Source organism: Astatotilapia calliptera, chromosome 20 (assembly GCF_900246225.1).
Source record: "Astatotilapia calliptera chromosome 20, fAstCal1.2, whole genome shotgun sequence".
Taxonomy (NCBI): domain Eukaryota; kingdom Metazoa; phylum Chordata; class Actinopteri; order Cichliformes; family Cichlidae; genus Astatotilapia; species Astatotilapia calliptera.
The window spans coordinates 19,445,304-19,589,482 of NC_039321.1; the positions used below are offsets into that span (position 1 = coordinate 19,445,304).

The 144,179-nt window shown below is 41.5% G+C and overlaps 3 protein-coding genes across 11 annotated transcripts in view; 2 read left to right on the top strand and 1 right to left on the bottom strand.

Moving 5' to 3' along the window:
- Positions 1-7,178: 7,178 nt before the first annotated feature.
- Positions 7,179-102,635, bottom strand: mtor (mechanistic target of rapamycin kinase). Of its 3 annotated transcripts, none has more exons than XM_026153151.1 (59): positions 102,454-102,635; positions 101,864-102,006; positions 101,536-101,644; positions 101,189-101,421; positions 99,488-99,688; positions 99,241-99,375; positions 98,891-99,166; positions 98,234-98,342; positions 97,788-97,971; positions 97,447-97,575; positions 97,090-97,334; positions 95,730-95,939; positions 95,348-95,553; positions 94,824-94,946; positions 94,536-94,619; positions 94,165-94,320; positions 93,723-93,815; positions 93,498-93,632; positions 92,942-93,071; positions 89,534-89,784; positions 89,327-89,413; positions 78,191-78,358; positions 73,110-73,222; positions 72,612-72,774; positions 72,125-72,217; positions 71,647-71,793; positions 71,050-71,192; positions 70,556-70,718; positions 69,486-69,631; positions 46,522-46,597; positions 43,975-44,114; positions 34,256-34,356; positions 33,567-33,682; positions 30,614-30,691; positions 30,023-30,130; positions 26,475-26,600; positions 25,715-25,846; positions 23,768-23,883; positions 21,246-21,363; positions 20,543-20,740; positions 20,071-20,171; positions 19,777-19,873; positions 19,568-19,666; positions 19,318-19,440; positions 18,474-18,656; positions 17,855-17,989; positions 16,224-16,398; positions 13,862-13,997; positions 13,590-13,737; positions 12,368-12,490; positions 11,747-11,829; positions 11,564-11,636; positions 11,396-11,470; positions 9,963-10,098; positions 9,057-9,122; positions 8,874-8,954; positions 8,519-8,599; positions 7,997-8,102; positions 7,179-7,780 (listed from the first exon to the last, which is right to left on the bottom strand). In XM_026153151.1, the coding sequence occupies exons 2-59, from the start codon at positions 101,990-101,992 to the stop codon at positions 7,765-7,767; spliced, it is 7,707 nt and encodes a 2,568-aa protein (XP_026008936.1). In that variant the 5' UTR covers positions 101,993-102,006; positions 102,454-102,635; the 3' UTR covers positions 7,179-7,764. The 3 variants fall into 3 exon arrangements, with proteins under 3 accessions (XP_026008936.1, XP_026008935.1, XP_026008937.1); XM_026153150.1 differs by having other exon boundaries at positions 102,424-102,635; XM_026153152.1 differs by lacking the exon at positions 94,165-94,320 and having other exon boundaries at positions 102,424-102,635.
- Positions 57,634-64,577, top strand: angptl7 (angiopoietin-like 7). The gene is made up of 5 exons (XM_026153218.1): positions 57,634-58,525; positions 62,869-62,969; positions 63,099-63,293; positions 63,513-63,708; positions 63,807-64,577. Exons 1-5 carry the CDS (start codon positions 58,165-58,167, stop codon positions 63,980-63,982), a joined length of 1,029 nt encoding a protein of 342 aa, XP_026009003.1. The 5' UTR covers positions 57,634-58,164; the 3' UTR covers positions 63,983-64,577.
- A 13,118-nt stretch (positions 102,636-115,753) lies between the features above and the next one.
- The window catches only part of agrn (agrin), a 274,693-nt gene continuing 246,267 nt past the window's right edge, over positions 115,754-144,179 (top strand). For 6 of the 7 annotated variants that reach the window (XM_026153153.1, XM_026153155.1, XM_026153156.1 and 3 more), the window contains exons 1-2: positions 115,755-116,287; positions 117,496-117,757. In XM_026153153.1, coding sequence (XP_026008938.1) covers positions 116,087-116,287; positions 117,496-117,757 — 463 coding nt within the window. In that variant the 5' untranslated portion in view covers positions 115,755-116,086. Of the gene's footprint in view, positions 116,288-117,495; positions 117,758-144,179 lie in introns of all 7 variants that reach the window. The other variant, XM_026153159.1, reaches the window with a different exon arrangement.

Consider the following 144,179-nt stretch of genomic DNA (forward strand, 5'->3'; position numbering starts at 1 on the left):
AAGCATTTGTGCTGCTGCATTTTCATGGATACAGTCGCTTTTTCTGAGCACACAAATGAATCATTGTTAAGATGACAAAAGTTTCATCTCCTAATATCAGGTGCTGCAGATGTCTTTGAATATGAAACGCAAGCCTGGGGAAGCAGTTCGGTCATCTCAGAATGAAAGTCTCATTTTGCCACAAACTAATCTCGCCGTAGTCAAAGGACACTGTCCCACTCACAAGCAGTTACATCACCACCGAGCATATACCACCACCTGTTTGGCAGGGATGGGCATTGAGGTGCTTCGGGTTTATTACGTTTAAGGAGTGCGATAAATTTGCACTTGGAGTGTGGAAAAGCAGCGTTTTCTTGTTCTTCCTTAAATCTACTCAAATGCCAATGAGCAAGGCACTTAATCTGAGGTGCTGCTGCTTCTCCATGGGGGGAAAAATAGTCTTGGCCTCAGTTAAACTGTAATTTAAAACTGGAAGAGGAAAAAGGCGAAGGTTTGGCTTGGCCCACCAGAGTTAAAAGCATGCTGCAGCAAGCTGGTGGCTCAGTATCAGAGATACAAGCTGGTAGACAGAGTGTAATGGCGAGGGCAGTGATTCCTTGGCACACATTATGGCCATTAATAGCATCATCGGGATGCCAGCGAGTGGCTGAGCCATGCTGCTGCTCAGGTGCAGCCACTTCTGTCCAACAATCTTCTCTTTCTGAAATGAACATTTGCAGCAGATTAAAAAACATCAGGAAGCACTTCTGATCACAGCGTTCCTCTAGAGGTGAGACAGCAACTCCACCTACCTGCACAGTCTCCTAATATGAATTCTTGTGATGACATGAAATAAGACAACTCTGCAAGCTCTCACAAGGCCGGGCCTCAGATGTTAAACGTAAATGAAAAATAAAACGATTGGAATCTTGCCAAATTTTCACAGACACTAAGAATTAAAAAAATATATATATATGAATATATAGCATTATATTAAAATCAATAATCATTTAAGGTTTAAATGTGCAGTGACAGCATGTGTAAATGCAGCTTCCATTGTGAGAGCTTTTCGATGCACTCCGAGTCTCAGCTGCTGACTTTTACTTTTTACACTGCGTGTGAAAATGTGTTTGAAAAGTGCAAGTTGAGACATCTCTCCGCTATCTCTTTCTGCAATCCAATAAACCTGAAACGCAATTGAAATGTCAAATTGAATAGCGTCAGTGGCTGCGACCGGCGCCCGCAACTGCATCTACAGTAAGTACTGAGACAAACAACGCTTTAACAATCTTTATTTATCCAGGGAAGGATTTTGCTGAGTGCGCAGCTTCTCTGAACACATTCATACAGCCCTGTGCACTCACACCTGGGAGCTGTCACACACATCTGCAGACGGCCGCTCGCACTGTGCTGCAATCTGTCGAGCGGCTCGGCAAGTACAATGTTAAGGTCACTTTTGGTCAGACAGTCCAATAACTGCATCAAGATTGGAATAATATTATCAGCCTCCACAGCGCTGTCCTTTAGCTTCTGAACAATAACACAGCCTGCTGCTTGTGCCTCTCTGTCTTACACTGTGTTGGACAGAGGCTTGCAGGCTAATGAAGCATTTTAAACCGCTGGGGAGATTTGCCTTTATTTCAACCTCCAAATTAGCACCGTGGCCCATTTGAGTCTGTGAATACTTTAGATGCTGTTGGACTCTAGGAACAACTCTGTGTATTCAGATCTCAGCAGTAGTGTCATGATAAATGAGACAAATAATGTCCAACACTCAGAAATCTGACTTTTTGAGTCGAGTTGTTGCAAGATGCTGGATTCAAAGACATCTCTGCTTCCATGGGAGCCATTCAAAAAGTGCCAGCTATTCACTACAACAAAGAAACAAATTAGAATCTAAGAGTAGGTCCTTGTTTGTAACGTTCATATGCACCAGAATGCACATGCATGCACACAGGCAAGGGGACAATGAGCTGCCCACTCCTGCAGCTGCTTCAATGCCAGTCAGATGATTTACAGTGCATCAAGAAATGGGCCGATGTTCCTGCAAATTCTGAGCAAGAGCCGGCGCATGATTTGTTAGCTGGACCTCACGAACAAAGATGTTCAGGAGCACTTTTTTTTATTTAGGAGAAAATTGCAAAAAAGCCAGGCTGTGCTCGCTGAAACCTCATTCACCTCTGAACCAACATCCAAGGTGAAAGATGAGCACTGTGGCATATCGGTGATGCACATCATGACAGAAGGATCAGAACATTACTGAAGGTTAGGGAACGCAAGATGGAGAAGTTTGACCATGTGCACGGCTAATGGACCGAGCTGATCTAGTCTGTATGTAGATTTTCAAGCTTTTATTACATCACCAACACTACGCTGGAGATATTTTAGGGTTATCCGCTGATCTGTCTGTCTGTCCGCTTCTCATGAATCTCAGTCACATTCTTGAGATTTATCTTAGACGGGTATTTTGACCATTAATCCAGAATTCATTCATCATTACGATCAAATGTAATCTTAATTTTTGAATTGAGGTCTTTTTCAGTCCCATTGCCCAAGGTGTAGGAAAACAAGCCATGCATGTATCTTCACAAAGGTTTGTGAAACAGTGAGTCAGAGTAGAGCTCACTGACTTCTTTAATCCTAGATATTCTCTGATAAACTGTAAATTGCATTATTAAAGCATTTAAGAACTGCAGCTTTAGAGCTAGAGAGAGTATTTGCAAAAGTCTTTTTTCTGTGAGTATCGATTAAATGCTTTGATAACTGAATAAGTGTGTTCCAAGTCTCCTGTGGCACAAAAACTGTACGCCGGGAGCTTCACGGCATAGGTTTCTACAGCTCAGCAGCTCCTGTAGGTGTAACATGTAGGTGGCCTAATTCTTTTGTCCATATAATGCATCTCCAAAAGGTTAAAGGTCAACTTCACTGTGATATTTATAGTTTCCTGCAATAATACTCCCTGCACCTTATATAATAATCATAACTTAGCCGATTTTAGAAGGACATTGTGAGCCTGTTTCATATTATATAAACTAACCTTGGATCCGATGCTTGTGGTAATTGTGTCACTTCCTGAAAGCACTCGTGTTTTAAAAACTGTGGCTGCTGTCTAGTAACATCCATAGTTAAAGCATCCTCCTCTGTTGCTGTGTCCTATCAGAATCAACATTGTTGCCAAATAGAAATAATAATACTTTTTATTAAATTCCTTTAAAGTCTTCACTACATGTGCAGGATTAATCTGGACACATGTGGTTGCATCCTTGACTGGCTTGGAGAGGCATGCAGACAACAGTAATGGAAAATAAATCTAATGCTGAATTTATAAACTCGATCCCCCAAAGACAAACCTCCACAGTTGTCGTTGCAGATATTTACAAGCAAAAAAAAAGATCAACGGTGAAAAGAATCAACGGTAAGGTCTCTGTAAGAAATCAGGCTTTGTTTATGGAATGAGATGTTGCATATCTCCATCTCAGCATGTACCCAAAATGAACTTCATATGTAGAAAAATGACAAAGAAACATGATTTAAAGCTGTACTACCATCATTTTGTGCGCATGAATTCACTATTATTTCAGCAAAGGTAATTTCTACCAGTAACAAAAGCAGGTAGAGCAGTGTGTAGCCTTATAATTCTGGTGTCATGTTTGCCTTGTTCTGATGTAAGTGGTTAAAGGAGGAGGACGGGGAAGGTGTACTCACCAGTTAGAAGTGTTCCCCTCCATCCTTTGTTAAAAAGCATCACAGTCCAGCAGAGTCGGTCGACACAAAAATGAGCATACTGTGTGCCATTTGCTGATGTCGCTGGGTATTATACTTGTAATTTTTCAAATGGTTAACTACTGCACGGTGCAATTTGGAGCCGCCGACATGCAAAATGCGCAGTGCAGGCTTAAAAAGCCCAACTGGCCCAATTTTTCATCTTGCCTCTCCTTGGCCTGCTTTCTATATTTGTGTTTACAGTAACAACAACAAATGTATCTTTTTCCACGTCTAACTTTCTTTCAGTAATTCATCCCAATAAGCCACAGATGCTGGATTTGTGGACCACTTCAGTGCCGTTTGAATCGCCCCACTCTTTGCTGCTACTAATCGACAAACAGATGATTAGAGAAACAGAAAATCCTTCCACTGACATTTTTTAAGGTCCCTGCTCTGAGGAACATGAATGGGCAGGGTAAAGTAGGCTAAAGATGGCAGGAGAATGTGTCTGAAGTGTCCTTAGAGAGCAGCAGATCTCAGGCGGGCTAAACTGCTGTCAAGTTCATCGATACTGGCTTTACACCACAGTGCACAAAGACAGCCAGAGTCCTAGCTCCAGGCTCCCACTTTAAACAACTCCAGAGCCTGCTATCGAACTGCTCTGGTCGGCCGTCAATATCGCTTCTGTCTCCATCTCTCTCTTCACAGCTTTTATCCATGGCAGTGTGTTTGAGTTCAGGGGGATTGCGTGGTATGAGTGAGAAAGCATTCTCATGACTGCAGAGAGGCACAGGAGTGTGTCGTTCCTTTGTGGTACAGTCAGAAAGGGTATCCAGCCAGCTCCCTTGTGCTGGACTCTAACTGGATTTAGGTCCTGAAAGTTTCTCCTCCAGCTCTACTCTTTCACGCCTGATTGACACACCTTTAAAAAAGGGCTGTACATTTTTGTGACACCTTAATTAGATCTGGCGTGAAGCAAAAACCTGCACTTCGACCCACATCACCTGCCATCCCTGAAGAGAAAATGAATCACGTCTCACATTCAGCCAGTTGACTTCACAGCTCTCACTTAATTCATTTGTTGGGGTTTTCTAAAGCCCTCCGTCTTACAAGAGAATGTTAAGATCAGCTCATATGTGTGGTTTCACATCAAACTTCTTAGACTAGAGCACATTCTTAATTTTAGGACTCTACAGGACTAAACTTTGTATGATTCACAGATTAAAATAATACTTACTTATCTTACACTAGGGCTTGGAGCAGTACCTCAAGTTGTACCACCTTTCTTCTGCATGGCTGACCTTTGCAAACATGCTTGGACATCAGGTGTGTAGGGCTTCTGCAAGTCGGAGATGACCATATTAGGGATATCCCTTCTCTCTGACATCACAGAGAGCCACGAGTTAAAAAAAAAAAAAAACTGTCCTAAATTGTGTGTTTGTGTGTGAAGTTGGCTCAGAGTTTACGCAGACACTGACCTCGTTATTTTTGCAGATGAGCATCGACCATTTTAACAAGACTCACTGAGGTTTACAATTCACTATAAGTAGAGTTACACACATCTGTAATATTAAGGTTGCATAAGCATTCATGCTCCTTTGTTTTCGCTCCTTCCTCTCTTCAAACTTAAATCTCACTCATAGAAAATGATGCTAACTGCTGAAAACAGAAATATAGAATTTATAAAGAGAAACAATACTGGAGTACGGTGATGTTCCAGCTTAGATTTTTAGTTACTCATGTCATTGCAGATACAGAACAAGGTTTTACAGTTGGGCTTGTAATGCATTTTATTCATGAGCTGTTACACGCATATTAGCAAATTAAAGCAAATTAGAAGCTTTCACTGAGAAATGAGAAACACCCATGCTCTATGCTGTGAGCATGCTTGGGTGTATGTGACTACACTCCAGCCACAGCAAGAGTTGTGAAGAGCACTTATGAAATCTCTAAGGGTCATGAGACGCTAAAGAGGATGCATGGATGTGGAATAACACCTGCAGGGGAGCTCTTGCGGGGAAATACATGCTCAAGGGTGGGGGAACAGGCTCGAGTCCCAGAGGGGGAGCGAATGTATTGCTACATTTCCCATCATTCCTAATGTGTCAGGCCTGTTTCGGCTTCATGTGACAGCCTTAAAGGCTGATGGAGCGTGGCCTCCAGCATCAGCAGCTTCTACCGCCAAGCCTCTCACCTTCCCTCATTTAGGAGCATTGTCTCTCGATGAGTATCATTTGTCACCATTGACTTGCAGACACCTGTGCCGGGTGTCTTTTTTTTCCCCCCGCAGCCCTAGCCCATTTCCACAGTTGGTAAACAGCTAAATCCCTCTCCCAATCAATGCAGCCTATTTAACTTGAGCTATTGACTCGGCTGCCTCTCAACAGACTTGAGAGGCTGAAAAAAATACAAACAAATTAGACGGGTGAGAAAGAACAACAGAAATGGTGGCACAGACTATGAAAAGTCACATTTTCAATAATGAGCTTTTGGCAGCAGGAGGGAACAAAGTGACAGAGTGGAGGCGAGGAAGCGAAGGAGAGTAAGAAGCGAGGGAAAACAGAGGAGGAATCGATCGATACGAACAGATAATCACCAGGCTTTTGTCCCAATGTGTAAAGAGTGTGACATTGCAGTGGTGGGCACGGCAGGGAAGAGATCAATGGGCTGCTTTCTGTTGATCCGTAATCCTTAACTATCTATAAGTAATTAACCTTCAGAGGAGAATGCAGGGAAGAAATAAATGGAGAAATTAGAGGGGGAATAGCAATGAGCAGAAGTAAAAAACAGAAGCTACCTTGCACTCACCAGATAACAGCACAGGAAACCAAATTAATAGTTGTCTCCAGTGCTGCCTCTGCAGTTTGCAGCATCTGATTCGGTTTTGTTTCTGTCAGACTGCATTGGCTGCAAGTGACTGCGTCTCCCTGTGGTCTTCAGACAACGATAAAAAAAATAATGGCTGCTTTTAGAAAAGGGGAATCTAATCTCGATTTGAAAGCACATGCTTGAAACCTAGTATTTTTTTCCTGTTTTGTTCTGGTTTTAGGGAAGGATCTAGTGTGGTCTTATCCTCTCCGGCCTGATGAGTGAATCCTCTGCCAAAGCCTGTCTCCTAAAGAAGATGGAGGGGAGTGATCCTATTAGGAGTCAGAGTGCCCTCTGTCGGTGCTAGAAAAACAAAGACAGTGGCACCTCTTCTGAAATAAATAAATAAATGAATATCTACGACACATTTTCATTTGGAGACAGAACATACTATCCCATCATTTCTGCTCTACTTGATAGCAGGAAATGGGAAAGACGAGGAAATCACATGCAGCAAAGTGTCTGGAAGGCTGGATTCAAACCCCAGACTCTGCAATACGTCTCAGCGCTGATACATGGCACGCTCTCTACCGGGACGCCCTTACCCCTAGCTATTTTTAAACTGCTGTAGGTGTGACAATCTCAGTTTCATGAGCAATCGGTACAGTTCAATGAACACAGCACAGTCACAGTGGTATCTATACAGGGTTTAATGGCACACGAATGCCCACTGAGTACATCGCAGTCCACTCAAATCAAATGAAATCAAATTCTTACTGATCTCTGCTCATCAGAAACCCCTTAAGAATGTTTAAGTTAGTAAAAGGCATATCATGTTGCTGAAATTTGTCACATTCATACACAATGATACAACAGACTGGTGGCTTTATGAGAAGAAAGCAGTATGTGGAGCAATAGTCATTAGTGATTACAATATGGCCACTGTAGAAAGCTTTTAGCGAGTAAATATAATGGTAAAAATTACAAATTACAAGGTCATTATGAGCAATGACTGCAAAATTTGGTAAATTATGATAATCAGGTAAAAACAAAGCACTAAAGGTACTTTCTAATAAACGTAAATGGCAAACCATACAATTATACAACAACAAAGAAATCAAAACACAAAAAAAGAGGAAAAACTTTGTTTAGGCTCTGCAGTGTGGCTTGAGGACACATTCCAGTGGATACCAATCTGAGCTGAGAGCTCCTACTTCATCTATCAGTGTGCGAGAGAGTCAAGGGTAAATCCTGGCTGGTGGAAACGCTTCTTCACCAAAAGGGACACCTGAACATTTGGAGGAGAAAAGAAAATGTCAAATTAAAAGAAGAGAAAGAAAAAGAGATCAACCTGTGGCACAGTAATTGCATTTAAAACTGCCCAAGATAACTTTTCTGCAACAATCTTCACACATTCAAAGTCATGACTTCAGTTTGATTTAAGGTGGATTCTTGCAGCCAGGCTCTGACTAACCCTGAAGCTGAAAATGTAAGGCATACTGACCATCCGATGTAGCACTGGCACAGATTTTCATGTGAGGTGGCTTGTTTGATGAGGAGCTCTACTTGTGTCGGCACATCCAGCGTCTCTTCGTTAGAGAAGTCACGACCTATAGGGAACAAACTCTGGTCACAGATCTGCTCCGGCAAAATCAATCTGCAAACACGGCTCGACTTTGTTCAGACAACACAAAGGTGCTTTTAGGATAGTGCAAGATCTGAAAAGACCTCTCGTCTCTGTTATGTTCCCTTTTGTTATTAAAGCTCTGCTGAGCTCATTTTTGATCAGACATTAAATTGGAAATGTATGCGAGGGACTTGGGACTGGTTTGGTTTCAGGAGGATGCTGATGGACTGCAAGTCCCTGCTTATCCAAGAAATTTAACTTTAAGTATGTTTTGTACCTCCAGTACAATGTGTTTAAATTAAAAATATTATTCATAAATCTTTAGCATTTACTTATTTAAAAAAAGAGGGTACTTTATCGACGGGAGAGTGAAATGTGCAGTAAAAATGTCCCACTTACCCGTAAGTTTGTCTCGCACTCTGTTAATAATCTGAATAGCCTTCTTGTTGAGTGCCTCAGGTTGTACCAAGCCATCTCCAACTAAAAACACACACACACACACACAAAAATACTAGCATCAACAACTATTGGCAGCTTTAAAAAAACAAATTATGCTGTGTCTATACCAAACCTGTTCGCAGCTAAAGGAAATCAAAGCAGATTTGTGTCCTGCCTTACCACAGAGCAGTGACTTGCAGCGATCATTATGACAGCGAGTGCTCAGTATTTTGATGGCAAAATAAGCAGAGCAGACCTAAAAAGCTGTAATACAACAAAATAAAATCACTTAAGTCTGAATAAGCAGGTAACTCACTGAAGGAGTGAATCGACTCGGGCACAGTGGTCCCTGCTTTCTTGTGCGTGGTCTCTCCAAGGTCAATTCCCTCAAGAGCCTCTGTAGATGACGCCACATAGTCAGAGATTAAAAAAACGATTTTTCCTTTATTAAATAGAAAATGAAACATAGTTATGGTTACAGCTTGTGTTGGAAACTGACCAACTGACTGCCCGGCGGTGTACGAGTCGGTCCTGGTGCGGGAGCGTTTGGTTCCTTTTGTGTTTGCTGTGGGCGAAACGGGAAAAGTGTGCATTTAAAAACATACACAAACTCCTCTGGAGCATATTTCATTTACCTCATTTACCAGGAAGGATCACCACCTCTCTGACTGCTTTAAAGACAGAAACTCGGGTTTCTTCCACAGTTATGTGCACTATTCATTAAAAGTGGTCAGATTATAGGAAAGGCCTCTCTCTTTATGTTGTCCCCCAGATTTATTCTACCCATCTGTGACCTGAAAGTCATGTTTCCAGCTCCTTTGCATTAAATGGGTCCGGTTTGCTCTGGTGGCTATTCAGTAAATGGCTATAGTAACACACACTGTAGAGAATACACTAATGAGCGTTTAACTAATGCAGCTGTAAGTCCCTGTAAGGAGAAAGTGGTTTTATGCACAGATCCCTGGCTGCTTCTTATTTCTTAAACATACTAACCCCAAAATGCTGAACTCCTTTATAATCAAAGTGACATATTCCACTTTTTTTTGATTAAATGTCTTGCTAAAGGCAACCATAACAGTATTAGTAGAGAAGGTGCCACAGAGATTTATTCACTGTGTACACTTGAGTTTAACCAGCGACCTTTAGATGTCTGAAGCACTTCATTAACCGTTTCTCTCGAAAACACAAGCTAAGCAGAAGTCCAGTGCAGCTTGATGCGAGTAGCTTTAACGCTCCCCACTCTTCACCGCCACAAAAAGAAGTCTTTCAGCTTGAACAAGTGTAATCTGCTCTGACTTTAACCAAACTGTTACCGGTCTGAGCTGGTATGCTGCTGTGGTTATGTGAGGCTGTAATATGTTGATCTAACATCTGTACTCAATTTAAACAGCTGGCATTTCCTTACTGTCCATAAGCCTCCAGTTGAGCAGCGGGTCGTAGACGAAGGCCTCCAGCACAGCCATGACGCTGTCCCGGTGCTCCCTCAGCACCTCCATCACTGTGTGGCACGTGATCCTGTAGTTACCATCCAAGCCCGTCACCTGACGCACATGACATTTGGGAATTAGGTTTCCATTCTGCGTGTGCACGTCACAGAAATATCAGTATACTTGTAAACAATGATCCAATAACATGTTCTGAGTTTAGTAGTAGAACAGCCTCTCTGTTTGTATTTAGAAGGCTGAAAATAAGTTTTAAGAAGATTTCATATGTCTAAAAAAAACAAAACAAAAAAAAAACTTTTGCAGTAGCTTAAAAGGCAAAACTTAAACCTCTTACAATGCAGAATTTTATTTCTTGATGCTTTCATTTTTAATTCCTTTCCTTCCTTTGCTCATTAAATTCAAGGCACAGTGAGTCACAGCTTCTGATAAAACTCTGCACAGTCACAGAAGACTAATTATTATTTGGAATGAAATAAAGAAGACAAAGAAGAAGCAGCTCAGGCAGGATTCACTTCAGTAGAGGAATACTTGTCGTGTTTAAGGGTGGGGGCCTTTGACACCAGAATAAAATGAATGTACTAGAAAGACTTTTCTGTTGCAGAGTCTCCGACTGTCTAACCTAATTAAACGGGACTATAACTGCTTTAAGCTAGGCCATAGGGAGGAGTGAAAGAGGCATTTGGCAGGTGGGGAAACCCTAAGATCTGCCATAGCGGTGCAGCAGAGAAAAATGACTTGCCTTAAAATAACTGACATTGATTTGAACTGTGAGCTCCGGCAGATTTTTCTTTGTGCCCACAAAAGCTTTGATCAGCTGACCAAAGCCAATTCTCTTGGCTCTCAGGTTTAAGTCTTTGTGTTTAAGTCAACTACATGATTTTGCATCATGACTGTTTTCAAACCCCTGGCCACAATGAAGCTAGTATAAAGGTGGATGTTGCTAAGTGAAACGAACAAGCATCATCGTCCTAAATTCAAACTGAGAATGTAATCAATGACCTAACCTAACCGTGATAATGGACAAAACAGCAGCACCAGGCCAACACGGTCTGTGGCTAAAATTTACCACAAATACAGAATTACATTTTTTGTGGTCATTCCTCAGCGAGCAGGAGAGATACTTAACCAGCTTTATTAATATCTGCCTGTGCGAACAAATGACAAGGAAAAGGTAAGAGCAGGGGTGACGCTGCTCTGTACTGTTGAGCAAATATCTCCATGACACCAGGCACAAGAAATGCCAATCTGTAGCACCTGGAAAATGAACTTTCTTCATAATATTATGTATTGAACTACCTATCAGATTGAATGACTCATGACCACACATGGTGTTACCGTGAGCACACTTTACCACACTTCATACAGTTTGTCACACGCCAGCATAGTCGTATACCTCCATAGCATTGGTTAGCATCCTAGTCAGTCGGAAGGGAATCTTTTCAGGGAACTTTTCTCTGGTCATGGCCACCTGTTAGAAATGTATACGAGGGTAAGTTTAAAAAATATATTTAAATATATATCAGAGAAGTTTGTAATATATTTAATACAAATCTCCTCCCACCTCAAAACAGTCTCCAAAGTCGATGTGTAGGATCTTGCCGCTTAACCGGTCTAACATCAAATTGGATGGATGCCTGGAGAACAGAAACATCTCCTCAATAATGTTTTACCATTTTCTTTGTGGCCATTCTAACACTTTTTTACATTAATATAGGGTTTTTAGTGTTTTGTTTGAGAAGCTCACCTGTCACCCAGTCCGAGGATGTAGCCCACCATGGACATCACAGCCAGGGATCGAGTGTAGTTCGTCCTCCTGTCGAACCACACCTGTAGGAGAAATAACATTTGTGTTCTGAGCGCTCCTCTAGGTCATAATAAAAAAATATTGTGGGAAATGAAACAGAAATCTCTGGCAGGCTGCTGAACACATCTTTCCAGACACTTAAACACATGGAGCATCAGGTACACGGGGTACTAAAACTGATTCAATTTGATGGTCTCTTAGTGAAATCCTGCAGAGTCAGTGCTTTAAAAGTAGGACAGATAACCCAGAAAACCCATTCTTTAGGGAAAACAACAATTTTATTTCACTACACCTGTATCCCCGCAGTAATCAGAAAAATGAGAAACTACAAAGACCTACTTTGCTTGGTCTGCATCCAATGAAAACCTTTCCCAAAGGAAGACCAGTTTTGAGGTGACGCGGTATTTTATTTAGGAAGAGATGTTAATTCAAGAAGTTATTGGATCTATAATTAGACTCTCTTGATATTTTATCCAAGTACCACTGAATACATAAAGATAGTGAAAAGACCAAGTCCCCTCCTCTGCACTGCTGACAAAGTATAGAAGTGAAGCACTTTACCTCAGAGCTGGGGCTCTTGAGCCACAAGAGCTTGGCCAGGTCGTCTCCGGCTGTGTTATTGACAGCATGTTCAAACACCTCCACCTTCTCCATCAGCGTCAGGTGGTCGTAGTCTGGAGCCATCTGGAGTGAGAGTTGAAAGTCTTTAAAGTCTTTCGCTATTCAGAATTTAAAAATTCAAACAATTAGCAAGAAGCACAGGTGATCGACAGAACATAGACATTCATAAAACTTGAGTTGTCACCCCCATGGTGTTCGATTGTGTTCAAAATGTAACTGCTCACCAGTATAAGAAAAGACATTTACAAATGTTAATCAAATACTTTTGGAAATAAACCGCTGTTCTTAAATATCTGATATTTGGTTTCTTTCTGTTTTTATTCAGACCACCGACAGCCTGGGGGCCTGCAAGAGGCAGCTAGGATAGGCTGTTAATATGTTTAAAAGGGAAAAAAAAAAGTCAGATTAATCTGATTGAAAATCATAAACTGGATGCAAATTGTGCAAATCTTTTTCTGGTTTTAAGGCCTTGCAAACGTCACACTATAAGCCACATTCACCCATTTGCTGTTTCTATCACAGACACACTCACACACAGCTGAAGTGAAGTGTTTGTCCTTCATGATTTTTCCCCAACGACATTTTGGCATGAAGACTGAAGGAGCCAGGCATCAAACCACTGACTTTCCCCCCTGATCCTGGTATTGGGTCAAGAGCTTTTACTTTCTGCAGTGATGTTTTAGCAAAGAAAATTATGTATTTTGTTGTTCTCCTTTGACTAATTAGGAATTCCGGGGGGGATCTGCAGTTAATTTGTGACAATTAAAAATCTGTAAATGTGTTTTCACAAAGAGTGATTGGTATTCATCAATATAATCACTGGAAACAGATGCTTCCTCAGCTCTGATGAATCTATTTAGTGTGTAGTTTTATATGAAAATGACAATTTATATAAGCGAATAGGACCAGCTTGTTGGCACGAAACATAAACAACATGTGAGTACGTTCAGCCAATAACACATTAAAATGTATTTAGTAAGACAGGAAGCTAATTCATCATGTGAATGTGTTTTTTGTGACATGCTGAAGTTCCAAAGGAAGCTAACTGGCTGAAAAAGTAACTAATGGGATCAAACAACGTAAATAAGCACATAGTTGGAGAGAAAACATCCTGAAACTGTTGTCACTTATTCAGACAGTGGAAATAGAAGCAGTTCCTCACCCTGAGCATGATGCGATGTTCAATGTTGAGCAAAATCTTTTTCTTCTCTCTGTAGTCTCTGATGAGGGCATGCAGGGTGTCACAGTGGGGCACCCAGCCAATCAGGCCCGAGTTGGTGGACAGGGGGATCACTGCGTAGCGCTGAATGCTGATGAAGACAACACACAGCCGGGTTGAGCACAAACAACTTTGTCAGGTATGTGCGAGGTGAGTAAAACACAACTGTTTCTTGGAATTTGTGCGTGTGTGGTGACGCCAGAGTGTGTGTCTACCTGAGGTTCTTGCGCAAGGACGCAGGGTCGTTTGCCAGAAGCGTGTTAACCAGACCGAACAGCTGCATGACTCTCTCATCCTGCCTCAAGTCCTCATGGCCCTTCAACAGGAACATGAACTCGTGGCCATTACTACCTGCAGATGGGGCAATAAAATACAACAATGATGGACTGCTTGAACAATGGAAAGAAATGCATAAATAAACTCTTAATGGTTGGAAATGGCAGTACTCTGTATTTTTGCCAGGGTCAACTCATACTCCTCTGAGTATGAGAACAAATGAGAACAAAATGATCAGCTCACCTTTGGTGAGCTTTGTCAAAAATTCCCCAAGTGCTTTTCAACAGAGCGAGAAATTTTCAACACAGGATTTCTAAATATACTCGTTTTCTATACTGACCTTTACCCTGAGCCATAGCACAAAGTACTGCTGTGCAATTTAGGTGTTTTAACTTTGCAATGCTAAAAGTTTGTAAAATTAAGCTTAAACTGAGGTTTATCTTCCAATTTACACACAGTAGAAAAACTTCGGCGAGTGTTTGAGCTGTCACTTCAGAAATCATCGTGCCACGAACTAAAGAAGAATTCCAGCAAAAAGGATTCGCAACTGACTATTAGCATCAGGACGCGAATAATTCTGACCAAATAAACAGCAGATATGCAATAAAGGATTAAAAAGACTCTGAAAGCCTATGATGCTTATGAAGTACCACAATACTTTCAGTATGTTAATAGCTGCTGGATGAACTATGATATTGACTCAGTCCTCTTGAGCAGAATGAAGTTTTCAGCATGACAGACAGGAAAACATGTTTCACTTATCTGAATTACAGACGATGACACTTATCTAATTGCTCCACTATTTCACCAACACAGTACTACCTTTAATGGAGTAAAACGAAGCTTCCAGTGGAAAATAATGCCCCTGTTCTATCCCGGGTCTGCTTCTAATGACAACCCCAGTAAGTACATTGTACCAGAAGAAGGAGCATCGAAAGTAAATCTAGGTTGCCTGCAGTGGCTGACAGGTCTTAATCTGAAGTCTTGCTCCAGAGGTCAGTTGATTTATTAGCCATCATCTTTTACAGAGTGTGTTATATAACACTGATGGAATACATCAGAACAAAGTACAGTATTGTCCAGAGAAGTTTTGCAGTTGTAACCTCTCCCCAGCAGTAAAGCTGCAGCTGTCTGTGCAGACTTTGAAGGAATTAAACTTGGTCAATAACGCTGATTCTGAAGAAACACAAAGTCCTGTGATGACGGTTCAAACAGGGATATTGCTCTGCGCTACAAATTCTAAATCATGTATGCTTCACACACACTATCAGCCCTGCAGCACAAAAAAAAAAATCTATCACTGTAGTTTCAAGGTGGAAACCGCACCTCAGTGTCACCAATTCAATATCCGACTACACGTGAAATATGGTCACAATCTCCCCTTGTGCTTCTGAGGTATGGTGTTGAATAACGGCCAGAAAAGTTTCTTTTGCAGAAAATTATGTCGTCACACTGAAGTCAAACTTTGACCTTTTGCCTACATTATCTCATCAATTTAGCATTTTTGACTTATTAGACACGTATTATTATTATTATATCTTATATTGTAGCTTATTAATTCAGTCCACCGAGACCTAGTGGATGTTTGTGGCAAAATGTCCCTGAAGGGCAATGAATCCCTAAGATATCGTGAGAATCAGATTTACCGACAGTGGGGTAGGACAACCCAAAAACATATTGCCTCCGGTCACGGCTGGCGCTGGTACAGGGGCATAAAATGTGTGAAGCAGAATGAACAGTTTATGATTGATAATGTGTGGATTTGGCTTCAAGACAATGTGATATTACAGTGCTTTGCCATTTTAGAAGCACTTCGCTGTCATATTTCATATCACACAACGGAGCAGAGGGTAGCATGTCAAAGTTATTTATTTCAGTATTCAATTTAATAACAAAGAACAGTGTTGGGAGGGTTTGTGACGAACCGTGGTGTGCCCCCGTATGTTCATTCGGAAGAGACTGGGAAAAAAACCAAGACTCTTTTGGTAGAAAGTTAAATAACCATCGAGTCTGGTCCACGTGTGGTGAGTGGAATTCATATTTGCTTATCACTTGTTTGATCTTGCTTCTGGTGGTATGAACGTTTTCTACGGTCATATTCTAGCCACACCACATGCCATGACCGATGAATTCAAAATAAACTGTGCCCTGTTTATTGTTGGATTCGATTAATATTGAATTTTCTCTAATGTGACGGCCCATGCCCGCTGAAAGCATATGACTAGAAATATTCTTTAATCCATTTTCCTAATATAATGGGTTCAGAGCCACAAGGGCTGTGCAATTTTCTCCTAATCTTACCCATGATGGTGAGTTTGCGTGGGCGCTGCTTGGAGGTGATGACCTGCAGGGAGGGGGCGATGGACTGGATGCGAATGATAGGCTGGTTGGGGTCATAAGTGCCGGGTACAGCAAGCTCCAGGTCTCGACACATCAGCAGCTTCGGAGAAACATATTGCAGCTCCAGGGAGGTCAGCTGTGAGGAAAGTTGATGAGGTGGGGGTGTAGCACAGGAAGAGACAATTAGTTTTAAGTCTTGTGTACAAAAACTTCACTGACAAAGCAGCGCCTGCCAAGCCAACAGTGCCTAAAGCAATATGCATATTGTAGCAGACACTGGCTCATATCCAAGTTAAAAGGCTTTATCCAGAGAAACTTGTTTATACGCAGCTTTTTATAAATCATCTGGAACATTTCACTTTCTTAATGCATTTGCTGCTTGTCTGCAACCATCAGTCATTTACACTGCATCAAATCTGAATGTGGCACACTATTTAAAGGCCTTTATGGTTCATTTCTGAATGCTGATGTATGGTTACTGTCCCGCCCTGTGCTGGAACTGCCGTTTGGATGCATTCTGGGAAGGGTTTATCTCTATGTTAATGCCCTGTGGGGGAATATTTGCACTGCTCCCAGCATGTCGTAATGCTGCAGTGTATTTCATGCTGCGTACTGTAATGTCACAGCAGGGTGCATCCTTGAGAGCAGGGCCATGCTACAGTGTCAAATAGCATCGCCATCTTCATTTATTATGTGCAGTACAAGCTGCTGACAGAACTATTTTTAATGTCACTCTTCAACAATGTGATGATAGCTGCTAGGAATGGCATCTATCAATTCAATTTCATCTCTTCTCCTATAGCAACAAGCCCTGCTTTCTATTGAAGCATCTACCCATTATGTTGTACCAAAGTGGCTACAACAATCTGACAGATGCTGATAGTTAAAACCAAACAATTGACCACAGAAAATAAACTACCTGCAACTTGTAAAATATATCTCGAAAAATATTCTGCCTCTTGTGAAATTTTACATTAGGATATTATGCCATAATTTAATAGACAGAGTGGCGCCTGAGGGCGTGACAATAAAATGAGCAATGCTATCCACTGATGCTGTGCCATTCCTCTTCCTACATCATCACTCTCATCACCATCCTGCCGTCTTTCAACATCTTGCAACATTAGTTTTTTTCTTCCTGCTCAATGACTTTAAACAGAGATGGGGGAATGAAAGAAGTCGCTATCATTAGCTCCCATTCAGTGTTGTTTCTAATGTTGGTATGCTGGCAAAAAACACACAGTAGCCATTAGTCTTTTATGTCATATTACACGACTAGGAGACATTTACCATCTTAAGATCAAAGAATGAGTCGGGGCATGAAATGCAAAATCTATAATCTGATGAAACACTGGAATGGACACAGACGTGGTGAGATGTCAGCTCAGATTTTTCCAGGAGGCACAAAAGACGTACTCTGACGTACCATATGACACAGTACGTGCACAAAAATGCTAACACTGTACATACACTGCATATACTGTTGAATATTACTATATGAGGCACACTGCAGTGATCATTAGGATGGTGATTTATATATTATTAACAAAAAAAGTAGTGTAACTGACTGTAGGCTTCATATTTTCAATCACCTGTGGCAGCTGCTTGGAGATGCGTCTGAACACGTGGTAGTAGAGGTCCCAGGCCTGAGTCAGGTCTTTAACATTTCCAGAGCGCATGTACTTCCTGCACCAGTCTTGTGCCTCCATCAGGTCCCTCCCATAAGCCTGTAGCATGAAGTAAGAGAAACACAAGTGTTTTCTTTTTGTGTCCAATTTCTTTTCTCTCCTGAAAGCTATTAAATTTTTAATTTGGCTTATGATAAATTTATATTGTGTGGGATGGTGGAAGCTTGGAAATATTTCTACCACTGCTGTTGCTGATGAGGATCCAAAAAAAAGTATATATATAATATGCACAGGCCACCAAGGCCCCTCTATAAGGTAGAATGATTTAACATCAATTTTCTATCTTCCGGCCTCCATATCAGAACACATTTTGTTTTCAACAGTTTAGTTGAAGCATGGATAGAATGTTTAATCATTAATCTTTAAGCCTTTTTTGACAGAAATGCAATAAAATAATGTGAAAGCCATCATTTACATTTAGGAACAGAATCAGAAGCCAGTGCACACATGCTTGAGTACTGTTTCCAGTCCCTGTCATCATTGCTTGCACCGCGACAACAAATCAAACCGAGAAGATTCAAACCTGATTGAAAGAGGTCTCTTTGAGGGTCTGTGGTCCCCTCTCCATCATGGCATGTAGGGGTTCCAGTACAGCAAACATGCCCTTGACGTTGCGCTCACCGAAGTACAGACGGGATGCCTCTTCAAGGCCCTCGTGCCACATCTCATGCCACAAGATGGCCACTCGGATGAGCTCCTCACTCACCTGGATGAAGGGAAACAAAAGGAAAAGGTCAGTCTGTAGCGTAATGATGACCTGTTTTTACAGGTAAAATCTCGACAATTTAAAATTGTTTTATACAGAAAATATAAATTGCAAATATTTTAAAGAAAAAAGGAAATGCAAAGTTCACCTTCATCAAGCTTTTTCCTTTTACAGGGTGATGTACATTACAATTCAATTACAATTAGAAATGTTCACAATCACAACAAAAAAGGCTGAATTTCCTCCTCTGCTGCTAATTAGCCTTTCCCATTTAATTTTAAATGATACAACAAGTCATAACAAGAACCAGAAAACCTTATCTACATTTCTATAACTCCTGTTTGGAAATTAAATATTTTGTTAATTATATATATAAAGAAGAAGCTACTGTCAGCTCTGCTCCCTCATTAATATGGAATCGCCACAGCAGTTAGCTCTGTTTGACTTGGCAGGTTTAGTCTTAATTCATTTATTTAAATGCTGGACGCTGGAACCTTGTGTCTTCTCCCAGGTTCAAACCAGGGATCATCCACTTGTTAGCCAAATGTTTAGACCACTAGACTATAAAGTTCACATTTAACCCAATGGAACAAACCCACAACTATTTACTATGCAATTTATAAAGATGTTTTAATTCAGTAGTGCAACAGAGATGTTTTACCATCATAGCTTGCTGAACTAAGGTGTTGCAGTGTTCACACATGTTCTTCAGGATCTTGTTGGCAGCATTGTGGCGGGCGGTAGTGGTGGACTTTGAAGCCACAGTCAGTGGGTAGATCAAAGCCTGCATGTGAACACAGAACAAACGCTGATCACTGAGGGTACAGCTTTTAACTTTTCATAAAAGAAATATGGCTGTGTGGCTGTTCTGTGTTCTAAAATATAGCCTCCAGTAGAATAAGCAGACTTACCTGGGGATGATATCGTCCAATGTCGGTTAGCAGCTGGTGGATCAGACGGCCCACCAGGGCTCGAGGGGTGTCGATTCGAGCTATAAGCTGCGGGATGACCTATAAATATAAAAACATTGCACTATTCTCTCAAAATTGCACTCAAATCAGCCTTTTCTCCCACCCAAAAAAATATTTTTCATATGATTTTATTTCTCTACATATATTACCTGCAGCCAGGTGTCTATTTGAATGGTCTTGATGCCTTCCACCAGAGCTTCATTCACTTCGGGCCAGTGACCATAATCAAACCACAGAGTCAAAACCCTGAGCAGTAGAAAACAAAATAAAACTAGACTCTCTCTTCCTTTTTGACCATTGTGAATCAATCACAGTCAGCCACTAGAGGGCCTCCTGTACTCACATAGCATGTATGGGTGCTCTTTGGGCTACTTGTCCAGTGTGTGTGTGTGTGTGTGTGTGTGTGTGTGTGTGTGTGTGTGTTACAGTCAGACACAACTCACCTAAGCGTGTCCTGCAAGTTATTTCCTCTGGACAGGGAAATGGAGCGGAAAAAACCTTGCACAGCAGGAACTGTGTACAGGAGCAACGTCTTTGAGAGGTCCTAAAGCGAGAGAGTATAAAAAAATATGCGTTTCATGATTAAAAAACAAACAGTCAGATGACACAAGTCAAGCTGCAGTTTTCAGCCATGTCAGTCTTGACTTTTGACCATTTTGATGTCAAATATTGCGGTTTTAGATTTATGTGATGTATTATCAGTTTGAACCTGAATTCTTATATGTTTAATGTGTTTTAGATGACAGCGAGACATTAAAAGATTCTGACTGATGAACAGTTTTGAAAATTGGCGATAATATGTGTATAATGGCTTACACACCAAGTCAGGTATGTTAAGTATCATAAAGCACTAGCTGAATTTAGAGCGCTTGGACAAGAGGACACCGAATGCTCAGTGTCATTTCCGTAACTCACCTCATTGACCTTCTTCTGACCTGGTGAGGGCACAGGACTGGGATCAGTGCTGTCAACCTCACTGTCGCTGTTGCTCGCTTCACTATTAGCACTGGCACCACTGGCGTGCCGCAGCTTCTTCTTTTCATCTCGCCCTTGGTTTTGGTGTTTGTAGTGCAGCACTGCCTCAAAATTCATCACAGCCCAGGCGTGCCAAGCCTGCCGAAAGATGGTTCAAACTGAGTGAAACTGGTGTTCGGAGCTATTAACTGGAAATAACTTCCACGTTTGTTCATGATGTCATTTTCCAGTTTGCTATGGGACAGATATCTCCCAGGGCGCTGTAATTTCTCTCATACAAACATATGAGTTTGATGTTTGCACTGTTATGCAACCTGCTATTAAAGGTTGAAGCTGAAGCAAGTTGGTGAAGATGGATGGGGAGAGAGTCTGTAGAGACATCTCTGTAGCCTGCAGCACAGGCAGAAAAAGCAGAGATGCTTTCAGCTCTTCCATCACCACATATCTTTGATGTGATGGAGCGCAGAAAACAATTGGAGAGTATCTACTGAGCAAAATAATAAGGGCGCAGGAATGGAGGTCTAAGGTTTTCGTAGTGGCATAACAGGGCTGAGACGTTTACTTACTGACACAGCTGGGATTTTATTGCAGCCAGAGAGAGAAGCCAAACGTTAAAGGTCAGAGTTAAAAGAGAGGAGCTGACCTTGTACCAGTTGCGGTCATGCTCAGTTGAATTGCTGTAATACTGCAGAACTTTGGGGATGGTGCTCTCATTGATGCCCTGCAGACTGAGCTGCCACTCCCCCAGCTTCAAGAAACATCTAAATGGAGAAAGAGAGAAGAGGGAAATTCACTCTAACATTAGTACTTCAATCACATGTAAATATACCATTTTGACTGGCAGAAAGAAGTTATTTGGTGCACTATATATTATAAGTCAGATTTAAGCCCTTGATATTTCTGGCATTAAGAATAAAAACCTCTTTTAGACCATGAGAAGGTAATAAAGATCAGCGCCATTAAGAGAAGCTCTGCAGAAGAAGATAATTCAGTGACTACATTAGTGACAAGGAAACAAATGTACGCCAGGGACAAGCCAAAAAGAAATATCTCCATGAGTTTATAAGCTTGCTTATGTTGTCATTGCTTATAAAGACTTGGCAGTCACATTCAGGAAATCCAAGGGTAGTTTATATAAAAAGGTCCGATAATGATGCACAGCTTGGAAGTCTCATAGGCATATATCAGAAGTAGTAATACGTGAGGCAACAGTTCATTTATCTACTGAAAGGCTGGAGATTTTCAATTATCCAAACCAATTTTCCTCTAATTTAACCCAACGGTGAGCTTTGTGGCATCCCAGGAGGACTTTGCTCAATCCATCATCCAAAAAAACACAGATGCTTACAGGCAAAAGTCAAACTAGTTGTGCTTGGCAGGGCCAAGACACATAATTCAGATAAAACTACTCTAAACTGAGAAACTGGCAAGAACTGCTTTGTCAAACCATCTATCAGTACTGTGAATATGTCAGAGCCCCTCCAATAAATTGCCTTTTGGATTACGTAATTTCGTACGAGTGCATTTTCCATGCAGATGTACAGCTCAAGTTCAGCATCTGTGTGGAACTGTGTCCGTAAACTGTTGACAGGTTCAACTTTTACTGAAAGAAGGAGTTAAGGCGAGGCATCTGGTGACATTGGAACATGTTTCTTCCGGCTGCAGACCCCAGAGTTATTGATTAGTATCAGTGGAATTATACAGGATAGTTTGGGGGTGGAGGTGTCTGTATGACTGTGTATATGTGAGTGTCTGAGCAGTCCAGGTGTTCTCCATACCATGTAGTCAGGCTGTATTAAAGAAAGTGTGTCAGAATGTCTAGAGAGAACCCGTCCTGACTGACAGCGTACAGGTGTTTTTCCCCGTCATGCATTTTTTTCTTCTTTTTTTTTTTTTTACACAACCATTCTGTGGAAGATGAAAAAGTGAGTGGAAAAAGCCCCTTCTACCCACGTTCCCACTTATGTGTTGTCACGTTTGATTTATGAGATGGGAGGGTACACATGACTGCTCTGTGCACATGGCCAAATGACACTGTGTGATTTACTGTACATGGATTATACCTGTTCCCATGCAACACCTCTTGCTTATTTTGACTTATTTGAGAAACAATGCAGCACATCCAAATTCTTTAAAAAGTAATCAGTCTCTTCTGCACAAAGAAAAGCAGCTAAACCATAAAAGAAGGAAGTCTTAGATATCTTTCTCAAATATTTTGATGAGCCCACAAGAGCGTGCATCTTTTTTAACAGTCTGAAGTCTTTCCCAGTCATTTTTGGGAACATGAAACCTTCCATTTTCTCAGCCAAAAAAAAAAAAAAAAAAAAAAAAAAAAAAAATCACAATCTAAAACCACACAACAGCTACTGGAATGTCGAGTTTTCAAAAGACTTTACTGCATCTTTCTTCCACTGTGACGTGAGGTGATGATAGGGTAAAGGTGCAAACCAATGTGCCAGGACTATCAAATGAACAGCACAGCGCCTACTGGAAAAGGTGCAAACTAACAGCACTGTGGTGGTGATACCCATCAGCATGGTGCCACATTTCCTGCCAATAGATTTGTTTATTGAAAGCTTTGAGCCTTGGAAGAACAGAAAAAACTAAAATCACACAGGATGCCGGTGGATTTGTAAAAGGTGCTATGCCAGAATGGGTCACGCTCGTGGAAATAAAACTGCACTGGACATGACCCTACGTGTTTAGAGCATGAGGGAGGAAATACATGAGGTTACTTTTTCCTTGCCTCAGCATGTTGCTTTGAGTTTTCTCTGCCATGCCAGAGTGGGTATACAGAGACTGGCAAAGGGGAATAAATTCTCAGCTTCTTAAATGATTTCTTTAAAACTAAAGCTACAACATTGCAGTTCTGAAAGTCCACTTCTATTTTTCCATCTTTAAAGAAAACTCAACTTAAAATGCAACCATTTAATGTTCTGATGTCAATATTAACATAAGTGATGGCCCTTGTTACACTCAGTTAACTCAGAAAAGTGTGACAGTGAGTCAGTGTGAATAATCCCAGGATTATGAAACTGAAATAACAAACAGGTTTAATTTTCCTTGTTAACTCGTTACACTTCCTCCTGTGACATGTTCTCCAAGAAAGCTTGTATTTGTTTGGCGATACGTCTGTGTTACTGTGTTTCCAGAAAAAGGTCAGACCTGGCCATCAGCTTGTAGAGCTCCTGCTTCCGCTGATGGTCCTCAGCTGCAACGGCGTGTTGAGCTTGCTGTTGCACTCCTTGCACAAAATGCTGCATGTGCTGGAAAGCGTCGATCTGGAGAGATGCAAATAGCAATAGCAAATAAACTTTAGCATGACTTTAAAATATATTTGTGTACGGTTTGCATCCTAACGAAATCAGTTAAGTCAAACTACACAAACTGCACATTTATGATTAGTCTTTTATTTCTGGTTTGACAGGTTTGTGAGTGTTTTATCAACGCTGATCACTTTTTTAATTCGTGCATTCACGACAACCAACAGCAAACACTGTTTACTGAACATATCAGTGTCGGTGGGCTTACTGTTGGTTCTACAGGGGAAAGCCTGCTATTCTGTTTTGCTAGCACACCTCTGCAGTCAAGGTTTTTGTTAAGCTGGTTAAGACCTCCTATGACGTGATCTTAAAGCAAAGAAAAGTGTCCTATACACTATTCAACATCCCCAGACTTGCAATGCTGACCAGTAATCTGCATCTTTTTCACCTGATCATCTGCATGAATGCATATATATGAATGACTTTAAGATCACAGTTTGAAACAAGAGAAAACAGATAAAGCCATCATTTCCAAAAGCATTGCCTTTAATGCTAATTTGACTATTACTGGTAGATGCCTTACTACTGTGTGATTCAGTCATCAGTGACAGGGCTAATGTCCCTGAACATTTTAAAACCCAGAAACAGTAGGGTCCTGCCCCTGCTCTTGGTCTCTGTTTTTATATTATTTGTCAGTTGAGCAGAGCAGCTGGTCCTGGCAACAGCAGTGCTCATGCTCACACTCACACTTACCTAAGTCCCCTAATGAGAATGCAGCCTGGAGCCACATATGCTATTTAACACCTAGAAATAAATCTGGACATGTTTAAGTGCGTTTGGGGGTGTGTATACTGTTTGCGAATGGGTGCAAGTGTGCTTGCGTGTGTAAAATGGCACAGGGTGACACACACATTGAAACCTTGAGTCACTGCCACCAGTATTTGGCAGTTTGACCTGTGTTACTGTGCTGAATGCTGGAACACAGAAAGAACAAGTGTTTCTGAAGAAGTACTAACATTTATTAGCACTTTTTCCATTGTTGCCATGGATATTTAAGATTAATAACAACATTCATGTAAATGTAACAGCTGGGTTGTTTTACTGATCAATGAAATATTGTAATTCTGTCAAATCTGCCACTTATCACAGCACTCTGCAAAATTATACATTTCCATCCACAGTTGCTGCTGGAAGCCCAACTTAAGTAAAAACTGAATAAAACTTAATTCACAATTGAACAATATTGCATTGCAAATATGTTAACAATGGCTTTTTTTTTTCAATCCCCCAAAATGCTCTTTCAAATTGTATTTCAGGAAAAAAAATCCCCTAATGATTATAATTATGGAGCCTGTTGAGGAAAGATTTACAGACGTATCTGAAGACAAGATTGCATAACAGATTTTTCCTCTGGCTGTCACCGACTGCCTGCACTGACTATTAGTGATACATGCCAATTAATGTAAGAACCAGTGCTCACTACACTGTTTAAACTTGTGGGCAGCAGACACAAGCACTGATGTCTCATCATGTTTTAATTTAAAATGGTGAGTCTTCTGTCAGAATTACATATCCAGCAATAAATAAACAAGCAATTAACATTTTTCACATTATTTATGTTTCTGGCTCATTTAAACCTTTCAAATGAATAAATCGGCTGTTTATGAAATTACTGTATGGTGACTAATATAAGCACTCCCTTTCTAGCCTGCACAAAACTTTGATCATTACTTCATTTATTCTCAAAACACGCATACAAGAGTGATAAATTAGATCTCTAGTCATGCTGCCCTTTGCTTTTTAGGAAACATTAATTTTGAACCTACAAAAACATTGTTGATGGTCCTACCTTGCGGCCGCTCTTCCACATGTACTTCATGTAAGCATAGGTAACGTGAGGGTGGGTTGTAGGCAATGGGTGATCAAGTTGCTTGGAGGGGTCAACACCTAGGAGGAGGACCAGGGTCTTATGGGCCAGTGCCTAGAGGGAGAAAGTGGCCAAGAAAAAGTACCCGAGTCAGAAGACTCACAGTTCAAGAAGAATTTGGAAGATGAAATCACAGATATTACCCCTGACTTTTAGGGACTTGCAAAACTACAGAAACATCAACCTGTATTTGTCTTTAGTTGAAAACAGGTTTTTAGAAAAGAGGAAGACAGATTAAGACATTAAGATGGCCGTTCTCGTCTACTTTTAATGTAACAGTGAGTTATTGGAGATTCTGCTATCTTTTGTGTGCACTTAAATATAATAAGAGCAGATGTGGAAAAAATAGCCAACCATCTACCATCAATTATAAAAACGTTGAGGTCAGGGACAGAAAATTGCACAAATTTAATAGAGAAGATATGAACGATCAGGTTTCTAAACAGTGCTGATTGAAGGTGTGCAGCTGTTCTACTTTCATCAGTGCCAGCTAAAAACATTTCAAATGAAATATCATTTCATTTCAGGAGTTCATAGTTGCACTTCACTTTGTTAGAAATGACCTTCCTTTTTCCTCCTGGAAAAACTGATCAGAATCAGCTCTGATTTTGTTCTGAGTGCTGTGTGACTAGAATTCATCTGTAGAATCCCTTCCCTTGTACAAACATGTCACTGTACTCACCAGGCGTCCGCTCTTGCCACAAAGACTGGCATATTTCAACCAGGTCCTCATGTCTTCGTGGGGGCTGATGACCAGAGATCTGACCATTAGGATCCTCTGCCAATCCTCTACAATGCGCTGACAGCCCTGAAGGAAAACACATATTGTTGCTCCGTCACATTGTTCAGAGAGAGAGGTACCTACTAGTGAACCTTGAGAGAACAAACACACGTGAGGGAGATGTATGCTTCAATGACTTCACTATTATTTGTTTTAAATGCCCACAGTAAGTACAGGCTCACATGGCAGAAAAAGATAAATATACAGGTCTCATATTTATATTTGCAAGACCACTGCCTCTATTAAACAAACATTTAACCTTTAGCAGTACAACAAATCATCTACAAAGATAATCGTATCTTGAAGGAATTCTTTAATTTAATGTTTATGTTAACTGTATTTCCTTAAATGGTAAAACTATAATGGGACCTTTCAGTAAGCTGAAATGTTAGGGTAAAGTTCAACACTACATTTTTTGTAGTAAGCTTAACATGATGGGATAAAGACCTACGTACAGGTCACATCTGGCTTGAACTATGCTCAGTAACTATAATAGCTAACACAGTTTAGTTTGGATTAAACCACAAGAAATCATTGGCATTGTGCTTATGAGGTATGAAGCCACATTATCCAATTCATCCACGTTGACTGAAGGGAACAAATGCACCTGAATGCGCATCATGATGGACAGATGGTCTTAAACGACATCACTGCAGTGATGTAGCTGTCCTTCCAGACACAAGAATAAACCCATTTCATTTAATTAAACAGAATAAAAATTTCCAATATGTTTTAAAATATTATGGTTTTGATTGAAAATGAACTGCGAGGTGAAACAGCTGAAGAACGCAAGTAAAAAACAAAGAGCTTTTATTGAGAGGCAATCTGCCTGAATTTGCCAAAAGAATCTGTTATATAAACGAGTAGGAAAAAGGCTTAAAAATATCCCCTACAAAGACTGGAGGGGTGAGCTGTTTTAAAATACGTGCACAGAAGTACAGAGAAATACACATAAGTCCTGAAATCCTCAACCTTTTCTTAGAGGAATATTAAAATGTTTCACGACTTGCATTTGTTTGAGAAACAGAACACAAAAAAGGGGGGGAAAAGGACTGATCCTTTAACAGACACTTGGCCTTAGTCCGCGACTGAAACTGGGGTTTAAATGGACAGAAGTGCAAGAAATCAATCTGATACACCGATGAACAAACATCAGGGGGCTGTGTTTTCTTGCACCTTTACCACACCTGCAAAACTTTGATGAGGGATAAGCTGTTTAAGGGAAAAAGCACTTAACAGCAGGACACTCGTGGACAGATGTGTGGACTCTGTCAAATAACAAATACACAGTTTGATCCCCAACACAAGGTAAGATGACTGGGAAATACTATTTTATAAACTCGTGTGCAATGTTGAGTAGAAAAAGAGTCACAAGTGTTCTGTAATCAAGGGGGGAAATCTCCGAAACATAAAGCCAACTGGAAGTAGAGGAAACTGCCATTACTCTACTTCCCAGTTGAGGCTGCTCCAACAGAGAGTCAATCTCCAGAGACTTCAACATTAAAACATTAGACCATTCAGAAGCATATTCACAGCGCGGTGCAAAGACAGTTTCAACCTCTGTCCAGAAACCCACTATGAGTGGGGTCAGTTTGTTTTTTTGCTATAACCTGGATAACTGAGTTAAACGCATTGCTGTGCTAAAGACAACTGCTGTATGTTAGGCCTCGCTTCTATTTCTTCATGTCAGTAACTTGGATCTCTTCACTGTTTGTGTGTGCTGTTGGTTGCCTTTTTCAGCAACTAATGGATTAACTACAGTGATACAGACAAACTGGCTGTGATTCAGCACATTTGTGCTTCAGTTTTGGTGAATGAAATACTAATGTTTTATTAGTCTGTCTTTTTTTTTTTTGTACAGATTAACTAGCATTTGCACTTGTGTCTTGAACCAATGCAGTTAATTAATGTAGCTGGGTAATCAAACTTGCTATAAAACTTGCTACAATAACTTTAACTTTTTTTTTTCCATATAGGATAACTTCTGGCTCTAACCCCCCCCCCCCCCAATGCTAACATTGAAACTTCAAAATGCAGAGTCCAGAACCAGTGTGTGACGATAGTAGCTTTTATACTGTCTGTGGATGTGATACTTTGGTTTAACAAAAGTGTTAAAAATACAACAATCCAAAAATCACATATCACCCATATTGTTCATACACTCCACGTATTTCGGTTTTTGTTTTTGTTCAATCAAAGCCAGTGTCCTTTGTTGTATCTCGGGACATTACTGTGACCTTCTGGAGTGGGAGGAAAGTGATCCAATTGCATTAAGCGCGCTGGCATTTCCACGTCAGACTGTCCAAAAAAACCTAAAAAAACAACATACTAAAAAAATCTGGGCAGGGACACAGTGTCTTCAGATGAGTACACGGTTCCTGGCATGTGGTAAAGGTGAAGGATGACACAGGTTTTTGCATTTCAATTCCGAAAATTTTCCAGAGCAGTGTCCCTAACATCTGAGCAGGAGAAGAGAAGCAGGAACTCCAAAAAGGGCTGATCTTAAGCCATATAATTAATGCTGCATTAGAACAACTAGACTGATATGATTTAAAGTGTCAGGAATGGTGCATCACAGATCAAAATTTTAACAGTCTTTCTCTCTGACTTAATATCCCTCCCCTCAGCGTGCACATAAAAGGGCGAAACACAGTTAATTAAGATGTCACGCAAAATGGAAAAGATGTACTTGAACTTCATTATTTTACACTGGATGACATTCGTCTCAAATACCAAAGACTTGGCAGGCTGTAAATATTTCCCAACCGCTTGTGGAGTCAAGGTTGTTCCAAACATCCTTGTATTTCATTTAACAACATATACAACACTGAAATTCACAATTAATAATGATATAATCAGTCAAATGAGGAGTTTACAGTTGGTTTACAGTGTGGATTACATCAAACGAGCCACCCTTTTCATTTTTTTTTCATGACACTAATGGTACGCAAAGTCACTATATGATCAAAATTAATCTTCTTTTCTTTATTAGTCTGTGCACATGTTTGAGGAGGTTAATTTACTCTTAAAAATTTTTTACGACTTATATCTGTGAATTGTTCCTTTAGGGCACGGGTAGGCAACACAGGCCTCGAGTGCCCGTGTCTTACAGGTTTTAGATGTGTCCTTGATGCAACACAGCTGATTCAAATGGCTAAATTACCTCCTCAACATGTCTTGAAGATCTCCAGAGGCTGGTAATGAACTAATCATTGATTTCAGGTGTGTTGACCCAGGGCGAGACTACGTCAATTAAAAAGTAGAAGGCAGACAGTTTACGTCAACTTCCACAGGCCGGGGGTGACATGTGAATGGATGGGTGATGTGGTGCATTCACTGGGCATTTGGAACTGGAATACTACAGAGTAGGCACTGCGCTACAGTATCATATTTATTAAATAAACATCATAAAATAATATTGTTTGTGTCCACATATCGTGTGCTATTACCTGAAGCCTCTCCCACCATGTTTCCCTGATGATTTCCCTTCTCTCTGGCACCAGCTTATACTGGATTACCTCCTCTAGTTCTGACAACATCTGGCAAGACACCATGGCCTGACAAAGAAAAAAACATACTCAGATTACTTACACAGATACTGAGTATAACAGTTGATTATAGCAGTTACATTGCTAAGATGGAGCTTCTGTGAATCATTAAAAGATCATAACAGCTTTTAAAATGATCAGAAATTGCAAACAAATGCATTCATTAACCCACTGGACCCAACTGTGCAGCTTCAGTAAACATTAGTTATACCGATATCAATAGTTGTTTTGTTTTTTTTCCCATATCTCTACCATGTTTACTGCTGCACTATGGATCAAAATCTACTATGATCAGATTTCATATTAACAGCTCTTTTCTAGTTTCAGCTGTTGATATGTTTGGATAATACCATTTAGATACACAATGAAACAGACACAGCTGTGGCATGACATTTAGGGTTTGAAACTTGGAAGTCAAATGAAAATTCAATTTTATAGCTGTTACATAAGCTCACTGCATATGAATGCTATGAAAAAGATGGTAACATTTACCCCGTAGGCTCGACTGTAGCTCTCTCCCGCCATGGCAGTGAGCTCGGCATCCAGGAGGTCTCTTGCTTTGTCAATGCACTGCATTAAAAGCACAAAAAAAGTATAGTGTTACATTTAAAACATCCCTAGTTTATCACCACACATAAATGTAAATATGCTACATCCCCCCCATCGTTTTCAAAAAACTTTCCTGAATGCTCCAACTATTAGTTAGCAAACGGGGCCTTGAATTCTCTCTAAATACACCACTGGTACTACTGGTTGCAGAGGGCATTTCCTCAAGCTTGTCCCCTGAATGTACCATAGCACAATGTCACACTCTCCTAAAAACTCCCTGCGTCAGGACTGGCTAGGTTTGGGTAACACTAGGAAATAAAAACACTTGGTATAAAAGCACAAAGTCATGCTACAGCCTCCTGTTCAAACCTTTCTTACTTAAGAGCTGCCAACAGTGACACATTAATGCAATTAGGACTAGAATGCCTGCTTGTATAGGAAAATGATCTGATGCACTGCTGAGTGCCAAACATTTTATAAGGACAAGTAAATGAACTGTTGAGAGCAACAGTACAAAAGTTATGTAACCACGCTTAAGGCTGTCAAATGTGTCTTAAAAATAACGTCAATTTTTACACAATTACAGAAACAGAGCGGGGAAATGCAGGCTGACAAAGAACTCACAATGGAAGCTCTTAGTCAAGGTTCTTGCTATGAACAGAATACAAAAACCTTTTCTTTTCCATTCACTCTCCTCCCTCCTCCACTACATTTGGAGTTTTGGAGTGTATCACACACTCAGCAAGTCTCCAACTTTCCCTGTGAGACTTCTCCAAATTCAAGGATGCTGCAAACATTCCATTACCGGTGAATGCGTACCCCGAGGGGCAGAAATACCGTAACTGAGACAAAGACCCGATCCAGAGTAGCTAAAGGGACAAACAAGGACACACATATTCTAGCTGCAAGTCTGCTGATTTTTGAGCTTGTACAGTCAATGTTTTTGGGAACTGTTATTAGAGGGAAGGTAAAATGAGAGGATTACTGAGGAAGCGTCTAAGACCAGGGCACACAGCTGTTTCAGACCAACTCCCACCAATTATTTTTTGTGGGGAGGGAAAGGAGCAACTGCATGCCAAAACAACTCCTCAGGCACGCACAACAAGATGGTGGTGGGGATGAGGTGACAATGAAGCTGCTTCTTTATAGTCTTCACTCTGTTATGGTCCTGTTTACTCCTGAATTACCACGCTGGGGCCTCATTGAAAATGTGCAGTCCAGACGACTCCTGATAAATGCAGTGTCTGGTTCCTGGCAGCACAACCAACCATCACCCAAGGATTCTGTTCTTTTACGACAAGGTTGCATTTACGGTTTAAGTTCAGTGATATTAGCTTATGATTGCAGTGTAGTATAACAGCCTGTGTATGACTGTTTAGGCCCAAATCAGCCACTGCAGAGGAAAAAACAAACAAAAAACATAACTAGGCCTTGAAACAAAGCCCAGTTGTGACTGAGATGTCAAAAAGAGGAATGTGACTTGCAAAACCCACAAGAAAATGTACAAATCAAACGCATTCAGAGAGCAGACGTATCATAAATCTTGTGCAAGGAGCATGACTAGTGTCTACACATCATCAGTTCAACAGACCAAACAGTGGGCTTTATAAAGCAAAGCAACCTGAAACCATTCACACAGATGCCGTCCAAGTCTCACGGAGCACATGTCTGGTTGTTGGGGGTATAGAGGAAAGAAAGCGTCAGCCAGCCTCTCAAGTGCGAGGATTACCAACGGCATCCGGAAAACTAGACTGATCTCATGTCGATGTTCGAGCTTTCTCCCTCTCTGCATCTGCTTCTCATTCCTCCTCTTTCATTGGTAAATGCCCTGCATTTGTATAGCGCTCTAAGGACCCCAAAGCGCTTTACACTACATTCAGTCATTCACCCATTCACACACACATTCACACACTGGCAATGGCAAGCTACGTTGAAGCCACAGCTGCCCTGGGGCGCACTGACAGAGGCGAGGCTGCCGGACACTGGCGCCACCGGGCCCTCTGACCACCACCAGTAGGCAAACATGGGGTTAGTATCTTGCCCAAGGATATTTGGCATGCAGCCAGGAGGCAGCCTGGGATCGAACCACCGACCTTCTGATTAGTGGCTGACCTGCTCTGCCACCTGAGCTACAGCCACCCCATTGTGAGTGGCTTCTTGTCAGCAAAAAGTCGAAACTTCCCTTATTCTGAAGAATCCTGTGGGCCACACCTGGACCCAATCTCTAAATTGTGTGTGGTGTGGGAGGGCTGTGAAGGGAAAGAGAGGTCAGAGGAAGCAAGTCTCCAGGGCTTTTGATGGTGAGAAGGGGACACGGAGGATGAGTCGAGGGTAGCTGAAGAAGCAGGTGAGGCATGTGTGCGTGAGACGTTCCTCCATCCAGTTTGAACAAATGCATCTCCAGGGACCATGAACTCATCTACAATCCTCAAACGTGATCAGATGAGGAAAACACAACCCACCTGACCTCCACCAGACCTTGTCGACATGCAGACAGGAGGACTAATAGGCTCTTTATTTGTTTGAGGATAAATGCCGTAATGATTTCCAATTTGGGGAGTTACATAACATTTCCACACCAAGGAGGTACCACATCATAAAAGAAAAGAAAATACCCAGACCTGGTGTATTTTACTAGTTTTAATGAACAGCCGCAGCTGATGGGAGGAATTTGATCCCTTTTGGAGCTGTAAAACTATTTTATGTTTCTTTACAATGTTTGGTTTTTGGTGATTTGAACATCTCATGCTTTGCTATAAAGACTATGGAAAATTCCAGACAACATAAGACGGGGTAATTTCAAGTGAAGCATGTCTTTATGAGAGCGTATCTAAAAATACACACTTTAGTGTATTTGTATGAGCTGGGCCCATTTGTGAATGATGACTTAACCCACCTGTTGGGCCAATGAGAAGAGGTCCTGATGAAGGGCTAGCACTGCTCTATAAAAAGCCCCATCGTGCGTGTCTCTAGGGATCATACACGTGTACTCTTCCATGCTGTCCCAGTGCCCTGGACAACAATAACGCCACAAAAAAAAGAACAAAGACACGAGTTACGCAAGAACTTTGTCATAATGAGTAAATATTTAAATGTGGTATCTACATATTACTTAGTGTGCAGTCACAGCTACTTTGATCAACGCTCCACCACAGCGTAAATAACGATAACCTCGACATTATGTTTTTCAACATCATCTTCAGAAAGACAAGCCTGCCAGTTGGGTGTCACATCTGGTTTTACCACTTAGTTAGGAAAGTCAAAGCAACAGACCAGAAATCTCTGGGGTTGCTTTAGCAGTGTGTTCCCTGCTTTTCTCCACCATTGCACATTACGATATGTCAATGTTATGACTGGATACTATTCCCATCTGGTTATGCGAGCAAGACTTGGCAAGAGCTGGTACTGTTTTCACTGTTGCATTGTTTCACTGAGTCAGGCAGACAGTGGCTTAAGTGCCCAGCGATGGTATTTTCTGTACCCTGACTGCTAAATATACATATATATATATATATCCACATTTTCACTCCAATGACTATTTTGAATAATTATTTGCAGTCTCATATTAAGTATTTGAGCGATTACCTAGACCCCAGGCAGCAGCAGCAGCCATGCGCGCCATCTTGGCCTGCGTTTCTTCACTGACAAGTGTCCATTCTTCACAACACTGCTGGTGCAACTGGCCCCTGGAAAACATTAACAAAACAAACAAATGTATTTTTTTTTTATTTTTTTTTTGCCTGTCCCATTTGGTTCTTTAGCCGTCAGAATTGTTGTCTGAAGATCAACAAGGATACCCAATGGATCATCACGGCCTTGCCGTATTGGTCCATTTGTTCGACCTTTGTTGTTATTATTTATTTTATTTTCAGTTGTTACAGACGGGACAGACATGACTGAGGATAGGAAAGGGAGAAAGAAAGACCGACAAGAAAGCAGGACCGACAGTGCACAATGTGCTTGGAAATAGCAGCCAATAAAGGTGTAGTTTATGTCTATGAACAGTGAACACCCGTGTGCACACCTCTGTGGATCAGCGCGCTTGTATTCAAAAGGTTTCCCTATGTAACGGTCTGCTAGAGGGTGTAGAGAGCCATAGCCCCATCCCCCAGGGCATGAAGCAGGCATGGAGGAGATCCAGGCTCCAGACATCCAGAGGCCCCAGAGTGCGAGAGCCCAAGGAGGACCACCGGAGGGGCATCCGTGCCACCCTCCTGGGAAGAGCTGAGGAGAGCCAGTAGCCACGGAGCAGAAGCCAGAGGGGGATGCAGTGCCCGCCGGCTCTGCCAGCAGAGAACAGGGGTGTGTGAAGACCCGTGTTGTTCTAAGGTGCATTTAAAACACGGGAGAGCATGGTGCTGCTGCCAGAGAGCAGCAGGTGTTAGCACGGCCCCTCCCGAGAACCCTCAATGTCTACATGGATTTAAAATTGAAGGGTGGGCATCTCAGTGTCTGAGATGTCACTCAGCAGTTAGCTGCTGACTAGGAAATAATCCAGACGAGAGTAGGAGTGATGGACATGTGAGAAGAAAGACTATTCCTTACTGTTGGGGTGAAGGGAGCGCCATGCATCGCAAAGGCCATAGTCGCTCATATACTGTTTGATTATATTTGTGGACTGCCAATTGCGCTGAGTTCCTGTTGTGTTGAGCCTATCCATTTCTTCATTTAGTCCAAGGTTGAGGTCGCTGCCAAGAATAAGTGTGCAATCAAGGTTTTTCAGAGAGTGCACTAACAAATCCGTGGAAGAATGAGGGTTCATCAACATTTGGACCATATACACTTACAATACATAGCTTTTTGTTAAATATTGATAACTTAACAATAAGGAATCTACCCTCTGGATCTATAACTGCATTGAGTACTGTAAAATTAACATTTTTATGTATTAAAATTGCTACTCCCCTTTGTCTAGAATTATAACAGGCTACAAACACGTTAGGAAACGATTAGTTATGTCTATAACTTCTGTTCCCTGAAGGAGAGGAACGAGGTACAACACATAAGTATGGGATATCACGCCCTCGCGTGTCCTGGCTGAAGAAACCTTTATTCACGCCTTTACGGCAGATGACGTGTGATGACACGCGCAAGGCCCCGCCCGCACATATAGCCGCTGCCATCACCGTCATCCCTCAGTTCGATAGCCGCTCTTCACCGAGCCAACTGCTCAGTGGGGCCACCCTGTGTTGTACCTCGTTCCTCTCCTTCAGGGAACAGAAGTTATAGACATAACTAATCGTTCCCTTTCAGTCGATTCACTCGGTACAACACATAAGTATGGGACCTATATACACGCCCCGCAGAGCAGCCACCGAACCGGAACGGGACCACCACATCCTTAGTGAGTGGTAGACCCAGCAGAAAGGACAGCATGAGCCACCGAAGGGGCTGTAACGTCCAACCGATAAAACCGCACAAAAGTGTGCGGCGACGCCCAATTAGCCGCTGCACAAATATCAGCCACAGGCACCCCTCTAAAAAGAGCCCATGAGGTCGCCATCCCCCTGGTGGAATGAGCTCCCACCCCGTGTGGCAACGCAAAACCTCCGGTGCTGTATGCCAGCGAGATAGCTTCTACAATCCAGTGGGACAGCCTCTGTCTGGACAGAGCTCTACCCCTATTCGGATTAGCGAAGCAGACAAACAACTGGTCACACAAACGCACATCCCGAGTGTGCTCAATGTAGGCGCACGCACCGGACAAAGAGAATGCACCCTCCTCTGCTCCTCAGATTCAAAAGGAGGGGAGCAAAAGCTCAGCAACTCAAACTCCATTGAACTATAAGATGCAGGCATGACCTTGGGAAGATAGGCGGCATTCGGACGCAATACGACCTTGCGGCCATCAGGAGAAAACTGTGTGCAGGCAGGATGCACAGACAGCGCATGAAGGTCCCCCACTCGCTTCGCCGAGGCCAAAGCGAGAAGTAATGCGGTCTTATACGAAAGAAGTTTCATATCTACCGACTCAACGGGTTCAAACGGAGGGCCACAAAGGGCCTCCAGCACCAAAGACAAGTCCCAAGCCGGGACACTGGACTTAAGCACGGGCCTCAGCCGGCGAACCCCTTTCAGAAAACGCACGGCGAGGGGATGCGCACCTGGTGTCACCCCGTCAAAACCGATATGACAAGCAGATATAGCCGCTAAATAAACCTTGATCGTCGAAAACGAAAGGCCTTTATCCAACAGCTCCTGCAGGAATGTTAAAACATCCACAATAGAGCACTGAAATGGGAGAGTGTGGCGGTCCTGGCACCATCGCTCGAAGGCTCGCCATTTGTAAGCGTACAAGCCCCTAGTAGACGAGGCCCTGGCGCTCTGAATCGTCGCTACCACACTAGGTGGCAGACCCTTAGCAACCAAGTTTAACCTCTCAGCAGGTAAGCATGAAGGTGCCACAGATCCGGGCGCGGATGAAACACTTCCCCCCCCGCCTGAGAGAGGAGATCCCTGCGGAGAGGAAGCTGCCAAGGACTTGCTGCAAGCAGGCTGATTATTTCTGCATACCACGACTTCGCGGGCCACCAAGGGGCCACCAGGATCAGAGAGAGGGAATGCCGACACACCCTCTCCAGAATTGGAGATATCATTTCCACTGGGGGAAATGCATACAGGAGCACGTCTGGCCATTGGTGCGCTAGCGCGTCCAAGCCCAAGGGTGCATCGTGGTCGATTATGGAGAAGTACAGGGGGCAGTGAGCATTCACCCTGGAAGCAAAAAGATCTATTTGCGCCTCGCCAAATAGATCCCAAATCTGAGCCACTATTGAAGGGTGTAACCTCCATTCTCTCACCAGAGGACCCCCCCTGGAGAGAAGGTCCGGCCCCAGGTTCAGGTGGCCCGGGACATGGGTGGCTCTTAGAGTCAGAAAATGAACACTGCACCATAACAGCAGAGAGCGAGACAGCTGCAACAGGGGAAGAGAGCGTGTTCCTCCCTGCCTGTTTATATAAGACACCACTGTTGAATTGTCCGTCCTGACTAAGACATGCTGGCCCTGCAGGACTGGACGGAAACGCTTTAGAGCTAAGAACACTGCTAACAGCTCTAAGTGGTTGATGTGCAGCTGGCGCTGAGCCGCGGACCAGATCCCTCTCACTGACGCACCCTCGCACAGCGCTCCCCACCCACTTAGGGAAGCATCTGTGGACACCACCTTGCGAAACAACACCCTCCCAATCCGAGAGCCCTGGTGCAGTAGCCCGGGCTCCCTCCAAGGACGGAGAGCTAGCATGCAAGACGCAGTCACCGGCAGCCTCCTCCGGAGGTGACGCGAAGCACACAAACGGTGAGAGAGAGTCCAGCGTTGAAACGCTCTCATTTTCAACAGCCCAAGCGGCACTACGGCGATCATAGATGCCATCATGCCCAACAAGCGCAATATCGTCTGGAAACGCAGTCTGCGTCCCAGCTGAAATTGAGCGAGGCAGCGATGAAACGCGGCCACTCTGTGCTCTGACAACCGTGCGCGGCTGGAAAGAGAGCATATTTCCAGACCGAGAAAAGCGATCTGTTGACCTGGGATTAGCGAGCTCTTCTGAAAGTTCACAGAGAACCCCAGTGTCTGAATGTGTGACAGAACCCGCGACAGCTGCGTCTCCGCCTGTTCTCTGGAGCAAGCCACGAGAGCCCAGTCGTCCAGGTAGGCCAAGATGCGGATGCCCCTCTTCCTGAGGGGCGCTAGCGCTGCCTCGGCACATTTCGTAAAGGTGCGGGGAGCGAGCGACAGCCCGAACGGCAGCACTAGGTATTCGTAGGCTACGCCCTCGAATGCAAACCTCAGAAACTGCCTGTGTTTCGGGTGTATAGCGACATGAAAATAAGCATCTGTTAGATCGATTGTCGCAAACCAATCTCCCGGGCCGACTGCACTCAGGAGCTGTCTGAGTGTTAGCATCCTGAACCTGTACGTTCGCAGGTACGTGTTCAAGACTCGCAGGTCGAGGATGGGACGAAGCCCTCCCCCTTTCTTCGGAATGACAAAATAACGGCTGTACCAACCTTTGTCCGTCTCCGAAGCGGGGACCACCCGTATTGCTCTCTTCTGTAATAGCGCCTGTATTTCCTCTCTGAGTACCAAGGCTGCCTCGGGGTTGACAATCGTGTTCACGACTCTTTGGAAACGAGGCGGCTTGACCCGGAACTGCAACCGGTAACCCATGGCAACGGTTTGCAGCACCCACGGAGAGGGGGCGCAAGCGCGCCACTGAGGGAAGTGAGCAGCCAGCCGGCTGGCCTGCAGCACTGACGGCGGGGCGCCGTCGCCCCCCAGTGTGTCTGCAGGGGACTGCATCCCCTGCCTGACCTGGCTCATTTCGCCTGCAGGTTGAGCATTTGAGATTGTTTGAGAGTAAACAACACTCTTTATTGATTGCAACATGGGAACATGTACATTTATACATTTTGTTGGGTGCACCTTTTCCGGGGCATAACAATGAAAAACAGCGGGAACACTCGATGTGGTCGCTTGAACATTCAACACATCTGAACCGTGTGCAGGGGTTATGTGCTTGGGAGACCGCGATAGGGAAGTGCAGCGCCTTCTGGGGCTGACAACCTGAACAGAACTTAAGCGGCACCTCTTGTGCGGCAACAGAGGGGTAAGAGCAGCGTCTCCCTGCTGCCGGATCCCTTCCCCACTCGCAATCACAGCTAGGAGGGCTGAGGCTTCTTCCTCCTGGGCGTCGGGTCCCGTCGGGGGCCCGGGGGAGGGCCTTTGCCCCAGGCCGACTGGCGTGGAGCTCGGGCCGGAGTACGTGCTCTCGCCGGCGGCCCTCCCACTCCAGCAGTGGGCGCCGGTCTCTTGCCAGCTGTCAGAGGAGCGGCGGGCCTGTGAGAGCTAGCAGTGGGCTTGGGCTGGGGCTGGCGTCTGGGGATGATGTCGCGCAGAGCTTCCGTCTGCTTCTTCCTCAGATCGAATCTAGCCTGAATGGCTTCAAGTGAATGTCCGAATAACCCAGCCGCAGACACTGGTGCGTCCAGATACACAGCTCTGTCTCTATCAGGGACGTCGGAGAGGGTCAGCCACAGGTGCCTCTGCGCCACCACTGTCGAAGCCATCCCTCTGCCCAGGGAGAGCGCTGCACAGCGAGACGCACGGAGGATGTAATCCGTGGTGACTCTAACCTCGTTAAGAAGAGGTGACAGCGGGCTGTCCTCCGGAACCAGCGATCCAAGCTCCGCCAGGCACATTGCTTGGTACGTCTGGAGCATGGTGACGGAGCTCATGGCTCGAGCGGTGCCGGCCTGAGCCCGATAAATCTTCTCCAGCTGCGAGGCCGAGAATCTGCAGTGCTTGGACGGCAGAGTTGCGGGGCCACCGACACCATGGTTATGGGACGGGGCCAGATAAGCAGCCAGAGACGGCTCCATAGGGGGTGGGTTAGCTAAACCAGCTCCCTCGGCGCCGTCCAATTCCATGTACTGTCCATAGCCGGGCACAGTGACGCGGGTAGACAGAGGTTTGTCCCATGACGCTGTTAGCTCGCAGAGAAAGTCTGGGAACATGGGGAGGCAGTTTTTGGCCGTTGCGGGCTCCGGTGGAAGGAAAAAACCCGCAAACCGCGACGGCTTCCGAGCTGGTGGAGGAGAGGGCCAGTCCACCTGCAGCTTCTCAGCGGCACGGCGAAACAGGGAGAAAAGAGAGGTGTCATCGTGGCCGACCGGCGCAGCAGCGGCGGCATATTGGGTCGACAATGAGCTCTCCTGCTCATCCTCCGACAAACCATGGATGTCCAGGCCGATGTCCAGCACGTCATCGTCTTCCTGGGGAGCGCTGGCGGGCTTCAACCCAGGCTGAAGCCCGTCAGCGCTCCTGCATGGTTCCGGTCCGTCATCGGCTAACCCGTCAACGTATTCCATGTGGTCAGCCCAGCTAATCGCGGGGACATCGACCTGAAAATTTTCGTCGTCGGACTCGGACGAAGCCGGGGCTCCAGACTCGGAAAGAAGAGGGTCATGCCGTGCGACAGCCGAGCGTCCCAGCACTCTTTCCACAAACGTCACCCGTCTTTCCAGGGTCGAGCGTCGGAGCTGGCGACAAAACGCACAAGCTTCGGGCTCCGTCAACGCTCTCCTAGCGTGGACGATCCCCAGGCAGACAGGGCAGGCATCGTGCTGGTCGCTGTCGTGCAAAGAGAAACCACATCCCTGAGGACAGGGGCGAACAGAAGATTTCTGCTTTGCTCGCTTCGGTTTGGAGTCCATTCCCAAAACGCAAAGCGAAACGCTGCACAAGAAAAACTTGAAAATAGCGCTCCGCGGGCAGCCTACGCACCAGCTGGGCGGTGGAGGCTAACACCAACAGGGGCAGTTAAGCTAGGTTCAAGTTGGCAGACAACGGAGCTAACTAGCAGTAGCTAGCTAGCCCAACTCAGCAGAGGTGTTCTCAGCGAGGTGAAGAGCGTAAGAACTGAGGGATGACGGTGATGGCAGCGGCTATATGTGCGGGCGGGGCCTTGCGCGTGTCATCACACGTCATCTGCCGTAAAGGCGTGAATAAAGGTTTCTTCAGCCAGGACACGCGAGGGCGTGATATCCCATACTTATGTGTTGTACCGAGTGAATCGACTGAAAGGGAACCAGGTGTTTTAAGTTCGTTTAAACCTGTGACAGGCCTGTGAGTTTCTTGTAATAAAACAACATCTGCCTGTAGTTTTTTAAGCTGGTTAAATATCTTTAACCTTTTTTCTCTGGTGCCAGCTCCATTTACATTCCATGTGACAAACCTTAGTGTGCCCATAATTGTGTGTGTATGTCTAATGATGTACGCTGGGTGTTTCGTTTAGATGGGTGAAGAGAATGTGGAAACATCACTTGTTTGTAAATAGAAAGAGAGAAAAAATGTGTGGTGAGAGGCTCCATAAGTCTGACTATGTGTGTGTATATTCACTAATATGAACAAGCGTGGCTTGCGTGTGTGTCCTATAAGTCTGTGTGCGCTGTGAGGCTGTTGTAAATGTGCTGCCGTTGAGCACATGTGTTTGCGTGGTGTGTGAATATGCAGAAATAGAGGGTGTTGTTTGTAGGTGAGTGGGGAAGTAGGTGATCACAGCAGTGAAAGAAAAGAGAAAGAAAAAAACCACGAGAACGGTGAGCAACAACAACAAAAAAAAGAAAAGAAACGAAAACATTCCAATTAAAGCAAACAAATTTAAAGTACTGGAGTGAGATCAACCCCAGAGTATGTATAGCATTGAGGGAAAAAACTGAACTTAACATGTCTTGTTAATCAGGTAACAAATAGAACTGAATACTGGAACATTAAATAGACAGCCAAGATGACACTGAACTACAAAAGTCAAAGTAAGATGATGCACAGGAATGTTTTTTTATCGAACAGATACTGATTTGCATATCAGAGGTGTCTAATGGGGAAATTATGGTCCAAAAGTGGTAGCGTGATTGCTTCTGACTGCTTATCTACCTTTAGACAGTATCTGTTGTCAAAGGGAGCAGTGTGGTACAACTGGTCTGTGGGTACTCTTCCTTGTGCTGCTGCTGGTCAATCAGTCAGCGGCAGATAAGACAGAAATTACAACATACAAACTTAGATGAAACTCAGTGTTAAAAACAGTGACAAGTGTCCACTGTAGTCACAGCCTGTATTTTCCATACTGTATATTGTTTAGTCTTTAATGGGTTTTTTCATATTTGTCTTATCTTAACAGGTTTGAGATTCAAAAACATTTAAATTACCCACGAGAAACTGTTTTAACTGGTACTTTTAAAGTATTGTAATATTATACTGGTCTTTCCTCGCCACATATCAAAAGGATCTTCTCATTCTAATGACATTTCACACAAAATGACTTTCCTGCCAAGCACATCTGGACAAAATGAAAAGGAAACTGACAAAAGATAATGTTTCTGTGACATCTGCAATTATTTATACATTCATTTGTTCTTACAGATGAACATCATCAGTGTACTGTTCCATAACAATCTGATAACAGCGAGTATCCCACCAAACAGATGGAGGTTCCTGTTGGGGTCAGGTGCATCCAACCAAGACTGATTCTGCATTAACAACAATCAAAGAAATGTCCAGTCAAACCAACTGCAGGTGCTTTAATGGCAGGGTGTTGGAAGAAGCTTAGATGAGAAAGGGAGGAAGGATAGGCAGAGAAAATGAGAGAGACGGGGCTGGATGGGGGTCAGTGAAATGAAGTTGTTTTCCATCTGCCTGGATATCACATAACAATGAAGGCAACAGGTACAACCTCAAGTAAACTAGCACATGTGTCTACAGCAGACAAATAGAAGTATATTTTGGCACTGTAAAATACTTTTAAAGGTGAAAACCAAATGAAATGAAAACGTACACATGAAAAGTATGCCTAAAATTTGATAACTGGCTTTATTAGACAGGCAGACCTCCCCAAGAGGAACACATTCAGTGCCTTATATAGCTTTAAGTTCCAATTAACAATGAAAGCCACCTTAAAGCAGAGAAAAAACATGCTAAAATGACTCTATATACACAGATTATTTGCTCGTGTTGCATTCAGTCATCCTGAAATAACAGACTTTCGCAAAACTGACTAATGTCTACAGAACACAGAAGGACTCATTACTGCAGAATTATGGCAGCTAGACTTTCCTAATTCTAAAGGCTCCTTCCTTCAAACTTTCTAGACTAAACATTTGCTTAAAAGGTGTCCAACTCTCTAATAAGACTGTCAAAAGCATCAACTGCGCAATCTTAAATCACTTTTTGATTAGTACTGAGACCTTCACAATGTCATTGTGTAGCAAAACCTAACATTGGTCAACTGTTATATCATCTCTAAGCCCTACCCTGCCACACACAAACACAAAGCTCTATTTCAGCTGAATCATTCTCTTGTGGAAAGAATCATAGTGTGCACCATAATGACAGCAGGTTATATAAGCTAATTAACATCTGCTTTGCTTTTTGAGCTCTGTGATGATCAACATATTTCTATCCATCTTGTGATTTTTTCCCCTAAGTATGCTCTATCAAAGTGGGTGGCTATTATGGCGTTGAGGCTTTGCTTCAATGGTGTAGCAGCACCTCTGGCTTGTCCTGGGTGACTGTTCATGTGTTTTCTCGTAAAATGTCTTTAGTCAACTCAGAGGTATCAAATGAGAGACCTAATGTCAGGTCTCATTAGGAATATGGCTTCCTATGTATGTATGTGACCCAAGATAAAAAACAAACAAACAACAACAACAACAACAACAACAAAAAAACAGAACAAAGAACATATTATCACTGTCAACTTATTCTTATTTAGCCCTACTGAACTCATACTAGGTAAGATTAATAACATACCATTCTCCCAGAGCCTCTAAGCAGCGCATTCGCCCCAGGATGAGCTCTGGATCCTCTTTGTTCATGTCGATCTTCTTGTCATATGCTACCAAGGCATCTTCCCACTCATGTAGCTTCTCATACCAGGTGGCTTGGATTTCCTAAAAGATGAAAAAATACAGTAGGATAGCGATTACAGAAGACATATCAAACTATAACACTGTATCATAATGTTTTGGGATTATGTGGGTTTTTTCGTGACCATTGGACAACGTAATAAAGAGTTTTGGAAGAGCAATCCTTTTTCCATCTACAGTACCTTACTGTGCTGTATGGCTGACATTTTCTACTTCAACAAGCAATCCTGGACCTGTTACATCTACCAATGACTTCCAGGACTTCTTTAGGGAGCCATGCACGAATGATTAAGCACACACTTTACTGTGAGGGTTCCTGAAGTGTATACTAATCAGGAAAACATTGCATTCTCCCATGGTAAAGCTTTCCACATGGTCAGCACATTAACAAAGGTCCAGAGTGAAACTCTTCTCACTGAGTCTTTACCAAGTTTTCACAGAGAAACAGAAAACCTGCTCTCTAAGGCAAAGAAAAGTCATTTTATATACAAATCAGGGAGGGCTGGTATCTAGTGAGTGGTAGTGTGTTGATTAGTTATAAAACTCAGATTATAAAATCAGGTGTGAATTCTTACAGGAGAGAAGACAGAGAAACTGGGAGAAAGCGCAGTGAGAGGAAACGCACTCAGTGATCTCAAGTCAGAGTCTATCCCTAACCTCTGCATTAGCCTATGGTTCACCTGCTTAACCCACTGAGCTATACCGGCTGCCATTGTAATTTTAAATTTATACCAATATACATTGAAGTGACAGTTGTATGAATATAGGCTTAAAGCCCAGACTCTACGCTTTGGTTTGAGGGCTTAAACAAAAATATTGCATTAATGACTGAGCAATGGCAATACTTATATATAGATCAAATTTAATCAGTCTTGTCTTCATGTCCAAGTTTTAGCGCAATTAATTATTAAAGTTTCTATTGTTTTCTCTTGGTGTGGAGATACTAATTCCCATTTATGATTTATGATGCTGCAAATATCCAATGACCTCAAAGGAAATATGATTTTGGGGACAGCCAATGCCAAGAAACTAATGGCAAATTACTCTAATAGGGAAAAAAGGCTTATTATAAATTTTTGGTTATTTTGGAGACAGTTTCAGACTCTATCCATGTTCACAACTGTTGCAATTAGTATAAATGAATCAGTAAATCATATCCCTCCAATAAATAAATAAATAAATAAATCCAAAATAAAAACAGAATAACACCAGTCTACTCAACTTATTGTCAATGTGCCTCAAGTGCCTGTCTGGCACATTCATTCGAGGAAAAAGGAAAAACCACAGTTAGTTAATGACGTAACTTTGGTAAAAGGGAGGGAGACCGATCCAAATAACCAAATGCTCTTTTCCTGTTATGTAACTTGTGTGGAAAATCAGTGTAATCATATCCAAAGCATGTCCACTCTGACAGTTATTTAATTTATTTTCAAATATGGATCGGGTCCATGTACGGAGAACATGAAACAACCGAGTTTCTAGTAACATTTAGGAGGTGTGGTGCTCTATGTGAACAGAAAAAAATCTGAAAAACAAAACCAATATTTTTCTACAATGGTAGAGTGAAAACAAAAGAATACAAAGCAGTTCATTTAACTTTTATAATGACTCATCCCACACAGGAAAAGCTCGTCATTAAGAGAGAAATATTGCTCCTTTTTTGTTTAGATGAAAAATGACATTATTTTGCATCATAAAAAGGGCCCAGTGGGCCCAAGAGTCATGTACAGCAGACAGACAAAGCAAGTAAAAAATTTAAGAACATGCAAACCTCATCTTAATTAGACAAATGAGTCCATAATTCTGTCTCTTGCTGTAAACCCCTGATAAGTACAGCAGATGGCTTTTCCATATGCAGCACATTAGGATCATGGTGTTCTGGTGATATCTGCCTCAAACAACCATCACCCCCACATTAGAATAAGGAAAGGAAGACGTGCAGACAGAATTCCTAATACAATGTAACTCACTAAAGACATATTCAGTCCAAAACTGCTTGAAGAAATAAAAGGGTCTGAGTGTATGTGAATACTGGCCAGTATGGTCTAATTGATTATCCAAGAATTTTTTAGACTTACCAGATGTAAAGAAAGCAGTGGAGTTTATAGCAAATCAAGGCATGGGTTTACATCTTTATTATTATCGGAATCACATTTTTAAATGTGTAATGTAACTTTAACACCATGCTACACCTACATACTATGAGCTATTTTACTTGGACCAAATGCTCACATCTTTCTAAACCAGGAAATGCAATTTTCTTTTACCTAATTAAACTGAATTAAGTTGTGAACTGAGCCAAATTTAACAGATTGGATAACATTTTTACAGGGTTTGCAACAACAACAGTTGTACAAGTGTCAATCCGAAAGAAAACCTGGGACACGTTTTTCCTTCTTTTTTCTGGTTGGAAAATGGAAAAAGTACTCACCAGCTCACCAAAATGTTTCATGGCATATTCCAGAACCCCAGATGCTGCTTCTGGCTGCTGCAGTTTATTGTTGATGCTGAAAGAAATGACAAAACAATGGCAAACTGTTAGGCCAATCTGAACACAAAACAGGGGCTTTCAGAGCTTTACTGTTAAGCATGAGGACATGCAGGTATTATCTAAAAAGAAAGACAAGGCAAAGGGACACCGTTTGGAAAACATGACATGGATGTATAAATCCCAATCACAGGAAGTGCCAGCAAAGACTTCTATGCTGCTTAATGAAGCTAATCAACACACTACCTCTCACTAAATCCCAGCTATCCTTAACACTAAGAAATGTGCTTTATCCATGATCCTAGAAGAAAAGCAGCTCACACAATGATGAGGTATTCTTATCCCAGCCAGCCATCAATGCAATCCTTTCTCAATGCATTTTGGAAACGTTAAATAAATGTTTGATACTTTAATCAAAGTTGTTTATTGGGAAAACTAAAGGCACCTATTGACATGTGTCATGCTTGTTTGACAAAGGATGATTTCCTGTCAAGACGTCACAATTCCCGTTTGTGCGCCCACCGCTGACCCGCACTGCCATCACATCTGGAAACACTCATATGAACCACGAGTCTATTATACTTCCTCAACTGAGAAACCTGTGTGCAGTCACAGCCAATACATCTGTAAAATGTAGCTTTCAAAAAGTGCTGGTATGCAGCGAAATTCCTGAGGACAGCAAGCAAAAGCTGATGACAGGCATTAGAGCATGCATGTCAGAAATCTGCTTAGACAAAGGGTAAAGGCCAGAAACTGTGATGAAACCGCGCTGCGAGGGGTCATGCTAAAGCTTGAAAGGACCCGTTAGTGCAGACCTGTGTGATGATGGGTACAATTTTTAAAATAAATAAATAAATAAATGTAGTAATCTGTTGCAGAAAATTACATTGATTGGATTTTAATGCACAATATTAATAAAACATTTAACTAAAAATGTTCATAAACATACCATAAGCATGGCATTATTAGATGATAAAGACCTGGCATTTATATGAAACATGTACAACAAGAACTGTAGTTTTAGCAAGTACTCGTCCTGTGTGATTCCAATTTATATATTTTTTCCTGACACTTGCAGCTGGGTTTGCAGTGAAACAGTGAAGGTCTCCCTTAGCATTAGTGCCTGCGCAGCAGTGATGAAGGCTGAGACGTAACAGTTATCTTTTATATAGCAAGCCTGTGTTTGTAGGTTGAAGAACTGCCACAAGACTAAAGCACGAGTTTGTCAATCATGAGACTGCTGTTTATGTCACTTCTAGGAGCTTTGTACGCTATTCACTTTGCCTTTAAGGTACCAAAAAACCACTTGGATAACCCTGCACAATGAAAAATTATGCCTATCCTGTACATTTAAATGCATCACCAAGGGCATCTTCACAAGTGTCCATATTTCAAGGAATCAAGACCACAGGATAATTTATCCATATTTGTGACAAGCCAGGAACTTTGAGCAAACATCAGTTAAATCCCCCAGTAAATGAGAACAGGCTGGATTTAGAGAGGTAGGTCTATCACGAATCAAACCAAGCAATCCCCTCGATCTTGCAGAACAGTGATTATTGTTCTTTGACAGACATTAGGATTTTGGTGGTGTAATCAGATGACACAGGGAAGAAGACTTAATGACCTCACGAAAATCCCATTAGACTATGATTGCATAATATGAAAATAAGCTTCTTTTAAGTAAATAACCGTTTGTCTGTGACTCTCACGGAGCTTGATAGGGTGCCAGGCACTGTTGCAGTATCCCACGCTCTTAATTAGGCACAACTACCACCCAGTATTCTGAAGAATCCTGACATTATCACACAGGTATGTTGTATATACTTGTTGATTTTAAACCAAACCAAAAAATTACTTCTTCTGTTGTTTGTAATTTACTCTCAACCTCAAAATGAACAAAAAAACCTCAAGTCTCCATGTCCTACCTAACAGAAACAGATATGTTAAAACTGGCCAGATGTGCCTTTATCTGGGATGGCAAATCAGAAGGAGGGCTTTCACTCCTGCAGACCCTGGAGATTTCACTGTCCCTCAGTTAAAGCCATCTGGCTACCAGCTCCAAGCACATGCAGTCTAAATACATCCAGATGACAATGCTCACATAACATTCCTCTCAAGTAAAAAAAATAATAAATTATTAGCAAGCAGAAAATGTACTGATATCACTGTCAAACCCTTTCATGTGTGCAGGGCCCCAAGTACCACTTCCTAACTTTTTACACATTGCACCTTTGGTATATGGAGAGGTCACCAAAAAGTGCATGTGCTGAGGTTTGAGACTGTAAAGCTGTCAATATTATCGCATCTCACCAAGAAATTTTACCAATCTGGTGTGTAAAAATGAACGAGAAAGAAAGCTGATTGAAACTGTTGTTGTGTTGCTCTTCCACAAAAATGTACAAAGACATGTAAAACTAAGGATATACACCTACATTAAAGCCAAAAAGAGGTGCAAGTAATGAAAAAGATATTTTAAAAGAATCAAAGGATCATCATACAATCACTAAACACCAAGTAGTCCCATCTTAAATCGCATGAAATAGTTTTATTTTTGTCCAATCGCAGATTCACTCATTTATGTTGGTACAATAACAAACATGTAAAAACGGTGGAGCCTGGCAGTTTGCAAGATGATAATGATTCTCTTCTCTCTTATATCAGGACTGAAGAAAAACAGTACCAACAGTTCTGCCGTTACGCCCACATGATGATTAGGAATTTTCAAAGCCACTTGACTGTAAACAACAGAGCACTGTACCACTGCTAGAACTCTGGATAGCTAATATTAAAAAGAAAGTGGCTCATGGTTTGGCTGATATGCTGACCAGATCTTTTCTTGGAGTTCATTTCATAAGTTAATCCAGTTATTAAAAACAATCTTTCTGATTATTAAAATTGTCCAATTATTATTGAACCTACAGTGGCTGCAAAAGTATTCGGCCCCCTTGAACCATCCCACATTTTTTCACATTACAGCCACAAACATGAATCAATTTTATTGGAATTCCACATGAAAGACCAACACAAAGTGTTGTACACGTGAGAAGTGGAACGAAAATCATACATGATTCCAAACATTTTTTACAAATAAATAACTGAAAAGTGGGGTGTGCGTAATTATTCAGCCCCCTGAGTCAATACTTTGTAGAACCACCTTTTGCTGCAGTTACAGCTGCCAGGCTTTAAGGGTATGTCTCTACCAGCTTTGCACATCTAGAGACTGATGTCCTTGCCCATTCTTCTTTGCAAAACAGCTCCAGCTCAGTCAGATAAGATGGACAGCGTTTGTGAACAGCAGTTTTCAGATCTTGCCACAGATTCTCGATTGGATTTAGATCTGGACTTTGACTGGGCCATTCTAACACATGGATATGTTTTATTTTAAACCATTCAATTGTTGCCTTGGCTTTATGTTTAGGGTCATTGTCCTGCTGGAAGGTGAACCTCCGCTCCAGTCTCAAGTCTTTTGCAGACTCCAAGAGGTTTTCTTCCAAGATTGCCCTGTATTTGGCTCAATCCATCTTCCCATCAACTCTGACCAGCTTCCCTGTAGCTTCCCTTTTAGTATTCAAATTGTATCAATTTAAAAGTTCTAGGTGACTTCCTTCTCGAGTTATCGCATTCACAAAGCTGGCCTGTTCAGGCTGCCACCCACCCAGCAGGGTGACGACAATATCCTATCAGCCTTTTTGGCTGAGGGGTAACAAAAGAACAAAAAATTAAACTCTAAAGTGGCCTGGCTTTTTGGTGATGAGAGAGAGCATGATCCTTGAATAAATTGTAGACATTTTCCTCCTCAGAGGTTAATTTGTATGCAAACCTCGCGGAGGAAAAGAAATCAGACTTTATTACCGGACTCAATCAAATCTAATTAGGAAGCTATCCATTTGAGCCTTCCTGATTTTCATCCCTTTACTTGCCAGGTGCTCGATCTAATTCCTTAGTCTAAAAATACTGAAAACAAAGAGGACATTATTATGTAGTATTTGATTTAAAAATACTTTGGCTTTTACTTCTCTATTTAAAAATTTAAATCCTTCATGTGACTGATGCTAGCCAAACCAACAACTGCTACCACTACATGCACTGATGGAAAATGACACTGACTGACGGAGACTTTGTCTTGCCTTTGCGTCCAAACAACTGTTCATTTGTGGGGCAGCCAAAATGCAATCAATGCTCCCTGAAAGAAAGACCCTAACTATCGAGCATTATTGGTTGTGTTTTGGGGGTTTCTCCATTGTGCAGATGAGAACACTACTTAAAAATAAACATTTCCCATACAAAGGACATTTGAAAAATTAAATGGATCTAAACAACCAAGATGAGCTAATTTCATAGGAAAATGTGTCAGACAGTAGGCAATGCTGCGTAAAGCCTAAACTGAAAACAGGAAACAAAAGTAATTTCTGTATTAAGATGTACTAAGAAAGAAAAATATGAATATAAAGCACTTGCAAATGGCACAGTAATTAACACTTGAAACCATAAAAGTTTGGAATTCAAGCAACACCAACAATGTTTATTGTCAGATCAAATACCTGCCCTTTATAAAAGTAGAATATTTAACAGGGCCATCCTAATAGTAGAAAATACTATTAACATGGCCAAATTTTGGACCATGAACTAATTTGTTTGTTTTGTCTTTCTACAAACCAACAGTCCCCTTCACAGACCAGCCACAGGAAAACATGAAATGATTGACACTGAAAGCTATTTTTACAACTCTACATTTTTTTATAGCAACATGATTGAATGTCAGAAAAAAAACTAACATTGTACTACTGAATCTTGACATCAGATGTTGACAAAGACAAGGGAAGAGGGTTTGTCTGAATAGCCACTTAGAAAAAGAACGACCCGTTACAAATGAAATATTCAAATAAACAGCGGGGAGGGAAAAAAGGGATTTGAATTACTCCGTAGACCTCATTAGTCTGACTTCAAAGCCAAACAATAACACTACTATTGATAATATTTTGATAGACAATATAGAAACTGAAAGTCAAACTTGTAATACATACAGAATATAAATCTTTCAGCATTGCACAATGGAAGTGATGACCAGCATGGCAAAATTAAACAAGGTCTTCTCATTCTCTGTGTTTGTTAAGCACCAGTGGTTGAGGTAAGCAAGGACGCAAACAAAGTGATTACATCATTCACCAGTTTTGTTCCAGACTGTCCTGAGACATGTATACTTCAACTCATCCTTGACACCATCTGACTAGCCTATTGTCTCTGTTGTTTCTCCAAAAACATCAGGACAAAAGGGCGGTTGTTCCATCACCAAGCAGATGTTGCACCATAGGGAAACACTTAGTGTCCCTTGACTTTGAAACAATTTATCTGAAAAGACAAAATTCTGCTCTATCGCTGTAAAGCTGAGGAGAAAGTTCAGTGATCACGAATGCAGCACTTGAAAAGAGGAAAGAAATATTTAATACTGGTTATTTAACAAATGCATAACTTTAAGATGACATTTGAATGTTGTTTTTCTCTCTCCCAAAGCAAGTTAGGCGTGTGAGGGGGTCACTGAGGCATCGCCCAGAGAAACCATTGCGCCTATGTTTACGCCACATTATCACTCCATTGGGACAATGATGCAGTATGCCTTCTCCTGGGTTTCTCACCTTCAGGTCAAAAGGCCAACAGAACGAGGCGTCTCCGGTGGCCCAAAACAGGCAAAAAAAAGCCTGACAGTTACCTCATTGGAATGCTGCTGTTGCTATGTAGACAAAGATATTTGTAAACATTGTTTTCTGCTGAACTACAAATTCAATTTTAATATATTTCCAATTAAATACGCCAGGTCTTCTACTTTTTTCTGTTCAGTTCAACTGAAACCAACTCATGCTGTAATTGATTTTTGTCCTAAACAATGGAAACAAGCATCGGGGGACAGTGATCTCATTTAAAGAGAAGGATTACACAACTTCTAAACAGCTAACTATTTATATACTTCATATGTACGCAAGTATGTACACAAAATCAGTATACGTTTAAGTAAGGAATCTATTATGAATAACAGATATGGTATTAATTATAGCCTATATAGCAAGTGGCATTTTTGGCTTTTTTTTTTTACTCACTTGTATACCCAAAAGCCAAAAACACATAATAATTGGCAAAAGATGAAAGAAGGGAATCTCTATACATTGGCACAAGTGGTTTTTGTTTTCTGACCTGCACCACAACTGTTTTACATTCCAGTGTCATGAAATGCTTCTCTGAAGCAATGCCACAAGGCCAACTGTGCATACACAAAGTACTATTCTTCCTAATCTAGCTTCGATCCCTCCAGTACTGTTTATCCTAGCTACTGGTTTTTGGGGTGGGTGAGCAGACAGCCACTGCCTGGCCTGCATCCGCTGTACGACAGCAGACGCCACCTGGTAGCCATCACTGGCTTAAGGCAGGGACCTCTTGATGGTCTGCCAGGGAATGAAGTCTGCCACTCTCGGAGCTGGAGGATACCCTGGTGCATACAGTGCCGCTCATTATGGAAAATATGGAAGAGTTTATTTTACTCCTATACGTGACCGGAGTTGGAGATCATTATCCACTGCATTATTTTGAAATTCAAATCTAGCTATAGCTCAGCTGCTTGCATTAAGTGTCCAGACATACCATTCATCTCGTGATTTTATAGCAGCTGCACTGTCAGAGTTGTCATTTCAATTTCTTTGCCATTTTTAGATTGTACTACTAATTAAAGTAGACTGTAAGGAAACACTAAGAAGTACTAAATATTAATAAAAGAGTGAAGAAAAAGTACTATTAAAGCAAATTGAACCTGCACTGGTGGATCTTAAAAGCTAAGATCAGAAATTATTTTTAGGGCATGTCTGATGATTGTTTTGTTAAAGACAACCTAGAGTGTGGAGCATACCCTAACTCTTATGATTTTCTCGACTCTCTGTGTTAACCTCCTAATCTATGCTTTCAGCTGTATACCAAGGCCTCAGCTATGGAGCATCAATATGAAGTCTGTTTTCAAATCTATAAATTTGGTCACAGACCCAACATTGATTAAACGTTTGTAGGGTTAAAACAAAGATATGATCCACTACAATATTTCAACATAATAAAAAAATAAAATAAAGTTTTTAAAAAAAAAACTATTTTGACAGGAACATTCGAGTATCTCAAGCAAATTAAATACTTTCAAAATGGGCCAAACTCAAATCAAAATGTGGAGCTTCTGTGCTGACAGAGCTGACAAGTGGAAGGGGTTCGTAAAGATTATGCAATTCAAGGTTTTGAGATAGACGCTCTGGAATCCACTGGCTCGTGCTTTCACCTCCTGCCTTTCCTGTAACTGAACACAGAGTGCTCTGCTGACAGCTTGGACCCTGTGGTCAACGTTTAACTGCAAACTGTTCTTCCAGTGTATGTAGGGACACAAAAAGCATCTGTGAGCATGTTATGACACCCACGTACTTCTCACTCATCAAAGTCAGATCACTGCTGCAATTAGCACAGCAGGGTGTCCAACTCTTCTTAAACACCAAAGGCAAAATATCTGCTTGACGGAATAGACAGGCTTCCCACAGTAGTTATATAAAGTGAACAGCTCTAATAGAGTAGAGGCTTAGAGGCTTGCATTTTTTACAGAGACCCTAGAGAGACATGGTTAAAGGGGAAGTGTTAGAAAAGGGTAAATGTTAAAAAGAAAGAAAAAAAAGAAAGAAACAAAAGCCTCCAGCTGGATTTTCATTACTAACCCTGAATGACAAAGTCCAGGACCGAAGGAAAGTGATGCACTGCTGGAGTGAGAAATGACTCATGGAGCAGTTAGGGCAATGAGAAAATACAGGGAGGCAAATTATCCTAATTTTTCCAAAAGAGACTGACGCACATAAGTGTCTTAGGCTTAACATTTACATGGAGGTCAAGAGGCACTATGCATCATCAAATGCCATACTAGAAAGAAAAACAGAAACAAAAACAGAGCCACAGTGTTGCATTTAAAACAAATTGAATTTAACTATAACTACAGCACAAGTATGTGGTAGCTCAATTTAACCACAATGTTCTAATCTCTAACTATGTTGACCATTTTATACTGAAAGCAATCAGTGACACCAGTGACTGATATACAAAAAACTACTACAAAAATAATAGTTACAGAAAGTCGTTATTATTTATAAATGGGTGAAATTAAGAGAAAGATCATGTCTAGCATCTAATGAGTTCAGAATTTATGCAAAATTTTAAAACGTGCAGCAACTAAACATGAAGGCAGTCTAATATCTCATTACTCTTCTATAAAGTGCCTTATTGCTCCCACGTGTTCCTTAAAAATCAAAGAAAGGCAGCAAACTAAAAGCACAAATCGATATTCAACAGCAACATTGGGAGAATAGAAAAGAACAACCTAAAGAGAAAAATGCAAAGTTTTCTAAAAAGCAGACAAAAAATACTGAGGTAAGAGAATGCCTGGGAAAAATAGTCAAAAAACATACATCACCCTTTGACACGTGAGAGCAACAGATGATCACCTGACAATTATATCATATTTTGGAATTTGAAGAAAGGTTTTAAAAAAATTTTTATTTGTGGTCCAAACCACAGTCCCGCGTGATAACAAAGTTGACGATGAGCAGAATGAGCTAAACTGTTTCCTTATTTGATCGTCTGACCAAAAGAGAACTGGGAAAGGACACACGCCAAACATTTGGAGGCTTTCTGTGTCCCTCCTGAAGCAAGAAACGTTTTCAGTGTGGTGGTGCGAGATTATGTAATAAAACCTCGCACCGCCACAAAGTGTCACATCTCATTTTAGCTCCATGTTTGTAATATTCCATTCACTCTATCTGCACCACAATTTTCAGCTTTATGCTTCCAGACTTTACAATTTATAAAATAGGAATTGGTCTTTGGTATCAAGTAAATCTTCTGCCTGTCTGCGCTCTGTTTGCAATGCTAATGTCCAGACATGGAGACAGCATTAAGTCTGGGATCCCTAAACTTTGTTTTCCCCAATATATAGGTATGTTCTTCATTTACATGAAAATTTAAATAAAATAAAATCAACGGACCATCATTCTTAAGCATCATTGAGTCAAATAGTAGCACTTCAGCACTGATTTATTGCAGCACTCTACTTAGAGGTAGATGCCCAGATAATAAAATTATAATTTCCCTTTATAATTAAATTTAAGGCAAACACAAGGGTCCTTAGATGTACAAAAATTGTACTTTAACATTGGTAAAGTATGATTATTAGCTGATGAACTTGTATGTCTTTTCCAGACGGTTCACTCCAGTCCATGTGGGGAAGGAAAAAGCCATAAAGTTCAAAGTAAGAACTCTCAGAAATGTCTCAGTTATTACAGCTCCTTCTATTTCAGCATAAAACACTTAATTTCTTTTGCCTGGTAATTATCATACATAACTATCACAGAAGGCATGCCTCATATACTATCTTAATGCCCATGAGCACGATCTGGCACCTCAAGAAACCCCACAAATACCCTTGAGGCTGCTTCCCAACACCTGTGTGTCCTGTAGGTTGGCAGGGATGGCAGCACATCAGGGAAGAGAGAGAAATTCCACAGAAACGGGACATAAAAGCGCCTCCCTGAGAGGCATTATTTTCAGCCCCATCCAGTGACTGGAATGTTAGAAATTTTAAAAGACAAACCAGAAGCAGGAGTTTTGCAAACACTGTTATTAAGTCAGGCAAACACACCTCATTCAGCAGCAGGCTGTATCTAGTGGTTCAACCCGCAAAGCACGGGTAAGACTCGCCGGGTAAAGAGTTTGTACCCTCCACAAATGCACTGAAAATCCAACTCCCAACTGTAATGCTCATGTTAAGGTGTGCAATACTGTGACATCATCACAACCCAAAACTCGTTATACTCACGCATGATGCATTCAACTTGTTGTCTTCAACAACAGGTATCAAAGAAAAAAATCAAAAGGAAAAAATAAATAAATCCCTCTTTCCTGAAGAACTGATAGCGACAAGCATAAACTGTAATCCTCCACTCATCCCTGGCAAGTAGCAACACTGCCTCTCCCTAAGCCCTGTTCTGCCAGAGGTTTCTTCCTGTTAAAAGGAGGTTTTTCCCTCCCACTGTTGCCAAGTGCTTATTCTTAGAGGCTCATCTTATTGTCTGGGTTTTCTCTCTATTATTGTAAAGATAAAGCATCTTAAGGCGACCATCGTAGTGATTTGGCGCTACATAAATAAAATTTAATTCAACTAAATTAATCCCTTAGGTAATTAACCCACATGCTACACAGTATGCATCTACTGTCGAATTTCCCAGAGGAACCCACCCGAGGGATTAATAAAGTTCTATCTTATCTTATCTTATCTTACTTGACACCAGACTTTAACTGAGCTGAAATATGCTTTTAATTATTGTTTCTAATTTAATACAGAAACCTAATCCAGACTGCATGTTTGACTGATTGTAATGTTTCCTGTACTTTCTAATGCTTGATGAGTTTCCATATCTACAAGTTGAAAACATACCTAAAGGCATGGAATTGATTAGTGAAGTGAAAACACAAGCACGCTGCCCCTTCTGCTGATGATAAAAGCCATAACAGTATGACTTCATCTTTTTGTTCTGTTGTTCTTTGGTGGGTACACCATCTAAACTTATTTAAGAAATACGCTGCATATGTGATGGCAAAATGTTAAGCATTTACACATGTAGACAAAATACTCCCACTATTCCACCTGCCTTATCCTAAACATTTCTTCCAGCTTTTACTACAAACTGTAGTTGATCAGATTTTATCCTGAAGGTTTTCCCCTGTATCAACACGCCTTTGAAATCTGACACTGAAACCCGCTTGGCATTAACATCTGCCATGTGCCAAAAAGGGTAGCACGAACAGAACACTTAACCTACAATTAAGAATGCTTAGTGACTTCAACCCTCAAGGATATCGTAAAAACTGTCATTAACATAAAGTGTTTTAAATGTGGGGAAGAAATTACCTACAGATGTACTAACGTTTAAAACAAGTATTCAAATGTTTTAATCTCATTAGTGTATATAGCTGAATAAATTAAAATCAAATGTAGTTAAATCTTTTAAACAGTCTGCATTTCCAGTTAAGCGCCGCAGGTTCAGACAGTAGCGTTGTTTGTTTGCCCAGGTCCTTATGTGGTTCTTCCAGGCAAAGGGAATAAAAAAATGACTTCCCAGAAACATTTAACACCTGACAAAGCAAGTGTGGCAAAGCTTCCCCAGTATGAGTGAAAGTAAGATGAGGGGTGAAGTAGAAGGGTGCAGGGGGGAGGAGGAACGTGAAAGGTCCTCCACCCTGAAGGTTGGAGAGGGTCAGTGAAAGGGGGGAGAGGGGGAGGACCCATACAATATTTAAGATGCTCAAGCAGAGGAGGGCTTCACTGAGGTAATACGACAGCCTGAGTGAGCAAGTGGTCAAAGGAGAGCTCCAACTCAACTGGACAAAACTTCAGATAGCTGCAGTGAGCTTGCATCTTTTTCGTATTCCAAGAGAGAACCATTTACAGAGAGAGATTCTTTTTTAGCGGCAACCAATCAAAACACCCAGAGGCTGCGAGAAGATCCAGAACTTTGACTTTTAAAAATGGCAAAAATCTATTTGAGTATAGTTGTTTTAGAGGTTGCACTGCTCTTGCTTGCAGAGACATGGGCTCAAAATCTCAGGAAGAGACAGGCGCTTCCAAAGCCTTCCAAGGGTCAGTGCTGCGACGAGGTACGCTCTCTCAAAGTTCAAGTGGCCAATCTCACCAGCCTCTTTGAGGAGCTGAGTCGCAAGCAGGAGACAGACATGAAGAAACTTGTGAAGCAAATACTAGATCTGGACCAGCAGAGCCGACAGCAAGACGTCCGAGTCACAGAGGCAGAGAGCAAGTACTCTGAGATCAACAACCGTGTGGAGATCATGCAGCTGCAAACCGCACAGTCTGCTCCTAAGACTTCATCGGGTGAGTATTAACACTCCATCATCTGGAGAGTTTGACCATACTGTCTCTATACCCTAAAACAGATGCTATGAAAACGCTCATTCTTGCTCTTATTTCTTGTTTCAAATACCAAATTTTAAACAGACACCTTTCACCTCTCAACATTTCCAGACAGTATAAGTTTGGTTTTGAATAGTATCATTTTAATATATCATAAAAGCTTCTTTTAATTGGGAAGGGTGCTCATATTTAGAAGTAGACAAAACAAAGTCACTTCACTATAAACTATTCTGCACACATTATCATCATGTATTTATTTTTGCTGCAAAACACTATAATCAGCCTTTCAGGATCTGAGACACCTGCTGTGAATTAGTCGTGAGGGAAATTACAGTGCCGCACTTCTCTGAGCTGCCCCACAGTACTAAAAACCAATCATTTAGAGCTGCACAATCCCATCTGCAGGGTTGTCAGTAATGAGCTCCATCAAAGCCACATCATATCCACCGTTCAATTCGACTTCAACACACCACTAATCAGCACTGGCTGCCGCGGAGCGGTTAACCAGGCATTACGTCGTTTATTATTTCACGTTTTACTGTGTGGTCTAAAGGGACCGCATTCATGTCATTGGCAGAGAGAACACACAGACCTTTGTAAAGTAAACAAGAGAACAGAACAGGAAGGGCTGCAGTGATTAGAAGTGGAAGGTTTCCATATCTTTAAGTTTTGGCTTCTTTGCTCCACCGTAATCAGAATCAGAATCAGAATCAGAATACTTTATTGATCCCTGGGGGAAATTATTTTTTGTTACAGTGCTCCATTTTAAACCAACATTAAGACAAGACAGACAATACGCTAACTAAGAATAGTACAATATATACATATATATACATACATACATACATACATAAGTCACTTATAAATAAATATTTGGAAAAGAAACATGTGTAGTTGTAGCAGCAAACAGTGTGTTAAGTGGATGCGTTGTACAGGGAGATGGCCACAGGCAGGAAAGATTTCCTGTGTCGTTCAGTGGTGCTTTTCGGTAATCTCAGTCTCTCACTGAACGAGCTCCTGTGACTGACCAACATGTCATGGAGTGGGTGGGAGGTGTTATCCAACATTGTCTTTATCTTGGACAGCATCCGCCTCTCCGACACCACCTTGAGGGAGTCCAGCTCCATCCCCACAACATTGCTGGCCTTACGGATCAGTTTATTAAGTCTGTTGGCATCTGCGACCCTCAGCCTGCTCCCCCAGCATGCAACAGCATAGAGGATCGCACTGGCCACCACAGACTCATAGAAAATCCTCAGCATTTTCTGGCAGATGTTGAAGGACCTCAGTCGCCTCAAAAAATAGAGACGACTCTGGCCCTTCCTGTAAAGTGCTGTGGTGTTTTTAGCCCAGTCCAGTTTATTGTCAATGTGTACTCCAAGGTATTTATAGTCCTCCACAATGTCAACACTGACCCCCTGGATTGAAACAGGGGTCAAGTGTTTCCTGGTCTTCCTGAAGTCCACGATCAGTTCCTTGGTCTTTGCCACGTTGAGCTGCAGATGATTCTGCTCACACCACGTGACAAAGGAGTCGACCACAGCCCGGTACTCTGTCTCATCATCCCTGCTGATGCATCCAACCACCGCAGAGTCATCAGAAAACTTCTGAAGATGGCAGGTCTCTGTGCAGTGGCTGAAGTCTGTGGTGTAGAGGGTGAAGAGGAAGGGGGAGAGGACAGTCCCCTGTGGTGCCCCTGTGTTGCTAATCACCTTGTCAGACACACACTGTGGGAGACGTACATATTGTGGTCTTCCTGTCAGGTAATCAACAATCCAGGACACCAGAGAAGCATCCACCTGCATCGCTGCTAACTTATCACCCAGGAGGGTCGGCCTGATGGTGTTGAAAGCACTGGAAAAGTCAAAAAACATGACCCTCACAGTGCTCGCCGGCTGGTCCAGATGGGTGTAGACACGATTGAGCAGGTAGATGATGGCGTCCTCTGTTCCGAGACGAGGCTGATAAGCGAACTGAAGGGGATCCAGATGTGGTCTTACTATGGGTCGCAGCTGGTCCAGGATGAGCCTTTCCAGGGTCTTCATGATGTGGGAGGTCAGTGCCACGGGCCTGTAATCCTGGGGGCCACTGGGACGAGGCGTCTTTGGTACAGGGACGAGGCATGATGTCTTCCACATCACCGGGACCCTCTGCAGACTCAGACTCAGCATAAACAGTTTATGAAAGACTCCACACAGCTGGGGGGCACAGGCCTTGAGGACAAGGGGACTCACTCCGTCTGGTCCAGCAGACTTGCCTGAGTGAAGTCTCCTCATTTGCATCTCAACCTGGTATTGAGTGAAGGTGATGGGTGGGGGAGGGGTGTCAGGAATCTCACAGGAGGCAACATGTGAAGAGAGAGGCTGGCACAGTGGTGTGGCTCTGGATTCCAGGCTGACTGCAGGTGAGGTTGTGGGGGTGGGAGCAGACACTGTGGTGTCGAATCTATTGAAAAACAGATTCAACTCGTCGGCTCTATTCTCACCTCCCTCAGCTCCCCTGCTGTTGGTTGGCCTGAATCCAGTGATGGTCTTCATGCCCCTCCACACCTCTCTCATGCTGTTCTGCTGGAGTTTCCACTCCAGCTTCCTCCTGTAATTGTCCTTAGCCTCTCTGATCTTGTCCTTTAGTAACACCTGGACCTTCCTCACCTCCTCTTTGTTGCCCCCTCTGAAAGCCCTCTTCTTGTTGTTGAGGAGGGCTTTGATGTCCTTAGTCACCCACGGCTTGTTATTTGGGTAACAATGAACAGTCTGAGCTGGAACAATGGAGTCGGTGCAGAAAGTTATGTAGTCTGTGATACACTCAGTAAGCCCATTGATGTCCTCGGCGTGAGGCTCACAGAGTGTTTCCCAGTCGGTCACCTCGAAACAGCCCTGTAGTTCCGCTATTGCCTCCTCTGACCACCTCCTAACAGTCCTGGTGGTCACAGGTTCCCTCCTCACAATTGGCACATAGCGGGGGGTGAGGTGAATCAGGTTATGATCTGACCTACCAAGTGGGGGGAGGGAGGAGGAGCTGTATGCATCCTTGACGTTAGCATACAGTAAGTCTAAAGTTTTCTCTCCCCTGGTGGGACAGTCCACATATTGTTTGAATGTTGGTAGTGTATTGTCCAGTGATACATGGTTGAAGTCACCCGAGATCACAATAAAGGCACTCGGGTGCTGAGTCTGTAGCCGAGCTATGGCAGAGTGGATAGTGTCACATGCAGCTGTGGGGTTAGCAGAGGGGGGAACATAAACAGCCACCAAGATGACGTGAGAGAATTCCCTGGGTAAATAATACGGCCTGAGTCCAACAGCACACAGTTCAGTGTCCGGGCAACAAATCCTTTCTTTGATTGTTATGTTGGCAGGGTTACACCACCGGTTGTTAACTAAAACAGCAAGCCCACCTCCTTTACGCTTACCGCTAGCGATGCTGTCCCTGTCCGCCCGAACAGTGTGGAAGCCTTCCACGGAAGCATTCTCATCGGGAATGACCTGGTGCAGCCATGATTCGGTGAAACACATCAGGCTACACTCTCGGTATTCCCTCTGACTCCGTACCAGTGCTGAGAGCTCGTCGATTTTACTTGCCAACGATCGCACATTTCCCATCACGATAGACGGCAGACACGGTTTAAACCTCCTCCTCGCTTCGAGCCTCCGCTGTCTCACCGTCACCTTTTTTCTTCTCTTCTGTCCTTGACCTCTGCATCCCCGATGTGTTTTCCTCCAAATTTCAGCTGGTACTTCTGCGGGCACTTCTGCGGGCCTGGCCAGCGAGCCGGCCGGCATCAGGGCGATCAGCTGATCTCTGGAGTAAACAGTCCGTGCGTGTAGGAGATGTGCCGCGGTCCCGTTCCATGATAAAAGTAACAGTTCCACGGCCACCAGAAGAACAAAAACTCTCTCAATCCACATGATTGAGTAAGAGATAGACAACGGAGGAAAATACAAGTCAGAAAAAAAAAGAATACGTAAGAAAAAAGAGCTAAACTAAGAGAAAAGCAGGAGCGACTGTAACAGGCTGCACGCTGGTTGGCGCATGCGCACTGATCTTAAAGGCATCACTATACTGGGACAGGAGTAAAAGGTGCAGCTATGGAAAACTCTCAGCATGCTGTGCGTGTCTCATTCTTCTTTGATCTATTTTTCTTTTGGGGCGTGGGGCGAAAAAGAAAAGTCTCTTTTTTTCTCTGTCCAATTCCTCAGATACCATGAAAACTGTAATTTATAGGTATCACATGTTTTAAAAACTATGAAAGCTCATGGATCTGCATATGGTTTTAGCATAACTTGGGATATTCCTTTTTCCAGAAGCCATATATGACTGTGCATCACTCTACAGCAAGAACTACAAGATCTCTGGCGAGTACAAGCTGCCTAAAGATGAGTTTCTGGGAACACCTGAATTCACCGTAAGTTTCAGCACTCTTGCATGTGGGTTGTTTTTTCTTTCTTTTTTTTTGGGGGGGGGGGGGGGTTATCAGAGGCTTTTTTCAGCTTTTTGAAAAGCCAGCTAAATTACAGGCTTTGTTTTTTCCCAGCTCTTCTGTGATATGGAGACAAATGGAGGTGGCTGGACTGTGATTCAGAGGCGAAGTGTTGGCCTCACATCCTTTAACCGTGACTGGAAGCAGTACAAACAAGGATTTGGATCCATCCGTGGAGACTTCTGGCTGGGCAATGACAACATCTTCCGCCTAACAAGGCAGCCAAGTACACTTAGGATTGATATGGAGGTAAGTGTTGGGACCATCACGCAGGAGAGCAAGAATACATAAACCATGTAAAAGCCACTTCATGGCTAAAAGCAAGAGGGCATAAAAATCACTTTACACCATACTTGAACTAGCAATAAATCAAACTAATTCGAAAAGACATTAGACAGACCACAAAAGCAAATATTCTGTTTCTGTCACTGTCATTCTCTAAATCGTGTTATATGTTTTCCAATGCAGGACTGGGAAGGAGAAAAACGCTATGCCGAGTATGGCTTTTTCACAGTCAGTAATGAGCTCAACAGCTACAAGCTCTTCCTTGCCAACTACAGTGGAAATGCTGGAGACTCTCTGCGGTACCACAACAACACCAACTTCAGCACCATGAACAAAGACAATGACAAATGTTTGGATGACTGTGCAGCCCGACGCAAAGGTAAGACATATGAGAAAATCTTACAAAACCAATCCAGTCGTCTACAGCAGATAAGAAAGGCTGTTATGTGCTGCCATTAATCCAATTCTTACTTCCAGGTGGGTACTGGTACAACTGCTGCACTGACTCAAATTTGAACGGTGTTTATTATCGCTACGGTAACCACATAAAGAACCAAGATAAGAACCAAGATGGGATCACTTGGTACGGCTGGCATGGACCCACCTACTCCCTCAAGAAGGTGGAGATGAAGGTCCGACCAGTTAATTTTTAGTCATAAGTGTTTCGGCTGTTTTTTCTGGATCAAGATCATACGCATGAATAAAGAGAGTTCTCAATAATACCCGTTTAACTGTTCTACCAAACTGTGGCTTTTCCTGGACTGCGAACGAAGTGATAAGGTTGTTTGTAATGGTTTGGCTCGATTTCAGTCAGATGAATGTGTAATGTTTTTCTCATGTTTTGATTGTAAATTGTAGTTAATTGTGTGTATTTATCAGATATAAGATATTTTATTTTTTAAAAGCTTTCCTAGATGCCTTTTCAACACTCCCCCCTGTGGGTAACTGGAATTTTATTCTTTCAGTCATTTGTCTTGAATGCACTTGGGATGTATTTTCAGTTATAACAAGCAAGGACCATTGGAAACTTCTAATTCATCTATAAATCTTTAAAGACTGCCAGACTACCATTTGTTTGTGAGCTGTTGTGAGGGATTGGTCCTATCAATGATGCTCCATTTCTTTTTCTTCATTCACTTCAAACAATAAACCTTCATGATGAAAATGTGTGATTTGTAAAATGTGTACAGTTCTGTAATTATGTTCTTTTATGTGGTAGAAAATAAAAAATATTTTTTAAACATAGAATTCCATGTCAGCCTATTCATTCCTTCACTCAGCAAACAGCATAGGTATTCTGACAAACTCGAAGAAGTCGAGTCGAGTCAAGGTCTTATGTCCACTCGTGTCCAATAATGGCTACATATTTGCCTTGAGCCACCGACCTCTGACTTCTGACATCCCAGCTAGAGGTCCCATGCCACCTAACCCAAACAGATGAAAGAAGACTACACAACTACACACCCACACTCCATTTAGTTAAATGCCTTTAGCTTTCTTACCATGACAACAATAACATCATTTGGTTAGGATAACAAAGATTTTTTTGGATTATACCGACTGAGAGCTAGCACGGCCTACACAGGCTCAGTCTTGTGATTACTCAGAATCATAACAATAGCATGACAGATTCCTTTAACAAGGTGAAATATTCGTCAGGGTAAACATCTAATTAAACCTGGACATTTATCTTTTCCCTTCAAATGAAATGGCCATACTAGAATAAAGGTCGCTTAAAACAAACAAGGTCTATCTATTTTAAGGGTTAGAATGTGTTTAAGCATGTGGCTCCACCACAAAAGATAACCTTAAACAGTGGTGAACTATACCACAATAAGAGGCCAGTTACTATTGACATAAACATTGTTGCTCTAGGAGGAATTCTAATCTTTAGCACGTTCTATTTAAGAAAGTCGCTTCAATAAATAGATTTTTTTCCTATTTTCCTAGGGGATTTAAACTTCAGTGACAGGTCTGCCAAAAGTGTTGTTTAATATTTAATGAAGACAGCTCCTTCAGCAAGATTTCACTCGATTTTTTCTATTTATTTTTTACCTGAAATGCAGATTTTATGTTAAGGTAGAACTACAGGCATTTCATTGTGTACTTCTCAATTGAAATATAGGGATTGTGCAATAAATACTACCTTTGGAAAAGCTGTGTTTTCATCTTTTGAATGTGATGGCAGTAAAATGTCTGAAAAGTTGGGGCACAGCTATGTTTACCACTGTGTAAAATCCCTCTTCTTTTAACCAGTCAAGTTTCTGGACTCTTAGGCGAGACATGTAGTCTCACTCATGTCTCACTTATAAATATCATGATGCTCCAAACTGTTTTTAATTGGTGAAAGGTGTGGACTGCAGTCAGGCCAGTTCAGCACTTGGACTCTTCAACTATGAAGCCATACTATTGTAGGATCTCCTGTATGTGGTTTAGCACTGTCTTGCTGAAATATATAAGGTCTTTCCTGAAAAATCTGTTGTCTGGATGGGAGCATATGTTGCTCTAAATCCTGTATGCACCTCTCAGTGTTGATTTGCCTTTCCAAATGTGCAAGTTGCCAGTTTCCTAAACATTATTGCGCTCCCATATCATCAGAGATGCAGGCTTTTGAATTCTAAATGAGCTTTGACCCAGAGAAGACATAGTTTCTGGATCATGTTCACATATTGTTTCTTTTCTTCATTATTGCAGCTTTAACCTGCATTTGTGGATGAGGTGGACTGTGATCACAGAGAATGATTTCTGGGCCTGAGCCCATACAGTGATTTCCATCACAGAATATTGATTTTCAGTTTTGTCCCTTGTGCACAGTTTTCTCCATGTTCTCTGGATCATTTCTACTGGAAATGATGAGATTGGTCTTTATAATTTCACATCAAGGAAGACAAATCTCAAATTGTTCTATAATTCATAGAAACTGTTTGTTTTTTGCAGATTGTTAAACCTCTGCCCATCTTTAATTCTGAGGAACTTTGCCTGTCCAAGATTCATGCCACTGACCTGTTACCAATTAAACTCATTAGCTGCAAAATATTCCCCCACCTCTTTTGCTCTAGTAACTCTTACTTTTCCAGCCTGTTGTCGCTCCCATCACAACTTTGAGACATGTTTATCAAATTAAAAACAAGCTAAGATTTTTAATCAAACAGTAAAATGTCTCAAAAGATTTGATATGTTTTCTATGTTCCATTACAAATAAAATAAGGGTTTGTGAGATTTGCAACTAGGGCTGCCACGATTTGTCGACTAGTCACGATTACGTCGACTATCAAAATCGTCGACGACTGATTTAATAGTCGACGCGTCGTTTGAAGCTTTGTAAGATCACAAAAGACGCAGGAATAAGTGGCAGGATTTAAGAGTGTATTAACGGACTGAAACAGAAGATGGCAGCATTGCATGTACAAGGATGCCAGCTACCGTTAAACCCCGAAGAAGAAGAAGAAGAAGAAGCAGCTGTGTCCCAGAATTCATAGCGCAGCTTCCAACAATGGCGGCAGCTAGTTAGTTTTAATGTTACTCTTATTATTCTTTCTGGGTCACAAAATAAACGTTTAACATATTTTCAGGCGAGAATGTAGCTGTGTAAACCTCAAATATCTGCTCAGTTTATCAGGACACCACATATTTTCAAAAGCGCTCCGACGTTTTCGGAGACGTCTGTTACCCACTAGCTCGTTAGCAAGCCGGGGCTAGGCTCACTAGCGCCGTGAGAACACCGGACTCCCCGCAAATCGTTTTCAAACCCACCACCGTCTTTCGCTACTCAGGTTAAATATATATGAGTCACTTAGATAACTTAAAATGTTATTGTTTGGCTTTTTTTTTGTATTTTATTTGTTCCTGAGTAAATCAGTTTGTCTGAGATTAAAGTTATAGTTTTTACACAGCTGAATAAACGTCAAGCAGACAACTGATTATCAGAAGTGTGAGATGCTCCAGAATCTACTCCGGTGTCCTGTTATATTTTAGATAGCAAGGAGTTTATTAAACTTCACCGAAACAATCTGCAAATTTCATTAAAATTTAATAAACTATCATCTTGTCTTTATTTTTAGTTAGCACAGACCTTAAACACTTAAAGCTGTAAGCTAATGATAGTTATATAAGAGCAGATGCTGCTGGTGCAATAAGCTGTAGTTTTACGTCCAATGGATGATGATCTGATTAGTCGACTAATCGCAAAAATAATCGGTGACTAGTCGACTATCAAAATAATCGTTTGTGGCAGCCCTATTTGCAACTCACAGCATTCTGTTTTCGTGAGACTTTACATAGCATCCCGACATTCTGGAATTGGAGTTGTGCATTATACTCGATACTTTTATTACTATTGCCTTGGTTGGACCATAACCCAAGAGGGTGAAAGCGCAGGGAGAGACAACACAGGTAGATTAAAAGTTACCAACCTGAGATGATGATGACATCTCTTTATCCTAATCCAAGTCCATCAAAACTTCCCAGTGGAAGAAAAAAAAACAAAAAAAAAACTAGACCATCTTGCAGGGGGATCAAATGCATTATCCCTGTCAATATACCTGACTCAGGGATATAATGCAGTACCATCTACAATATGACAATTATTTAAGAATTACTTCATTGTTACATGAGTACTTATTGCTCAAGAGTCACCCCAAATGTATTTGTAAACTCTAACTATTATGCTGACACAATCTGTCTGCAGAAATCCGGACAGACAAACATACCGTATAAACACCTGTCAAAGTACTCTAAACCAGTGTCATGGTTGTGCCCCCTATAAGACACACGATACGCACGCAGACTCACAAGGTAAAAACAAACCCAGCTAAGCTAAGCTACTGCAGCTGGTATTAACAAACAAAAGCCACACTGGCTGGGTATCATAAGATGATATTTTACCTAACATCGTGCAGTCTTTTGTGCATCTCAACAACATGCTACGTTTTATTCAAGACTCAATTTCCAAGCATTTCCATGGTACCCATAACACTAAGGCTACAGAAAAATTACCAACACATGGTTTAGATGCAACAATGCCTGGCCCCTACTGTTACAACTATGACAGATCAACCAAATGTATATGTATTAGCACTTATTAAGCACTTATCTCCAAGATACACAGCTTTCTTTTACCCCATTCTACCAAATAATGACAAATTCAATATTTTTTTAATACATAATATTAACAAATCCGAAACAAAGACTATCACATGATTCACATATATTAACACTGCATGATAGACTTCTACAAATAAATGCAAATTGCTAAATTAGCAGCATTCCTCTCTTGTTAGGAATAAAGGGGAAAATGTGACAAGTTTCCTGGCTATATTCGATACTTCTGTGCCTACTAAGAACATAGTCAAACCACAAATTAATTCTGTGGATTTTCTAAAAATCCCTCACACATCATTTGTAGCGGTCACAGATGTATTACCATAAACTAACTATTTTAACTGAATATCCATATGAAAGAATGAAATGATCAGTTCCAATGTCACTTACAAACACAATGACTCAGGCACCGAAACGGCTATGACAAAACTCCTTGTCATCAAAAAGTATGCATCAGATATGAAACATATTTTTCCCCTAATACAGCCGCGACTCAGTAAAAAGAGGTTTTCGCAGTGCTTTCTGCACACTAGCGTCTAGATCTTTTATGGGAAATCCTGGAGAGGTGAGAACCAGATGGGGATATTGAAAACACCAGAGTGCCGGCTTCCATCATTCATCATGATCAAGGCTTCTGAGAAATTGAAAACAGGCCCCAGAGAAACACAAGTCCAGACACTCACAGATGAAAAGGAGGCAAGCTTCCAATTAGATGCCTGCAAAACAGATTTTTCCATGCAATGCCAAAGGCGTAGAAATAAAGAAAGATGAGAAAAGGGGATGGAAAAGTTGACAGATGATATCAAAGGCTTGTGGGAGAGGAGGATATGCTTAATATATTTTTTCTTTATTTATTAGATTGAAAAACTGACTCCTCGAGGGTGGTGTAATGTTTGTTCTAAGCGATAACCTACTGGGCTGAGGACCTGTTAAATTACACAAACAAAAAAGTTAAGTGGACCATGACATGCTTTTTTAATTACCCTATTCAGGTAAGCTGTGGCTGTTATTCATAAAAATAACACATTCATTTCTGAGCTTTTTCACACCTCCTACCTGATAAGAGACTCCAGGATAAGGGGGGTTGGTCCCTTCTGAAACTCCAGCTCTTTGTAATGCAGTGCCTTGGCATAGGCACGGCATTTGGCAGCTCTCTCACCGAGCAGCACAATGCCGTTATCGTCTCTGAGGGGCAGAGGACCCTGGAAAAGGAAATTGTACATAATAAATAACTCTAAATGACAATCATTCCACTGGCTCTGCTTATCTAACTATGAAGAATACATCATTCTTCGACGGTGGGCTCGTTGCCGAGGAGCATATTGAAACTGAAATCACAGCCCAACCACAACATTCACAGTCCTTAATGTAACAGCATCATTATTATTATGCCAAGTTTAAAGTTCCTATTTTATCAAAAGGTTAACACATTTCCGTGTTTCTGGAGTTAATCTTTTTCTTACTGTTATATAATGCTGCATGCGACTGTGCAAATAAGTAGATGAACAAATAACAGCATAATAACAGATGTCTCCACATCTATATCTGCTGCAGTGCTTATCTTTTCTGGAAGAGACATAAACTGATAAAAAGCGAATTAAATTTTGTGATGTTGATGGCAGAAATAATTAAGTTAACCAAATAAAATATCTGTATTATTTTCACAATGAAAATTAAGTTCTAAAATGCTGTGAGAAGAATATTATCTCAACATCATAAACACATGTGCAGTGGGACTGCAAAAGCATTTATTTTTCACACTTTGTGTTGTGGATTAATTTAAAACAGATGAATTTCCATTTATACTTCTCAATTTAGACCGATATACACTGACGCTATAAACATTTAAAATCAAATTAAGAATACGACTAATTATTTGAGCAAGAGTTAAAAACATTAAACCTACTTTGATTTTTGAGAGACATTTTTATTACAATCTTTAACGAAGCAAAACCTGATTGATGAAGAAAAAAATACTCTGGCTAATATAAAAACTTTGAGGATTAGAATTTAGTTTTGAAAATGCTGTTTTAGAGTCCGTTCACATCTGCAGGGACACTAAAAACATGTATGTCTAAACAATAGCACAGCTATTAGTTTAATTAGGTTACCAGGTCACTGCTAACCTTATCGCTGTGCTCCATGAACTCTGCCAAGTTGAGCAAAGTCTGTGTGACCTCAGCAATGTCTTGAGATGTGAGTGCCAACTCAATGCTGCGGATCAGCTCATCCTGCTGGTCCTCACTCAGCTCAGACCAACATGAGAGGAAAGCTGCATTGAACAAGTCTCTGGGGTCAACAAAAACACCATATTGCCATTAAAACAACATTAAAATATTCAAGTATTTTGCAGTAGCGAGATCATTCTAAAAGTTGTAAAAATGATCACAGAATAAACAGGTATTTGTGATTTTACACAGCTTTTTTTTTTTTTAGCATTTTAGTAACTCTGCTTTTCATACAGCTACATACAGTCACCTTTGACATTGTCAAGTTTGACCAGTTTTGCACTACTGATAACTGAGAATATTTTGGCAGTAGTGACTGCCCAAAACTCTATGCAAAGACAGAGCTTCAGATTTTATGTACATGCTTCATAAGGAATTATGTTTGCATTTACCTGGCAAGAGGGATGTAGGTCTGAGCCAGTGACCAGCACGAGCGCAGAGCTGGGGAGGATGACTCTTTGAGCAGGACAACACTCAAGCGCCTCAGCCACTCCAGCCAATCATCTTTGGACACCTTCCTGGCAGCTCCCCAAGCCTTTCCAGTGTCAGAAATCATCAATTTCAGAACAAATATGTGGACGCAAAGTTTTCACATGTAATGTGTATGGGATAATCTGACTATAATGTAAACTGTGAGATTTTTTTTATTATTATCTTGATGATGGTAGTGAAGAGCGCTGTGTAATTTATCGGTCCACAGGCCAGTCTGACACCACTCGGTAAACTATCATCAAATCAGCAGGTAATCCTTTGTTTTCTGCAGTCAAATATATGCACTGATTGTGGTGTTCTGCTCATATGACGACGTTGTTCCATTAATTTATCACCAGTTTGTTGACTCATACATCCTGACCACAATTGAACTACGGCTTTCAGCACTGCTTCCTGTACACAAATGAAACACCTGCAACACTGCCACCGATATAAACATTGGACGTGTGCGTGTCTTTAATCATGGGGGGGAAAAAATGCCAACTGTTCCTTCCAACCTTCTGGAGTGCAGTAGTGCTGACGTGGAGCTTCTTCATAGGCCCCGCCTCTACTGGTCCGCTGACCAAAGCGTCACCTTGGTTACCACGAACCTGGCGATGCTGGAAAATTAGAGGGTCTTCTTCCTCCTCTGCCAGAGTATAGCCCTGATAGGCACAAAAACAAACATAAACAAACACATGCAGGCCACACACATGCGGGCCACACACATTCAAACTGTTGAGCTGGGCCCCAAAACACGTTTTATGAAAGTAGAAGTGCATTTCCTTCCTGAGGGACTGTTGATAAACAAGACATGGTAATGACTTGCTTATGGTGCACTGAATATGAAATGTTTATTTATACTTATGTAATTTATTGCCAGACCACCTTGTGCCCTGTGAGGTTATGAAATAAAAGACTGGCAGCTCACAGATAATCTACGAGACATGTGTGAAAAATGTGTAGTAATAATCTGGATTTACTGGCGAGCCATACCTTGACAATCCGACATATGAGTATGTCGTAACGCTGGTGGTTGATCCTGTGCTTTAGCATCACTTTATTCACCATGGGGATGAAGATCTGGTACTGAAAATAAGAGGAGAGAGGAAGGATAAACATAAGGGTGTATGTGTGTCTGGAGACCGCTTTCCCTTCACCATAAAGTAAATAACTGGGTGTCTTGCACTTGTTTCTAACCTTCATGAACCTCAGATCAAAAGCTTCCCCTACACATTAACGACACGGGGTTTGAGGGATAAGGGAGGGGAAGGCTTGAGAGGACAGGCAGGGGTAAATGTGACCTCATCCGCTCCTGTAAACACCACCCCATGCTGCGTAATGGTCAATGACATCAGCAGTCTGGCAGGAAGTAATAAAACTAGGGGGGGCAGTGCATGTGAAGCCAACAGTAGGAAGACTGGAAAAGTACAGTTAATAGTATCTACATCTAAAAGACAGCCCGGGGGACAGCTCTGGTTACCTTCTTGCCCAACTGGAATACGAGTGAGGACAGGGTGTCCATGGAAGTGGAACGCAGCTCTGGAGTGGTGTCAAGTGTCCGAACGATCGGGTGGATAATGCGTGAAGCGTAGTCTGTGAAGTCCAGGGACTCTGTCAGTCGGTCCAGTGTCTCCAAGGCAACCCTGAGCCACAGAGGAAAAACAAAGGATGCTCAGCTTTACTGAAATGTTTGTAGGACACAGACTTAGATACACAGCCTGCTCCGATAGCCAAGAAGTCATGTGAAAAATCTGACATCGCTGCCAGATGGATTCTTTAATAAAAAACATACACATAAAAATGTTTAGCTTTGTTCTTTTTTCCTCTCTTTTAACCACAGTGATGGTCTAATTTTAATTTCCCATTTCTGTGGTGACATCAGATTGATGCTAAATACATTTTTATTTGCAAAATTAAGTGAGAATGACTTTTATTATCACACTAGATTCCTCACTAAAGCTACGGGTGTAGCGTTTACTTGCGCGCCTGCAGGGGCACATCAGGGGCATCAAAGAGCTTGACAATGGGAGGCAGCAACAAGTGGAGGTAGTCATCTAGGTTGGCACCAAATAGCTGGATGGCATTGAGTAGCTGAAAAGGAGAGCACACATTCCTTAATTCCACATACTGCAGCACTTAAACATGAGTGGCTTTAATGAGCTTGTAAATGGTTTTCTTCAGGAGCTCTGAAGGGAAAGTCGAATGGCATTTTATTTCAGCAAGGTGCTGGCGCACGAGCCAGCCGTCCAGGAAATCTGTGTATAGCTGTTAGCGAATAAGTGAGCATGAATCTGTGCCTTCACAGGATGCAAATCATAAAGTAAAATATGAACATTACATTAGTGGGTTTTGGGGGGGGTTTTAAACATCAATTTTACCTTCCTTAAAATTGATGTTAAGTTTCATGACGTACCTCTGCGTGGGGCTTTTTGTCAATTTTAGATTATTAATCTACATTTCACCAATGACTGTATATCTTCTATTATTAGTGAGTACAGCCATGTTTACTGCATACAAATTCCAACATTAACTAAATGGCATTTTTTGAGAAAGCCTCACAGTGCCTTAAGGTAACAGTAAACATGGTGCTGTGTGGCGCATGTGCACACAGGCTTGGTGGCTACATGGTGGTCTTAAAGGATGACGTCTATTGAAAGCATCAAAAATACCCCAGCCCCCCAATACATACCATGACCGCCTCTGCTTTTCCCCCCACTCTCCAACCCCATGTCTAAAGTGCACACGGCGAGACAGCAGGAAGTTGAGTTGGAGGTGTACAACTGTGTGCATGTGTGAGCCTAGAAGGGTGGGGGTGGAGCTCAGGGGAGAAGGCTTCTTGAAATGATGGAAGTATGTTTTTCTTCACCTCTTCTGTAGACAAGCGGGAAATCTGATTCCCACTCCCCTCATTTCATGACCCCCATGCTGCGCTAAAGATCAGGCTCCAGACACAGACCTGAGTTACAGACAATCCAGATTGTGGGCTGCTGAATTATACTATACTACAGACTTTGAAACTAAACAGCACCAGAGAAGAGAAGACTAGATGACTGTGCTCCGCACGATTCTGTGTTTGTGGTCTCCCCGTAAATCGTGATTTAGGGTTTGAGGGAAAACCCTGACAACTACTGGCTGCCGCTGCTGAAACAGGAGAGTGTGTTACTTATAGGTCCGTGCTGTCTTTGAACTGCTGTATTACGAGCAAGTGGCTTAGACCTCAAAAGGTCCTGATGGATATTGATGGAAGCCACAAACATAAAACACCACCCCAATAAATCAACTGAAGGTTGAGCTCCTGTACTTTCAGTATGAGTGTAAAGTGATGTGAGCTTAAATTATTAAACCTAAACTAATGCTAGCAAAATAAAGTCATCTCGTCATTCTGACACAGGCCCTTTTCAGTCTAGTTAATATAGTTTCTCCACTAGATTTATGACAAGTTTTACTTTGACTCAGTGCAACTCGCAAAGAAATCTATTACAAAACACAGATTCAGGGTCATGCTACACTGAGACATTCATAATGGAGGTTTTTTTGTGGCCATTGCTAATTTTTGACACTAAACTTTCATTATTCTGTCTTACAGGATCCTTATATCTTCATGTTTTCAGATCCATTTTTTTAAGGACACAGCATGTGTTGAGCACAACTTTTAACCAGGTCATCATTATACATTTCTATGGTTTGAGCTGCTGGTAGACGTCAGCCTGAAATCTAAAAGTTAGTGTGTCGCTAAAAGAAGAGAAAACTGCAAACAGCCTGTTCAGACTGCTATTACCAAGGTATTATCAATTTCTTGTAACATTACAAGAAATGTAATGGTAAATTACTAGTTAGTGTTTCCTTAAGAGTATGAATGCGTATCAGGGAGTCTATGAAAGAAAGCTTTCTGCACTGCCCTAAAATGGTATTATTAATGAAGATTTTAGGGCTTTGATAATTATGAATATACAATAAGTGAAACAACATAATTATTCTGTCTTAATATTTCTCTCATGTTGTCTTATGCTATAAATTCTGCACAACACTTTCCTTCACTGTGGCACTCTTTTCCTATCTGATAGCAGCATAAATCACCAGAGATGCTGAAATTCATTTGGAGAAAGGTGAAGGGATCCCAAAGCCTGCTGCTGTATTTCTTCCCTGCCCCCAAGTTAAGAGAACCCTCAGCATGTAATTCCACACAGGGTTCAAATCGTGCGTGGGAGGGTGTCAGACACAAAAATGAATAGGGCCAAAGAGGGCCCTTTGTCTGTGACGGTTCTCCCTGCTGGTTTGCGTGGCTGCTCTTTAAAGCACTTGAGGGGAAGTGTGGCTGATGATAATCAGCAGCACTGGCAAAACTTTGGCCCGGTGTGCCAATCCTCCTCCAAAAAAAAGTTTCCTATAGATCAGTTGCTGGCGCGCTATCCTCTAGACATCCATTTTGCTTTTGGTTGGCATTTGGTTTTTATTACTGACGACACCACTCGTGCAATCACGCACTTCTCAAGTTTCTTTCTTCTGAAAGAAAATGTATTATTCGCTTTTGTTTATAACAAAAAACACCAATATTTAGAAAATGTCATTTCTCAAGGAGTCCAAAGGGACAAGAAATACAAATACAATGTCTTTCCAACAAATGCATGATATCTCAAGAGTTTACTTAATTATTCTGTTTACTAATTACATCACAATATCTCGCATAATACCAAACTAATCATGATCAACCAGTTAGTCTTAATAAAGCAGCTGGCTTTAACCACTGATTTTATTCAGTTACAGAGTTTAACTTTAAATCTTTTGACTTACTTCAGTTAAACTAAGCATGATCATACTTTTTTAAATTAAAAAAATCTTTCCAGCACCCTTTTTGCTTTATTATAACTGAGATTTATTAGGGTACTTTCCTGTTCTACATAAAAAGCTCACAAAGTTTATCCTCATCTGTGCTGGGCAAGTTACCCAGAACTGCGTTAGTAACTACAGCCTTCAGAAATGGCTCTTTCGGACATTACAAAAGTCACTACAGGAGAAAGCAATAATGTTACAATGATGTTACTAAAAATTAAATAATTTGTTACTGCTCAGCAGTAATCCTCAGGAATCAAAAGCCTGCTAATAACTGATACAATAATGAGCACAATGGTGAAACAGACACTTAGCAAAGTGCGGGATTAATCAACTCTGTTATGAAGTATTGCTTTTCTTGTTAATTATATAAGTATGACCAACATTATATTGTGATATAGAAGACCAATAGTAGTATGTAGTGATAAAACGTTAGGTTTTTTTTGTTTTTTTAAGAATTTACTCTCACATTCTTAAGATGAGATCAAGATAGAGATAAAAGTTCTTAAAACATAACAGTCGTAAAGGGAGTACGTGAGACTTTTCAGAATCTTCTGAGCTTCTTAAGCAGACGAGAAAATGGCAGACATTAAGGTAGGAGAAATATTCTCCAAATACTGAGTTAGAAACGCAGTGAAGCGCTACAAATTAGATTTCCCAGGAGAATGTCTCTGGTTGACATCATCATAGCTTCCAGTTTACACAAAAATGTTATTCCCCCTGTAAGCATCAAAAAGATTCATTGACATTGTAAATAAATATATGCAAATACAGCTACCAGTGTCTGCATTCTGTGAGTTGGCCTTTCAATTTCACTGTAGACTTTCTTTTCTTACATATGTATTTTTGAGTAAACAATCACCAATCAGAATACATACATCCTATTGATCATCTGGGTCACCCACAGTTTACTCTCTATTCGACGGTCAGCAGGTTCGTGAACACATTCCCACATTTACAAACGGAAAAAAATATGTATGACAAAATACTTAATAGTAGGGGTGGGTTTTTATAATCAATTTATCGATTAAAATCGATTCTGGCTTGGATAACGTAAAATCGATTCATTAAAATCCTGAATCGATTTTTTTAATATAAATTTATTTTGCCCGAAATGCCAGAATCTCTGGTGAAATCTCACAAAATTTCAACAACCAAACAGCTAAGACAGTAAATGATAAAGTCTTGCGTGTGTCAGCTTCCTTTTTATAGATACAAAAATATGTAAATGTACTGATCTGAATTATAATATTTCTGACTGTCAAAAGTTCCCAGATTCAAATCGAATTGAATCTAATCGAATTAAATCGAATCGTGGATCGAATCAATTCGGGACCTTGTGAATCGGGATTGAATCGATTCTAGAAATCAGTGACGATACCCAGCCCTACTTAATAGTCTCTTAAACTGTTACAGGTTTTCTAATCACCTGTAGTTTAGAGTGTAGATGAAACTGGGATAGAATACAAAACTGCTTTCATTTAAACAAAAAAAAAGGGAAAAAAAAGGAAAGCGACAGCGACAGCGCTGGAAATAAGCTCTGGACTGCCAGTTAGAGAATGCAGAGCTCCAATGGAGGGATTAACAAGTACACAAACCACCATTTCTCTGATAACGATGCCCAAGGCACCACAGCAGGCATTTTGGTCTGTTTTTATAATTAAGGGTACTCAATTTCATTTTTATTTCACCAACAGCTCTGCACTCTGCAGAGCAAGCATTCATGGCAACATTAACATAAGAAAACAGTACATTCTCTTGCTCCAACTACTAAATCATAATCCCTCGTACCAAAATGTAATCTCAACTACAGCTCTGACATTTTAAACATCTATGAGTCATGGGCAATGCCGCGGCCTATAATTCTGGCACGGTAAGCTGCACGTGATTTCAGACACAAACCTGAAAAATGTTCTCGAAGATGCCAAAGAAAAGCAAAAACAATATATTGGTTTGTGATCCAGAATCTAAACAACTTTTGCAGAATTGGAAAAGTAATTAAAAGCTTTTTGTGAAATAAAAACACTGAAAATCTATCTCCAGCTGACTTTTTTCTCTTCTGTGTTATTAATTCCAGCTGTTGGACACTCCGCTACCCTTCAGTGTATGCACAGTAACTGTAAGCTCATAAAAATATGAGACCCAATGAACTACACAGCTTTAGTCTATTACTGGCAAATCAGATACTGACATCGCATGTCGTCTGCAATCGCACCGCAGTGAACTCACCTTGATGGTAACACTGCGCCCGGTGCTGTTGTCATGCATGAAGACACGTAGCATGTGTGGAATGAGCTGAGGGAGATAGAGCTTGAACTCTCCACCAAGCGCCACCACAATCTGCTCAATCAGGAGGATGATGGTGTTCTGCATGGGGTTGTTTGGTGTCCAGTATTCCTAAGACACAGATAATGAAATGTTGGTATTCATTACATTAACTTGACACCCATTTTTGCTCATTATTATCAAAGCCAACATAAGTTAAAAGATTGTACATTCTGATAAAGCCCTAATGGAGAGTATATTCAAACACACATTATAGAAATTCAAATTACTCTTAGACAATCAAATGCCAACGCTTTCTAATACTAATAGTATGTAATAACAACATAAACTAGAAAAATTTGCATTTCCTGCGAAAATGCAGTGTGGATGCTTAAAGCTGAAGCTGTATGCAAAAAGTAGCTGAAAAAGCTGAAAAGTTGCAGAAATTGTAAAAACTTTGCAGAAGCAAAAGAAGTTTGCTAAAATGGAATAACTTAGCAGAACTGCAATATCTTAGAGGAAACATAATACTTGGCAGAAATACAATAGCATAGCAGAATTTAGCAGAAATATTGTAACTTACCAGAAACATGATAACTTCTCAAAAATACAAGAATTTAGGAGAAATAGTATAAGATAACAGAAAGAATATATTTAGCCAAAAATACTTAAACATTACAGAAACACTATGATTTAGAAAAATAGTACAACAGAGCAGAAATATTGTGATTTACCAGAGACACTGTGATGAACTATGAATATTGTAATTTTAAATTGAGACTATGTTTTAGCACAAATATTATAATTTGGCAGAAATACTATAATTTAGCAGAAATACTATATTAAGCACAAATCCTATAAAAAGCAGAAATGGCATGATTAAGCACAAATACTACATTTAGTAGAAATACTTTGTTTTAGCACAAATCCCATAAAAAGCAGAAATACTGTACTATGATTTAGTAGAAAAACTATAATTAATCAGAAATACTAAATTTAGCAGAAATACTATATTAAGCACAAATACTATGAAAAGCAGAAATAGTATGATTAAGCATAAATACTACATTTAGCAGAAATACTATATTAAGCACAAATCCTATAAAAGCAGAAATAGTATATTAAGCACAAATCTTATAAAATAGCAGAAACAGTATGATTTAGCACAATAGTAATAAGTTAAACAGAAAAATTGGAAAAGCAAAATGGACAGCTGAAAAAATGCTGAACATGCTGAGGGTCCCTCAAATATACTTGTTAAATGACAAAAATCTGCAAAAAAATTTATTACAGCCACACAATCACAAATATGTACACATGAGGAAACACACATGCACAGAGAGACCCACACACAAGATCCAATTCAGTCAACCAGTCTAAATATATTGAATTTAAATCTTAGAATGAGATCATCCCATTAAAAGCCTTTCTCTCTCTCTCTCTCTCTCTCTCTCTCTCTGTCACACACACACACACACACACACACACACACACACACACACACACACACACACACACACACACAGGGAGAGAGAAGTAAGTTTCTAGGTCAGCCTGGGAGCTGGTGAATTTGAATCCACCAATCAGAGAGGCTGTGCACTTTTCCCCACCAAAACAGGTGCATCTGTTTACACACGCAGCAGCACAGAGAGACACAGGATTTTTGCAGTCTATTTCTCATAGTGACGACTCCCCTCAAACAAATGACCGTAATTTCCTAACCGTAGGGGCTAGAACGGTCATTCTTACACCGTTTTGTTCAGAAGAGATGGGGGAATCTTCAAGTGTTGACAATTTAATATTAAAATATGAATTTTTAGAGATATATGACATGGATGACTTGTTGACTTAGAAGCCACGAATTCCCCAATATGCAAATTTGAATGCCTGAGACCACATATGTGATTGGCTGGCTGGGAAGCCGTGCAGGCCCTGATTTGTGGATTTGAATTCCTCAGCCCTCAGATATGATTGGCTGGCTTAGAAGCCACGAAGGCCCCAATATGCAAATTTGAATGCCTCAGGACACTTATTTGATTGGCTGGGAAACTGTGCAGGCCCTGATTTGAAAATTTGAATGTCTCAGTCCTCACAGAGGATTGGCTGCCTGGGGACCTGGCAGAAATATATAGAAATACTATTATTAAGCATAAATACTACATTTAGTACAAATACTATGTTTTAGCACAAATATTATAAAAAGCAGAAATACTATAATTTAGCAGAAATACTATATTAAGCACAAATCCTATGAAAAGCAGAAATAGTATGATTTAGCAGAAATACTGTATTTAGCACAAGTACCGAAAAGTACCAGAAATACTATGATTTAGCAGAATAGTAATAACTTATTGAAACACAAATGCACAGAGGGACACACAAACACAGGCTCTAATCCAGTCAACCAGTCTAACTATGTTCAATTTAAATCCTACAATGACATGCTGTCAAATAAGGGCAGGGTCCTCTCTCTCCCACTAAACACACACACACACACACACACACACACACACACACACACACAGGGAGAGAGGACTAAGTTTCTAGGTCAGCCTGGGAGCTGCTGAATTTGAATCCACCAATCAGAGAGGCTGTTTACGTTTTCCCGCCAAAACAGGTGCATCTTTTTACACACGCAGCACAGAGACATAGACCTGCTTCTTTCAGTTTATTTCACATAGTGAGGATTCCCCTCAAACAAATGACCATAATTTCCTAACCATAGGGGCTAGAGCGGTCATTCTTACACCGTTTTGTTCAGAAGAGATGGGGGAATCTTCAAGTGTTGACAATTTATCATTAAAATATGAATTTTTAGAGATATATGACATGGATGACTTGTTGACTTAGAAGCCACGAATTCCCCAATATGCAAATTTGAATACCTGGAGCCCACATACATGATTGGCTGGCTGGGAAGCTGTGCAGGCCCTGATTTGTGGATTTGAATTCCTCAGCCCTCAGATATGATTGGCTGGCTTAGAAGCCATGAAGGCCCCAATATGCAAATTTGAATGCCTCAGGACACATATATGATTGGCTGGGAAGCCGTGCAGGCCCTGATTTGAAAATTTGAATTTCTCAGTCCTCACAGAGGATTGGCTGCCTGGGGACCTGGCAGAAATATATAGAAATACTATGATTAAGCATAAATACTACATTTAGTAGAAATACTATGTTTTAGCACAAATACTATAAAAAGCAGAAATACTATAATTTAGCAGAAATACTATATTAAGCACAAATCCCATAAAAAGCAGAAATAGGATGATTAAGCATAAACATTACATTTAGCAGAAATACTATGTTTGAGCACAAATAGTATAAAAAGCAGAAATATTGTAATTTAGCAGAAATACTATATTAGGCACAAATCTTATAAAATAGCAGAAATAGTATTATTTAGCACAATAGTAATAAGTTAAACAGAAAAATTGGAAAAGCAAAATGGACAGCTGAAAAAATGCTGAACATGCTGAGGGTCCCTCAAATATACTTGTTAAATGAAAAAAATCAGCAAAAAAATGCACAGGGAGAGAGAAGTACGTTTCTAGGTCAGCCTGGGAGCTGCTGAATTTGAATCCACCAATCAGAGAGCCTGTGTACTTTTTCCCGCCAAAACATGTGCCTCTTTTTACACACGCAGCACAGAGAGGCACAGGATTATTGCAGCCTATTTCTCATAGTGACGACTCCCCTCAAACAAATGAAAATAATTTCCTAACCGTAGGGGCTAGAGCGGTCATTCTTACACCGTTTTGTTCAGAAGAGATGGGGGAATCTTCCAGTGTTTACAATTTATCATTAAAATATGAATTATTAAAGATATTTGACTTCTAATGCACCATAACTGAGTAGAGCGAAGCAAAAACTGCCTTGACTTGCCCTCAAACAACGCTTTCTAACTCTAAATCTATTTGGAGTATCGATATCATTCTTTCACCGTAAGAGACAGCAGGCTTTGGTGAACAATCATGGAAATTTTCAGGTCTCTGTGGAAATCCAACAAAAAGTTATGACGAGAGAAAAAAGTGGTTCATTTCCACAGTTTGAAATCTGAAGAAATCTGAGCGAAGGACAAATTTCCTACCCTCAAACAAGTCCAACTCATTTCAGAACGGTAATAGGTGAGAAAGAAATTCTTGAATTGTGAGCGTCACGAGTGTCTGAAGATATACCGGGACAAGCCTCATGTCTTAACTTTGCTTCGTTAAGGAGATATGACGATTCGAATATGCCTCTCATTACAGAAATCCAGCGGTGCATTTGAACAAACTCTCCATTGACTTTATATGGAGAGTTTTCTGACCTTGTGTTAGTCTGAGGAGATTTGCCAAAATTCTATAAATCCCACAACAATGATGGTGACATTTTCTGAAAGCCAGCAAAAATACCTACGTTTTGATGTATAATTTGTGGAAGTTGAGTGAAAATTGAGCAAGTAGCAGGAAGTTGTTCGGACATGAAGTGAAAATTGCAAAACCTTCAGTGGCACACTGGAAACCAAGAGCATAGCAACCATAACAACACATGTATTTTGTGAAAAATCACAATTTTGCAACTCAAAACTTTAAGAGGCATAAAAGTAAAACGGTATAAGATTTGAAAAAGCTGAATCATACCTGAATAGCCCAATAATTTGTGAACATTTTAAAATTTGAATGGTTGTTCTAGGTGAAAGTATGAGGAAGTAGTTAAGTTTCAAAAACAAGCAAATTTTAGCAGAATTGCTGAAGTTTCCCATTCATTTCAATGGGACAAATTAAAGGAAAAAAGCTTAATATTTTAAAAAGTATAATAGCAAAAAATAGCAAAAGTCATAGCCGGAAAGAGCAAAAATAGCAGAATAGTTTAAAATTTGAACGGTGAAAATCGGCTGAAAATTGTGGAAGTAGTTCTACGGCGAAAAGTGTACGGAAGCAACTTGAAGAATAATAATAATAAAGATAATAAAGAATAAAGAGAAACAGGAACTCAATAGTGTGGATGCTTAAAGCATCCACACAATGATGGCTGTAACACTGTGGACACAGCAGCAGTTGAAAGAGAAGTGCTTAAGATGAATCTTGGTACAGTGGCAGGCAGAGCTCGTTAAGCAGGCAGGTGTGAGCCTGGTTGCTATAGTGACCGCACCCAATGGCTCCATACACACGTACACAGACATGCGCCTCACTTTTGCTGCTTAAAATGAACAGAAAAGTCAGGCCGAAACAAATCGCTCCCAAATGAAAAGTAAAAGTCGTATTGACAAAATTCTTTCACCGTGAGCGACAGCAATGTCTAGTCTACCTAATTCTCAGTTTTCATGCCTGTGGAGCTTATTATATGGACGTGGTGACAGTGGAAAGACACCATGCTCTTCTGATTTTCAAACGAACCTTCTGAGCCATTTTAACATTAGAGTCTATGGAAGAGTTGGAGGGAGGAGGCTGTGCATTGGTGACATTTATGAAAGAACCATAACACCTAGGACAATAGTAAACACATTGGATGAAAGAGGACAGCCATGGCTACGTTTTGAGGGTAAAATCATACCTGTAGAGCAAACGCTGCGGACACAGCAGCAGTTTTAAAAAAGATTTTAAGATTAATTTTTTTGCTCCTCTCACTCTAGCAGTTGAGCTGCCTCACTCTAGCCCCAACATTCCGTCCCATACACACCCATTATAAACTCTGAAACGGCTGAAAAAACATCATGAAACTTAAACTGGAACTGAAGAAAAAGTATAATAGATATTGAAAAGATAAATACAAGTTGAATAGTTGAATGTCTTGTCTTCGTTTTAAAGTTTGAATGGTGGCTCTATGTCAATGTATGTGGAAGTAGATACAGTTTAAAGAGGAGGAATTTGAATGAGAATTTGAAGGGTCTCCCCATTGAAATACATGGGAAATTTTTGTTGAATAAAGTTGAATAAAATTAAAAATATAAATGTTAAAAATGAGAAAAATAGAAGCAGTCATGTCCAAAATAATAGGAATCTAACGATGTTTGAATGGTTTTTCTAAGTTGAACGGTTTTGAAGGAGTAGGCTTTCAAAAAACGTACGGAATAAGAAAATATAATAATAAAGATTAGAAGAACAATACTGTGAATGCTTTTCAAGCATTCACACTAATAAAATAGAATAAAGATTAGAAGAACAATACTGTGAATGCTTTTCAAGCATTCACACTAATAATAATAATAACTAGAAAGTGCATTTTCTGAAGAAACTGCAGTGTGAATGCTTGAATCTGAATGTATGCACTGAAATGAATTAATTGCTGAATTTTGAGTTAAAAATATTGAATGAGATTAAAAAAAAACAACAAAAAAAACCAAATTTAACCTGAAAACAAAGGTGCTGAACTGCTAAAAGCTGAAGGTTACACAGAAGGAGTTGGAAAAAAACTGAAAATGTTTTAAATGTAAATTAGAAAACCCTAAGAAATGAGAAAAGAACATTTAGAGTCAGAAAACATCTGAATGAATATTAAAAGGTCATATTCTTTGAATCACTGAATGACTAAAATGTGATCCCTCCACTTGGACCCACACAGTTTAAAAAGTTTATATCTCTGAGCTTTGAAAGACAAGATGTTGGAAAAAGAACAACGATGGCGACGTTTTGAGGGTAAAATGATGGCTTTAACACTGTGGACACAGCAGCAGTTGAAAGAGAAGTGTTTAAGATGAATCTTGGCAGAGTGAGAGAGAGAGCTCGTTAAGCAGGCAGGTGTGAGCCTGGTTGCTATAGTGACCGCACCCAAGGGCTCCATACACACGTACACAGACATGCACCTCACTTTTGCTGCTTAAAATGAACAGAAAAGTCAGGCCGAAACAAATCGCTCCCAAATGAAAAGTAAAAGTCGTATTGACGAAATTCTTTCACCGTGAGCGACAGCAATGTCTAGTCTACCTAATTCTCAGTTTTCATGCCTGTGGAGTTTATTATATGGACGTGGTGACAGTGGAAAGACACCATGCTCTTCTGATTTTCAAACGAACCTTCTGAGCCATTTTAACATTAGAGTCTATGGAAGAGTTGGAAGGAGGAGGCAGTGCATTGGTGACATTTATGAGAGAACCGTAACAGCTAGGACAATAGTAAACACATTGGATGAAAGAGGACAGCCATGGCTACGTTTTGAGGGTAAAATCATACCTGTAGAGCAAACGCTGCGGACACAGCAGCAGTTTTAAAAAAGATTTTAAGATTAATTTTTTTGCTCCTCTCACTCTAGCAGTTGAGCTGTCTCACTCTAGCCCCAACATTCCGTCCCATACACACCCATTATAAACTCTGAAACGGCTGAAAAAACATCATGAAACTTAAACTGGAACTGAAGAAAAAGTATAATAGATATTGAAAAGATAAATACAAGTTGAATAGTTGAATGTCTTGTCTTCGTTTTAAAGTTTGAATGGTGGCTCTATGTCAATGTATGTGGAAGTAGTAAGAGTTTAAAAATGAGTAAGTTGAATGAGGATTTGAAGGGTCTCCCCATTGAAATACATTATAAATTTTTGTTGAATAAAGTTGAATAAAATTAAAAATATAAATGTTAAAAATATGAAAAATAGAAGCAGTGTTGTCCAAAAGAATAGGAATCTAACGGTGTTTGAATGGTTTTTCTAAGTTGAACGGTTTTGAAGGAGTGAGATGCCAAAAAACGTACGGAATATATAATAATAATAATAATAATAAAGATTCGAATAACAATACTGTGAATGCTTTTCAAGCATTCACACTAATAAAGATTAGAAGAACAATACTGTGAATGCTTTTCAAGCATTCACACTAACTAGAAAGTGCATTTTCTGAAGAAACTGCAGTGTGAATGCTTGAATCTGAATGTATGCATTGAAATGAAATAATTACTGAATTTAAGTTAAAAATTTTAAATGAGATTAAAAAAAAACCCCGAATTTAACCTGAAAAGAAAAGTGCTGAACTGCTAAAAGCTGAAGGTTACACAGAAGAAGAAGTTGGAAAAAAGCTGAAAATGTTTTAATTGTAAATTAGAAAAACCTAAGAAATGAGAAAAGAACATTTAGAGTCAGAAAACATCTGAAAGAATATTAAAAGGTCATATTCTTTGAATCACTGAATGACTAAAATGTGATCCCTCCACTTGGATCCACACAGTTTAAAAAGTTTAAATGTCTGAGCTTTGAAAGACAAGATGTTGGAAAGAGAACAACGATGGCGACGTTTTGAGGGTAAAATGATGGATGTAACACTGTGGACACAGCAGCAGTTGAAAGAGAAGTGTTTAAGATGAATTTTGGCAGAGTGAGAGAGAGAGCTCGTTAAGCAGGCATGTGTGAGCCTGGTTGCTATAGTGACCGCACCCAATGGCTCCATACACACGCACACAGACATGCACCTCACTTTTGCTGCTTAAAATGAACAGAAAAGTCAGGCCGAAACAAATCGTTCCCAAATGAAAAGTAAAAGTCGTATTGACAAAATTCTTTCACTGTGAGCGACAGCAATGTCTAGTCTACCAAATTCTCAGTTTTCATGTCTGTGGAGTTTATTATATGCACGTGGTGACAGTGGAAAGACACCATGCTCTTCTGATTTTCAAACGAACCTTCTGAGCCATTTTAACATTAGAGTCTATGGAAGAGTTTGAGGGAGGAGGCTGTGCATTGGTGACATTTATGAAAGAACCATAACACCTAGTACAATAGTAAACACATTGGATGAAAGAGGACAGCCATGGCTACGTTTTGAGGGTAAAATCATACCTGTAGAGCAAACGCTGCGGACACAGCAGCAGTTTTAAAAAAGATTTTAAGATTAATTTTTTTGCTCCTCTCACTCTAGCAGTTGAGCTGCCTCACTCTAGCCCCAACATTCCGTCCCATACACACCCATTATAAACTCTGAAACGGGTGAAAAAACATCATGAAACTTAAACTGGAACTGAAGAAAAAGTATAATAGATATTGAAAAGATAAATACAAGTTGAATAGTTGAATGTCTTGTCTTCGTTTTAAAGTTTGAATGGTGGCTCTATGTCAATGTATGTGGAAGTAGTAAGAGTTTAAAAATGAGTAAGTTGAATGAGAATTTGAAGGGTCTCCCCATTGAAATACATGGGAAATTTTTGTTGAATAAAGTTGAATAAAATTAAAAATATAAATGTTAAAAATGAGAAAAATAGAAGCAGTCATGTCCAAAATAATAGGAATCTAACGATGTTTGAATGGTTTTTCTAAGTTGAACGGTTTTGAAGGAGTTAGATGCCAAAAAACGTACGGAATATGGAATAATAATAAAGATTTGAAGAACAATACTGTGAATGCTTTTCAAGCATTCACACTAATAATAATAAAGATTCGAATAACAATACTGTGAATGCTTTTCAAGCATTCACACTAATAATAAAGATTAGAATAACAATACTGTGAATGCTTTTCAAGCATTCACACTAATAAAGATTAGAATAACAATACTGTGAATGCTTTTCAAGCATTCACACTAATAATAAAGATTCGAATAACAATACTGTGAATGCTTTTCAAGCATTCACACTAATAAAATATAATAATAAAGATTAGAAGAACAATACTGTGAATGCTTTTCAAGCATTCACACTAATAAGCAAGTATATAATGGTCTGTGTTACCACAGAGAACCAAGGTTGTATCGCCAAGGTGTTTGAGATGTTTGTACTGGAGAACTTAAACACATAGTATTAAAAACGTACTACAGTACTAAACATCCACCTAAAAGAAGTTTTGATGCTTTGTAAAATGTAAATAAAAACAAAAACACAAGTCAAATATTTTATAACTCATTTAGATGAACACAGTGCAAAGACCACTGTGTGTTTGATTTGGTTGGCTCTTTTTGCAATTTAATGACAGCAAAATATTACCAAAAAATTGGGACAGGAGGAGCAACAGTGTGAATGAAAAAGGAATTGTATTGCTGTATTGTAATGCTAAAGTTTTTGTGTAGCTATACAGAAGTAGGTCAAAATGTGCTTTATCAATAAGCTGAGTGGGAGACAAATGCCTGGATCAGTGTTCCCTCTGGAAATGCAAAACGTTCACGTGCTAGAGACACAAAGCAGGGGTCACAATACTGGATGGCAAGGAATGGAGACAGTTTCCTGTCAGCTGGGACTTACATCATGCCTCTGCGTGGATTTTGACAGTGTTTTGGAAAATCTAGGTTTGACCACTGTGCACATTAAAAATATTAATAGCTGGAGTAGAAAAGACCTGAAGTCACACAATATATCAATCAGTCAATGGGCTTCAGCTGTGAGATTTGGCAAAGGCGTTTTGTCAGGGACGAGAGGTCTCAAGCAACCCCCAACTTCCTGCTTTCCCTGCTTGTGGCTGCTAACTAGAGAGGAAGTGAGAGTACGTCCTGAATGGCTATTCCAGCCCCCTCATCTGGATGCAAGAGCAGGACTGGAGCAAAAATGAATAGATTCTTTGTTTTACTTGCCATTTATTAACTCATAGGGACTGGAGGCGCAGTGGTCTACTTCTCTCAATTACTTTCCACCAGGTGGAGTTGCGGCCATTGCAAAAGTTTTGGTAACAGTGTTACCAAGATTCCGACGCAAGGACAGTCATATGATATTTTGTGACTCTTTAAATGATTATGTGCTTGACATTGTGTTTGTGCAAGTGCAGGCAGGAGCTATGGCTTTAGCAGTTGTTCCACATCATGGGATAAGTGTGAGCGTCATGAGTCATCGGCAGTTTTTCTCCTAAATATTATTTGAATAACGTGAGTGGAAACGTACATCGGAGCCACATGCAGTGCTACAGTTAGAAGGTGAACAGTGAGTGATAATAAAAGGAAGAGTAAAAAGAACATCTCTAAATATACATAACTTCTTATTTTCTCTGACTCACAGTTTCTTTAATCTTGTTAAGTACCTCACTACACACAATGCATACTGCTGTGTGACATGGGGCAAGACTTCATGCAGAGGCCTTAAACACATTACTTCTAATGAGGAAAGTAGAAAGCACAACTGAGTGCAATTAAGAGTTCTTAGCTGTCAGCCTAACTCAAAGGAAAATAAAGAAGGGCTGCATAATGAGTGTTTAGAGATTGGGTTGAAACAGTTACTCACTCTGATGAGGGTGAAGATGTCATCCATATAGGGACGGATGTGAATCTTCACAAAGCACACGACCATTCCCATCTGCTGAAAGAGGAACTGGAGGAAGACAGAAGACAGAGTCTAAGATTTGCTTTGTGAACAGCTGACAAAATAAGAGAAATGCCATAATGAATCTGTCAGGCAGTCTCTTTCCTCTTAATCCACACAACAGCTTACCTCTCGGATACTGGCATCACACACCCGGATGACATTGAGAAAAGTGGGCATGACCTGAGGCAGGAACTGGACGCACTTTAGGCCCAAAGATTTGAAGATGAAGGTGACCGCCTGGACTACCATAGTGTGGTGGTTGGAGAGTGATGGGTCTCTCAGGATGCGCATCAAAGTGACGATTGCCACAGCAGGGTAAAACTCATCCAGGGGCAGGTTACCCATGTTCACCAGCATTTCACTGGTGCTATAGTCAGCTACAAAAAGAGGAGAGTGAGGTTGGTTAGTTTGAATGATGCTGTCATATAAACTATATAAACATATAAACTATAAAATTAAAAAATAATAATGCAAGAATCTTTCTCAGGTTTTGTGCCATCTCTCCTTCAGTCATACTGATGGAGCAGTTGATGAATGTGACAGTTGTGAGTGGCCATGCTTAAACCCTAGAAATATTTAGTAATTTGCCAAATGTAAATCTGATGAGGACATTCTTTCGTCGTAATCACATAATATGATTTCAGCCTGTTGTACAACTTTCAGTCAGATGCAATAAATTGCTCAAATTAACTGCAGTGACTGCAGGATCTAGTTAGCGCTTTAGTCAAGGTTTTACCATTAAGGTAAAAGAAAAAGATGGAATCTCTTCAGCATTTAGTAAGTCCCCTCATTCAGCTTAACGAGATCTTAGATTTGCTGGAGACAGTAGGAAACCTAATACTTAAAGTTCTTCCAAAAAATGATCAAAATTTTGTCACAACATAAAGTAACATTCAGCACCTAGGCACTGCCATCACCAGTAAAATATGTACCAGTTTCCATTCCTAATAGACCCAAGAGCACAAGGAGCCGTGTGAGAGTTGCTGAGAATAAAAGATCACAGGGTTTGGGGGTTTTATTAGTGCATTAGTTCCATTAATATTTTTGTAATAGGGAATACAAAGCAGCTCTCGTCGTCCATTTATCTTTGCGGGGCTATTAAATTTTACAAGGCACCTGAGAATACAAATGTGTGGTATTCAGCCTTTTGCTACTGTTTCAGCTGCTTGAATGTCTCCCCTTAGACGCCGAGGACTAAAAGTTAGTTTTTTAATATTTCAGTATTCACCAAGTCAAGATTCACAATGGTGATAAATGATAACAATCTGTATTTTATCGGCAAACAAACAGGCATTAGTGTAGCCAAGTGAAGCAAGAGTAGTGTAATAATTCAGGTGAATGGGACGAATAGGAACTGTTAACTATTCCTAATAGCATGTAAAAAATATAGCAACTCCCAAGGGGACATGAAGCGTTTCATCACCTTTATGACTGTTGTGTTCTGTAAAGATCTGACTGGTCTAATTTAAAGTCAGGTGAGGAGATGGAACTAGACAGTCAACTCCCAGAACCCTACAAAAAAAAAAAAAAAGTGGTCCGAGATACTAGTGTTTCAGACAGTGACCCTAACAAATCAAATTCGCCAACAGATATACGACCTCCAGTTCTGGTCACAGTCTATTTAGCTGGAGAACAAACTGGTAAAACCATTACCATACTGTCCAAGGTCATTCTGAGACACATGACTGGATCAGACGAGTGGAGATCTGCATTTTCCACACACGAGGCGTGTGACCGAAGACAGATGTGCATTATTAGAGAAATTCACAATATCCAGACCGTTTATGATGCACAACCACCAAGTCGTGTTCTGAGAGTTTTATCATACTCAGAGAAATAATCCAAGAGTTTAAAGTAAAACCCACTACGAGCAAGAAAAACATTTTTACATCTTTTGTTACTTCTAACAGATAACATAGGGTATATTAAGATCCACCCACATTGTGTTTAGCACTGTTATTCAAAAATCTGTCAACTGGGTTAAGATCAATGTCATTAATCCTGTTTTGGACATATTGTTTATTACAACAAACATATTGACCAAAAAGCCTTTTGACAGGCAATGCTGAGTTATTCAGCTGATATGGTAATACGTTTACGCAAATTCAGACTGCACCAGTAATCCGTTCACCCCGTAAAGAAAAAGAGTGACGTATATCACTGATATTCTATTAAACAGATGCTTGAAATCTGTCTAAAGTGGGTCACATTAAATTTAATATCAGCACTTCAAAAAGTCCTACTCCAGTTGTGGTGCTTATATTTCCCTCCAAACTGGCAGACTCTTGTTCTGAAGGATTTTTAGTTGGGTTTAGATCAGACAGCAGCCAGAAATAAGATCCCAAAGAATGAAAACTCCCACAAAAGGCAAACCCAAAGCCGCTGATGCTGTTGACTTTTCAAATGCAAGGGCAATACCTTAAAAGATTGTGTTTTGTCTTGTCGGCGTAGACATATCTCCTCCCTGCACTCCATTTCGAATGATTTGTAGATTTATTAAATGTAAAACAGCCAATGAGTAAAGCATAATCTTCAGTGTTTTTTCAAAAGACACAGTTTCACTGGCTTTATGTGGGCCCCAGGGCAGCTGTGGCTACAACTGTAGCTTGCCTCCACCAGTGTGTGAATGTGAGAGTGAATGAATAGTGGAATTGTAAAGCGCTTTGAGGGTTCCCGAAAAGCGCTATATAAATGCAATCCATGATTATTATTATTATTATTTATGGGAGCCAGATTCGGCAATTCCTAAAACTGAAGATGAAATCGGTTCCTCACTCGAGTGATCACATTCTGACCCAAGAGAAACTGCTGCGTGGCGTATTTAACTCACGGCAATTTCTGGAGCACTGACCTATAACTACATCGAGATGATGATTTTATGTGCACACATGATTGCATGGTGTCACCTCCCAGCAAGAAGGTGCCTGACTGGGGCCTTTCTGTTTTACTTCAAAGTCATCATCAACTTGGTACTGTGAGGTAAAGATCCTACAAAATTAGAAAGAAAAAGCCAACCATCAGACAATCCCATATGAGCACAGAGTTGGTGATGATGGAAAGAAAGGGGGTTGTCTAACACAACCAGCTGTGACGCAAAGGGCACAACACCAACAATGAGAGAGAGCCCACAAATAAAGATCATAATGTCTCATCAATACGAACAACTGCGATTACAAGTAAATGACTAGAGCGCAATCTGGAAGAAAATACCCTAAACTCTCACTGAAGAGTCAAACAACATTATGATAAATGCAGTAAACGCAGCACAAAGCTACAATAACATCAAGTCTATATACAAACTCTTGACAACATTATTCATCAGGCTCATAATGCAGACTCACTAAAATTACAGCAACAGTCCCAAGTTCCACTGTGAGATGTGAAAATGGGTTCGTGCTCATTTAGAGACTTTCCAGCTGTTGTACTGAAAATACTGCTGTAAGTCTGAGGAATGCAAATAAAAAGTTAATCTAATCCACACTGTGACCCTTGGTGAAGAAAAAATGTCTGTATTAACAGTAATCTGAGACCTACCCGAGTCCTGACTGGATTTGGACTCTGAGAGGCTGACAGCAGAGGCATCTCGGGACTGGTCGATCATGCCGATATTCACCTTGTGTTTGTAGGGATCCAGGGCTCCAAGAAGCCCCAGAACACGTATAGCCTGTTGGAAAGACAGAGTTAGTGGTCCCTCACAGGAACACAAAATTGAGTATGGAAAATGGAGACTAACAAAAAGTGCTACAGCCAAACAGTAAGAGTGGTTTGAGAAGCTTCTCACCATATAAAGTGAGGGAAGTGCATTCCCTGCACTTTTAACAATGTCGTATGTAAGAAATTAAACAATGACAATTTCCACTCAAACTTTTCACATCAAAATGTCCATATATTTATGGAAAAGGTGCTTTGCTTCATGCTACATGTCCATATCATTGTAATTCACCAAATCCAATGCCTCTACAGAGATCTACACATTAACTCAATGCATGCTGTAAAGTGGTTTCAAGCCTTGCTGGCCTATGAGGTTCCCATTACTACGGTGAGGGAAACGTAAGGTGATCGGCCCAGATGGCATGACATTTATTCATACCTCTCTCCTGATGCCCTGGTTTTGTTCAGTCTTGAGGAAGTTAAGCAGCACCTCTAGAAGGGACGGGTACTTGCGGTAGGGCTCCACCACATAGCCTGTACTAGCTACTTGCTGGCCCAGTGTCCACAGAGCCACCTGGTGGAAAGTCAGAGACAGTCATTAACTAATCATCAACAAGAAAAGAGTATATCGTCTGTATTTATTTGTAAGTTGTTCCTTGTGTACCTGTCGCTTGGCCAGTGATGATGAGTCCTGCAGCATGTCCATAATAATTGGGAAAAGCTCATCCATCCACTTCCTCATCTCTAGGCCACTCACCTGATGGGGCAGAGAAAGAATCAATCAAAACTACAGAAATTTTATAAATTAACCATTTTCTGTAGAATCACCTAAAGCCAAAAGGGCACTATTATAAGAACTCGTAACATTTTATAGATAAACTGAAGTGCACAAAACTCAAGGAAGCTACAGTGAAAAATAATAGAAGCTAATATTAAAGCTATTAAATAAATTATTTGTCAGAGAATCCATGTGAATTTCTCAAGTCCATGTATATTAGGAACCACCATCACTTACCAAATGTACAATTTTTTTTAAAATGTGCTTTCAGGCTGCAGACAGATTGTTTTCAAAGTAACATTTAGTTTCTGTTATCTGTACTCCCTACATTCTCATGCATCTTTGCTTTGTCTGGGTTCCCGAAGAGCTGGGCTTCTGTCTCATTCTGCACTGAGTCTCCCTGAGCATCTCCCGCACTCTGTCTGAACTTCAAAGGCCCTTTAACTGTGACTCCCTGACTGCTTTCAGGGGACCATTCAAGCACCTGGTCAGGGTAGAGCAAGGCAAACATCTAAGGGTAAGAGCCTGCAATTACCTTCAACCTCAAGACAAGCTTGGATTTACATTAAAACTACCCAGATTAAAGATGAGTTTTTTTTATAATTAATTGTGTACAATGGACAATAAATTCTGCTAAGATTTATCTAGTTGCAGTAAACAGCCGATTTATAATTACAAACAGAGTAAAAACAGCCTTACCTGAGCCAACTCGCCAATGGTTGCAAGGACACTAATGACTACTCCTGGGTTAGGGTCTGGGTCTTTAAGCTTGAGGATGAGAGCCTAGAAAAATTAAAAGCAATGTGGTCATTTCCTCATATACTTTGAAATCATTACTTATTTGAAGGCCCATGGAAATGAGGATGTAATGGACCTCAGCTTTTACTTATTAGCATAGGCCTACTGGGAACATGAAGCCCCTTTCAGTCTGGTTTAGATTCATACACACTTATCCATCATTACAACAGAGAACTTGCAAAGCAGTACCTTGAGGATGGGTTCCATATAAGGACGTATAAGTCGGGGCGCATTGGAGACCAGGTGACCAAGCATTCGAGCACTCTGCTCTTTGTTCCTGCCGACACCGCTGTGCTCCAATTCTGTTAAGATCTGCAGAAAAATGATAATGTTAGCACAGCACATGCACTCATCTTCATCTGGAATACATTTAATAAGCTTAAGTCGTGGAAAACACAAAGGCGTTTAGACAAAAATCAATTGTGACTTTGTACTACAGGTGTGTGTGTTTTGAGTTTTCAGCTTAGCATAATATCATGGCCTTTGCTGCCCCCTAAAGGTATCCAACTGAAACGCAAGCAGGTAATCGTCACAAGAAAAATAATGCATGTAGAAGCCAAGCGTTTGCAAACCTGTGGAATACTTGCATGCCATCTTTGGCACATGAACCTAAGGAATCCTAATGAACAAATTTAATGGTTTAAATAAATCAAAACATGATGTCTAATGCAATAAATAAAACTCGTATTGAGCCATTACTGTGCCTCTCATACCTGGATGAGCATCTTGCGTAGGAAGGGCATAACAAAGGCAGGGTTCATGCTGCTCAGGCGTCCGATCGTGCAGATTGCCAGCTCTCTGATCTCAAACACCTCATCATTCAGAGCAACAAACAACGCCTGCAAGTTTTCAGCCTGGGCGAGGTGAGCATCAAAGCGTTCATCAAGAGACGCCAGCACGCAGTATCGGATATCTGGATCTACAGGAAATCAGGGACAAAAATCAGACTGGCTTTCTTTATCACTTTTATTTTTTATACGCTGCCATAATGGATCACTGTAGCTGTTAACAGTTCTGAAGCCTCACACCATAAAAGCAACAAAACAAAATAAATCTGCATAGTAATGCCGTTTTCCTTTTCTGTGCATTTGTTACCTGGATCAGTGATGCCAACAACTAGCAGCTTGCTGAGAACATCTGCAACAACCTGCACAGCGGTCTGGCTGACAACATGGCCGCTGATCAGGTGGATGGAGGGAGTAAGCAGGCGTGAGCAAGTCCGAGCTGCCTCCATTCGGATTTCTTTGTGTTCGCTGTTCAAGAAGTGATCAGCACAGTGGCGCACAAACTGGGTGAGGGAATGTCCTGGGGAAAGACGTTCATGTAGAATAATCACAATACAACTGCTTTTATTTTATTTTTTTTAGTAGCATTAATATCCTGGTAGATAATAACAGCATTTTTGTTGCTTATTTTATGTAAAACAAACAACACTGACTTGATTTATTCTATAATGGCGTTTCTTCTTCATTTGTCTATTTGGGATTCTAAAACTCAATACCAAGGAAGTCGGGTGGCTTGTTTCCGTGGAGACTGAATTACTTAACTAAATATCCAATGTTACCCCAGCTTTTGCACTAAAATGCAAACCCATCCAGCAGTCTGCTGAGGAATGACACCAAAGACTGATCATTTTTCTCCCCAGTTTCTCTGCTGGAGAACAAAAAACTAGTCATCTCGGTGACAGACTGAAGAGACGCTATTTATATCGACCACTGAAAGATGGGCACAGTCATCAGCACAACTGCCCCGGCCATTTCTGCAGTTCACATAATCATTTCTTTTGGTCCACATTTTTGTCACCGCTGGTGGCTCCAATGACTTACGAGTGACAGTTTAAGCCTAGTTTAAAAACATATTTCATTTTCAACTTCACTGCATGTGATATAGAGTGCATAGACAGCAAAACTGCACCACTTATTTCTTATGATCATTCAGGACAGTAATGCCACTACTCTTTAAATAATTTCTTCAGCAAGCCCAACTTATCAATGCGCCCTTGTCCATTAGAACAGTATAATAAAAAAATGGCTAGCTACAAAATGCAAAGGATTGTTGGGTGAGGAGAGCAACAGCCATTCGGTATCAAGTTTAAATTCTTAACCTCTGTCTTTTGTTGTTGTTTTAATTTATATACCATTTCTAATTCCACTGTGTTTTCATGTTGTTCCTTTGGATTCACCATTTTTTGCATTTTTGTATTGCTTTAAATTCCATTGCTCTATTTTGCTTCTTCTAATTCTACCCTGGTTTTAGTCCCATTGTTGTAAAGCACTTTGTAATTCTGTTATAAGTGCTAACTAAAAAACATTTGCTTGCTTGCTTGTGTATTACAATGCAACACTGTGCTGCGAAACACTGGGTCCTGAACTTTGACACATGCTACCGACCTAAAATTTTATGCAGGAAAAGAATCCATCACACAGATGTACGTGTTTTTTTTCCAGGTTCTCACCTTCAAATTCAAAGCTTCCCAGGGTTCGCAGGGCCAGGGTGATGCTGCCAACGTCACTAGCCTCTGGAATGTTAGTGAGGCTTGGTGAGGCTAGCTGGTGAGCCAGGCCTTTGGGCATGCCAGGGTGACGCAATGGCTTGTGCATCAATACCAAAGAGAGCATCTTCAGCAAACCATCCTGTATATCTTTCTTCAGCTGGGGGATTTGACGGCTCAGATCGTACAGCACTGCAGTAAGTGCAGGACTAGACCAGAACAACAGACAAACGATCCAATCAAACCCAAGCATTAATTTGAAAATTACATGATTCAGATCAGAAACTGAATTGCTAAAAAAGTTCTTTGAAGATGTCCTACCTGAGGCCCACAGCAAGCATAGGCTCAAGCAGTTCTTTGATGTCTGGCTGGATGCTGGGACCCATGGCTCTAGAAAGCATGCTAATACACGTAAACACTGTAGCATCCACCTGCATGGTCTTCTGCCTCCTGCACAGATGAAAGATCAGTAAATGAAACTGTGCATAGACAACAACATGGTTTTTTTTTAAATTCACAACACCACTGAGCAAATTCTACCCATAATATAATTTTAGACTTTTCAGCCTTTAGGTTTAAGGGACACTGTAATGGAACGTGTAATATGTCACTATTTAATAAATGATACATTTTTTTAAAAATTGTAAGAAACAATAACTGACTTGTGTGCAAAGTCCTTGGGTGGCAGGGCAGCCTTGATGATCTCAAGGATCTTGGAGAGGTACGGCTGGATTTCTGTCCTCACAGCCACAACCAGCAGCCCCAAAGCCTGGAAAGCTGCCGTCCTCTCCTTCTCCTTCTTCAGGCAGCCCAGCAGGTAGCCCATAGTGTCTGACAAATACTGGTCTGCACAGCAAATGAACATCCACATGGCACATAATCTTTTTTTCCTATTAGCTACAACACATTCATTTGAGCAAGCGGTAGAAACCCTGGTAGTGATATTTCAAAAGGTAGCCTGAAAAGTACTAACCATGACCTACTTACATTGCAATAGTAACCATATATAGACCAAATGTGCATAGTGATTGAAAACAATACATGGTTTCAAGTTCTAACATAAAATTTGCACCAAACTGATAATCACATATATGTTAATTAAACCCACCTGTAAAGGTATGCGGCTGGAAGGCAGCCAAGCGTGGAAGCAGGTTGAGGATGGTCATCTGGATCAGAGGATTTTTGCTGGTCCTGTATTTCAGCACCCACCGACACACCTGGATATTTAAACAAAAGCTTCCTCAATTATTCAGTCAGATGACTACCACAGGTATGACTTCAACTGCCTAACCTCAAGCAAACTCACAAACACATTTTCCAACACACTATCCAAGTTAGTGCATAGAGAAAACATCAAAGACTGATACCAGCACTCTGACTGTCAAAAAAAACCGTGAAAATTTTCGTATTTTGCAAAACGTTTAACTCTCCCCCATAAAGACAACATTTGATGACATCCCCTGTACCCTTAATGATGACTTTTGACATCAGTATGTATGAAGAAAGCCATGATTTGACAACAATTACAATAGTTTCCATGTTTTTTCCAAAGGGGAGCTGCATATGCAGAGGCCACCCTCACTAACATCTGATTCCAAACTCAGTCAACAGTATGCACGAAACTATATGTCTAAACACTGTTCAGTGCATTTATCATGGCAGCTAAAGTCCTTGAGTGTCAAGGATTTTAGTCCAAGGCATTTTCACATTACATTAATATACAATTACACTTTTACAATGCATTTTGTCTGTAGTTAAAACCTACCTGGTCAAATCGCTCCTCCATCAACTCACGGCAGTAGCGACTCTCCACCAGAGAGCTCTTGGCAGGTACCGGTGTGGCCCCAAAGCTGGGGAAGCCTTGAGGTGTGCTGTAGCCCAACAAGCCCAGGAGGGCGTTGGACTGCTGCGGCTGCACCGACTGGAAGCTGGTGAAGGGTGTGATGTGGCGGGGCTTTGTTCCAAACCCCATCAGTTCCTTGCAGTACTTATCGTGGACCAGCTGCTGCTGTGTGATCTCCTCCATCTCCTCGCGCATACGCTGGTTGGAAATAAGACTGTGAGCGGACTGGATTTTACCACTGATAATGTGTCCAAGCTGATATCCGACCTCACCTCTCCCTCCATGCTGCTGATGCGAACCAGCTCATTCAGGATCAGAAGAGCGCCGTGGACCCTGTCGTCGCGATTCATCCCTTTCTCTTTGGCCAAAGTCTCATCAAAGCCTTTTTCTGCCTCTTCAAAGGTTTGCTGTCACAGAAAAAAAAAGCCACTCATGTCACCTCTTTAAAAAACAAACAAACTCTTCAATACTTTAATTAGAATAACACATGATTTGCCAGTGTACAGTTACATGTCTTACTTTGTACCACTGTGGTTTCTGCATTTCCTTTGTCTCTCTCTGAGTGGTGAGGATGAGACAGGCTCGCAGAGCAGACACAGCACCTTCTCGGATGGCCTGCTTAGGATCCCATACTGCGTAAAAGATGTTGTCAAAGAACGGCTGGACTTGCTGGAAGAAGAAGGTGGGTGCACTCACAGCCAGCTCCCTCAACACCAAAACCTGGAAGAGATTGCAAACGAAAGTAATGCAGGCGTGCACTGCTCCACATTTTTTATTTTACCAAAATACACCTGAGAAACCTGAAATCTTCTTTTTCAACGATCTGTTCACCAAAACAAAATCCACATATGATCCTAAAATAGCTTGACATAAAATTTTGACTGTCGCTGTTTGAATTCTGAAGCAACTATGAGCTGGGTATGTCCTGTATGTAGTTATGTTACATTGCTTGTTTAAATGTGTAGTTGTGCCCTGCTTTCTCTCCTTGTTTTAGGTACTGTCCCTTTCATTTGACTCCACTGCAGTGACTATGGTGCGTACCATTTGAAGCTGCAAATTGAAATTTCAGATTTCCCAAATGGTGTTTTCAACTGGAATGCCCTCTGAAGCTGGACTTCCAACTCAGCTGTAGCCAGACGGGCGGGGCTGAGATAGATTTTGGTCGCCCGACCGGAGATATTGCAAGCCCTGGAAGGTCTGCACAGCCTCACCAACCCCGACTTCACAATCCAAGATAGCGACAGTGCATGTAAATAATAGTAAAACTGTAAATCTTGTCAGCTGTACTGTCACTGAAATTTATTTGTGACTCGTTAGATAAACAGAGCACTGACCACGCTGTGTTCCAACTGATATATGGATGGCTCCATCTTGCTAAGGAGCTAAACAGATCCCGTTTTTCCTTACTTTTTCAATTTTACTGCTGGAACACTTTCCACTTGGGAGTGAAATCACTGATCTCTTCACACAACCAATCCTATGTGTGTTCTTCTGACCATTTACTCCTGCTTAGTGCATTTTGATCACTTAATTTTTTTTAGCTTGTAGGATTTGTTGTTTTTTTCTTTCGTTTTGGCACAGCTCAACTATGAATTTTAGGTTTTTTTTATTGCCAACTTGGTTTTCATCTCCCCGTACTCTTTTTCAGTTATTTCCCAACAACATCATGTGGACATTCTGGGGAAAGTAACAAGGTTTAATATTCTACAGCCACTAGAAATGGGAAAATGGTAATTGCATAATAAGCTAAATAAAACATAGAAAAAGGCAAGCACATTCTCTCATTTTCTAATTTTGAAGCGTTCAGGATTTTTCTGGACTATGAGTGTGATGCCAATAATAACCATTTGAAGCTGGTCGGTACTCTATAAAAACATAGTGACCGGGTTGCATCAACATCTTGTCAAGCTTCTCTGCTTGGAGGTTTTGCTGACGCCACAGCTGGGTGACACCCACCCACACGCACACAGAACAGGGTAAAGAGGAAATCAGAAGAAGAATGTGCTGATATTTGGGGTATAAGAGTGCATATGAAGTAGTACTTGTGCCTTCAACCCAAAACACACTAGAGGAACTTTCAACACTGCCTTCACTACAGCAATAGATAAAGTTATTACAGCTCCCAACGTGCCCACATTTCCAGCAAATGTAAACACCACCAATATGTGGTTTTATTTGAACAGCAAACACCACAGTGACTGTTGTCTGCTAGTGACTTACTGCAGCATGGCGTCTCCCTTCATTTCTGTCGGCTCCCAACCACTCCAGGGCTCTCTTCACTTCAAACTCCACATACTCAGCCGTAAAGGTGTCCCCCGCCATAGAAAGGTGGCCCATAGCTTTAGAGGCCATCTCCATCACCACGGGGTCGCTGGAAGGGAGCAGGTTGCGGAGGTAGTTGGCGAATCGACTGATCCTGGTGGCATTGCCTCCTTCAACTCCAATTAGACTCACTGATGAAAACAATAATCATTTTATAGTGATAGAAACTAAGAGATCTTAAATAAGTCCAAAATTGACAGCACTTAAAAACATAACAATTTTAACAACGTTTTATTAATGCTTACCTATGGCAAGAATCCCTCCTTTCTTTTCATTCACATCAGAGCTGGACACCAGCTCAAATATGTGGTGGTTCAACTCATCGTAGAACGTAGTAGCTTCATCTTGGCTTAACTGTGGGACAAGACCAGTGTCAAAAAGTATGGAGGAAAATGCTTCCTAATATTGTTTCATAAGTCACTACATACATTTACAACTGAACTGATTTGGGGATTCATGTCTACTTGTGAAACTCTCCAACTAGTGGGAAACAATCTTGATTAAGTATCCAGTATACTAAGTGGTTTTCCACTTACAGTTTTCAATTATGCACATATAGCTTATTGCTGTTACCTCTCTGAGTTCTGTAGTCACATAGTGCTGCAGGTCTTTGGCAGATTTTGCTCGAGTGTCTTCATTTCGACTCTTCAGTCCACTGACAAACTGCTGCAGCACAGTGGCTGTGCCTGATATGATCACCATTTGGACGGCCTAATCTGCATGGGGGAGGGCGACATATGTGGTTTCAATGCAACATTCCGGGTTATTGAACAACCAGTATCCAAAAACAACAACAAGGTAAACAGTACACATGGAAAGAAGAAATGCAAGCGGTAATCTGATAAAACACCAGGTTAATGTTGTTAACTGACATTGGTCCCAGCTAGCTAACGTGCCTGGTTAGCTAATAAAACAAGCTGCAAGGCTTGCTAGTTATTAGGAAATATACATCAGACTTCTTTACACAACTAATACAAAACCGGAGACGCCCGGGTAGTTGCAGTGTAATAGGTGAAATCAGAGCCTCATGAGTGTTTCGTGCTTGTTTTGATTAGCTCGAGCTAGTGCTAATGTTAAGCTATTTCCCGTGACAACCCAATAGCAAGGAGGCAAAGTCGCTTTGTATCACTTACGTGTTTGTATTACAATGCCGAACACTTAACTGCTATTCGATTTATCCGGAATATCTCTCATTGTACGTCTACCTGGCCAACACTGCGCAAGGTTGGCTAGCTGAGGTATCTGTGATGAATTAGCTCGAGTTAGCGATACACACGGAACTTCACAAGCGTCAAGTTGCGCAGTCTGCGCCGAGCTGAGCGCAACTCACACGTCCTTGAGTGTAGTTTCCAGAGCCTGTCGTCTTTTTATGTTAATGTTTTTTGAGGCCCAGTACTTTAGTTACCTCAACATTTTTACTACAGTATACTTTTAAAATTATGGTGGACGAATGTTACTTATAAGTTTACAGTCTATACTTATAGTTTGTGCTCTTCCCCTGACTTAATGTAATTAATCTGGTGTACTACAGGCAGACATAATCTCATGGTGGTAGCTACTTAATAACATTAATGATAGTCGTACGCTTTGGTTCACCATGAGTACAAAGCAGCCTTGTAAGAACATTTATGGCTCCATAACGGAGGCCTTTCAAAGCCTTTCAGGCGGGGCCTTTCATTTGTTCTTCATATATATATATACGTTTGAACTATCTGTAGTCTATATTTTCTTTCTTTCTTTTTTTTCTTGAATACTAAAACAGCAGGGAATATTTTCCCTTAACTGTCTCCATACTTGTCATGTCAGGGAGTTTTTTTGTTTGTTTGTTTTTTGTTGTTGTTGTTGTTGTTTTCAGCTTTTGATCTGGTGGAGGAAATGAGCCCAACACTGTTGAGAATTTAGATAATTTAATAAGATATACAGTATAAGCATATCAGAACGTCTAGAAACAAGAGGTACGCAAACTATAAAGCTTAGATCTCCTTGTCAGGACATGAATGAAAACACACTTTGAATACAGATAATAATAAGATATTTAAGTGTACAAAAAGCGTCCACTACATGCAGCAGCCTGTGTGGCTGTTTTTTATTTTGCTGTTCAACTTACAACCTCTTGGGGGAGACATTGACCAGGCATACAGACACCTTGCAGTATTATAGAAACATATCTGGCTCTACGTAGTTCTGCATGAGCGGTGACATTTACCATAGTGCAGCACACCAATTAAGCGAGTACCTTCTTATTTCCCACTTGTAGGAAATTGGAGCCTAAATGTCAAATGAATTTTCCTCATCAAAATGAACCACAGCTACTGTCTTTCTCCCCATGAGATCATAATAGGAGATAATTTCTCACTAGCAAACAATGTACTGTATGCCCATTGTTCCCATCCTGGGGTTTTGGGGCCCAAGAGTGTTCCTTTAGAGGTGTCAGGAGGTCCCACCATCCTTTTGCTCCTGAAAAACAAAAAAGGACTAAGCCTGGAGTTTTTACTTTATGTATTTCATCATACACGTGTGCAGCTATTGCACACCTGGCATGCAAGGAGACACCTACATTTTTTTCAAGTTCAGAAAAACAGCAGTAGCAAGTTTGTGTAATGACAGAGAAAAACACACATTTTATAAAACCCACAAATTTATGATGGATTATAACAGTAGAACTGAGAGCACTGGATAAGTAGTCAATATCACTGTGAACCATCCTGTCATTTTGAAATGCTGAATTAATTTCAGTCATTACTGACAGTCAACCTTTCATTTAGAATTACAACTATAGTTGAAAGGTTTCTCTTTAACAGCTTTAAAAGAAAAAACTTCTGTGAGCATGCGTGCATCATGTATGTGCAAATGTGTGGTGCAAATACAAATGTGTGTGTTAATGTGTAAATGCTGTGTAAATGCAGCTATGGGTTTGTGGTTTTGCAGAGGGAGGAGAACCAGAAAGAGAGCTTTTACAGCCTTACAGCACTTTACGTGGAGAAAATGAAGCGTATAACAACACAGGAAAGAGGAATGGATTCCTACTTTTGTACCCAAGGCCCTCCTCCTTCCCTATCTTAGGTCTAGCTGGGCCAGACATATTTCACCCATGTGACACCAACTCATTCAATCTGGAAGACTCACCTTTCTGTCAAACATGTGCTTTCACTGAAAAGTTCTTGTGCGTGAGACAGAGAAAAAAAAAGACTTTTAGATGGTGCTTAAATGGTATTAAAAAAAAAACACATACATGCAGTCACTTGACTTCAACACGCACATATAAAGCCACTTGAGCGCTGCAAATGTATGTACACTCACAGCTGCAGAGGCTCTTGTCCTAACAAGCAGCCGGCCTCCTCTGCTAAGTGACAGACAGGATATTGGGTGCGCTTTCATCAGTCCAAGGCTTTGATTCGTCTGCCATCCGTCCTGTTTATTTTCTGCTTTGCCTCTTCACTCAGCCGTGCTTTTGAAATATTTCCCCCACGATGAAGCCTGTCATTCCATTTACACTGATGGATGGAGAGAGTCAGGAGGGGAAGGGGGGAAAAAAGCACTTGCTTTTGCACTAGCTCCTCCACCTACCTTATTCATCTGCCATCCATCCATCTGTTAATCCTTCCCACCTTCATCCTTCCCTCCCCCTGTCAAAATGCTTCATGATTTATCCCCCACCACTTCTCCATATTCTTTCCTTTTTCTTTTTGCAGTATCCACAAGTTCTCTGGGGGGAGGGGGGTGTTGCAGGGTTTTGGTTTTTTTTTGTGGTTGGGCGGTGTAGTATGAGTCACAAGAATTCATGAGGTAACATCTGGTTCTAAATGCTAGAGGCAGCTCTTATCCCCTACCTGGCTGCAGCCCAACAGTGTATCCTGGTCTGAATGTGTTGTGTCTTACCCACCTGCCTGGGCAACACATCTTTTGATACCTTCACTACCTACTATGCCTGTGTTAGAGGGAGACACCTGGGTAACCACAAAGCATTATTTCCAACATAGGGATAGGGGTTTTGCTCTTCCCATTGTGTGTAAAAGCACTGTAAAGCCCAGCAAAGCTATGATGGCGTAATATGGCAGTCAAGCAAAAACAATACAAACAGCTGATAGACTTAACTTCTTACTAGGAAAGCAAAGAATTAGAGATCTCTAAATCTTTAGATCAGTATCTTTCATGTCCTTTTGATGAATACAGGTAAGTCTAAATTTAGTCACTGCAGGAGATTTAAATGATTCTGAACTGAATCAGCAAAGCTGATTAGATGGGGGGGAGTGCAAAGTAGCTCAGAGACAATGTAGAGGGCAATTACCTAATGAAACCTGACAGGCATTTTAGATCAAATAGAATCCATGATGATGCTGCACTTTCTTGTCACAGTGCTTAGTTTGTCTTCTGGCACACTGCTCAGCTCCCTGAAGGGCAGCTACACATACACCCACAGAGTCAGTCTATTGATCAAGTTTCCTTCCCCTGGCAAGTCATATAGATCAAACACTATTGCTAATCCATGAATCACATTGCAGGGGAAACCTAAGACCAGCTTATGGAAATGAGGATCCTCTTTGACATTGAGTTCCTGTACATCAAAAAGTCCTTAATCAGGAGGTATAACAGTGTTTGCTGGTGCCGTTGGCTGAAAATAGTATTAGTGTTTACATAAAGGCATTACTCATCATATCCACTACAGGCCTGTGTCTTGTTCTTTGGCAATCATTTTATTATGGTGGGATTCAATATGTCAAACAGAGGGAAGATGGCACAGTTCTCTAATAGTGAATCCGAGTAGCCAATTTCACATCAAAATGGTGTCATTACCAATCGAGCAACTGAAGTATAGCCGACAGACACAGAATACAAAATCAGCTCTATGGCAGTGACTCAATCACCGGGAGTCAGACAGGTTTTGATCTTGCCGTTCATCTCCAATGGCGTCCGCGTTCGCAGTGGACTAATTTCCTAATGGACTCTGGTGAGCGCCTGCCAAAGAGCACACTGGGAATGAATGAATGGTATCCATTAGACAAAATGGCCTTCTGTAAATTGTGGCCACTCTGCATAAATGAGCGGGAGCTGGGCAGGAGCAGGAGCAGATGGATGGAGAGGTCCCGTAACAAACTAATGGAAGCAGACCTGCGATCATTCACTGCTGCCCTGCTGTCAGCACGGTCAGTGAACAGTTTACAGCTGGTTTTAAACATAATGACTTGCAGAAACTTAGACTGCCTTGCATGTTGCTTTTTCAAGTTGGCGTTTACTGACCCTACTTTGAGAGAATTTGTCAACTAAGGGCCATATCACCTTGGTACTGATGTCTATCAAGTTTGTGTGGAGATGTCCCAGATAAAATCCGCCCTAAGTAGTCAATACAGTAGGTATGTGTGACATGACTTATTTGACATGAGGAAGTAGGGGGATTTTATCTGGCTGGCTATCTATGAGGTGGATAGACAGTCTACATGGTGTTCCTCACTGACACTCTTTTCTCTTGTCCCCACTTAGCCTTATCTCAGATAAGACAGATAATAATGGTGGTGGAAACCTCAAGGAGCACAAGGTTATCATTTATATTTAAAATTAGAATTAGAATTAGCTCACGGGCACGTCACTGCAACCCCCTCTGGCTTCTGCTCCACGGCTGCTGAGTGACCCCTCGTCTGGGGCTCTCCTCAGCTCTTTCCGGGAGGGTTGCACGGTTGCCCCTCCGTTGGTCTTCTTTGGACTCTTGTGCTCTTGGGGTCTCTGGATGTCTGGAGCCTGGATCTCCTCCATACCTGCTTCATGCCATGGGGGACGGGGCTATTGCTCCCCACACCCTCTAGCAGATCATTACACGAAGGAACCTTTTGAATACAAGCACGTTCATGCTGACAGGTGTACACACGGGTGCTCACAGACACAAACTACACCTTTCTTGGCTGCTCCTCAAAGCACACTGTGCGCTGTCGATCTTACGTGCTGCACAATAATATTCAATATTTAGTATTTACTGTTATATACACATAGATTATCGCGATGGTGTTGTTTATTATATTGCTCTTTTTTTCTGCTTGTTTTCTCTTTTTTTCTCAACAGGTGATCCAGGTGATATTGATATGTATATGTATGTATATATATGTGTGTATGTATGTATATCTATATATATCTATATCTATCTATAGATATCTATCTATAGATCTATATATAGATCTATATCTATATAGATAGATAGATAGATAGATAGATAGATAGATAGATAGATAGATATACATATGTATTTTTTGACGCCCCACCTTTTTTTTGTGCCCTTTATCACCGTTCCTCTTCCCCGCTGTTTTTCTTTTCCTCCCTCTCTTTCTTTCTTCCATCCATTTCCCCCAGTCATGTCTCGCCTGTATGTAACAACTGAAAATAAAATTAAAATAAAAAAATAATAAAAACAAAGGTCAATCAAATGGACCAATACGGCTAGGCCGAGATGGTCCACTTGGTATAGTAAATCCGTTGGGCATTTTCTTGGCCTTCAGACAATAATTCTGATGACAAAAGAACCAAACGGAACAGGCGGCAAGGAAAAAATAAAAAAATAAATAAAAATAAAATAAAATTAGAATTAGAATTAGAAGATGCTTGTTCGCTTGGGTGTGCATAGGTCCACAATAATGTCCCCAGATTATAGTTGACATTTCTGTGTGACTAATTTTTAGACACCAACAAAAAACACGTCACTTTTGACCAAGTAAAACCGAAAGAGCTAGAACAGGCTTCACGGGTCAATGAACTCTCTGGCATTCCAGCTTCATACCCAGGGATGAAACCAGGTGTGAAACCACCATTCCTGTTTTGACTTGAAGCTGCAAAGCAGAGGGCCATCTGGCAAACTGTCAGACACATAAACAAAATGTTTTTTGCTACAGCTCTTGGAAAATTGGAAATGCTTGGGAATGGACGTAAGGTTTGCATCGTTTGCAAGCTGATAGGGTGAAAGAAATATCATTCAGAGATTAAAAGTTTAATGATTTCAGTCCTTTCGAATGATGCAGACATCAACAAGTCTAACTGCAACAATACCTAATTTACACCATAAACGGGTCTGCAGTGAAGAGGTGTAATAAACAATTTGCATTGCAGAAAACAAAGCAATTTAATGCTGTCGGCGACATGCTACACATTTTTGGGAAACCAATTATCTGTGAATGAACCTTGTACCGGATGGTGTAATGACTCAGATAGATTTAAACTGTGCAGAAATGCAAAATTGAAAAAGCAATTTTCTTATGGAAATGCAATCAGCCACTATAGGCATTTCATATATGATGGTTCAACAAGTACTTGATGAACCTGCCTCAGTTTTAAGGTCACATTACTAAATCTAAATGTCTACCCTAATGGCAAAAATTATATTTAAAAAAACAGATGTAAAAACTAACAATTGTCTCTTGCTGCAAAATAATTGGTATGGAAATCAACCAGTACAGACTTTGTAGCCTCTGTGCATGCACGCTATTCAAATAGAACCCTTATTGCTCCATTTCAGAAAAACTGAGCAGGGCTTCAGGCACATTTTGCATATTCATATTTTTTGTTCTTGCTCTTCTTTTTATAGAACTTCTCTCATACAAACTCTGTGCATAATGAATAACAATGGAAATGCCAGAGTGTAGTTCCACACACAGTCCTTGTAAGCCATCATAAAGGATTATCTCCTGTAGGTCTGTCAATCATGTTGTTTTACATTCAACATGATAGACAATTCAATAGTTATGCTTTATTTTTTATCAGCATGACAATTATCATCACCATACTGAGACTCCGCCTCTCAGTTCTAATCATTTAGTTATTTCAGTGGGATTCAGTGTTCATGAGCCTTAGTTTTATTTACGCGGCATTACCTGTTGTAGCTTCGCCTCTTCACCAGTCAACCAGCCCTTTGTCGAGGTCAACCTGGCCTCCTTATGGGCACACTGTGAGAAAATTGGCTTTTTACCCCTAATCCACACAGGGTTGATGGGGTATTGTTGTCACCCTGCTGGGCAGTGAGGCAGCTTGGAACACATAAGTTTGTGAATGTGATAACTTGAGAATGAGTAAACATAGGAGTTTGAAACTGATACCATATGTGTGTCTGCTAAAAAATCTCAGAGTTTGACTCCCGGTGACCTTGACCTAAAGGTCAGAGGTCAGGTTTTCTCAGAATTTTGTGAATGTGATAACTCGGGTAGCTTTTGTGACATGCTGAGTTATCCTACTGGAAGTAGCCAATAAAGGATGGGTATATAAATGGATGGACAGGGACAGCAACAATACTCAGGTTGGCTGTGATGTTTAAACAATTCTCAGTTGGTACTAAGAGGTCCAAAGTGTAAAAAAACAGGGAATCTTTTCCTTCTTTTGTCTAATTTGAATAAATTGTATCCCCAATTTCATTATTTTAGCTTTTTAATCGCCTTCTGCTGCTGTATGCAATCTGCTAGAAGATCCAGTGTGTTGTACATCGGATGGTTGTTTGAATTACCATTGTTTTTATATCAGCTCAAAGCAGTCTGGCTAGTCTCTTCTGACCTCTGGCATCAGCTAAGCACTTTAACCCAGAGAACTGCTGCTAGCTGAATATTTTCTCTTATCAGACCATTCTCGGTCAACACTAGCGATGATTGCATTGGAAAATCCCACTATCTCAGCAGTTTCTGAAATAGTCAGACCAAATTGTTGTTTTACTGACACCAAAAATTTAAATACTATATTTTTGTATCCTTACAAAATGACAAGTCCATCCATAAGACATGAATGGTAAACACATCATTAGAGCATTTCTCTGCTTTTGACTGTTGCACCATTAGACAGCAGAAAGAGGGCAGGCTGCACTGTAGGAAACTGAACACCTTATCTGTAGTCTGAGTCAGATAGATGCCAGGAAGCTGAGCCTCGCTCCTCTGTTGTCATGCACATACCTGATAATGGCGAGTGGGCCTGTCCTCTAGAAAAACAAAAGAGCTACAGTAGCCTCATTTGATAACACTGGAATGTGTGAGTGTGTGAGATTATATGTGTGATGCATACTGGTGAATGCTAAGTGGGACTGCACCCACACATTATCTATAAAAGCAACATACAACATGACACAGTCAGCAGAGGAAACAAGTGCACAATCAACATAAAGGATGGTGAAACTGAGCACAAAGCAAATGCCGAGACATAGAGAATAACTTCAGCAGGGGTGGTGCATTATTTATGTGACACACAATATAAGATATCGCTTACACGACTAGAACACAAGCCCAAAGGTTGGATTGGTTTTCAGCGCTGCATTGCACTGTGATTGTCCGACTGACCGTGATGCAGTGATACAGCAGCTCCTCAGCAAATTTCAGTCCCCGGGCTTCGCATATAATTTGGCTGCTAATGTTGCTTCTCGGGTTACACTTCTTTCTTTCCAGTGACACACGCCTGACACGGTCAACTCTTTCCAGCAGCGGCGGTTCTTCTGTGTAAGCCATCAACATAAGTACAACTTATCAAAATAGACTGTAATAAAAGCCTTCATCTGTGTCTATACTCGTCACAACTGTGAAAAAATACATATTGACGGCAATGTGTTTTTATAAAAAGGTTTAAGGCCAGGCATGCATCATTCTCAAATATGAGTCCTCTCTCGCTAAAGTCATTTTAACCGGATCCGCTAGTTTTGCAAAGCTGTAAAAAAGTACAGCAAAAAAGGTGCCACTTACTGTGCCAGACTGCAAAGTAAGTGGCTTTGTGCTATAAATACTGTTTTCTGCATCTGTATAAATCTGACATATGTGGCTATGGGAAAATGTTCAAGCAAAATAACACACCAGTTTTTTCCTATACAGTCTCCTCACGCCGGCTAGTAGTGCCACTCTGAGGGAATAGAGCTCGCCTTTATCTGCTGCAACTGCATCTGCCTACAATTTTATTCACAAAAGATCCTATTAAAAGTCTTCCTTCAGTAAGATGCTTGTTAAAGCTTGTTTACTTTCCAGGGCTTTTGTGTTGAAATATTTGTGGGAGGATGAAGGCTGTCAGGATGTAAGTGGAGAGGATGGATGAGGTGGGGGATGCTCTGTTAAGTTTCACCATGAGGGATGTTGTGTTCTGTGTCCACAAACAAAGGATTAATAATCAACAGCAGCTCTGATTGGGTTTTTTTCCAGATACAGAAATTTATTAAATGCTTAAACTTTTAAAGTTTTCACAAAATACACGCTGAAGTTTAAACTGACCATCAGGATGAAGAATAAAGGTAATTTAAGTGACTTTGAATGTGGCAAGGTTGTTGGTGCTAGATGGGCTGGTCTGAGTATTCCAGAAACTCTTGATCTACATGCATTTTCCCTAAAATACAATTTCTGGGGTTCACAATGACATCCAAATATCCAATGAGAGACAAAATGTATTGTTTTGCCTTCCTATCGCCTTCTTCAAGGTGATAGGAAGGCTACAGAGACTCAAATAGGTGTGTGTTACAACCAAGGTACACAGAAGACAGCACAATTTGGGCCTCTTAGCACCAAATGAGCATTATTTAAATGCCACAGCCTATCTGAGTATTGTTGCTGTCCGTGTCCCTTGATGACCATGTTGTACCCATCCTTTACAGGATAACGCTCCATAACACAAAACTCAATCTGAATCTCAAGCAGGTTTCTTGAACCTGACAATGACTTCCCTTCACTACACTCAAATGGCCTCCACAGTCTCCAGATCTCATTCCAACAGAGCACCTTTGAGATGTGGTCAAACTGCAGATTCACATCTTGAATGTTTAAGTGAGAAATCTGCAGCAACTGTGTGACATGGGCCAAAATCTCAGAGGAATGTTTCCAGCACCTTGTTAAATCTGTGCTAGAAGGAACAAGGCAGTTTTAAAGGCAGAAGGGGGTCCAGTCTAGTACTAGCAAGGTGTACCTAATGAAGTGGCTGGCAAGTGAATATCACAAGAGTTTTTACAGTTGGAGACACATTTCTCTTTGTGTAGCATCCTGTAATCTTGAGCAGGAAATACCACTGCACAGCACTTTTAATGTACACTTATTATTGTTTACTAAAACCAGAAAACAAAGAGAGAATATTTTTGTCTCCAAATTATAGCGATGATTGCTGTCTGACACTAAGATAAAGCTACATTAGGAATAATTTATAATGTATAATAACCTGCAGAGGAGATGTTTTTGTATTTGCATAGGCTTTCTGGTTAAAACCGGTCATTAGTGCTATAAAATGAAACTCATTTCCATGTGGAAGCCAATGAAAATGTTCTTTAAGACCACAAAGTCAGTCTGCCATTTACTCTGGAGTAAGTGGAGCGGCCCTGGGATTTCTGTTCAGATGAAATTATGCATTTTGTGATTTGTGGATTTTGGAAGATTATTTGCATTTTAAAATTGCTGAATCAAATTCAGCTGGTAGATAACGTGATAATAGTGTATTGTTTCATTTCTGGTTCTTATTTTTGATTTTCTTTATTTTTATTTTGTTTACATTCGTCATTCAACAAACAGTTGTGTTTCCTTCATCTAACTGTCACATTTGAGACCTGCTTGAACAAATTTCTGCAAATATCCTCTCAAGCAACTGTGCATAACCAAGCCTGTCATTTTCCCAGGAATAGAAGGGTAGTTAAAATTACAGCTTCTGAGGAGTGGAAATTTACGCACTGTCTGTTCTGAAAAAGGACCTCTAACAAAATAGCCATATGGTTGCATTTACAGATTTAATCATGGGAAGTTTTAAGATATAAGGGGAATCTTTAATGATATATGACACGGAGTGATCCGCCTATTTTGTGGTAGGGTCCAACTTCACGTGGATGTTCAGTGACTGAGGTAGCTTTTCAGCGGGAGTTCATAATATTTATGGTTCTACAGTCTATCATTTCCATATCTTCCTAAGAGTTAACGCCTAAACGAAACACGATTACAGTTTTAAGGCTGTGGGCCAGGGTATGTCCAGTCATTCTGTACCATTTCTGTTCTCTATATAGCTTCTATCTCTTTATTGGCATCCACCTCTTTTTAGAAAATAAATGCCTCTCTAGCTGGTAGCTGCTCTATTGTGACTGTCAGCTGGCTGCTAACATTGTCTGCTGGCCACTCAGACGTCTGACAAAGGCTACCTGTTAGACATGGGAAACAAGTGAACAGTAAAGTTATGGTCTGTCAAACCGAATAAGTGAATTAGTTGCTACAACGTGAACTAAGAGTTTGACTTGAATTAAAACAAAACTGAATATATGTAACAATATATATAACAACACACTTACCTGCTATGTTGTTAGGTAAATAGAGATATCTGATAAGCTCATTTCATTTAAGCACATAAACATGGTAAAGATGTCCTGCTAAATGGTGAAGAAAGGTGATTTAAGTGACTCTGAAGTGTTTGTGGGTGCTTGAGTGTTTTAAAAAATTGCTGATGTGCTGTGGGTTTACGGCAAATGGATTGAAAAAGATAAAAATGTCCATCAGCACCTCTGTGGGTGAAAAAGCCTTTTTGAAGTCAGCAATCAGAGAGACTGGGCAGACTGCTTTGAGATGATATGAAGGCAAAAGGAGTTCAACAAAGTACAATCAAGGTTTGCAGAAGAGCATCTCTTAATGCACAGCAGAAGTAGACCACACTGTGTGCCAATCCTGTCAACTAGTAACAGCAAATTGAGACTATAATTCACATGGGCTCATCAAAATTGGTCAGTAGAAGGTTACCTTGCCTCGTCTGATGAGTCTTGATTTATGCTGTGACTTTTAGATGAACTTGGCGTAAACAAGGGTCCAGGCTAGTGTTGAGGAGTGTGGGGGATGGTCTTTATGGTCTCTAAGTACCAAATGATCATCATTCAACAGCCACAGCCTACCAGTGTCCATCCATTTATAACCACAATGTATTTATCTTCTGATGGTTTCATCCAACATCTCAAACTGGCCTCATCAAGTCTCCATTTACCAAAATGAACCATGAACCAAAATTTCTTAGCAATGTTTCCACCACCTTGTTGAATTTATACCACCTATAATTAAGGCAGTTCTGAAGGCAAAAGGAGGTCGAAGGTTTGCCTAAAAGTGGCCAGTGATTGTATTATAAAAAAACAAGTAGGCCTATTAATTCTACAATTATTTTATATAATCACTGAAAGTTTAAAACTTTAAGTTTAAACCCGAGTGGGAGTTAAGGCTTAAAAATTTGACCAAAATGCTGAGTGCTGAAAACTGGGATTGGTTACATTTTTTAACTCAGCATTTAAATTCAATGGAGATTTAAAGTTGTGGTAAGGACAGCTGCTGTGACTGAGTGAATGCAGCAGACATACCACAGCAGAGCTATCTGGAAGCTCCATGTCAGCGAATTCAGGTCAGTGAACTGGACCTCTTGTCAATTTGTTAGGTGTTGACGCTTTTTAAAAATATATATAATTCTGAAAATATCTGATTAATAACGTGGCTTTACTTCTGTGTAGCTACTATAAATGAAGTCTTTGCTACAGTATGTGAGTTACTTAGCAGAAATTAGCAAGTGTCTGTGCTCAGGCTAGTGTTAGCTAATGTGCTATATTATTATTAGTAGTAGTAGTAATAATAACTTTGTCTAAAAATAGTAATTTGCTTAAATGTCATTCATAACTGTTGTGTCAGTTTCACCTATATGACACATTTGTGCCATATAAATATAAGAAACTATGTAGGCCTGCCATGACGCAACCCCCCAAACAAAACAAAAACAAACCAACCAAGTTCAATATAAGTTAACATAAACACAAATACACACAGTTATGATGGTAGGCTTATATGTAGTCACAAGATGACGACCGCGCGCAAAGCAATGGGTGATGTCTAGTTTGTCTAGTTTTAAATGCAGTCTGAGTTGAACCAGATAACTTAGAAGTCACTTCTAGTCTGCTGTAAAAGTCAAATTTAACTTATTTCACTGGTAAAAATGGCTCCTAGACCCTTTGAGATAAACGAAAATCTCCTTTAGTTTCCTTACACGTCTGTGCGCCATCAAAACCAGTCACCCAGATAATCCCTTTGAACAAACCAAGCCCCTCTGCGTGGAACACTATATCATTGCATATGATGACAATAAACAGGGTCATGTTATCAGTTATGGAACAAGAGAAGTTACTACTCATAGTTAATTACCTATGTTATATCAATTTGACTTATTTATGGTTAGTTGTGAAAATCTGCAAAACTGTAGCCTAGAAGTTTCCCATTTTGCTGGTGGGGATTCAGCGTGTCATCCCTGGTTGCTCCTGCTTTGCAATGCATGGTTTGCGGGGCTGATGGGGGGCACCAGCGGTAGAGACACTGTCTGTCCGACTGGGGGCGGCGTTGGGCAATCACTTTCTACATGCGTCCCAGCGTGCAACCCTCCTGCCACCCTTCACCACCTACTCCATCCTCACTTGTGGGATCAGCAATTCAGATTGCATGCAAATCCGGGAGCGTCACTGTGGACGTGTGTGTGTGTGTGTGAGTGAGTGAGCAAGAGAGAGAGAGAGAGAGGGAGAGAGAGGAAAAGAGAGGGGGAGAGGAGAGAAGTGTGGTTGCATTCCTGGAGAGAGATCCCTGCCCCTTCCTCCTTCTTCCTCCTAGTTCCTCTCTTCCCTCCTGGTCTCCCAGCCGGCGGCGGCAGAGAGGGATTTCGAACCCGGGCTGCAGATGCGAAGAGCAGGGCTGCATGGTTAAAGCGTAGAGAAGTTGTGGCAAAGGCGGCTGGAGCAACCTTTAGCGCACTCGAGAGAGTTTGGAGTTTGCATTTGGACGCACCGTGCGGTCAAATCCAATCAGAGAAAAGTTTACTTTTCTGGTTACATCCGTGGTCATGGGCTCCCAGCGGACACTCAGGGCCGGCCGGACGGGGCTGCTCCTGGCGGGGCTGCTCGTGGCTGTGTGGCAGCTTTGCGCCGCAAATTGCCCGGAGAAAGAGTTGGAGGACAGAGAAGAGGAAGCCAACATAGTTCTAACCGGTACCGTGGACGAGATAATTAACAAGGACCCGGTGCATAACAACTATTCCTGCAAGGTAGGACTTTTCATGTGCTTTCCGAAACGACTGCGCCCGAGCGCATGTACACCTGCTGATGGGCTTTAATAATATCTAATAGGCTATCTTTACCCTTGTGTAGCTGATGGAAGCCATTACCTTCCAGTTCCAACTCTCTAAAAGGCATCATCAGCTTGCCTGAAAAACATTTTACAAACTCATTCATTCAGAAGCATTTGGCAGCGGTTACATGGACAGTGCGAGTGAATCCACATTGCTTTCAGAAATAGATGGATGGTGTTTTTTCTCTCTCTCTCCCCTCTTGCCAATTACATAGCCATAAAGCAGGCCTAACCGAGCATGTAATCATCCCAAACATGTTGTAGCAGGAAAACTGACAGGTAGCGCGTACTTGATGTCCCCTCATAAATGCTGAAAACATGCAACATGCCATTTCCAGTGGATGCAAGGAATCTTGTATTTTATAGTTTTTCTGACAATTGGCATCCTAAACTAGGGCTTTGTGACTTGTGGATAACAGGTCATATAAAAAGATCACACACACACACACACACACACACACACACACACACACACACACACACACACACACATATGTCTATGTTGCTGTAATATTTTCAGCAACATAGACATATGATCTACAATTAATTGCCTTTATTTAATGATGTATTTAATTTAAATTATAGCCTAAAGTGCTAAAAGGAAAAATTTCAGTCACCCTTCCTCCATCTCTGACTTGTGGTAGACCACTCTATAATCTGTGAAAACTAAACAAGTTTTATTTGGTCAGCTTTCCCACTGCGCTTTTCCTGCGCCCACTTGCTTCCCGTTTCCCCGTGAATGAATGGAGTAGATTAGAGGCGCACAGCTCCAGAAACCACCACCAAATTCTGAAATGAGACAAGAGAGCACACACGTAAGAAAGGAGTGAGCTTTCCCATGACGTATGAAGCAGCGTTTGCTGCACTTGATGGGCACAGTGCACACTGGTGCGTGCAGTATCGTAGGCAACTTTTCAAGCGGCTGGGCAAATTCTGCATCTGGAAGAATTGGCTGGGTTTTCTGTAAGTTGCAAGAATCTGTTTAGGATTTGAAAATTGGGGTTACAAGCATCGGTGCCCTTGGGTGTTTCAGGGAAACCTTGATTATGTTTGAGTTCAAAATTCCCCACATGCACCCCTGTGCGTATGCATAAATGCAAATCTCTCTTTTGTCGTTCTGTAAAGGTCAGAGTTTGGCGTTACTTGAAAGGGAAGTCCAGCGTGAACCGTGAAATTCTCCTGGATGGCGGCAACAAGGTGATGATCGGCGGCTTCGGCAACCCCGGGATCTGTGACAATCAGGTGTCCGTGGGCGACACTCGCATATTCTTCCTCAACCCTGCCCCTGACTACATGAGGCCCGAACACAGGAACGAACTTATGCTCAACTCAAGTCTGATGAGGATTACCCTGCGTAACCTGGAGGCTGTGGAGCACTGTGTGGAAGGTAAGCAGCCAGTTTGAAGGGAATAAAATCTGGACTCTACCTTATGTAGTAATTCTTATAATGATAAACACACAGGAGCTCCTGATAAGTTTATCAGTACGTATCCTTGCTGTTTTGTAAGTCAATTTGCTGTTTTGTAAGTCAATTTGCTGTGACAGTGTTTCCATAAAGTGTGTGACATATAAGGAATTTAGTGCAGGATCTATGCTGTGGTTTGAGGGCTCACAGCAGTTGTAAATCACTTAAAGCGGTAGGATTTCATACTCCTGTGGCTTCTGAAATTCTACAGCCCCAGGCTCAGAGTGTTGAAGTTTCCCTGAACTCCATGAAACAAGGACACCTGAGTCATTGTAGGAGCTGTGTTGCTATGGTGAGGCTCCGGTCTTTCCCAGCAAAGCCTTAAGGTGGGTGTGTCTGATAAACACCTTAAGGACAGAAGTTGAGGGATGATCCCCGACCTTTGCACCTTGAAGCTGGGCAGTTTTATTAAGTCTGAGGTGAAACTCTTGAACTCTTACATACACATAATGCATGACGTGGGAGCATTCCGGAGCAATGCACATTCCCTCCGCTTAATGGCGGGAGAAAGGGAAAATGACTCTCAGCTCACACGCGTTCTCAAAAAAGTAGAAATAGGTGACGTGTTTTAAATATTGTTGTTTATTCAACTGATTTGCTTCAGCCCACAACAAGCCGATTAAAAACCGTTCCTCTTCGGCCGAGAAGTAATTTGTCAGGCTCTTATGAGATAAACTGTGCAGCCATGACTAATAAATCTCAGCATCTACCAAGACTGTAAGACTGCAGCACCCTGTGGGCCCCCCCCCCCCCACTCATGGCAGTGAGCTGTGAGCTTGCTGCTGTTTAACTTTTACTGGTGCTTGACAATGTTGGCAGTGGTTCAAAGTGTGACTGTAACACTTACACAAGCCGGGAGCAAAAGAGCGAGGAAATGAATCAGAGCACGAATCACCTTGCTGAAGGCATTCTGGGGCAATCACTGGTTCCGAGTTGCGGGGGTCTATATTCTGGGTACTTTCCTCTAAGCAGTTCTGGGTGGCAGGATGTTCCAGTGGATGGAGCTTGTTTGCAGTGTTAAGTTGCATTTGGCACTCACATAAAACTTCTTCTGTTTGTCTGTCTAGGCACGAAACACTGCACTGCTAACCTTTTTTATTCAGCCCCCTTTTCTTCTCTTCGGACTCCTGTTGTGGAAAGGGGAGTTTCTTGGCTCCGACAAACTGTCTAGAATGTGCCCTTTTGGTTACGGGGCTTTGTGTTTGAAGAGGGTTTACGTCGCATTACCTGGTTTTCTCATATCGATTTACAGCTGAAGGAATAGCAGTAAGGAAATACTAGTCATTATGAAAAAGTCGGTTTATTAAGCACTTTGCTGGGAAGCTTCTGGAGCTTCTTATGCAATGATCATCCTGTAAGTAACAGCCTGCAGCACAACTGTCAGGTGCAGCCCCGCCGTGAAATCTTTATTTTGTTTTCGGGCCCTGATAATTAGCTTGAATGCCTTCATCCAGAAGAGAGTGAGCTGTGAGGCTTGTTCCAGTGAAGGGTTTTAATTAAGAGAGTCAAGTCAGATCCCATCCATTCTTATGCAGCCAGTACCCCCGGAGACTGTGGGATGTTAGCACAGCGGGACAAGACTGTACCTGCCGCAGCAACTCATTGTACCCTCCTCTGCTCTCTCCTCATTCTTGACATTTTCGATAGCTAGGATAGACTCAGGAATGCCTGGCAGAGTGCTGGGTGGGGAGGTGCATTGTCTGAGGCGGAAGAAAAAAGGCTTTGTGTGTGCTCCTTGCCACCAGAGTTTTTTTTTTTCTTTTTTCTTTTTGGACACAGTCATAAAAGAAATAGGATGAGTGATGTAGAATGAAGGCAAAACAGAGGATTATTATTTTTCTTCCTTGTTGTTGTTGCGCATGTGAGGACGTGGTTTGTGAGGGATGTTTTGTTTGCCGTGGCTTATTTGTTGGATCGGGGCCCCGCGAGAAGATAGATACCCTCAGGCTTTATGTTTCACCGTTTTTCTTCGCACTGGGTGGTGCCACTTTAGTGCCGCTTAGTCCATGCGTGCGCTCACTTGGCTGCAGGCTCTAATACAAGATTTAGCAAACATTTGCAATGTCAGTTATGTCTTAAAACGCTGTCCGCCACATTTAAGATGAATAAGCAAGGCCTTCTCGGTGTTCTTTTGTGCCCCACTTTTGTATGTTGAGGTCTTATCGCCACCTACCGAAGCCCTTGCAGGCATTTCTGTTACTTAAAGGAAGAAACTGAAAATCCAGCTCTTTAATACAAATGCAGCTCCTCTCCCACATAGTTGAATTTGCACCCTGTCAGGGCAGATAAGCAGAAGGCCCTGAGGACACGCAGAATGTCTTCCTCTGTTCAACCCTCTAGCTACCAGTTAAATGTTAGCCCTGTCATTTGTGCTGTGCAGAGAGTTGACAGATAATAGGGGTGGCTGTAGCTCAGGTGGCAGAGCAGGTCAGCCACTAATCAGAAGGTTGGTGGTTCGATCCCAGGCTGCCTCCTGGCTGCATGCCAAATATCCTTGGGCAAGATACTAACCCCATGTTTGCCTACTGGTGGTGGTCAGAGGGCCCGGTGGCGCCTGTGTCCGGCAGCCTCGCCTCTGTCAGTGCGCCCCAGGGTGGCTGTGGCTACAATGTAGCTTGCCATCGCCAGTGTGTGAATGTGTGCGTGAATGGGTGAATGACTGAATGTAGTGTAAAGCGCTTTGGGGTCCTATGGACTAGAAAAGCGCTATACAAATGCAGGCCATTTACCATTTACCATAATGTGTCAAGCAGGATCCAGCAGTCATTTGCTGTGTCTTTGGAAACAAATTGAGTTGTGGATTGCAAGAGTGGATAAAGAAGGCAATTTTAGGGCTCAACTGAACTCTTTCTCCAGATATTGTGAAGAGTTTAGAAGACACACATAATGACGTAACAAAAACAGAAGGCAAACTGAAGACAAAAGTGTTTGGTGGGGGGGGGTGTTGGAAGAGAGGAAGCTGCTTGATGGAGAAGTGTTGAGTTTGCAGGGAGATTGTATCTGTCTTGCTCTGTTTATCAGCTGCTTTTGTTTCAGCTCTTGATGACTTGATGCCAAAGTCTTTCCCTTAAGGCCCTGACAAAGACAAAGAGCTGTTTCTTCCTTCTGTCTTGATCTTTTCCTCTCTCTCCTTCCCCCTCCCGTCTTCTTTATTTTGTTTCTCTCTTTTTAGGGGAGGGGGAACGAGCCAGTCAGAACTCAGCGTATAGTCATGCAACAGCTGCATCAAAGATCATTTCTTTGCCCCTTTGTGTTGCATCTATTTCAATCCATAATGCTGACTGCAGCTAGTGTGCATGCTGTCCTTCTGGGGTGATAATGAGCAGCATTTTACCACTCGACTTCCTACTGATGCTTTATGATCTGTGTGTACGGCAATCCAGAGGCTTGCAGGTTAGCCGGGCTTGTTGAGAACATGATGGGGGTTCTGGTGTGCCAGCAGGTGGTTTTGCTTAATGATGGTCGAGCAGACAGTCTTGCGGGGTGGGTGGGATGTGGGATGACTGTTTAAGCCCCCCCCCTCTTCTCCTCAAGGGGCTGCTTGGAGTGAATAAAGCTGGGTCTTGCGAAAAGCTTTTTTTCCCCTCCACTGTTTGTGCAAGGAGGAGGCTTGGAATGGACTGGAATTCCTAACCTGGCTGCCCTCTCCCTCCTCCTTCTTTATTGATATGTGAGGAGATAATGATGAAATGGGGAGGAGTGAACATTTCAGATTTTACCTGCAGCTCTTCATAACGCACATGCCAATCATATGGATCCCCAGAAGAGTTAAAGACTTTCCAAAAAAAGGACCTGTCATTTCGCTCAATCAGTTAATCAGTTACTAAAGGCCGTGGAAAATACTCATGCTTCAGCAGCTCAGGTTTTCAGGAATTTTAGGGCAATTTATGTGAGGTTCAAGTCCTAATTATGTTAAATTTTGACACCACATGTTGTGTACACAGGATCCTCTTGCATTAAATGACTTCTGTGTGTTTTTCCTGAAGGTTCATTTCACTTCAGGTGCAATAATCGCCTCTAAGCTTAGTGGAGTCTGCCTTTAGTTCTGGTAGAAAGGCCAGTCTCTGCTATTAAACACTCTGGGAAAACTTGCACCAAGTTTGCTGCCTTATAATTAAAATATTAGGCTCCGTTTCCACCTGTTCCTGTGCAAGGAACTGTACGGGTAGATTAAAACATCACAGTTGCACAGTGAAACATGACAACCTACCAGTTTCCCAGGTAGAAAAACATATGGCTTATGGGTAATTCCAAAGGGGGAGATGGAATTTATTTCGTTGTAAAGTGTGTGCGAACACTACACAGCCGCACCCAGATGACTGAACTAAAGCACCGGGGTCTTTACCCAGTCCATGTCTACATAAGCAGCCTTTTGTCTTCAGGGAGTCATGGGAAGTCAAAAAGAGTGACTTTGAGGATTGGATTTTTCTCAGGGGCCTTGAATGGATTAGGCTAAGAGTGAGACTTCATTCGTTTGCTGTAGAGTTTTTCCACAAAGGTGTACCCTTGATAAATCTGTGTACCCTGTGTGGCTTATGTCAAAGCATTTATGCAGTGAAGTGAACTGAATTGGGCAAATGGAAAAGGCTAGATGGATGGCTTTGATGAAATAAGCAACAAAGGCAAGGAGGGAGTGACAAGACCAGTGGACCTGTGTGCCATCTAGCCCAGAGTCTCCGGAGTTATTGCGCATTTTACATTTTAATTAAAAATGCAGGAGTGGAGTGCCTGCTTGGCATAGCGATAAAGGGGGCTGAAAATGAAAAAGCCATGAAAGACGGGAGCGAGCAAAGGAGGAACGGACCACTTAACCGCAGTCTGCTCATCTTGGCTTGTTTCCCGGCTCAAAGCAGGAGTGTATCACTCCGCTGCTGATTAGAATCACAGATGGCAGTATGTGATAGCGATAGTAAGCAAAAACACCTACATGTAGTGACATGCCTGTCACTACCTGTGAGATGTTGACACGCTCAAACTGTACACACAGACATACTGTGTAACATCAGGGCTGTCCTGATATACTACGTTTTGTGTAAAAAAGCCGTCAGAGCCTGGCTTCATGCAACAACACGCGATTGCATCTTCTGATATGTAAAGTTCGTCATCTTTCTTTAATTGTGACAAAGCGAAAGACATTTAAAAGATCTCAGCACTCGATGTAGGACTTCATTCCAGTCACGGCTCTCTTTGGCTAAATACAACATGATCAAATGATTTAGTAAGTCTTTTGATAGTAAAGATGACGGTTTTCACCATACAGCGATTGTTTTAAGGCTAACGGAACTGAAAAGGAGATGTAAAGTTAGCTCGTGTCAAAGTCCCAGTTAAGCTCTTCTTTAGTCCAGGACCAGGAAAGTGAAATTGACTCCGGAGGCTCTGAGCAGGGCTTTGGATGTACAGTGACCCGGAAACTTTTCTCTTCTGTCCTCAACATAAAGAGTTCAGAGCAGCAGTCTGCATGAGATCTGGGCTCTCTCCAAGGAACTGGATCCGTGACAAAATTCCTGCTACCAAGGCCACATTTCTGGAGCCGGGCAGCTGCTGTGGCAAGTGCTGCTACTTACTGTCATGCCAAAAACATCAGGTTTAGAGAAAAGAGTTTCGGTGAGACACGGGGAGGGAAGGGGGGATAGCAGGAGCCATAATGTGATTTGTATTTAGGTCAGGTCAGCTGTCACTCCAAAACTTCTTAGATCAAGAAAAACGGAGAAGAAAAAGTTTTTTTTAACCCTGTGAATTCTTTTTGTTTGAAGCTACAGAGGCTTTGTTTTCTAATGTCTCTTCCAGAGAAAAAGTTTGACATGGAGAGATCTCTGGGGTGAGAAATAAAGCCTTACTTCACTTGTGGCAGATGTACAGAATAAGTGGGGGATTTTTCATCTGACTTACACCACGGCTGGATTAAAGCAGGAAGAAACGAGTTCAGGGTTTAATTAGATTTGGGCCCCTCTGGATGTCTGATGCAGATGCACTGACCCAGTGCTTTTAATTACAACTATCATGCTCCTTGTTGTCTCGTGGTGCACACCTGCTATATACTGTCATCCATATATCTGCCAAGTGCAGCTAGTTTTGTGTTATCTTTGTGGGCTTCTCTGTAGTGCCAAAGCAGCTTCCTGTCTTTGGCGAAACCTCCCTCAACTTTTTGAGGAAGGTTTTTGTGTCTAATCCTATGCATCTCTGAACTGAACACCGACTTCCTTAGGATGATACACTTACAGGAAGCAGGGTAGACTTGACAACATGGGGCCCACTGTTCACAAAACAAATCTTAGGATTTACACAAGCTTTTCCCAGTGTTGTCTTGCTCCTCAGACAACAGTTTAGTCTGCTTTACTTCCTTTCTTCCCCTTCATCCATCTCTCTGTGGAAGGATAGTCAGGGTGAACCCAGGATGAACACCTCTCCTTCCCTTGTGACTTGACCTTCACAGTTTCCTTCTGCGTTTGCCATCATGTTTATTTTGCTTCCGACTTTCAGTTCGCATCTTCAATCATGTTCTCACTTCCGGATGACGACCTGTACGTGTGTCTGTCTGTCACTGTGTGTGTGTGTGTGTGTGCCTTTGTCATACCTTTGTGGCTGGTTTATACATTTGAGCTTGCTGACCAACCACAATTTGGATTTTATGCCTCTGCTCTTACCTTTAACACATGTTAAAGTATTTTGTTGCCTGATCTCACTCTTCTGTACTCCCACAGTCATCATCTTCCTCCTCCCAGTGTTGCCATATTACTGCACTTCCACCTGTAATTAGACTGGAATCCCATGCCCCGTAAAGCTGTCAGTCCTAACAACCTGGTGCCTCTGACCTAATTCTGTATGCTTCTCTCAGCGTGTCTCTCTGCCAGTTTACTCACAAAAAGTCAGTTAAATTATAACCCTGGACAATCAGAAATTGTTTACAGGCGTAGAAAAGTACTATTGCATACGTGTGATAAAAGTTTGCTGTGAGGCCTTCTCTCACATCTGTGAAATTGCCTAAAGCTATGACATTGGAGGCACTAATGGCTGGAACTCAATGCTGTAAGCTAGAAAGAGAAAAACAGGTCTAGAGTTTGAAAGAAGTGAGCTCCCCTTTTGTGCATGCACTGGAGTAACCCACTTCTTACTGTTGATGGATGAGTTTCATCGTGCGTAATTTTAGCACCATGTTCTGACAAAAAATATCAAATAAATATCTGCTGCATCGGTGTTGATGTGTGACATATTTGAACTTGCTGCTATCAAACACATGAACAGAGTGTTGCTGCATGTATTGATGAAGAAACGTAATACTGGCTGTAGGTAACAATGTCATGATGGATGAGAGATTAGACTTTTCAAGTCAGTGCCATCAAAGATGCTCAAGTTTCGTTTACTTTTACTGAGTTATGGAATTTATGATATGTATTATCTTGACAAACCACTTGAGATTACTCCCCTGAGGAGTAAAACCTCTTGGGACACCCACACCTCCTCTTTCTTTTTTGCTTTGCCCTTCAGGCTTACAGATTTGTCTGGCTGGAAGGAGGCACCGGTCTGCCCCTGTTGTTTCAGCCAACAATGACAAGGACGTGATGGTTTTCAGAGGGAGATATCTGGCAGAGGATGTCTCACTAGCTTAAGCTTGTATCTGTATACACACATTCACATAAACACAGACACAGACTTTACTGTCTCCAAATCCGAATGAAACATAAACATAATCCAGCGCGTTTGTGACCCAGCCTGTGCACTGTGATTATTTTCAACAATTTTTCGAAGAAATGCACGACCGACTATGTCGTGACGTAGTGAGTACACACAGATAAGACGTGAGTTTTAGGGTTGTTAAAGTTATATGTCTGCATATAAAGGATACACATATAGAAAAAAAGATTTTCAACACTGAAAAGAAAACAACACCAAAATTGACCATATAACTAAGAACATAGTACTTTAAAACTTTTGCAATCCAGTAGTAAAACGTGTCTCTCATATAAATGAAACACTGAATTTCAGTGGGATTGTCTGCATAACTAAAAGTTCTGTAAAATAAAAAATAAATAAATACAGTTCATTTTATTTTTTATATTGTTTTATTATATTTCCAGTCTGATCTTATTTCTGTTTTGATTTTCTTTTACATATTTCCAGTATTGCCGGCCCCATCGGTGCACTTTGGTCAGTCGTGTTTTTGAGTGTGTTTTCAGTTGTTAGTGGAAAATCAATCACAATAGCTTGTGAGCCTAAAAATGTAAAAGTATACAACACAATTAGGAGGTTGGACACGTGAGGAGAATCTTCCCCTGGATAGAAGCAAATATTTAAATGCAAATAAGCAATTTGAAACCTGATTGCAATTGAATGAAATTCTGATTTAATGCAGTTCTTTACTACAGCAGTGTGTGTTAAAGGTGTTGCGTATGCAACAGTTCTGCACAACATGTCTACAAGAGAGAAAATGTGACTGGTAATCTAGAACAGAAAGGAAGAAGTGAAGTCCAAGATTAAAGAGCACGAGTGATGGGGAGAGACAGCCGATGGAGAAGGGCAAACAGAACAAGAATGGGAATGAAGGGAAGGGATAAAAAGAACAAATAGTACAGGGAATGCAGAAGAGAAGAAGAAAGAAACGCAAAGTCAGCTCAAAGTTAGAGCTATTGAACTGTGAAGAAAAGGATGAAGACAGACATTATTGATTAGGTTTCTCAAAGATTTAGCACATACAGCAGAATTTATGGCATTTTAGTCCAAATTTAGCCATTAGGACTATTGGCTGCTGAACACAGCCTTTAACAGATAGCTTCCCTCTGAAATCCCTTAAAACCCATCTTAAAAAATAATAGTTAAGATGCTTACAATATCATCCGCATCGTCTCTTCCACTTCTACTGCTGCCACTTTGTTAGCTGTTCTTGAACCCACACAAAAAAAGGAGAAGCCTTGAAGTCATTGCCCAGAGGCAGCTTTTGGCGTTTTCCAGCAGAAGCATAGTGCCTGAGAGAGGCTTGGCCTGAGGTAACAAGTTCTATCACAGACTGCAAGTTGTTGCCAGAAGTATGCCCGGATCAGCCTCTCCAAATCTCTCCTTGTTGTCACTCAGAAGCCCCTTGTGCTGCATAACCCAGCCATTTTTAACATCCCTTGATCCTCTCGTGACCATGAGAGCTAGAGAACATACAAAAAAAGTTTGTAAAGCCATCTTTCTCAGTGATGATTTTCCTCCTCTGTGAGTGGGTAGAGGCATGCTCTGGAAGAGCACTTGAAACAGACATGTTCGAGAGGGCTCTTAGAGAAATATATTAGCATTGAGATGGATGGAGGCGTTGAGTGCGGCGAGTTTGGGTTTGCGGTGTTCTAGTCTTCAGCAGGCTACGTGGCCAGCAAATTCAAGCAACATGTAACCGAACAGCTTTCTAAAGTATAGTTGTTGTAGTTGGGATATTTACTCCCCTGCACTCACAGAGTCCTTGCTGCAGGATTCAGTTAGCTCCTGCTATAGTATAAAGATAAAAAAAAAGTGGAGCATCTGGTTATAGTAAGGTAAATACATTTGTATAGCACCTTTCAACAACAAGACAAGTGTGCTACATGAGACATAAAAGGCATTGATTGTTGAGGGATACAGAGGAACATATAATAAAATAAGGAGAAATTGAAAATACTTTTTTGTCATCAGTGCAGCATTGCTCATCAGGAACAGGACAAGTGTGAGCCTGTGAGCTCAGTGTATTCAGCAAATGAGAAGATATAACACGCCATGTCTTTTATTGGCTGCCTTAAATCTTATGCTTTATCTTCAGTCAATATTAAATTAAGTCCTTTAATTGCTGTTTAACTGCGAAGTGCTTTATGTGCAGGTTCGGGTAATTTTGCCAACACAGTATTCTCCTTCCTCATCTGCACATCAGCGACCTTGATCTAGCACTCGATACAAAGTTCCCACTGGAATTTCCCCGAGGTCCTTTTTAACTGGTTAACTTCCAGGGTCTTGTTTCGGCTCAGAACAGGCTCAGAGCGTTGTAGCCTCCACACATCCTGTTCCATTTAAACAAGGGAAGAATTAAAGGCATCAGGTCATCCTCCAGTTAACCTTTACCTGAAGCCAAAAGGGACTTTGAATTGGTTATGGGATGAGAGGTTAAAACAGGGTCAGGCGTCTTCACAGCGCCAACGTGACACATTCCCAGGACGAGCATACGGTTGAACTATGCATTGCTTGAACTAAGTGACTGCTGCACAGAGTTTTTTCAATGTGTCTTCACCTTACTTTATTTATGATGATGTGACATTGAAACTCTTACTTTTAAAGGAAATCTGATCACTTGGCTTCCTGAGTGAACTAGACCCAGCTGGCTGTACAGAATGTATATTGCTCTTGCTCTAAAGACCATCCACCCCCTTCCTCTTCTTTTCAGTGCATTATTTGTTCTAAAGCAGTGCATTTGTTGCACACCACTGAAGCCGATCTCTCCCTTTGTCCCCGTATGTGTTTCTGCACGTCTGCCTGTATGTGAGTCACTCTGCTGTTCCCTATCTATGTACCTCTCTCTCTCTCTCTCCCTCTCTGTGTCTCTTGGTCTGGCTCTCTCTTCTTCGGTTGGGTCTGTGCAGATTGAATTTGCTGGTTAGGATGCTTCTGGAATCTTGATCAGCTCTAATTTACATCTAGACAATGGTACGAGTTGAGAGGCAATTTCTCTCCTCCTCTTCTTCCTCTGTGTTCCCCTCCTTGAACCTCCTATTCCTCCTTTTTGTCCTCCCTTTCACTTCTGTGGCTTTGCCAGCGGCCCCCATCCCTCCTCCTTCATTGTGTTTTTCGGAAGATGGGAACTAAAGGACAGAGAGGGAGTCACCTCAGCAGTAGACTAAACTGAATGCTTCTGGAGTTCATCACCGCTCTCCTGATAATGAACTCTACACACTTGTCAGAGCACATATGTGCACAAACACACACACACAAACCCCTTCTGTTAGCTTTAAGCAAGCTTTGAACAGCACAGTCAGCCTTATGTTGTACTGTGTGCCCTTAATATCTGAATGATATTATGCATACATGACATGACACCGCACAGTACTGTCAATTAGCGTACGCTTCGTTTGGCACCAGCTCTGGTGTCATTGTCAATGATTGCAATTCAAATACTGATCCCCTTTGACAGAATTCACCATCACAAATAACAGGCCACGCTGTGCAGAAGCATAAAGCATCTCCAATTTTGACTAAGTGCTCTAAACTAAAACTGACTTGGCATAATAATTGCTGTTTAGACTAATTTTGTGTAAGCAGACAGCTAGGTGGAGAAGCCTGTCAGGTTGCACTTGGAGGGAAAACTAATCTATACCCCATGTCAGTTTAGTTTATATCTTTAAATATGATTTTGTTCAAACAAAAGTCATGGATACTCTTTTTAGTATTAGGTGTAAGGGTTGAGATTTGAAATGTAGTTGTTATCTAAAAGTTGCTGAACTTGTAGCTGTCATTTTAAAGGCCACGCACCCTATTACTCTCTTTTCTAGCTTCATTTTTTATTCTTTGCAGTTTCAGTCTGTGTTTATATCATACTGGACTGTAGTGCAGCCCCCTTTAGGTCCAATTTATTCCAAAACAAACACGTTAAGCTCCTCTCCCGAGTCAGAGCCTGGAGTTTCAAACAAAGCATTTAGAAAGTGTTTTAGCTCACAGAAATTACTTGCACGTATGCTGACCTCAGGATTTGGAGAAAAAAAATGTCCATGTTTAATATAAGCAACCACCCTATTAACAGTACATATGATTAAAAAAAACAAGAAGCAGTTCACAAAGCAGTATATTTTACAGTCATAACAGCCACTCTAGCATTTTTTGATTTGTTTACTATCTCACCAGGACATGGCTACGGGCTAAATATGAGCTTTGTCTCCTGTGTACAGAGAATGGTTTTGAATGTGTTAGTTTGACATAAGAGATGGAAGTCGCTTTAGTCTGTGCTCAGAGAGGAGCCATAGCCTAGAATCGTTCAATCTGTTTCAATGGAGCGATAGAGCTTCTGCTGAACAATTGTGTGCAGTATGTTGGGCCAAGTCACAATCTTTCAGCTGGCAATTATCAGTCCTACAACCACCTGTTCACAACGTATTTGCAAATATACACAAATCCATACTAATTTACTGCAAAAAGAGTAAGAGTATTTGACATAGATTACTTTTTTTGCACAGGTGATTTGAGGGAACTAAAGGAAGCTTTGACACAAAGGACGCCTTGCAGCTTCTAAACGCCTGAGGTGTACATGGTGTCATCTAGTTTATCTACCATGAGCTTTTTGATAGTTTGTTACCCTGGGATTGATTGTTTGGTTCCCCATCTCTGAGGCACTGGGTTCGGTGGTCATGTTGATCTCTGTCACTATCTCTATATAACTCTTCATTCTCGCTTACGACAGCTTAACAGAGTTGCGCTGTTTGTAAGTTAATTATTTCATGGTGTGAATACTCAAGAATGCAGACTACTGATTTTAGCAAAGTCCCTAATGTTATGATCATCGACACTATAACATGATTGAGGGGCGTTTCTCTTCTTTACTTTTTAAGTTTTCATATCTCGGCTGTTATAAATGTAGATACCAACCGATTTGCGAATAGCTAATGTCGCCCCACCGATGAATCAGTTGTGCTCTGTGTAGCAATCAAAAAGACAGAAATAAGACATAAATTAACCACCGATCCACCCAAACATACCCAAACAAACAAGAAGCACCTGTGCAGTGGCCGATCATTGATAGCTGATAAGTTCATCTCCTCACTCGACCTGTGAAGTTAGCTGTCAAGAGTCTAAAGCAATTTCCAAACAGTTCTGTCTCTACTTGTTAAATACAAATTAAAGTAACAAATGACTTCTGCTGTCACATAATATATAGAACAAAGAAAGTCGATTTTTTTTCAGTGAGTAATAAGAAAGGAGTGATTGATTACATTTTTCAGGACTCCACTGAATGATCGAATTATTAACTATAGGTGTTATGCACAGCTTTTGGGCCTGTTGAAACTGATACAACACTCAGGAGTCACTTAGCAAATTGCAGCTGAATTCCAAAATAAATGTCTTATGAAGGACTGTCCAGTATATATTACCATTCAAACCACTAAGAAAACAGATTTGGTTTGGTATTTGCTTTATTTGGCTTCAGAATGAGACTTTTCAGCTGCTCATTTTGAAATATTTGGTCCCCAGGATAGAAAGTGATCCATTAAAATTATTGCATCCACCTTACTAATGAACACCAACAGTTGTTCTACATACTTTCCCTGGTGTAGTTTTGCTTTGGGAGACTCGGGTTCATACTGATTGCACCTGAATTAACAAATGAAGCAATGTCAATGATCATTCTACTTAATTCAGCACAGTATTAGTTGTTTTGAAAGCAGGATATATTCCAAATCCTTGCTGCCTTCACCTGATCTTCTCACTGTGACATTTATAAAACTGATGCATACCCAATCTTATCCAGTTGAAAGCAGTTGAAAATCACAACAAATAGGAAGGGTGGACATGAAATCATTGGGGGGCCTGTCAGTCTGCCAAGATATGTTCCTCCAAAGGTTTAAAGTTGGTGGATTACCTGCAGTCAGTCATGGCTGCAGTGTTTTGGATTCGCTCGCTTTAGCCCTGCCATCATTCCTTTGAAGAAGCCGAAATGAGATCCCCTCCATGCAAATCACTTGGCTGGTTTGAGATGAAGCACCGACAGTCCTGATAAAGGGCGACGCTCCATCACCTCCACTCTCAGAAAACCGATAGCGTATGAAGTTTATTAAAAAAGTCCCTTTCCCAAGAGCACCCCCTTTCCTCCTCATTTTTAGCTTTAATAGTAGAGATTTTTTTGAGTGTGATGATGCTGAAAGTTTGGTGGAACACATCATCCTAGTTTTATGTGCAAATGTCTTTACATTGTGCGTACATTTACATTTCTGTGTGTATTTGCATACGCGCATGGATGGAGGGGAGCGGCAGCTTTTTTCTCGATATGCAGAATATGAAACCTACTGAGAGCAAACTTTTTAATTTCATTCCTCTCCGCCGCCAGTCTGCCAAATTAAGGGGGATTGAAATGTGTTTTTTTCATCAACAGCAGACTTTAAGACCAAACTGTTATCAGCTTATTCATTTACTGAGCCCTGAAAGGGAGTTTGAGCTCAGCTAGTTAGGGGAGGGATGGGAACTTAATTATTGTGTGTGCGGGTATGGTGAGAGACCAGAGGAATACACGCTCAGCGTTGGAGCAGATTGTGAATGATCACCCTCGGGCTACCACCAGAGCTTCTCCTCTTTAGATCTGTGTTGACAAAGGCTCGGAGGCCAGCTTTTGGTAGGGTGTGGAGGCTTGGAGGGGGGGTAGCCTTTGTTGTTGACTTCTTGTCTTTTTGAACCCTCTCCTCCCAACCACCTGTCTCCCATCGTGTCTGATTATCAAAGCTCTAAAGCTGAAAAGAGTGCATGCTTCAGACTTTGAATATCATATTTGCCGTTCTCCCCTTGGGAAACAGAAATAAAGCTTTTTGGTGGGAGGGGTTTGGTGAAATAGCCTGAATCATGGTCATAGACCATCTTAGGGCCACAAACTCAAGTTCACAGAACGAGGAATTGTTGGAAGCAGAAGGGATTAAGGAGAAGGGTTGCTCTAAAGAATCAGGGTATTGTTGCAGCCTGCTCATCAAAGCGTAAAGATTTTTGAAAGAACGAATGGGGCTTTTATGGAGATACACTGCTGGCCTCCCGCTCGATCGCACGCACACAGAGAAATATCATTACATTTGAACTAAACATTTTGCTCCCCTGAACTTTCCCCCACAGTTTTTTCCACAGTTTTCTTCTGCTCCGTGTTTACATCTGACGGAATGCTTATAAATAATTAACAGATTTAATGCGTTAACTCTGAAGTAATGAACTGTAACCCTCTTATCTTTGTGACATTAGCGGTAACAATTTGGTTTCTTTGTTTTCAGAGCCAACTGTTTCCTCAATTTCTCCTGCGCTTGTCTTAGATCGTTTGCCAGTAAAGCATGGTGGGCAGTGTTTCGGTCATTTGATTTGCAGCTTTTAATTCACACGCTGCGCCTGTGCTGATATAACCATTGTGATCCTAAAAAGTCATCAGCCCTGCTACGCTTGTTGAGGATCCACACACACGCACGCACTCAAGCAAACTTTATCCTGCCCATTTCTGGTTAGGCGCGCAGGTTCTTATGCCTGCAGATTATTCACGGGGATTTCATTCTAAATGAGGTGAAATTATTGCTCTCTGTGAACCGGGTCTTTCAGAAGTCACTGCCAGAGCTTGAGCTACTCTTTTTTTGTTTTTTGTTCTGCTTCCCTTTTGTTGGTGTGCATGGCAGAGTAACCTGACCCTGGATGTGACAGGCGCTCAGCTGAAAGAAAAAGCCATTTTTAGCAGTGATTTTAAAGTGCATGTGTGTGTATGTGTGTTAATAATTGTCACAGACTTGGTTTAAGGTAGAAAATCTGCATATGTTCTTATTCTGGATTCTTTTTGCAAACACTTGGCTTCCTTATGGATGTTTCATATTGACAAAACGAGAGCCAGACTGATGCTGGATTTTAGAGGCCATTGTCGATGATTAGACTAATAAATTTCGACATTAATGTATTGATTGATTGTCTTTGTGTACAATACAGTTAGGCCTATTATAGGTTAACTTTCTTTAAACTATTCCAAACAGTCACTTTTAGTCCAATACTTTGTGCAAAACATAAAAGAAAATCAGCTATTTGAATGAAGCAATCAGATGACGATCACCTCACTGCCTCTAATTTAGCAGGTGAGAGCACAAATGTAACAGGTGGTTATTCTGCTGTAAAACTAGCAACACAAGTTCCTGGATAGCTTGTTAGTTAATTTGCTGTTGCTAATTATACCCGTAGCGGTAGCCACATGTTAATTTAAAGCAGTGTCTCTCACAGTCATAGTTTACAGTGCAGGACTCACTTTCTACAGCCTCTGAGGAAGAGTTTGCATGCTTCTGTTGTGGAACTCTGCATATTTGCGCTTTCCAGGCCTGGCTTTCTCCCTTGCTGTGAGTGTGTGAAAGTATTTTGTGTGGTCACTCAATAGTGCTGTAAATGCCTGCATGCACAAACACCAACACACTTTGATGTCTTTGACCACAAGTTTATTCAGCATTTGAAGACAGTCAAGTGAGACAGGACTCTGCTGTGTGTGTGTGTATATGTGCAGGGCTTTGTGTACATGTGCTGCATGTCAATGAGAAATGCACATAAACTCAGCTCCAGGTCCGCTCCTTTCAAACACTCCTACTCGGTTGTCCTTCTCGGTCCTCTCCTGGCTTCCGAGTCATCTGCAAACATCGTTAACATACTTGGTGTGATGACTGTCAGCCTCTCCCAGATGGCAGTGGTGGATGTTTGCGCAGGACTATTATCAGCTTCAGCACACGCTCAGTCATTCAGATCGCTTCAGCTGAACAACAGCCAAATTCAAATATCCCAGTTCATTTTTTCCATTCCAGATTTATCCTCTCTCTTCAGTCCTTTCCGACTTGGGAGTGTCTTGTTCTGCTCTGTCGCTTGCGTGAAAGGGAGCGTGTAGCTGGTGGCTGGGGAGAGTGTACTCCTGCTGTTTGGGCAGCCCTTTTGTCTCCTTAATGACCCGGCCACGTAAAGTTAGCTGCTCTATTCAGAAGGCATTAAGGGTCATTTTACCTGATGACGGCTGTTTCCCCAGTCACTTGCCTGGGGGAGGGGAGAAGCGTGTGGGAGATTTGTGTCCACTGGGAAACCATGATGCATTTTGGAGATGGTTGTTCGCCATTTTTGCAACATTTTACTTTGTAGTTAGAGAAAAATTGCTTACTACTCCGTATTTGCTCAGTTAGTGTGATGATGTTGTACTTTACTGAACATTTGGAGAATTTTCTTTTCACTTGCCTTCCCCCTCTACACAAAGGTCAGGGTTTAGTTGCGCTACAGAAATCCAGAATCTGGTAGGGATTTATTTCACCTAATCTTGCTGAAATGAATGCTTGAACCTGGATCCTTCTGTTGAACGCCGACCTCGTATAAGTTGCTTCCAAGTTCAGAAGCATACATTGCTGTAGTTCCTGCACAGATTCACTTAAAGCATCTGTTGTTCCACTGTGTCCTTCATCAATCATGCTAAATCAAGTTACAGAGACATTTATAGGACAAAGGGACAGGAATAGGAGAAACTAAGCTTTCAAAGTTGTGGCAGAAGCCCAGAAAGACATTACATTTGTTTAAGTGGGCTACTTAGACATTGATTCACCCTCCATAAAATGTCCCAGATACTTTTTGAAGTTACACACATTAAACTAAAAAGCAGAGGTCCAGTCTTGTAAAGACCAGCCAGATTTTTGCCTGTCAAGTAAAACCTCACTGAGAGAGCTGTTTCTTTAGTTGTCTTGTTTAAATTACTGTAGTATGTTGTGTTTTGATGCTATGCAAGTACCAGATGGGCTGCAAAGTCTGAGAACATACAAGTGCAAATGCATGGTTGGCACACTTGTTCAGTTTGACATCTCTCCATTTTTTCATTCTCAGACCTCACGAGCATCATGTGAGTCCAGGCAGAGTTTAGGCACAGTTTCAGAACTCATCCGTGTCTTCCCTAGTAACATGATCACATGACCGTTCAGATACACTGGGCATGGCTGTGTTAGTCGTGTCAGAGTAAACAGGAAGCAGAGGGTAGGTTTCTCAGTTGTGATTAATCAGGAAAGGACCCGCAGTGACTAATGAAACCCAATCACTTTAGCGATTTTCAGTTTCTACCTGTCAAAAGTGCAAATTGACTGTCTGAGTATCCTCATCGTTGCGGGAGATTTTTCAAAAGGTCGATTTTCATTGATCTAAAAATGCTTTGCATGCTGACTGAAGGCCAAAACAGCGTCGAAAAAAACTTTGTTTAAAAACCGCCCATTTAAGTGTCGACAAGTCCTATTTTATACAAATAAATAAATGGGGCTATCGTGGCTCAAGAGTTGGGAGTTCGTCTTGTAATTGGAAGGTTGCCGGTTCGAGCCCCGGCTTGGACAGTCTCGGTCGTTGTGTCCTTGGGCAAGACACTTAACCTGTTGCCTACTGGTGGTGGTCAGAGGGCCCGGTGGCGCCAGTGTCCGGCAACCTCGCCTCTGTCAGTGCGCCCCAGGGTGGCTGTGGCTACAATGTAGCTTGCCATCACCAGTGTGTGAATGGGTAGATGACTGAATATGTAAAGCGCTTTGGGGTCCTTAAGGACTAGTAAAGCGCTATATAAATACAGACCATTTACCATGTATAAATAAACCGAAATAAAACTGCTTTAATGGATACTTTATTGACTTTATTTAACCTGGGTATTTCTGGGGAGCATTTTGTACACCTCACATGGATGTAGTAAGTAAGGCACGATGAACCTTCTCATTAGAATTCAGATTCCAGCTTGTGGTTAAGTGCTCCACTACCTGCTCCGTGGCTGAGAAATTGGCACTTAGGTAATGAAATGCCCATCGCTGACGGGGGTACTTGATTGTGCTGAGACTGCGAGAGGGGGGCCAAGTGAGAGGGGAATGGGAACTAGCGCGGGGGGCAGAGCTGGGGATGAGCCCAAGTGAACATTAAGCACACAGCAGAGAGTTGGAGGAGAATAAGTTGTGAGGCTGCTGCTGCTGCTGGCACAGATACATCACCAGAGGAAGGGTCTGACAGGTCTACTTACAAAGTATGCTCTCTCAAGGATGAAACTGGGTGTAGGTTGGAAGCTCTGCACAACGCCAGGAGCTGGATCTGTGAAGCAGATGTCATATTTATTTATTGCTAAAATACTGACAGCAAACTCATTCCCAGCTATGATATTTTTTTTTCATCTGTTAACGACTAGCAGTGCTAGGTTCAGTTGATAATTGCAAATAACACAGCAGTGCAGGTGCTAGAATGGTGTAGGAAGACTTTACAGGTGTTTAGTTCATCAAGGCCAAATAGATACAGTCCAAGAATGTGGGTGTCACGGCTGGTGTGATCCTATTACAACACGGTCATGGTTTTTACCGCCTACTACTCATCGTCTGCCTATTTGTTATTTCTTTCTCCTTCACCTACGGATGGCCCAACCCCTTCCTCAACTTCCAAACCAAACACAGTTACCTGAGTATGAAAAGCAGCCCGTTCATTATCTTTACAGCTTCCGCACTACTTTGGTTCCAGTTCCAAAAGGTATTGGAAACTGTGACCTTTGCTCCTGCTTTTGTCCGTCAGTTCTCCCCAGCATTGTCTGCCTCTGTTACATTCATGCTTCAAAAACTAAGCAGGCATTTCTGTAAGTAAAATGACAGTTGATTTATTACTAAGCGCTTCAGTGGAAAGTGAAGGGCAATCTTTGATTAAAGTCCCTCTAATAAGTAACAGCTCAAGTTAACAATGAAACCTCAGTTGGCCCATTTAGTTGGGTATTTGCACTTCTGCAGTCATGTCGTCATGTGTTGGTGCATCACATCTTAGTTTTGAATAAAACAATGCCGAATACTCGGCAATCAGTTTTAAGTGGGATTGCAGATGAAAATTCTTGGAATTCATTCATATCGTTTTCGTGACCAAGTGTCTCAAATTATCAAAAGTATCAAATCTATCAAAAGGCAAATGAGAAAAAGTCTCACTAGAAAAAGCCTAAAACAGATGGTGTCTGACGTATTTGGTTTTTTTTTTTGTTAATCAGCTGCTGCCATATGAGCAGGCTGAGGATCTTTATTGTTGTGCAGTTAGCCAAAATTGTAATTAATATTTTGAAGCTGCCACAGATTTATAAACCTCCATTTCTCCAAAATGCCATTGCTTGATTTAGGTTAATTTCTTTCTTTAAGTCCTAGATTCTCTAAACTACAGCTGCTGTAATCTTGACTTTGACTGTTAGTATTACTTTTTGTTCTCTGGTACTGCAACGTTAGCCCTCATGACAAGTGCGCTATTGTTCTCCCAATTTCAAACGCCAGGGGTGAAATTGATTGAAGCAAGCATTCGACTCACTAAATTGCTATCTGTAGGGTGGAGGTTTAAAAATTCTGTGTTTTGGACACAGGTGTTTTCTTAGCAACAGATGGGAGAGGGACTTAGAGAAGAAAGGGACATCACGGAGCCTGGAGATCACTGAAAACAAGGTTGTGTTTCCAGGCCATCGTGTTCAGGAAAAAGAAACTCCCTTAGCTCCATCCATCCATCCATCTTCATCCGCTTTATCTGAGGCCGGGTCGCGGGGGCAGCAGCCTAAGCAAAGAGGCCCAGACCTCCCTCTCCCCAGCCACCTCCTCCAGCTTATCCGGGGGAATACCAAGGCGTTCCCAGGCCAGCCGAGAGATATAATCTCTCCAGCGTGTCCTGGGTCTGCCCCGGGGCCTCCTCCCGGTGGGACATGCCTGGAACACCTCACCCAGGAGGCGCCCAGGGGGCATCCTTGTCAGATGCCCGAACCACCTCAGCTGGCTCCTTTCGATGTGGAGCAGCAGCTGCTCTACTCTGAGCCCCTCCCGGATGGCCGAACTTCTCACCCTATCTCTAAGGGAGAGGCCAGCCACCCTTCGGAGGAAGCTCATTTCTGCCGCTTGTATCCGCGATCTCGTTCTTTCGGTCACTACCAACAGCTTGTGGCCATAGGTGAGGGTAGGGACGTAGATCGACCGGTAAATTGAGAGCTTCGCTTTTACACTCAGCTCCCTCTTCACCACGACGGACCGGTGCAGCGTCTGCATTACTGCAGCTGCAGCCCCAATCCGTCTGTCGATCTCCGGCTCCCTTCTCCCATCACTCGCGAACAAGACCCCGAGATACTTGTACTCCTCCACTCCACAGGAACTCATCCCCGACCCGGAGTGGGCACTCCATCCTTTTCCGGCTGAGAACCGTTCCAGTGCGAGCTGGAGGCCCTCACCCGATGAAGCCAACAGAACCACATCATCCGCAAAAATCAGAGATGAGATTCTGAGGCCACCAAAGCGAAAGCCCTCCGCCACTTGGCTGCGCCTAGAAATCCTGTCCATAAAAATTATGAACAGAACCGGAGACAAAGGGCAGCCCTGGCGGAGCCCATCACCCACCGGGAACGAGTCCGACTTATAGGGATCGAATGGCCCGTAGCAATGGGCCAGACACCCCATACTCCCGCAACACCTCCCACAGGACACCCCGAGGGACACGGTCGAATGCCTTCTCCAAGTCCACAAAACACATGTAGACTGGTTGGGCAAACTCCCATGCACCCTCAAGTATCCTCGAGAGGATAAAGAGCTGGTCCAGTGTTCCGCGACCAGGACGAAAACCGTATTGTTCCTCCTGTATCCGAGGTTCAACTAGCGAACGAACTCTCCTTTCCAGCACCCTGGGATAGACTTTCCCAGGGAGGCTGAGGAGTGTGATCCCCTTGTAGTTGCAACACACCCTCCGGTCCTCCTTCTTAAAGATGGGGACCACTACCCCGGTCTTCCAGTCCACAGGTACTGCCCCTGATCTCCACGCAACATTGCAGAGGCGTGTCAACCAGGACAGCCCTACCACGTCCAGAGCCTTCAGGAACTCAGGGCGGACCTCATCAACAACAGGGGCTCTGCCACCAAGGAGTTGTTTAACTGCCTCAGTGACCTCGCCCCCGGAAATTGGCGGGTCATTCCCCTCATCCCCAGACTCTGCTTCCTCCTCGGAAGACGTGTCAGTGGGATTAAGGAGGTCTTCGAAGTATTCCTTCCACCGCCTGACAATTTTCTCAGTCGACGTCAGCAGCGCTCCACCAGCACTATACACAGTGCAGGTAGAGCACCGCTTTCCCCTCCTGACACGCCTGACGGTTTGCCAGAATCTCTTCGAGGCAGTCCGAAAGTCTTTTTCCATGGCCTCTCCGAACTCCTCCCACACCCGAGTTTTTGCTTCAGCCACTGCCCGAGCCGCATTCCGCTTGGCCTGTCGATACCTGTCGGCTGCCTCCGGAGTCTCACAGGCTAACCAAGCCCGATAGGACTCCTTCTTCAGCCTGGTGGCTCCCTTCACCTCTGGTGTCCACCATTTGGTTCGGGGATTACCACCACGGCAGGCACCAACCACCTTGCGGCCGCAGCTCAATGCAGCAGCTTCGGCAATGGAGACGCTGAACATGGTCCATTCGGACTCAATGTCCCCAGTCTCCCTCGGAATGCTGTTGAAACTCTGCCGGAGGTGTGCGTTGAAGATCTCGCGGACTGGGGCCTCTGCTAGACGTTCCCAGCACACCCTCATTACGCGTTTAGGTGCACCAGGTCTGTCCAGCGTCCTCCCCCGCCACCTGATCCAACTCACCACCAGGTGGTGATCAGTTGACAGCTCAGCCCCTCTCTTTACCTGAGTGTCCAGAACATATGGTCGCAGGTCTGGTGATACGATTACAAAATCGATCATCGACCTACGGCCTAGAACGTCCTGGTGCCACGTGCACTTATGGACACTCTTATGTTCGAATGGCCAAACTGTTATGGCCAAACTGTGATTAGCACAGAAGTCCAATAACAAAGCACCACTCGGGTTCAGATCAGGGAGGCCGTTCCTCCCAATCACGCCCCTCCAGGTCTCGCTGTCGTTACCCACGTGAGCATTGAAGTCTCCCAGCAGGACAACAGAGTCTCCAGGTGGAGCACCTTCCAGCACCCTCCCTTAGCTCCTCCGTGTGGAATAACACATACGGTTTGAAGTAGGGCTGCTCAATTAATCGAATTTTAATCACGATTACGATCTGGGCTTTCAACGATCATTAAAAATGACTGAGCCGATTATTAGCCCCTCCCTCGTTTAATGCGCGACACCTTAAAGGCCGGTCCGTGAAAATATTGTCGGGCATAAACCGGTCCGTGGTGCAAAAAAGGTTGGAGACCGCTGATTAAGAGGACCCGAGGGAAGCTCTGAAAGCTAAGCAGAAGTTATTTGGAGAGGAGAGTGACTGCTGTTGGTTGAAAAGAGAAGTAAAAAAAAACAACTTCAGTGGTGTTGCACACTATTTTATATTATTTTTTTAAAGACATTGTTAACCCTTTAAAGCCGGTCAGAGCAGCACGCTCCGTTTTGTGTAACTATTTTTAAATCCCTGTAGAACCGGAACCGTGTAAGCTAGTGCAATAATTTGTTTTGCATATGAAACCGGAGGAGTTGTACTTACATCTGATGCCATCAGCTTGTCCTCGGTCAGGGTTTCCTTCCACATAAAGCTTTGCAAAAACTGCATAAAAAGCTCTTGCAGGAACAAAACATAATATTCCAGAAACATGCTTTGCCGATCCGATCAGCTGTTCGTAACACTTCCCACAGTGAAACAGACGTCAGCACGAACTGTCGCATGTCCGCCATTTCCTGGCCGAAACCGGAAGTGACGTCATTTTCGCTGAAATGTAGTTTTTTTTTAACTTGTAGGCCTTAAAAACCTATACTGGTCATGTTTGACTTTTCTGAATAGTTGCTGGGATGCTTAGAACTCGAATTGCACAGCTGGAAATAGTTTATTTTGATGCTGTTTTCTTTGCAAATTTGCATCATAGGATTGTTTTTTCGTTTTTCCTGCAGTATATAAAAATTGGTGTATCTCCAAAATAAAACTATGAAGACACTCAAAATAAATTTCCTGTTGTTGTAAACTATTTTTTGCAACTTTTTTGTATTTAAAGTTTTGAGGGATAAACCTCTTAAATTTCTCCAAGTAGAAATATATGTAAAAAAACAAAAACTATTTTCAATTTTTTTGTAGTTTATTGCACTTTTTTGCAATTAATGTAGTTACTATGGACTTAATGCATACATATTATTAAAATGTGGGCTATAACAGTTGTATAGCAACTTGAAATACTCCAACAAATGGCACTACAACATGTAAAAAAATAATATAAGCTCTGGCGGACTTGGTTCTATAGTAGGTCTTAAAGGGTTAAATAAATATCGTCAAATAATCGCGATCTCAATTTCAGTGAAAATAATCGTGATTATCATTTTTGCCATAATCGAGCAGCCCTAGTTTGAAGGGATGTGTGCGGATGAATCTCAAGGATATTTCACAAACTATACTGGAAATACAGAATAAACTCATCCCTTAAAGGCCACTTGATGCTATTTGCTTTGCCTATGCAAAATATGTGGACACGCCTCAAACCGCACATGTACCTTAAATATCCTTGTATTTTGCAGCATTTTGAAGATGATTTGAAGTAGGGCTGATGAAGCTCTGAAACTGCTACACATGTATTGGAAACTTAAGAAAATGCAGTGTTAAGTTTGACTTTGTTTGGATGAGTCAACATCTTAGCTGATGCCAGCATGTTTGTGACAGTGCATTGGTTAAACCGATACAGCAATACAGATTTACTGTCTGCGTAAGATCCAGATATCTGCTGTCAATGAACCACGCGCTCAGGCTTAATGGCAGGAGCTCTCGGCTCATTTGTTTTCTCTCATGCTTGCTCACTGCTTGCAGTGGGAGGCAGCATTTGAACTGAGACTTGGTGATAAGTCGCCATGATTAAAGGGCGGAAACACAGGTGCAGTGACTCAGTGTTTGTTCATTTGGATTTGTCAGTCGGTGGCGATAAGAAGCAAGGAGGGTTGGAGCGAGAGAGAAGGAGAGAGGCAGAGAGGTGAACAACATGTTCATTAAAGCAGCTTGCTAATGATTTACAGACACTTGAGAAATGCAGTCAGTGGAGTTAGTGAGCCAAAAAAAGGAACAGAGGGTGAATCAGAACGGCTCTGTTTGTCTTGATTCTTGGATCTCCATCCACTGTACCAATTAGCGTAAATAAACTTCCAGAATTTCAAACAGCCATTATGGCTCTAAAAACTGTGCATTGTTATTATTTCTGCAGCTCAACATCAAAACAGAGGTACCGCGAGGTGCCATACTTTTAAAGTAAAACATCAAAAGTAGTCTCATTATAGTCATGCATTCGCCCTTTCATGGAGAAGTTCAGGAGGGTGGTGCATGTGTGAAAATTGCTTATGTAACAACAGCTAGAACAAAGATTGCACAGGCAGAATTCAAATTTAAGGCCAAAATTAACATATGATGCAGTCTGCTTTTAATCTTGACTGACCATTTAACTTCAATATTTAAACAGCAGGTCCACATATACTATTGGGTAGTTGCATTGCAATATCTGTGACCATAACACAAATAGACTAGAATGTAAAGCATCTGCAACACATGTTGTTGAGACACACCCTAGTATTCGCAAAGTACTGGACATGTTAACATTTTCATATTCCCAGTATTGATAGAAGGTATTAAATTCTTGCTATTTTTTTTTATTTAAACAAAAGAGCGTAGTGGGATTGGAGAAATTTAATGGAGCGGTATTATTTCCCAATATTTTCTTTCTGTCATTTATTAATTCAGGAAATATAATGCAATGCATATCCCCCAAAAGGATATTTTATACACTGAAAACTTTTAAAATGAATGTTCCTGATTTTCAACTCAAATTTTTAATAACCGAGTACCTTTGCTTGCAGCTTCACACAGATAACTATCTCTATGTGTAATGAAAAATCACTTGTGGAATTATTGTCTTGGAACTGCAGAAAGCTCATAACCCCAACAGGTTAATTCAGTCAGACCACTTGGGAGGACAGGTCTTATTTCTAATGTCTTCCATAACCTCCTTTGGTGTGCTGCCCACTGGACTGTAAGGCAGAAACATGAGCCTTTGACATCTGGTTATCATTTCTCAACATTTTAAATTGGATATTGGGATTAGCCTGGGCTAGCCATGTGTCCCTGGGCTCACAACTGATGTAACTGGATTGCTTAGCTTGTAGTGGGCAGAGAATCCCTCCTGACTCCTCCAGGGCTTATAAAGCAATCCCTGCACTTTCACTGCACAATAATGAGCAGCTGCAAGGCTCAGGTTCAACCATGGGGGTTAAAGCCCAAAGCTGAAGCATCCACAACCACCACCAGCCTGGACTGTTGCCCAGACAGTAGAGCGGACTGCTGTCCAGTAAGCCCCTGGGCTACAAACACAAATGGTTCAGAAGAATAAAAGACAAAAACCAACACAATTAAACCTCAAAAACCCTTTCAGTATCCCTCGGGTTTAGTCTTGCTTTTTATGAAAGCGAGGCATCTCATTTGCTGTCAGATTAGCCATCCCAGTTATAGATCATTCCACATGAATTTCTTTACAGGACCAGAAGGAGCGCCTCAGCATGAGCGTCATTATTTCATTGCAGTCTTCATCTTCTTGCTAAAACAATCTCTTTTTGGCATGTTTTTCTCAAAGCTCTATTTCTTTACAAACTGTTTTCGGCAGTTTGCAGATAATCTCTGAGCTTGAAGGATCTGGTGTACTGAGTCACAATACACAACGCTCAAAGATAGCGA

Bases quoted from the DNA above. Each gene is read 5' to 3' on its own strand.
- mtor (XM_026153151.1), bottom strand. From the start codon at position 101,992: ATGGTGATCATATCAGGCACAGCCACTGTGCTGCAGCAGTTTGTCAGT. The intron at 78,359-89,326 runs GTGAGTAACTGT...TCTGTGTCTTAG, and splicing joins ACATCTTCACCCTCATCAGA to GAATACTGGACACCAAACAA. The intron at 23,884-25,714 runs GTAGGACCATCA...GCATCTCTCCAG, and splicing joins TGTGGAAGAGCGGCCGCAAG to ATCGACGCTTTCCAGCACAT.
- angptl7 (XM_026153218.1), top strand. From the start codon at position 58,165: ATGGCAAAAATCTATTTGAGTATAGTTGTTTTAGAGGTTGCACTGCTC. The intron at 58,526-62,868 runs GTGAGTATTAAC...TCCTTTTTCCAG, and splicing joins TGCTCCTAAGACTTCATCGG to AAGCCATATATGACTGTGCA. The intron at 62,970-63,098 runs GTAAGTTTCAGC...GTTTTTTCCCAG, and splicing joins TGGGAACACCTGAATTCACC to CTCTTCTGTGATATGGAGAC.